Source organism: Colossoma macropomum, unplaced genomic scaffold (assembly GCF_904425465.1).
Source record: "Colossoma macropomum unplaced genomic scaffold, Colossoma_macropomum, whole genome shotgun sequence".
Taxonomy (NCBI): Eukaryota; Metazoa; Chordata; class Actinopteri; order Characiformes; family Serrasalmidae; genus Colossoma; species Colossoma macropomum.
The window spans coordinates 29,871,294-29,991,272 of NW_023494784.1; the positions used below are offsets into that span (position 1 = coordinate 29,871,294).

At 39.3% G+C, this 119,979-nt stretch overlaps 2 protein-coding genes across 10 annotated transcripts; both read right to left on the reverse strand.

The window, feature by feature from the left end:
- Positions 1–6,480: 6,480 nt before the first annotated feature.
- grb14 (growth factor receptor-bound protein 14) lies at positions 6,481–63,698 on the reverse strand. Of its 6 annotated transcripts, XM_036567888.1 has the most exons (17): positions 63,589–63,698; positions 60,779–60,898; positions 59,963–60,045; positions 54,476–54,708; positions 52,732–52,840; positions 21,502–21,658; positions 16,989–17,110; positions 16,407–16,481; positions 16,083–16,220; positions 14,202–14,312; positions 13,275–13,370; positions 12,967–13,029; positions 10,179–10,295; positions 9,848–9,914; positions 8,953–9,040; positions 8,747–8,840; positions 6,481–8,651 (listed from the first exon to the last, which is right to left on the reverse strand). In XM_036567888.1, exons 4-17 carry the CDS (start codon positions 54,679–54,681, stop codon positions 8,505–8,507), a joined length of 1,590 nt encoding a protein of 529 aa, XP_036423781.1. In that variant the 5' UTR covers positions 54,682–54,708; positions 59,963–60,045; positions 60,779–60,898; positions 63,589–63,698; the 3' UTR covers positions 6,481–8,504. The 6 variants fall into 6 exon arrangements, 5 of the variants coding, with proteins under 5 accessions (XP_036423781.1, XP_036423773.1, XP_036423788.1 ...); XM_036567880.1 differs by lacking the exon at positions 59,963–60,045; XM_036567895.1 differs by lacking the exons at positions 59,963–60,045; positions 60,779–60,898; positions 63,589–63,698 and adding an exon at positions 55,146–55,241.
- Positions 63,699–64,754: 1,056 nt separating this feature from the next.
- Positions 64,755–107,253, reverse strand: cobll1b (cordon-bleu WH2 repeat protein-like 1b). Of its 4 annotated transcripts, none has more exons than XM_036567852.1 (14): positions 106,779–107,253; positions 106,143–106,226; positions 83,019–83,201; positions 79,710–79,917; positions 79,223–79,448; positions 78,793–78,834; positions 78,527–78,624; positions 77,820–78,032; positions 76,224–76,362; positions 70,933–71,236; positions 70,776–70,846; positions 69,019–70,583; positions 67,346–67,480; positions 64,755–66,015 (listed from the first exon to the last, which is right to left on the reverse strand). In XM_036567852.1, exons 1-14 carry the CDS (start codon positions 106,817–106,819, stop codon positions 65,941–65,943), a joined length of 3,384 nt encoding a protein of 1,127 aa, XP_036423745.1. In that variant the 5' UTR covers positions 106,820–107,253; the 3' UTR covers positions 64,755–65,940. The 4 variants fall into 4 exon arrangements, with proteins under 4 accessions (XP_036423745.1, XP_036423738.1, XP_036423753.1 ...); XM_036567845.1 differs by having other exon boundaries at positions 78,527–78,627; XM_036567860.1 differs by lacking the exons at positions 106,143–106,226; positions 106,779–107,253 and adding an exon at positions 90,732–90,842 and having other exon boundaries at positions 78,527–78,627.
- Positions 107,254–119,979: the final 12,726 nt, after the last annotated feature.

Below are 119,979 nucleotides of genomic sequence, written 5' to 3' on the forward strand. Positions count from 1 at the left end.
TTTTTTGGCTCCAATCTCTACACTTCAGATAAGAAAGCCTCACTGGAAAATTGAAATTGAAGCATTCCTGAGTAGTGTCACCTAAACTATCTACAACTGTATCAGAATCTTTCCTCTGAAGAAATTTCCAAAGCCCTCTATCTAATGCCTATTCAAAAATGACCAGAACCTGACAGCTACACAGTAAAATTTTACAAACAATTATGGCCTCTTATCCCACTCCTCATTTTAAAAGTAATCTCAGAATTTTTTCTAAAAATGCCTTCATACCTTATCATATGAACACGGCTCTAATCACACTTATCTTATGAAACCAAATCAAAATCAAAAATCAATCAAAGTGATCAACAATCAAGATATAAAAATCATAAGTAAAGCTTTATCAATCAGATTGGAATCCACTCTGCCAACATCAGAGGTTGTCCACTCTGGTAAGCACAGATCAAACTGGTTTCATCAAAGGGAGAAACTCCTCAGAGAATACACACAGATTATTTAGCCTAATTCACAAATACACCAATCAGGGATAACATTATGACCACCTCCTTGTTTCTACGGTCATTGTCCATTTTATCAGCTCCACTTACTATATAGGTGCACTTTGTAGTTCTACAATTATAGACTGTAGTCCATCTGTTTCTCTGCATACTTTGTTAGCCCCGTTTTACCCTGTTCTTCAGTGGTCAGGACCCTCATGGAACCTCACAGAGCAGGTACTATTTAGGTGGTCGATCATTCTCAGCACTGCAGTAACACTGACGTGGTGGTGGTGTGTTAGTGTGTGTTGTGCTGGTACAAGTGTATCAGACACAGCAGTGCTGTGAATGATCCACCACCCAAATAGTACCTGCTCTTCACCTCTCCTAAACACTTGGGATTTACCCCATACCAACCAGATAAAAACATTATACAACTCACCTTCTGCCTCTGCAGACATATACCCAGACCCTTTCAGCTACAAAGAGGAAGTCAACAAGAATGTGCTTTATCATCTTTATTGTTTTGTCTTTTCATTGAACCCTTGGCTGCTTCCATCAGACAGTGCAATAAAATCTCAGGTATACAGTCAAAGTCATGCCACCATAAAATCAGTCTATACGCAAATGATGTTTTATTATATATCATTAGCCCTTGACTGTCCCTCCCATCAGACTATAGTTTCATAAACAAATATAGCAAGGTGTGTGGCTATTCCGTCAAATCTGAATTTCTGCCAAATCTAACTGAGATGACGGGGTCCAATAAATACTATCTAAACATGTTGCACAATCTATTAAATACCTTGGTATTCATATTTCCCCATATAAAAATGATTTGTATATACTTAACTATATTATTTTAATGCAAGAAATAAAAGATAAAAAACTACCACTATCTCTAATTGGCCGAATATTAACAGTTAAAATGAATACCTTTACTAAAATCAATTATTTGTTCTCTATGACCCCTGTTACCCCACTGTCAGGCTACCTTTCCTGTCTTAATGGTGTAAACACTAAATTACATAGTAATCACCAAAAGCCTCAAATCAAAATAGCCCTGCTCCAAAAGCCTAAACATCTTGGAAGGCTTTGAGCCCCAAATATCTATTACTACTTTCTGCACACCAACTGCTTTACATTAGACACTGGACGAGTAACTCAAACCAACCATGGTTAGACATTGAGGACAGTCTAATTCAGGAACTGGGCATCAAAAGTATTCCATTCATAGACAAAACAATAAAAGAAAAAAACAAAATTTTATAAATATAACACAATAAGTACTACCTTGAATGCTTGGCGGAATTCAAACAAAATTCCGCCAAGCAGCTACTCTTCCTCTGATCAAATTCCTTTATGAACATCCCATGTTTTTAATAAATGATAAATCCTTTATATTATATGCAAAATATACACAATGACATCTTCTCTAAGACCAGCAATTCAAAACCCAATTCAATATAAAACCCTTCACAGAACCTACATTACAGCCTCTAAACTACACTGTATGGATATATTTAGCCGCAGTGATGCATGCCTACATTACTCAGTTTTAACAGACAATTACTATTGGGTTTTCTGGATTTGTCCCACTATCCAGCAGTTTTGGTCATGGACAGGCCTTGTCATCCCTTTCTGTCCCAAAGGAGCACTACTTAATGATCTCTCTTCATTTTCAGCACTCAATCACCTCAAGATTCCTATATTAATATAATTTACCATTGCCAAACAATACTGTTCAACTGGAAGGACAGAACCCAAATTTCAATAAAACATTAGCTTAACCCATGGGCGTAAATGTACATTACTAGTCCAAATTGTCTATAATTTATTCCCATTCACGACATACTGTAATACTTGGGGGAGGCGCTGCTGCTGCTATAATGTAACGCTGCCTTTGCTGTACTGCCAGAGATTGACCAACGTAATGCTCAGCCATGTTCATCATATCAGACCTCATACGTTGTAAGCCAAACATGTCAGCCCTGGGGGGAGGGGCTCTGGTCATGCACTGCAATCGGTAACTGATGAAGCTGAGGACAGGATTTTGGCACATTAACATGAACATTAGACCTTATTCAAAAACTATAATATACAGAGTGAAACAGTGTTACACAGCGCAAATTTATCCACCTACAATGTGGATTTGTGACAAATTATGGTCAGTATAGCTGATTTCTGTTTTCTTACTTAGTTGCTTGTTTAGCTAGCTAACTTTAGTTTGGGTTTAAGTGAGGTAAAAAGAAGAGGTTAGGCTAACACTGACATTAGCTAACTAGCTGACAAGCCAACTAGTTTAACCTCAATTCATAGGGAGAGTGTGACACCAGTATTTGCCATATATTCTTGTTTACAGTAAGTTCATGTCAGTGAAAAGGACAAGGCTCAATTTGGCTTCCTGTTCACCAGATTCTTGTTCGAGTCTTCCCACTGTGAAGTGCCAGAATGTAAGAGCTGCAGCATGTAGGGTAACAAGTAGCTGACTTCAGCTTTGTGTGAAAAGATAATCAGAACACAATAATAATCAGAAAAGTTTTATATTCCTCAATTCCTCAACTTATAGAAACTTACTGCAGGCCTGATGCTCAGCAATACAAGAAAGAAACACTCCAAGAAGCCCTGTATGTTAAGCATTGGACAGATGAATGTGAAAACAGCCCTTGAAAGATAAACCTACCTTGATTTGCTTTAGGGTCCTGGCCATTTAAGGACTTTAACGCTAGTTATAACAGACTTTGGACAATGCTTGATGAAGGTAAAATCAGACTGATTGCTTGCTAGCCAGAAACTATGTAATTTAAATGCGATATGGAGAATATGAAGAACTGCACCATTGGAATTAGAGTTTTTAGCTCTTAATAGGGCTGTAGCAGTCAAATATAGGGAGTATCTATCTAGTCACTAATGTGTGGTTTCTTCAAACATACCCTTGAGCCATTATCAGATGTCTAAATTTTAATCTGTGGGACCATGATGGACTTCACAACTAAATTGTTTTGGTTTGGATGCCCAGTACGAACTAGGACAAAGACAAGTAAAAGTTATCTACACTTAGACCTGGATCCTGTGTCCTGTGCAGTGGACTCGGACTTGGATCCATGGCTGGAAACATCATTTATTCAAGCCAAGGGTAGCAATCTTAGAAGGACCACAAGAGGTACAACAGGCCAGCTCTTCAACCTCTATCATCTCCCAGATCAAGCTGTTCTCAAGGACCTGCAGTACAGCAGATGTTAATTTAAGGCTGCAGCTCTGCTGATAAAAGTCTGATCATTTTGTAGCTTGGTTTCAACCACAGTTCTAATCATCAACAGGATTTCATTTTCTTTTTTGGGGAACCTAACGGGAAATCTGTAGCACTGTGAGTAGACCATTTAGGTGAAATATATAAAATCAGTGTTACAGGATGAGGATCATTTATAGAATGTCAGCTTTTGCTAAACAAAGTATAGTGATGTGTCTACCTGCAGGCTATGTTGTTGATCATGTCATCACAGAGTTTTGTCGAGAAGTTTGTCAATGGGTTGTGTAGCAGTTATGTAGCTTGATAGAGTGACTGCTCGTTGTTCATATATTGGTAAAGACCATCAATTCTCAAAAACATTGGCAAAAGATTTGTTCGCTTCATGGCAGGAAAAAGCACTGATTGCTATTTACCACTTAGTTGAATCTCAGCTTGTTTGTTGTTGTCATAGGCTGCTTGTGTGCTATAGCACTGCTTACACATTTGCACCATTTATGTACATGTTGATTTTTTTTTAAACAAATCACTGATATATTCATGGAGTATTTTCAATTTACTACTCTCATCTATTGGTTCCTTTTTCTGTAAAGGTTTTTCTCAGGCAGCGGTACATGTGATGGGGTTGGGTAGCATTATGTGAGTGTGATTTATTTGGTTGAATAAAGATTATGGTGAGTTAACTTCTCATATTCCCCAGTGACCTTGTGTGGTGACTGGCTTATATTCTTTCTTTTCCAATCTAGTTCAGTTTTTTTTAGAATAACTCCAACATCTTCAACATCAAACTGACCTCTTGACTGCTAGATTTTATTTAAACTACTAAAATGTGGAATGTAGTAGTTCATAAAATAGTCCTGGTTATACTACATTCTCACTCGTATTTGGACATTCTCATATTTTAAATCATATTCAAAACTGTGCTGCACTTATAAATGTACATTTTCAAAGTAAAAAGTAGCGGTACACTCCAATTTGTTGCTCACTGAGTTCAAATAACACTACTGATGCTGTGGTATTGCTCTAACCAGCAAAAGCAGTTTATAATAACTGAAGAATAAGCCTTCAGTAATAAGTGAACAATTAACCTACAGATTAAGGGGTTGACTCATATTTCAACTAAGAACAGCTCTATTTAGATTATAAACCCTAGCAGGATCCACACTCATAAATGCCATGCAATGTAGAGAAATTTGTTACTCTCAGAATGGTTAGCAAAGGTACCTTGAACAAAAAATAGCTGATACCACACAAACATCCCTTACCTGAATTTAAGTCCTATAGCTCAAAGTAAAGGTTCAACTACAATCAAGTGATTTTTAAATCCAGAAGTTCAAGTATTTGTTCAAGTCATTAGGGGAAGGTAGGAAACACCCTGGACAGGTTGCCAGTCCATCATAAGGCATGCACACAGACTCACACCTAGGGGTCAATTTAGTATCTCTGATTGGCCTGACCATGTCTTTGGACTGTGGGAGGAAACTGGAGTACCCGGAGGAAACCCATGCAGACACAGGGAGAACATGCAAACAGCGCACAGAAAGGACCCTGGTCGCCCAGCCAGCGAATCGAACCCAGGCCTTCTTGCTTTGAGGCAAAAGCGAGATGTTGTGATACATTTACAGAAATGGTGCTAGATTTTATCTTAGAGACATAACTATGGCTGCAGTAGATTTATTACATAGCCTACCTAATTAGCACATATTTGCAGAGTATAAGCATCGGTGTCTGCTGCAAAAACAGCTGATCTCAATGCACCAGTTCCCCACTGTTAACAACTCATAATTTTTTCACCAATTCAACAGTCAGAGCATTCATTCTAATCATCTGTAGCAGGTGAATATTGCTCATCATAAAACTGCATTCATGACAAAAAACCATTATGCTCTGTGCATACTGCTTACTGCCTAATTTGCCTACATAGACCCATTCAGTGTCACAGATTAAGCCCGTAAAACATAAGACTGGCTCTTGGTTTTATGAAACAGCTTAAGAGAAAAAGTCTGTGGGTAAAAACAAGTGTAGTAGATATTAAAAATTCATACACAGATCAGAACATGTTGCTTCAAAATCTGAAAAGGTACACCATGTCCAAAAGTATCAAGACACCCCTTCTAATCAGTAAATTAAACTATTTTAAGGTGCACTGACTGCTGTGACACATTTTTCAATTGCGCACACACAGCTTTCTATCTCCACAGAAAACCATTGACAGTAGAATGTGACGCTCTGGAGCAGCTGTACATGAGCCTAAAGTCATCTTAACCAATGCCAAGCATGAGCTTAAGGAGTATAAAGCCCTCCCACCACTGGGCTGTGGAGCTGTGGCATTGCATTCTTTTGAGTGATAGAGCACCATTCAATATGTGTTAAATTGGAGTGGCATTTGTAATCCTGAACTAATCATCCAACATCATTACCTGACCTCACTAACGTTCTTGTGGCTGAATGCAAGCAAATCCTCACATCAGTGTTCCAACTTCTAGTGCAAAGCCTTCCAAGAAGAGTACAGGATGTTGCTGTAGCAAGAGAGTGAATAAAGTCACCAGTTAATACCCTCAATTTCAGAAGAAATGTTGGATTAACAGCAGTTAAAAAACATTCTGGATATATAGTGTACATTAAACAAAGTAGATGCTACCATGCTACTTTCCAGCACTGCAACAGTAACTCCAGGATACGAGGTGATCCTTATGATCTGTTGCAAAACATATGAATTGCTTCATAAGCTGAAGAGTAAATGATGATGATGTGGAAGCAGGTGAACAAAGCCAGTTTTATAGGAGACATATATAAACAGTGTCATTTCACATACACTACACTGTTGGAGTTTGTATCAAAAGAGCAGAGCATTTTTGAGCAGAAGCACAGGAATATTGCAGCAGTAATAAATCTACACATTATCAAAAGTCTTTAACAGTCACAGATATCCCTCTGCATTGGAAATGAAAAGTTTACCAGTGTTTTGACTACAGTGCAATAACCATGGCAAATCAAAACCTTTCAAAATGCATTTTTTTATCCATGGATATAAAACAATTTTGGGTTCATTTTACAGTTCATTCTGCATACTAAAGATTACAAAACAGGACTCAAGCAGTACACACAGACAGAAAAATTGCTTTTCTACAAAAAGACATTGCAGCCTATGATATTTATATACGGTTCTCTTTTCATTAAAAAGAAAGAAAAAGAAAAGAAAGGTTTTCCTGGCTTTCAACTCAAAACGCATTTATCTTTTTGACAGTATTAAAATACCTTAGTTAATTTTTTCATCAAGTACATTGCTCTTTAGGTTTGTGGTTTTTTTTTTTTTACAGTACAGGTTAGTCATCCTATCAGCTTCTATTTTCTTAAGGGCAGGGTCAAGGAGGGTGAAATGACACGACCTGAAGAAACAGCACATGTTCAGACCATGACTGTAGTGGTGTTTTTCACTTTTCTATAAAACATTTACCAGATCAGGTGTGGAACACTGTTAACCTGAATATTGACAAGTATCTATAAAATATTAATTTAAATATACAACAATTCTGAAATGTTCAGTTATTAATGACAAGTGATTTTTCTGTCTCACATTTTGTCCGAGCTTGAATGTAAACCACTTACAGTGTGATCCAGCATCATTCTAGGGTGATGGATGTGAATGTTTGTGTGTGTGTGTATATGTGTGTGTGTGTCAGTGGGTGTATTGATACATTCCACGTTCTGGTAGAGAAGAGACAGAAGGGGAGAGTGTTTACGTCTGCATGTGCATCCATGGCTGCTTGTTCATGCTAACACAACCATCGCAGTTGGACAGAATGTGGCCTACAACATGCACAGAGCTAAGAGTCTTTTTAGCTAGCCACACACCTCTCAAACAAACTACACATATCACATTTTTTATAAAATACCTGAATATTTTGTTACATGATTAAAAGAAAGAAAAGGAGAAAAAGAAAACATTTACCCAAACGCTCAGAGGGGGAAGGTGTCCATATCCTTCGAAACCCCTCCCCCTGCTGGCAACACCAACAGGTTCAGCTTATTGTGCACATGTGATTATGGCTGTACCATGTCTGTCAATTCTGTTCACATGATATGGACACACAGGTTGTCTGCCATTAGAACTTAGCTTTGATTGACAGTTTGCTACTGTAGCTCCCTCCCATCCTAAGAGAGAGTTTTAAATTCAGATCATTAGAGCTGCAATATCTAAAATTTCAATACAGTACATCAACCAAACCCTTCATCTCAAAATACATCAATCCTCCCTTATAGTAAAACACATTCTCAAAGCAGACCACTCCCACTGAATCCACCTGACAGCACCTAACAACTCCTTTCTACCTCTCTACTAAAGTCTGTTTGATCTCTCAGCACCCCAGTGTACAGTATGTGACCCTAATACTCAGGTAGGGGGGTGAACAGTGAAACCGGGCAAGGGGAGTCAGTGGTTTAGGCTGGCTGGCTTCCCTCCAAGTTTCCCGTCCAAGGCACGAGCTGCGCTGGCGATTTGTCCAGAGTTTCCCTGTGTGTGTGGTTACGGGTGTGCAGAGGGTCAGAGGCGAATGGCAGGGTTCGCAGAGAGATTTTGGGCAGGGGTTTGAAGGGTGGCTGGGGTCAGAGCAGTTGGGCTTGAAACAGAGTGAGGTTGACATGGTGTTGGAGTAAGTCATTACTAACAGAGCAGCTGGGGTCAGATAAGGATGATCTCACAGCATTGTTGGAGATGGATCAGGGGGCCCACGTAACAGGTGGGGTCAGGAGGGAGTACAGGGCAGGTTTTGGGGATGGGCTCACAGAGTGGTTCGGGCACAGTGGTGTTTGAGCTTGCAGGGCAACACGCCTCGATTCAGCTGGTAGAACTCCACCAGCTGCAGCAGATCACTGAAGCGTGTGTTTCCATCATCCAGACTGTAGAACAGCTCACCGTCATCCTCCACCTTACACACACACACACACACACACACAAATGCATACACAGTTTCACTGACACATATAGCAACTTCAGCTTAATCAAGTTTAAAAGAGGACTCACAGGTAGAATCTGAAAGTGTCTGATTCTCTGTGTGTGACAAAGGGACAGAACGAATGTCTTGGGGTTGCTTTGGCTGTCCCTTAAGAGAAAAACCCTGAAGAGAAACAAGATGTCAAAGCAGAAAAGTTCACATTTATACAATCTATGTAGCTGATGAAATACAGATAAGCATCAGTGTTGTAAAAATCAAGCTAAGCAGAACATACCCATCAATGAGACCATGCTGGGTGATCAGCTTCTGAGCCTCATCCCGAGACAGCTTGCTGTGGAACCATGGTTGAGCCATGTGAATGGCTAGAAGGCAGGAGAACATATTCAGCAAAGACTGTGAAAAAAACATAGAGCAGCGGTGCCCAAACCTTTTGTTATGGTGGGCCAAAGGGCATACAAGTGTTCGTGGTGGGCCAGGGGCAAAAAAGACAAAAAAATATAGAAATAGAGAAGGTAGGTAGGTATCAAATTGAGTTTTGAAAAATGTATTTTAGGTAACACTTCAGTATAAGGGGGCATTATAATGCCTTCGCAGTGCACTTGTTAAGCCTTAACAGGTCTGGCTGTTCATTATCGTATTATTAAGCAATGACTAGAGTGAAATAACAACTTTCCAGAGCACATAGTTTTGTCCATTATATTGTGTAGTCTCAATACCACAAATTAAATGTCTCTGTCTTGTTTCAATCTTAGGGTAAAGAGGACTAGTAACTTTCTCTTGAGACCAGTAGAGTGCAAGACCATATTTTGTTTCTGTTTTTGGTTTTCCTCTCTGGCTTGATAAAGCTTAATAAGAACATTTCCAGCGATCTGGAAAATGCATAATTCAGTGTTAGTAGTCACCGCTTAATTATGAAGCAATAAGCAGCCTGTTAATTAAATAACATATTACACTATATTTTGAGGTTTAAAAAAAATGTTATATATATATATATAGTTTAAAATATGTTTGTTCTATTGGGTGAAGGTCTGGGGTTAGGGTACTTCTTTGTCACGCCAAATCAAACGCCCTCATGGGCCAACTTTGGGTCTTATGTTTGGGCAACCTTATGGATAGACAGACAGAGAGGGAGAGAAATTAATGGGGGAATGATTATACGAAGGGCTTACCTATATTGGAGAGGGAGCTTTGGGAGGGGGAACAGCTTCCATGGCTCAGTCGATGGCAGCTCTTCCTCTGAAAAAAAAAGTCAGTTATCATACAGACAACATGATCGCTAGCAACAAACTAACTTTCACTACTTACAGTCAATTACGTACATGAGACCTGCTGTAATTACTGACTATTCAGAAACAATAACCAGTTATAGAAACTGCTTGATTAAACTTGTCCAAGATACAAAGGAATGATTTCTGTGGAGAAGTTTCACTTAAAAATGTTGACCAGCTGAAGATCACCTAATGCAGTGTTGCTGTGATAAGAGCAGTATCTGTGCCTCACCCTCCATGACAGTCCCTCCTCCACAGCCACTGACAAAGCCTCTGATGGGTTCTCAATCACACGGCTCCTGTGCCCTGAGAAATCCATGGCCACAAGAGAGTTCTCCGAGATGCTTCTCTGTATAACACAAACACACACCACATGAAGCACACATACATTAAGCACTCACTATAACTACTGTCTTTGTTCATTACACACACACACAAAAACAACAAATAAAACCCAAACAAACAAACAAACAAAAAAAAATACAACAAAAAACTGAAGTGGAACACTTAAGCTCCTTTGTCTTTGTGGAGTCATGCTGCCACCCAGTGTTATAATAATGTAATACTTGCTCAGAGTAGGAGTATTAGCAGGCTAAGAGAGAGAGAGGGTCATTTATGTGGATTAGAGTGTGTATATAGGTTGACAATGGGCCACATAGCTTTTTGTGGGCTTTTTTAAGCTGTCACACTGACTAGCTCTTCATCCCTCATAAGAGGGCTAAGAAAAAGGAAATTACTCTTTTGCCAAGATTACCAAGCTTGCACTTAGTAACCGACATGGTTTACTACACACCTTTAAGCTTCCGAGTCACAAAATCCTTAAGAAGCATTTAAACAAAGTGGTCAGTGTTCTTTTCTAAGACTATAGACATTCCTCCTTGTGTAAGACCCTGTTGCCCTGCTAGAGACAGTGAGAGAATAAAATGTGGGTCTGTTTTCATAACGGATCACAGAGTTCAAGTCTGGATATCCAGCCAGAATAGTCTCTGTCTGGAATAGTTTTAATCAATGTTCAGTCAGGACCACATTAAAGAGTAACGTATCTTACAGAGTATAAAACCAGAGACGGAGGAGACTGAGAGATTTTCTGAGAATGCAAACTGACCTGCTAACTCTCAGGAAGTACTGCATGTCACCTCATGTTTCATACTTCACCCCCATACACATTTCCATCCCAGTGGTGGACAGTAACGTGCTTTGTAACTGTACTTAAGTAGCTTTTTTAAGTATCCGTTCCATTGTTAATACTTTAATTTCAATACATTTTAAAGTAAAATATTCTGCTTTTTACTCCACTACTTTCTGTGGTGTATATATTGTTACTTGTTGTGAGTGAAATTGTGATTTTCTAAAACAATATGATGCACTTTCAAATTGACCACTAACACTGTACATCTCCATAAAACTCCGCCCCTAACTTCTGATTGAACAATCAGAGCTTAGCAGTTTTTACTAGCTACATGTATGTTGTGTGCTTAGGCTATTTTTAAATTGTATAGCCAATACCAATTAAATCTGCCAAAAATCATACAGAACTGGTGCATATGCACATAGGAATTTTGAGAAGGCTTTTCTGTTTCTGACTATGATCTGCAGGATTTAGTCTCTATATGTATTCTTTTAGCGCTAATAGGCTACTGTAGCCTTCAAATGCATACTGGAGGTACAGGAGACTACTTTGTCTGTGCCTTTATAAAATTCTGCACTGCACAGTATGCACTGTTACAAAGATTGCTAAGAATTTATCAGGCTAAATTGTTTACCACTGTCACTGTAAACTATAATGAAATGGTGCGCTTTGTAGCTTGTCAGATGTAGCAACAGTAAACGAAGCAGACAGCTACAACATCGTGTCCGAAAAATGTGGTGCATTGCCTGTGCAGGTCGGGGCTGCGTGCCAGTGCTAAATGCATCTGCTTCTTTTTCTCTGTGTTGCTGGGAAAAAGCTATGCGATGAACTGGACTATTGGTCTTCAACAAAACGCACGAGTAACCAAAGCAGCACTAAAATATTTCAGCATATGCTGCAGCATTATATTGTTAGTAATACCATTTCTTTAATAAACAGGAGGTTTGCCTATTTTTAAACTCAGATCTTATAAGAAATTGTTTGGCAAACTAACACTATAGTTATTCTGTAATAGTTTGAATAAATCATAGTACTTACACGTTTGATACAAGACTATGTTTAAAAAGCAAATATTTTGTACTTTATCTCAAGTAAACAAAGGATATAAACAGACAACTTCTACTTTTACTTGAGTAATGGTTTAGTACAGGAGTTGTGTACTTTGTCCACCATTGTTCCATCTACACAAATTCCACATTAAAAAATGATGGGTCACTGCTCATTTAAGCACAAAGTCAAGAAAGGCGTGTGCACACACTGACACCTCAGGAGCACAGGAGCACAAGTGCTCGTGGGCACAAGCCAGAGATTAAGGCAGTGTGTGTGTGTGTATGTGTGTGTTAGTGTCCACACTGCGATGGTGTGTGTGTGTGTGTCCAGGTCAGGACACACTCTGTGCGTTCCACTAACAACAAGCTGAGGTGACGAGTTGTAAAGTCAGCGAGCAGCTGATGCAGAGTTATATTTAGAGTGAGCCTGGCTCCCCCAGCATGTTCCACACACCAAAATAGCTCAGGGGCTTACTCTCATACAATACTTTCATTTAGAGGAAAAATTACTAAATTGTTCTCAGAAATGAGTATGAAACTACAGGCTCCTATTTATAGCATTTTTGAGGAGCTGTGCTGGCCAGAGGGCCTGTAAAGCAGCCCAAATCAGTACTTCACAGAGCTGCACCCAGACAAGGAACATGCTGAATTGACAGAGTACATTTTGAGCTTTGCGAGGGACACTGCGTTCTAGTTCTGTACGTATTGTAAAGTTGGAACTGATCTTTCTTGTTACATGACTTCATATTACATAGACCAAAGGATGGGCTGTGGCCTTTTTTAGGTGTACTACAGCCCAATTTAAGTGACAAAGGACAGGGTATTAAAATAAAAGAACTCACCATTGGAGAGTTTTTCTGCTTCTGATGAGGCTGAATGAAGTTTTGGTAGAGCTGCATCCCAAACTGCACACATAACAACATCATCATATTAGACTGGTCATGTGAATTGTGGAGAAAGATCGACTGAACAGGTGGTGATTGCAGGAAGCTATGTGGACAAACTAATTAAAGAAAAGCACTTTACACATCTTTCAGATACAACCAGAAAAGACTGTCAGAAGTTTCATGAGAAAATAGTATAAAGAGAGTGAGGGCAGGACAGAGGGAGGAAGAAGAAGGAAGCAAAAGTAAAAAGAGAGTGTTTTCACCTTGAAGAGGCGCATGGCTGTGATCCAGCAGGTTCTGGTCTGTTCGTCATCAGCACAAAGCAGTTTGAGGTCCCGTGCTGAACTTGACTTACTTGGCTGCACATGGAGTCACAGGCATAAACACTACCTTACTAACCATCAAGAGCCTAACCACTCTCCCCAGCTATGCCCAGTTTCCCCATATCATCAGAGCATTACAATATTTTTACAGCTTTCAAGTATATATGCATGTGTGCACACACACAAGCACTCACACACATAGTAGTGTACAAAAGTTTTAGGCACCAGAGAAAAATGCATTTAAAATATATTAATCTGGGCAATGAGTTCGAATTAAAGTTAAAACTAAATTAATTGAAATTACCTGGTTTGGATAATTAGTGTTTCATTAACTTAAAGCAAGTGTGCTGGTGATGCAATTTACCAAATCGATGTGATGGCTGGGGACATCAAGGATACATCTGGAACCAAAACTGTGTTCTTCATGGGTTCTTCTTCAAACTACTTTTATGAAAACAAGAAATTCTTGTTCCTTTTTTTACTGTATTTATATTTCTATTCTAATGATATATGGTCTTTTTATTAGCACAAATATTGTCTAGATTAATGGTTTTATATAATGTGTCTAGGTGCCTAAGACTTTTGCACAATCATGTTATATCTTATCTTGTGATATCATATAATATCTCACAACTGAGCAAAGGTCAAGGGAGATAAGAAGCCATATGCTATGTTTGATTAAGGCTTTACATAACTCACATTAAACAACGAGACTTAGATAAATGGCACTCTTAATTAGCCTTATTATAAAGCTAACTGTGCACGACTGGCATATGTAATATAACTAGATACTGCACAATCAAATATATGAGCTTTACGCATTTGTGGATTTAGCTGGGTGTGTTGTAAAGGAGAGAGCGTAAATACTTTCACACAGAATCCATAGTCTGTAGGAGCTCCATGTGTTTTTCTGGCCGATAACAAAGTGTAGACATCACTGTCACAAAACTCTGCAACAAACTGAAGATGCCTGGGCTCCTTACAATGAGAGAAATGGAGAAAAGAAGCAACAGACACAGAGACAGAGAGAGAGAGAGAAAAAGAGGGGGAGGGAATTTTATGTCAGTTGCTGCTTAGTGCAATCAGTAATCACAAAAAAAAAAAAATGAAGACTTTCTTATTCAAAAGCCATAAAAACATGTTGCATTCTCAGCATGTGAGGCTTCTTATGCAGGGGTGATGAGGGAGGGTGGAGGTGCCCTGCATTCTTCTGCCTCTATCCCTGAGTTCCAGCACTAAGCCTGCTGTAGCAGGGGGATGAATGTAAACATGTGAGTTATGTGCAGCATCCAGCACGCTGTCAGGACACATGCTAAACAAATGAAGAGTGTACTGTAATATGGCAAGCCAATGCAAACGCTCAAAGCCCACTGGAGCAATGGAGCCTTTGGAGCTACCATACAGACACATGAGAAAAAACTGAAGAAAGTTACACTCCTCACTAATGGACTCCACAGCCTGACCATATAAGCTGTTGTTAGAAGGTGAAGGACACAGGTTTGAGTGGTGCAATCCTGGTTTAAATCTGAAGGTGAAGGTGAAGGACTACTGCTGAAGCTCTGGAAGGGCCACTGAGCTTGTTGTGGTTTAACACTGTTATTCTAAGACTTATAGCTGACACTGCAGCAACAGGATTTAAAGCGTAGGAGGACATTTAGGCATATAATACCATGGCTTAGGTTGCGGCACTGAGACTGAAATTACTGGACCAGTTAAAATCATGTGGATTTAGTTCGATGGTTCATCTAAGCTCCACTTAAAAGGTTTAGATTTAGCATTCCGTGTTTGGAAACATTTCTCAAGGACTCTGCAATGTATGATTAAAATCAAGGGCAATACTCACACAATGTAAGAGACTTAGGGCAATCTCTTCAATTTCAAACAGGGCTGCCCTCTCAATTACAACCAGGGTGTAATATGTACAACAGGAGATAAAACCAAATACATGTTGCAATGCCAACAGCTTTATCTTAACAACAGTGAAAGGGAGCCAAGTGAAAAGAAAAGAAAGAGAGAGGGAGGAAAGAAAGAAGGCCTTTCCCAAGCAAAGCAACACAAAGCATGCCTTTGTCTCATTTCTGTGTGCTACACTATTCTAATTTCCCAACTGCCCACAGACAGACATGGACAGACAAGCAGACAGAGAAAAAGGCAGACAGATTGACTGACTTAAAGGCAGAAAAAGGAGAAATGCACACTATGCAATGCGCAAAGACCAACGAGCGCTAATATTTTATCTAAGGCAAGGGCTCATGTCCAAAACCTGAATCAAAAATGAAGACATGGTGCAGAGCAGGTCTGCGCTCCCAGGCAGTGTTAGCAAACAGAAAGCAATCTCTTCTTACGTGCCTAACAACAACTCTTTGTTGCTAAAAATGAAAAAAGAAGAAGAAGAAGAAGAAAGAAGAAGAAGGGCAGCGCTGGCTGACACAGCACAGAGTAGGTATAAGCTTCACCTGTGGCGAGGGGGAAGGGTTCAGAGCCTGGCACAGCCCCAGCCCCTGTCGCACAAAATCCGGCTCAACCAGTTCTGCCCAGCCAAGGCCCACAATGCTGCGCTGTTTGATCTAACCATCACATCTAGCAACAGTACTGCAGGAGATTATTGCCTGAACAAGGGTGCTCAGGAATAACCCACGGCAGGTTCGTCAAACCAAGCTCTGTCTCCCTCTTATACATGTCCAAGACTGGATAAGCGAGGTGTTATTTAGGTAAGTAATGACAGAATTACTGTCTTGTATGTATTACCTTTGATGTGCCCTTATTGGAAAAGTACAGCCCAGACCTTCTCAACACAAAGTAGAACTTCTTCCATGATTTCCTGCCTTGCTCTTTTGAGTGGAGGAAGCCATGAATCTCTGGACACGTGCTGGAGTTGAGAAACGTCTGAGAAGACACAGAAATGCACAACTCTAGTAATAAACTACAGGCTTCTTCATTTTTCTGTGTTACATATCAAGAGACTTAATTATTGTCCCTTAATGCAAGAACCTACAAAAGACAGATGGCTTGGTCATATGTGTTCTATGTTAAAGCAGTGGCTTGGAGAGAAAGGCTGCTAAAAGTGGATACCTGGATAAGTTCTGAGTGGTTCATGAGGCCGTTGGCTTCACTTGATATAGACACCATGTTCTCCGGGAAAAAATCCTAGTGAGATAAGAAGAGCATCAATCATGATTAAACCAGCCACTGAGCAGGTTTAGTGAAGACTCTGAATCTAAACTCTGACATTGGGACCTTACATGGATTCTAAAAGTTGACTTTCTAAAAGTGCCCTAAAAGTTGACTTAAGGTTCACCCATGCAAGTCATAATTTCTCCTGGCCATGGTAGAATGGAATAATCCTCTATAAGCAGAGTGAGCAAAACCAGACATGAGTCAAACTTTAACTCCAAGGAAATTCTACAGACCTGTGCCTACAGGAGTAGTAGTAAAGTCTTTGTCCAGGCTGTGGAGCACTGGCCTTAGAGGCTTCAGTTTTTTGTGTATGCTTTATTAATTACAGTTAAATGAGCATCCTTATGTATATTCTTGCACCTCTGCTACCAAGCCAATAAATTATACATTACCGAGGCAGCATGCACTGACTCTTCGTTGTGAACACCAAATACACACACACACACACACACACATATATACATACACACTACACACCAGAGGTTTCTTGAAGAATTCATATTTGGCATAATTCTTCCTGAAATACAGGCGGCTGTCTGAGTCCATGCCCCAGTTAGATTGCACCTCCAGGACTGACTCATGGTCTTCTATGGTTCTCTCTGAAAGCATGGAAAGAAGTATGAGACAATAGGGGAAAACGGGGGGGGAGGGAGACAGAGAGTGAGACACATGTACTTTCACATATACATACACACTAGAGAAAGTCTCTAATAATAGCACTCTATTTAAACTAAATCCTGCACTTGGAGCACTTTCAGTGTTTTACAGTTTTTATTCACTCCAAATCTTGGCCTTTACACTCCCCTGGCAAGTTGGGCCTGACAAATGAATTATTAACACGTTTTTCAAAAATTATGCTTCATTAATGAGTAATCTTCAATAATAACAAGTGCGAGGTGCAAGGGAGTCAGGGGAAACTGGGTGAGCTGACTGCATTGCTTCACTTTATCATTAAACATTATTCAGTTCCTTGAACCCCAAATGAATGTTTGATGAATGAATGGAAAGCGGCTATTTAGAGGAAGCCATCTGGAAGAGTGAGAGCGATGTTATTCAAGACTAATTAATTCCCATAGCATAACTGCAATCAGGACTGGAGAGGCTCATCAAAATGCGCTGGCATCCTGGGTGCTGGAGCACTTGGCATCTCTCTGGGTGTCTGTGTTCTCCTGCTGCGAGGCAGAGGGCACTCCACTCGTGGCCGATCTGTGGTCGATTAAGTTTTGCCAGTGACTGGGGAAACTATTCCTAAAGCAGCACTTCATCACTTAAGGAAGACCTGCATCCAGAGCAGAAATAAGCCCTGCACAGCATTTTGGATGAGTTGGGTGTGAACCTGCTCTCAGAGGCAGCTCTTCAGGGGGAACTCTGACAATGAGGCACTTACCAGAAAGAGCAATGTTGGAGCTGATTTTAGGCTCAGGTGGGAAACAGCTCCATTATTACCTGAGCTATGGCAATAAAGCACCAGGCTAAGCACAAATGAAACCACTGTTTTTCTCAGCTGTTTAAAGGGTTTGATTTTTGCTTTATCATTAGTTAATTTTAGCTTAAAAAGTCAAATGTAAAATGTTTGCATAAAACGTTATAAACTGAAGTGATTACAGTTTTGTCCAAAGCCTCTGATTTTTACTTAGTATAATACCCCACAGCATCACTGATTTAGGAAATGTAGTACAGAGTCTCGAAGTAATTTCCCTTTACTGCAGATTTATTTTAATTTCAACACTTTAAGATGTAAACAGCATTCTGGCCACTGTGATATCACTGAAATACACATCAGGTAAATCTAGCAGCACAGAGGCTAATAGCAGGCGGCATGGTTCACTGAACTTATTGTGCATGCTTCAGTGTCCTTTACCTCTAATCACTAGCCAGTGATGCATGACCTGATTAGGTTTTCCTTACACATGGACCATTTAAAGAACAGCTTCTGGACTTTCCAACCAAATCACTGTTTATTATATCAGTAGCATGATATTGTTTGTCCTAGGTACTCATATTGAGGGTTCTATCTATAGTAATTTGAGAGTACATCTTTTTATAGATATGTAGTGTTATTTTTATTATTTAGGACTTTAGTTCAACTGGGACGTGTTAAAGAGACAAACCTTTAATAGTGTTGCTCAAGTCGAACAAAAAGGAATATCTAGGCCTGCCACATTCATTACATAATCATCTGATCACAATTATTTGAACTGATCACAATTATTTAAGCTGACCACTATTCTTTTCCACAGTTGGTAACTTTCACAGTTACATGTTTACAATAAAAGAATGTGAATTAGACATGTTAGATTCTTTTTTAAGACAAATACATATAAATAAAAGTAAACAGAAAATGCATTTATTGAGACATGTCAAGGGTCTTTTGAAAATAACATAAGTTCTACTTGCTGCTGTAACACCTTTAGAAGGCAGTGGTGAGTAATGTTTGTTTATTTGATGTTTGAGCTGTGTTTATTCAATGTTTGAACCTTAAGCTGTGTCTGTCACCAGTTAGGAATTACTAGCAAGTCTCGACAGCTAGGAAGCAAGATAGTTACTCAGCCAATTTGGCCACTTTAGGCTCGTACTAGGTACTAGGTTGTACTACCTTGTACTAGGTTCAAAAAGAGACTTTTTGCTTATGCTTGGCCCCCACTAGAGAATAACTGGACCAATTTTGAGGCTGATTTGCCTGTCCTGTCATTCACAAAAGGTGTCCTGATTTGGAGAACGATTATTTTTCCAGATTATCCTGTGATGACAGTTGTGTAATCCAGTCTTTGTCCCTCAGATCTATGCACAACCTAGTCATGACTGTCCCAATTTCGAACTGTGAATATTAAAGATGTTCAATATTTAACACTTAACATCCTGTAGTGTGGGGTGAAAGCTAAATCTCTCATGTGAAATGCTGTGCTGATTTCATGCAAGGAAAAAACGTGTACCAAAGTGTGCTGAGTGACATAATTTTATCTTGCGATATCCATTTTATCTAATAATTTTATCCTGAGATATCTATTTTATCCTGCGAGATCAGGTCACTAATTCATGAGCAGAATCTGAAAGCATGTGGTGTTTTGTTCTTGGATGACTGGAAGAAGACTAAAGACAAAAAATCAGCGCAATCTGTAATTCATTACGTGTGAGGTCTCTCACGTTTTCAACATCAGTTAGAACGTAAAAAAAATCCTGCATTGTGGACAAGGCATTAGGTTAATGCTGCTATTACTAATGACTAACATCACTGCAGTGTAAGTATAATAAAATTGATTCTACTCAAACATACTGAACATACAATCAAACAATTGTTTGGACTGGACCGAAGTCCTTCACATGGAAAAGTGTTAACAGCAACTTCACTGCAGTAGGGTTCTCTGGATTGTGGAGTTAAACCTTTATTCATTATATTCTATTACATTACCTTGTGGTCAGCAATTCAAAAAGAAAGATCTTTCATGCAAACACACGAACTATAATCTGTTTTGCTAACGTTTATAGAGGTCGTATAGAACAGTGTTTCTCAGCTCTGGTCTTGAAGGCCCACTGCCCTGCACCTTTTGGTGTATTCCCTGCTACCAACACACTCGATCCAACTAAACAGCTCATTACCAGCCCCTTACTGAGTTAAAATGGGTGTGTTAAAGCAAGGAAAATACTAAAATATGCAGGGCAGTGGGCGTCAAAGACCAGGATTGAGAAACACTGAGCACTGATTTAGGATGACATTTTTCATTTAGACACCTGCTGAACCTTTTACCAGGATTACTCATCTGGAAACAGTACTTAAATATGCTCTATGAAGATGGACCCTGAAGAGAAGGAAAGCGGAGGGGTGTGAGGCAACAGAAGTTCCTAACTGAGGAACAGATACATATTAGAGAAATGAAATATAGAGAGACACAGAGGGAGAGAGCGAGAGAGAGAGGTGGAGAGAGAGAGAGAATAAGAGGAAGGAAGGAACAGATGGTTGAATTATGCAATGGTGTGAAGAATTCTGCTGAGGAATATTCCTGTGTGAAGGGTAGGCTACACCAGCAGGGCGCGGGAGTCACTGCTAGCGGAGTTAACCGTTTACTGCCTATTGGAGTCTCACACCACAGTTCATTAAACCTTTGGTGTCTGCTGCAGACTCACTGCACATTAACCCCATGAGGCCTGCTACCAACTCCAGACACATTTCACCTCTTAGTGCCTTCCACACACCACATGATTTTACACCATCTTTCCTGCCTTGGGTGGTTTTTCACACAATGAAATCTTTCAAATCTCTGTCACGTCTTCGGTCTTGGAATATGAGCGTGTGAAAGATCCTCTGCGGCCAGCAGTTTCTAACTGTCTAAGGTGCACTGATTATGTTCAGATATGAACAAGATGCTTATCAGTGATTCTACAGTGTGACCTGAACTGCAGCAAGAAATTTTAGAGATGGCTTATTTCACAGAGATGGTACAGGATCTCAAAAGAGATCTTTGCCTGTCATGCAGGACTAGGCTACAGAAATTTGATTGCACTCAACAGTGAAATTTTGCAATACGAGTGCTTTCCTGATATAAAGACTCTCCAAGTCATGCAGTGCATTCCTGGATTTTTCTAGCAGCTTATAACCCACTGATGCTGCAGTCACACTCTGCACTGTATTCCACAGATAAAGGCAATCATCTACCTACTCTGCTTACAAGGTTCAAAATGTGCAGAATGCCTGCAGTGCTTTAAGCACAGACTAACTTATACTGTATGACTCTGACACAGATTAAGCCTGGTCGCAGATGGCTACTGATGTAATGAAAAAAAGAAAAAGAGTTTTCAAGAGCAGTCTTTCTATCCTTGTTACATTAGTATTAAAACCAAGGGATGACACATGAAGATCAGATCATCAGGAATCACAAACTATTCTATTTTACATTCAAGGATTATATTACAAGAAAAGATAAAACAGTGATTCCATTATGTTCCATTAACAGCACATTGAAATCTGGACATAGAGGGTGAGAGATATGCCTACCGATGCCCAGATGAGCAAGGTGCTCAAACAACGTCCAGCTGTGGTCATCGATGCAGTGGTTCTTCAGCACGAACAGCTGGCAGATATCTCGAGCAGTGATGTCACTTGGGACCTCCACAGCTCGACTGCTGTTGTCCTCAGTGTACACTTTGATCACCTGCCACATGGAAACCCATTCATCAGCAGGGAACCAAATTCAGTTAGCAAGAACTTAGACATTTTTTATGACAAGGTGCTGACAGATACAGACAAGCAAAAAACACTTTTGACAGAGGTGACACAAGAATCTGACACTCAGTTATATGCCTTTTGCACGAGAGCAGTTAACTGCAGCATGATGGAGCTCATATGATACTGCAAGCCAAACCGTCCACCTCACACCCCACATACTCAGCACCCCATTCATTTGGAATGACCGCGAGGCAGTGAGAGCCAGGCCAGCAAACCGGGAGGAAATCATGAATGTTCCCTTTCACTTGCTGCACATTTTCTAGCCTCACACCCACCAAAAGCAACAGCCGCAAGAGCAGCACATATTATCGGCAAATCTGAGTCTATTCGGTTGGCTCTAAGTTTAGAACAGCTATCAGAGAGTTCTCAAATTATCCCTTACAGAAAGAGAACAGTGTTTCTATCTCTCTTACAGGGCACAAACCACTTTACACTCACACACAAACACAGATGCTTGCACACAACATACACACACACATGCACAAAGAAACAATTGAGGTAATCTTAGCGTTTTAGCATGAGTACTGAGCATTGAGCATTTCAGCATAACTTACCCCTGTGTTAGTCGGTTGGCAGAGCTGTGATTTGGGGCTAGCTCTGCAGCTTAGGTAAGGCTGAGTACACAGCATTGTAGGAGCAGGATTTTATGTGGAACATAGAAACATGCATCAGCTGAGGGAGCAGCAGCTCTCTCCCTCCCTTCTCTGTTCTGGCTCACTCTCTCTTTTTACTGTCTCTCTCTCTTGTTCTCCTTTCTCATTCTCCTCTTCCTCTGTCTCTCACTCTCTCTGTCTCTTCTCTCTGCGTCCTACACTCACTCACTCACACCCTCACACTCTCTCTCTCTTTCTCTCTCTCTCTCTCTCTCTCTCACACACACACACACACACACACACACACTGCAGCTGAGCTGAAATGAGGTAATTAAAGAGAGCAGCCTCAGAGCTCCAGCACTTCCTGCCTCCCCTGCTGCATGTCACCAGCACTCTGCCCAATCACCTGCCATCTCTCACCCACTGCAGGCTCAAGGGGCAAATCCTGCACCTCCTGCCTCTCCACCTCCCCCGCCAAACCCAAACCACCAGGGAGAGAGGGGAGGGGAGAGCAGAGGGCAGAGAAGGGATGGGGGAAAGGAGTCACAAGGCTTGCTCCACCTACCTTTTCCCATAGCCGTTTCCAACCCCTGCCCTCTGTCTAATACTCAGCATGGGAGCTGCAGCAGTTCCAAAGGTGCTGCTTAAATGTAATTCTAGTGTGGTTCAACTCTGTGTAAAGTTGCAAAAGGTAGGCAGGGGAGATGGGGGCAGCGGGAGAGGGACAAAAAAAGATGGAACAAAACGTCAAAAGAAAAAAAAAGAAAGAGGACAGAGATGGAGACAGAAAGAAAGAGAGCGAGACTGGGTCCTGGTGTAAGGTGTCCAGCCAGGGCTCAGTTAGGGACTATTTATTATTTATGCTTATAGCAAAGTCAACCTACAGAGTGATAAGATGAAGATAAACTGGTGAATACTCTTTTTTTGATAAACATCTAAGGCATTAATGTGGACAGATTGTTGTTGTTGTTGTTGCTTTTATATTCCTAGACTGAACAATAAATCTAGTGTCATTACAATTTTTTGGATACTGATATTAGGGCTGCAACAACTAACTGACAATATCAATAATGTATATAATAAAAAATGTTGGGAACAAATCTTGTTATTGAATAGCTGGCTTGATGTTTGTGCTCCTCATTTACATGACCTTGCTACAAGAGGTAAAATACAGATAGAACATCTAGGGCAGATGTGCACAACACCGGTCCTGGGGGGCCAGTGTCCAACACGGTTTGGTAGTTTCCCTACACAAACACACCCACAAAACCTGGCAACTAACAGATGAGTTGAATCAGGTGTGTTTGAGCAGGTAAATCATCAAACTGTGCTGGTTGCTGGCCCTCTAGTACCAGAATACCGTAAATAAATAATTTGTGGCAGAAAAAGACAGAAGCTCAGCATGGTGAATCACATTGTAAAACTGTGGCTAAAAGTTAAAAATAGTTTGTTGTTTAAACATCATTGGCTAAAGGGATGAGCTGCATTTTCATCTAAACTGAATGGCTAAATTATACTTATCCATTATCTGTGTGCGTGTGTGCTACTGAAAGCAGATTTGCTTGTAACATGGATATGGATATTTTTTAAAAACATGAAAAGTTTTGATCTCTCACCTGTATCAAACAGTATTTTTGGTCACTGAAAACTGAGTTAATGAAAAATGTACTCCAGGATAGAGATTTTAAAAACTCTGTTTTCTTGGTTTCTTGTGGATGGACGTTTTTGAAACTGCTGACATCATGTGCGTGTTTACTGCATGTTTACATAGTACCTCACACCAGACCACTCGGAATAACTTTATTACATCTCCACGACGGAATTATGCAGACACTGAGAAAAAAAGGTGGAATCCCCTTTATGTGGTACGACAGGCTCCTCAAATTCCTTTAACAAGGTAAAGCAATGTCTCTGCTAGGACAAGAGTTAGCATTCATATGCTCTTCTGGTGACATCACCTCTAAATAAAGTAAACAATATAATATTTAATCAGTAAATGGGATTTATAAGCCAGAACAAAGACAAAATGGGGAAAAAAACAGGTAGATCTTTAAGTAGATGCAGGTAGGATGCACTACCGGACAGTGTTTGGATTACTCAAGCTTCAGATCTCTGAGAGCCTGTCCTAGACTCAAAACAGCACCACCCTGATAAAGTCGCAAAACTACCTTTCTGTTCTGCCTGAAGGACTGAAGCACATTTCATTCCTTCTGATATAATTTTGAAGTTGTAGTTGCCTGCTGAGCTGAACTTTTTGGATACCTTAACTACAGAGAACTCCAGTGAACACTGATCTCTCTCTCTCTCTCTCTCTCTCTCTCTCTCTCTCTCTTTGTGTGTGTGTGTTTGTTTCTCCTTCACAGAGAATACACACATCTGTGGCAACAGTTCAGTCTACTTTGATTAGATACTTGAAAATACACACCAGGACTGGGGATTTTTGTGCATGTCCTTATTGGCACCCATTTGTGAATTCTCTCATTAATTTTGAGGACAGAACTGGGGAATTAAAAAAGTTGTACATATGCACTAGTATGCAAAAGTTTGAACACCTTCAAATTACATTTGTTCATTTTTTAAGTGAAAATATGTTAGCATTGGTAGTATGGCATTTACAAATGTTACAGTTTCTTTTTTCATATAGGAAAAAATCAAATAAAATATATAACAGATATATAAAACATATATATACATATATATAAAAACATTTTCATGTTTTTCCCCTCCGATTAGTTCAATCAAACCTTTGCCTAGGACTGCATCTTCAAATATAGATAAATACAGAATAAAAATTTGGTTTTTGTGTGGTCAGGTCATGCCTTCTACTAATGGTTGTGGTAGGAAGCAGGACGAAAGAACTCAGGGAACTTGTTCTGGAGTTCTTAACAGTTTCTGTTGTGCACGAGGAGGTTAAATCCCCTCTTTCTGAAGGGCAAAGAGATGAGTATAGAGGTCAAGGAGGAGCAGAGAGGAGACAGGGAGGTGGAGGGGTGAAAAATGTCACTGAACAGAGGAGAGAGTAGAGGGGAATATACGAATTTGGTGATGCAAAGAGGGAGAAATTTCAGCAGTGGTCTTTCTCCTACATAACATTTAATGATTTGGTAACTTTTACTGCAATGTCTTAGAATCTGTACTGCAAACTTGGTCTAGAGATTTGTGTATGTGCAAATTCACGAGCATGTAAATATGCAATGGTTGTGTGTGTGTGTGTGTGTGTGTGTGAGAGAGAGACAGAGAGAGAGAGAGAGAGAAAGAGAGAGACAATGAAAGAGACAGAAAGACAGAGAGAGAGAGTTTGTGTGATAAAAGTACAGATAAAACATCTGTAAAGGCAGCTCAAACTGTGCGGTGTGCTATCACTGAACACAAAGACCTGCATTCAGCAGCCTCCACTGTTCACCCCCCAACACACACACACACACACACACACACATAGACGTCACACCGCATACACACATACACAAACACAAAGGCACATGCACAGCTCAATCCATTACTTCATTCAACGTATTCTAAAACCCAAGAAGACCCACAAGACAAGCATTAAAAATGTGTGTGTGTAATCGGTGTCTGGCTCTTCATGCAAAGAGATAAGCTCTGGATCAGAGCATGCTGGGAACAGTGGAACACTGAGAGACAGTCTCCCTCAGACTATCACTCAGGCAAACAAGGAAATAAGATTAGCAGTAACCTGATTACACCCATGACAGCTTTATGCACCAACTGTCGTCATCACATCACACAAAGCAACTGAGGATGGGCATCAACTGAATTTTTGGGTTCCAGTTCTGAATTAGTTTCTATGAAAGAGTTACAGTTTCACAAAACATTTATGCATTTTTTATGAAGGAATCTTGCAGAAGGAGTTTATGATGCCTTATCAAAACACACACACTGCAAAGCCTTCCATTCCCCAGAGAACAACAGAAACAAAAGACCTCTCAAGCCTGATGCTTTAACGTTTTATGGTGGATTTGTTTTGAAAAATAAGCAAGTTTCACTTTTTCTGGCAGGCACTAGTGTGCATTTTTTATGTCATTTGGTCTTTGTTGGAACTGACGTGTTTCAGTGGTAATCAGCAAGATTCAGTCAGTTCCTTTAACATCTCAACTTCCTGTACTCAACCCTAAATACCACATACTTTTCTTCTTTTGTTTTATACCCTAGTAAAGTGCATGCATTATAGATGAGGCTTGTTGCTTTCCGACTGGGGGAATATTCTACTGAGCTTCCTGAGATTAAGGCATGAGAGGACAGAACCTGGCCTGAGTTTGAATTCTTTACTTTGTCCTAAAGTTGCCACAGTATTTGTGTTTTCCACTTATCCTTAATTGGTTACATGATGTACGTAGAGGATGGATTTAATTTGTTTGGTTACATTTTTTTTAAAACAAATTAGTGAGGGTCATGCTTCATCCAGGAGCTTCTTTGATCAACAATTTAGTCATAATAAGCCTTCTTTTTGAAGATGAGCTCTTGTATGAAATTTACTTGCATGCGTGCTACATGTGAAAGACGACTATGCACCTGTCACTGTGAATGTGACCAGCATGGCATGAGCACAGAAGCACCATAAACTTGACGAGTAATGTGTCAAAGTATCTAATCACACTATTAGGTAATTAATGGATAAACATCCCTGTGCTGAAGTAGAGAGAGCCCCAACTTCACCTAGAACAGACTAGTTGATTGTGATGGCTACTTCTTTCTAAATAAAGTACTGAAATGACTACTTAATTTTCTCTTGTTCTTTTCAGTTGGTACAGATGTGAGTGGGTTTTACAGAGTAAGGAAGAAGTAAAGTGATGAGTAAAGAGATTACCTTTTCCAAGAAAGTAATCTGTAAAACAATTCCATTACAGTTGGAGAGAAGTAATTTGTAACGCATTACTTTTTTGAGCAACTACACCAACTCTAAGTTTTAACCCTAATGTAGTGCTGTTTGTAATAGCTAGGGGTGTAACGATTCTGAAACTGAGGCTGAAACTGCGATACAAATGTCCACAGTCTCAAGTCTTGATACCCCCCTTCCCCTCGAAACCCAACCCGCTGCCACTGCTGCTGGTGCAGCCTGCTGAGCTCTCATTACGTTACTAAAGTAACAAAACTTGATTTTTCATTTCACAGTGACCACTATAACACTTTTAAATCACAAAATTATTATTCTATTTAAATTTAGGGCAGACTGTATCTGTATATCCTTTAGTGTTCTTCTCTTTAGTGCTCCAAATTGTTGGTAAGTTAATAAAATCTAGATCTAAAATCTTATTCACCGCCTCTGAAAAAAAAACAAAAAACAAAACAGAACAACAAAATGCGCTATGAACCGAACTAATAGCTTGGATAACTATACTGCAAACTGCAAACCGTTGTCCAGATAGATTAAGCATACTGTGGACAGCAGAGATGGTTAACACTCATCAGCTCAAGGTCAGTACTATACAGACCTGTTCCTTAACAAGTCTGGCCTTCCATTAATGTGACCTCTTGCCTCACAGCTGCGTATTTATCTGAGTATCACACATAAGTGGCCTTGGCATGACCAGTGCTTATCCTATGTTCTCTCCATCTCTTTCTCCATCTGTCTGTCCCTTGTTCCTAACATGAATGTGAGGCGCCAAAAAAATTTGGACATCCCCAAGCCCTACTGCAGTTCACACCCTCCCAACTAAACATTCTCACCTGCTTTCAGTGCTTTGTATTGCTTATATCTACATCAGTAAATGACAATTTTTGCATTTTAGATGGTCATTAATTATAAGTGGTACATAATTCACAGATTGATTCGTGTTTTTAATCTCAGTCTTAAAGCATTCTAGAAGGTTATGTGAGTTTAGCATTTATCTGAGTATTTACAGGCATTTAACACTCTCTCACTACATGCTAAGTGTTTCAGTTTGGTGTCTCTCTGCAATGTGTTCCACTATATCTTCTCTAATCTAAATGTTAATCTAATATAGTGCCTAACAACAGAGATCTGTACAATTAAGAGGTGAGTGAATAACACTTGATGAGTGTACCTTTCTTTACCTCCAAACAGCAAACACATCTATCACTGTAACATGTAAACACCGTCCCAGGTTTATCAAAACCTTTCACAACTTAATCAAAAGAGCAGGAGGGACTTAAAAAACATCTCAGTTTCCAACAACTTCCTACAGACTCAAGCTCTGCAGCATGGGTAAACATGAGAAAGGAATGAAACAGTAAACATCAAGCAGATCCACCACAAAGTGGCTTTCCATACACCTCACAATACAGGAAAAACCAAAGTCTAAACAAAGACTAAAGAAGGGCAGACGAAACAAGCAAATTCAAACAACCGAACAAGCATACAAGTTTTTGGTTTTCTATACTATTGTTCAGAGAACAGAAAACAGACGCTCATACAGTCTGACATTTTTAAAGTACTACACAGTAGGTTCTTAAAGGAAGGTTTCAAGGAAAGAGTTTAACTGTTCTTACCCGCTTCTGCAAGCAAAGAGGAGTGATGGCAGGCAGTGTAACTCTTCTGGCCTGAAAATTCATACTGCTCTCCTTAACGTGATGAGAATGTCCATCAAAATTCACTTTTTCTTTTCTTTAATATTACTTCAGTTGCTTACTAAATGTCTATGAACATCTAGGTATCCAAAATGCACATATTATAATCTACAGAGTTCTAGGGACAGTGATCATATGAGACTGAAAGTCAGATAAGTATTCTTCTCCTCTCTAACTCCTCCTGTGGCCTTGGAAACATGCTGTGTTTTTTCCCCCACAAGAAAAGCGTCCCATTCTAATAAAAACTCCTGATAAAGCACCAAGGAGTTCAGTTAGCTCTCCGAAGGTCAGGGAAAAGACCTACACTATCTTTATCTGCTGACAATATGTAAACCTTCCCTCAAAAAAGGCACCCAAGGATGATGTGATTTCCACACTGCACTGTCTCCTCTGGAGAACTACATGAGGTAGAAAATACTTTTTGCTGTAAAGCGTCAAGCGCTTTTGGCAATATTACAATGCTAGTAAACTAATCAAAACCCGTTTCTTGGAGCAAAGGCATTTTTAGAAATCCCTATTAAAGAATCACAATGATTTTCAATCTCAATCAGAAACTCACAGCAACTTCTGTGCTTTTAAATTTGTGCAAATGTTCACATGGGCACAAAATGGCCACTCATATTTCATATTTCAAAGGCTGAGATTAAAGAGAGTGTTGGCTAAATGAATTGATAAAGCACGGCAAAAGCAACATCTGTCCCCAGAGTAGTGAGGACTTCAGATGAGCCTCACAAGGGATAATGGATACTTGAGCTTATTTGGATGAAAAGGAAGAGACAGGGAGTGAGGGGAGAGCGGCAGAGAGTGGGGGTGAGAGCAAGAGACTGAGAGAGGTAGAGTGAGTGAGAGAGTGAGAAAGAGGGAGAGGGAGTGTGAGAGACAGAGAGACGTGAGAATCAGCAGGTTTCTAATGGCTACGTTTCCCCCACATCTGCACAAAAGCATTGTCCTAAAAGCTCAACTGAATCAAAATAATAATGTAATACTGTAATGTAACATAATGAAGATGTCCATGATCATTTTAAAAACTTTAAAACCTAGCTCAAAGAAGAAGGCCTAATTATCTCATGCCAGAATTTAAATAATTAAAAAAAGATTTTGATAGACAGGAACATTTTTAGCCTGAAAGAAATCCACTGTAGAGAAGAATAATGGGTGATAAACATTTTCTGCTCACTTCAATCAAATGAGTCTTATTTTTCCAGGGTGTGCTAAGATGAGAATGAGAATGCATGTTAAAATAACGTTTCTTTTGGACAGCAGCATTCATTTCCAGATATAAGAACTTCCAAAGCTATATTTAGATCACTAAAATTGAATGTAGACTCCTCCACAGAAACTGCAATAGCTGACTCTACTCAACAGCCAACTGAAATAATTATTCATCAAACCTCCACACATTCAGTTCCATCTCACACACACACACACACACACACACACACACATGCACACACACACACATTCCTTTCAGCCACTCTAGATCAATGTCTTCACGTGTTTCTGTTAAGTCTACAGGTCCACACAGGCTCTGATCAGTAGGCTCAATCAAATCTGAACAGAGGTGCAACAAAGCAAGAATCCTACATCAATTTCCTCTCAGAGGAGACAAAGAGAGTGAGCAGTAATTAATAAATCAAGAACGGTCTTTCTTTTTTTAAGAGCAGTAAAGAATTTGTGTTTGTGTGTTTCTGTGTGTGTGAATGTGTGTGTGTTGGCACAGGTACCCCTTAGCGGGACTGTGATTTTCTTTATTTACTTGAAGTTTATTTTTTATTTAAATAAAATAATAACAGCAACTTTCTCGTTTGCAATTTTGAGTCACTGGTGAGTGCAAACAGTGACAGCTTGTGAGTTGAAGCTTAATCTTTGAGAAATAAAGAACATAAAGGTGCAGTTGTGGTATATTCTCTTTTATTGCATATTGTAATTTTTAATTTGACCACAAACCGGTAATTAATCTATTAAGCAATAAAGGAATTGCGAATGTCACACAAAACTTTACCGTCTGCGGCCGCTTAACTTGGCCTGTTGCCTTCTTCTCTGCCATTTTGCCTGACGTCATTTGAAACAACCTGTTTTGCCTGATGTATGAGAGCTAAGACATGATTTCACTTATGTGTTTTTCCTGAGACCTGAAGCAGTTTTTTCTTATGTCTGAAACTTGACACTGTGGTCTGAGGATGTCCTAAAATGTACACTGTGCCATTTAGGCAACGTTTATGTGCAGGCATGATATTTGCCTGCAGCACTGAGCAAGTTCAGCCAGCGTAGAAATACACCCAGGTTTATACATCAATGTCATCTATGTTAGATACAACAAAATAATCATGTTATACAACTGACCATTTGCAAAATTCTGAGAACACTGTCCCTTAGTTACTGTTGTTTATGCCTGTCAAACTTTCAGTTCAGGTAGCAGCTAAAATTTAGAAGCACACAGATAAGGTCAGGATAGCTTAAAATGAACAAAATATGGATTCTGGAAAAAATGTTTCCCTTAAATGAACAATGGAAATCGAACCAGGGAAAACTCTACGTAGTTTGTCATGTCTAATAATGAGGAAGTTTTAGCAATGGAAGCTTTGCCTTCAAATAAGCTAACTAAAGCTAACACTAGAGCTGATTGGTGTAGTGTCAGATGCTGAGGAGGACTCGTCTTCTTTAACAAAATGTATTTCAGCAAACTGTAATGAAACAATACAAATAATGGTATGTGTACAAGTGCATTAATATTCATGTTTACATACAATACTTTAATCACAAATGTGAGCACTGTAGTCCTGTTTAATCTGACTGAAGCAGCTAAGTTAAGAAAAGCTAAGTAGATACTGAAACTGATAATAACATTGTTCTGTAATGTAATGTATCATTAGTCATGACATTAAAACGATTTTTAGTGAACACCATAACTTAATAAAGTTAGCTTACCTTAGAGCGAACATAAAACTGCCTGTTAATAGCTTTGACATTGAGCTGTAAGTGTGGACCAAATCCAAAATTATTTCAGCTTCAAGAATGAAACAAAACACTACCCTCTAGATTATCAGGATAGCGTGCCAGGGGTTATACATTCCTCAGTAACACATTTCCACATTTTTTACTGTGGTAACTCTGACTAATTTACTGCCACTGCTGTTGTCACTGCAGGCTTGTTCTGAGGAGTTTTCTCTTCGCTTGATGGAGGAAGGAACATTTATAGAGGATTGTGAATGGTTGAGAGTCGGTTAAAGGTTTGTTTAAAAGTTCAATCATGATTGAATTATTGTTTATTTATTATCATTTATTATCATTGATTGTTATTTGTGGTAATACTAGTATCTTCTTAAGGTCTGCATAAAATTAATAAATGAACAACAGGTTTTAAAATCCACGGTAAATGAGTTTTTGTAGTCAGCTGTCAGCTAGTTAGCATAGCCTTCACGAGTTGAATTCAAAATTTTAGAAGAAGCAAAATGCTAATCTCTGGAGAGCTGTGGCCCAGTAGGAACCAAGTTTGACACACTGCACTAAACATAGAGTGAAGCTACTGAGTCAAGTTTAACTATTGCATCACTTGTAAATTACTTAAATTACTTGAATTATAGTCATACCAGTGAAGTATAAGGTACACTACTGCTTAATGTGATGCTGGTGTAATGTTTAAATGCTCTCTGATTTGGATTGTTTTTCTTCCGAATGCTATCATTACCTTTCTGACAGTCTGGTGAGAGAGAGAGAGAGAGAGAGAGAGAGAGAGAGAGTTCTCCTGTTCTCTTGAGAAAAGAAAGTGAGAGAAGAGTCTAGTGCTCTCTGTCTTTATCTAGAATGGTAGCACAGACAGGCAGACGCTAATACTTATCACAGCCAACCCAAAAAAAGAGCAAAATGAATAGAGCCTGTTGATAAGCAAGTCTCTGCCATTCTCAAAACACAGGCAGACACGGAGACACTGGCCTTGACCGGCAGCAAGACACAAACACCAATCAACACACAAGCCAGCCTCACACGAGAACAGCAGAACTAAAGAGTTGAGCTACCTGGTTCACAGAGGTCACATGCAGTCTACTAGCAGTACATCGATACATAATACAGCTCTCCAACACACACTTTGTTCACACCTGCTTTACGAACTAAAGGTCCCATGCTGATAGTTGCTGAATGTACTCACTGCAGTTTCACTGTAGTTCCATAGGGAATGTGTTGAAAGAACTCCCCCTTTTTTTACTCTTTTTACTCTTACTCAAGATATTTTTTAATATCTACTTTTACACTTTAAGTACAAAAGTATTCAGACATACATTTCTATTAGTAAATTCAGCTTTTTATGGTGTCCTGTGTGGACACGGGGGTTCAATTATGCACACACAGCTTGTAGAATCCCAATTGAAAAGCATTACCCATTAGGGATGCACTGATACCATTTTTTCAGACCAAGCATGAGTATGTTTCTTAATGCCTGTTGATACCGATACCATATTAACCGTAGCTGATTTTAAATTACACACATTAGCCACCTGCATTACATTAAACACCTTGGAGTAGCAGTGCAGCGGAGAAGAGTTTTGCTCCACATCAAAAATGTGCTTCTGTACAGCTGTAAGTAAAGTGAATTTCATAGTTTTGATCAGTGCTCCTCGTCTGTCTCTTTTAACAACAATCTGTGTAGCACAGCCACAGCAGGAGTCACATCTTGATTCCTTGGTGACAACTCACACTGTACATTTGAATAGACTATCATGTGCAGATGAAGTCTGCAATTTATATGCTCACACTGTATGTAAACACCTGGTCTGACTGACATGCTGTTTGCAACACAACATCTACAGACAGCTCTAAGGACAGTGGTCAATGAAGCTGTTTCATTCAAAATAACACACTGCGTGTCCAAGTACTGAACAAACATGCTGAGAAACTGTGCTACAGCAGCTTTGCTAATTTGTGCCACACTGTGCACTGAAATTAAAACCGGTCAGTGGTGTACATTACTAGGATGATATGGTCCCTCTACAGCCTATTGTACAGAGAATTATTTAAAAAAAAATCAACATATTCATGTTATACTTTGAAGTTGTATTCAGTTATGGTAAAGTTGGCATATACAGACTTTAATACTGCAATGTTGACTTTTTTGCTTCAGTTTTGCTAGCCTTCGTGTGTTTGGCTTGGGGGGTTAAAAGCCCTCCAGCTTTGGGCTGTTGGGCAATGGAACTGCATTCCCTGGAAGGATCAAGCACCACCCAATATCGTTGGGATAAGTTGGAGTGGTGTTTGTGATCCAGAACTAACCATACAACATCAGTACCTGACCTCACTAATGCTCTTGTTGAGCACAATTTAATCCTCATGGAAATGTTCCAATATCTAGTGTAAAGTCTTCCCAGAAGAGTAGAGGCTGTTACTGCAGCAAAGGGGGACATGCAGTGTGAATTTATTTAATTGAAGTACCTATATTTTTTACCTAGATAGCTTTAGACTACTCACTGCAAAAAAAAAAAAACGGTAGAGACTTTCATTCATGTAAAATATTAATCATGCAGCGTACCCCTACAAAAAGACGTTTATTCGAGAGTGCTATTAATATACTTCTTTTAAACTAAAAATAAGTGAGTATGCTTTCAGTTAACTTTTTATGTACTTATCCGAGATCTACTAAACAAAATCATACTCAGGCATACTTGGCTTATACTGACAGGTATATTTAGACTATAATCTTTTTCTTATACTTAACAAAAATAATTAAATATTTATGCCTTATACATACATTTTTAAGTACACTTGGCTTGTAGTTTGGGATGGAATAGCTTAGAGTAAATAGTACATGGGTGGAACTGAGCTTTTATGTAAATTATAGAGACCAGCCTGTTTATGGGCAGCAAGGGACTGACTTCGGAGAGGCTGCATGACAAATTCTAGTGTCAAACCTCCCTAAAAACTGTTCATACTAGGGATTGCACAGACTAGTCGACTAGTTGACTTGTGAACATTACAGCTTGGCGATGTTGATGTTGACTAGTCACTGATCAAATGATTATGACACTAACAATATGGATACTTTAGAGAAGTCAACAAGTGAGGATCCTGGTGATTTTGGGGTCTGTACCTCCAGTTTCCTGAAGGCCAGCAATGTGATCCAAGGCTCATTAGAAAGGGCTCGCTGGAAAGGGCACGTCACGCTCTACTGCCCTGTGGAGTTTGGCTTCTTTCCATCCTTGGTCCACCAATCTACAGTGCTTCAGATCAGATATTGAATGTCGTTATCTCTGGTTTACTTAAAAGTATACTTTTACAAGCCAAGAAGTATTGAAATAGTGCCCTTACAAGTATACTACCAGTGATTGATATTAGTATATTCACTACATAAAGTACACTTGGGAAACATATTTAAACTTAAGTGTACTTACTAAAATGAACTTTAAGAGTCACGCCTCCCTCTGACTCTGCTGCTACTTCTCAGACTCCCGAACTCCAACTCCCAGACTCCAGAGAAGGATCACATGACTCAGAACTCTCAGGCATCAGCCTATCCTAGATCTGCTTTGACCGATTACTGATTCTCCTCACCTGTGTCTAGCCATATATATATATTGTTTGTTTGTCCTCACTTCTTTGTGTATTGCCCCTGTTTGAATGAGTGTTGTGTAACTGCCTGTCCTGTTGTATTTTTGACCTGATTTGTTTGTTTGATCTGTTTTTTTTTGCTTAAGCCCTTTTTGTACTGTTTTGTCTTTTCTGGTTTTTGACTCTGCTTGTGTTTTTTGAACGTTCGCTGGATGTACCTTTTGGCTTTTGTTGCTCTTTCTTGGTGTTGGACATTGCCTGTTTAATCACTACATGTTTGTTCCTTTTTTCAAGAAAAGCTCAAAACTGTTTTTTGTCTGCAAGTGTCTGATTTGTTCTGACTCTTTACATTAAGTATACTTTTTTTTTCTAAAAGACATGCCACACAACTCTTTAAAGAAAACCCTGTAACATACAGAGCACTACGTACAGCAGTGGCTTATGAATAGCAGTGCATCATCTAAAGGGCACAGTTGCATGTGGTGAACATTAATGGACACACCGTACTTATGTATCTGTACTTTGTTAAAGTATTTCTATTTTTTAAGACTTTTACTTCCACCAAACTACTAAAATGTCCTAGTAGCATATGTCATTATTCATTACTCTGAAGTGGGAGACAACATGTTTGAAAGACATGATAAACTTTCAAATGGAAGCAAACAAACCATGGTGCACCTTTCACTATATCTTTAGACTTTTAGCGCTATTAGGCTACCGAGAGATCCCAGCGTTGTGTATAACCATCAAATGCATACTGGAGACCTTTTTTGTCTACTCCTTTCTGGAATTTTGGATGTATTAATACAAAGATTACTATGAATTTCACAGGCTACATTATCTACCTTTGCCAATGAAAACTTCATAATTGACAAGCTGATTGGTTTGACCAGCTGTACCCATATAGACACTAGAAAGCTAGCTACAGCTGCACAGCTACAACTTTAAATGTTAGTGTGACAGGAGGAGTGACGTTGCATTGCCTGTGCAGGTTGGGGCTGTGTACCACTGCAATTTGTGCCTGTTCTTTTCCATTGTACTGTGTCGTTGGGAAAGCACTGTCTAAACTGGACTTTTGGTCTTCACCAGCATGCAAAAGTAGCAGTGGTCTTGCATGGCCAGATGTTATCTTGTATCAAGAATACCATCGCCCTCCTAAGAAAAACACGCATCTCCAAAATAGTAACTTTACAGGAGAGGGCAAAAACATTGTTTACTTTCAATATAAGTTAAAGAGATTTTATTCAAAGCAATTTTGAGCATTTCTATTGGTCCAACCATCATGAAATTTTCACATGAGGTAAAGGACAGGTGCTGAGCTCAAATTATGCAGAAAACAAAAAAAATCACGAAGTGGAGAAACTTCTTTTTTTGGGCAGCGACGATATACATTTGGGGACAATTTGTGTTTTGGTGCTAGTATGCTCCCTTTAAAACAATTTTTCCCTGTGAGAGGTAATGTTTATTTTTAATGTGTCTCTGCACAGGTGACATCTAGATGCTTATTTGGAGCTTTCTGGGTACTTACATTATATTAATGGGATAATGTCGAGCTTGTTGTTTATTGGACAACGTTGATGAGTGCACCATTGCCAACTATGCCAATCTAACTTTGCTAGAAATTTCAAACCCAGTTTGTTCACAGGAAAAAGCAAGGTAAGGCACGTTTATTTATACGGCACCTTTATACACTGCGGCCACTCAAAGTGCTTTACACATGAGAAAGTACAAAGATAATTCAAATTTAAAAAGATGTTGGAGAATAGAAATTAAAACTATAATTTAAAATATTTAAAAGAGAAGAAACAAACAAACTAAAAATCTAATTAAAAATTAAATTAGGATAATATAGTGTGATTACAGGAGAGAAGTGTTAACAGTTTTTTTTTTTTTAACTGAGCTGAAAGCCTGCTTAAATAGAAACGTTTTCAGCTCTTGTTGGGGCTCTTCTAGTGCTCTCTGTCAACTGGTTTCATTTAAGAGCAGCACTGTAGCCAAATGCTGTTCTCCATGTTTAGCTGTTACTTTAGGCAGGACTAACTGACTCCTTCCTAATGATTTAAGAGTTCTGCTCAGCTCATATTGCTGCAAAATATTAAAATAAATATGCTAGACCTACACCATTAGGCGATTTATAGACCAGCAGTAGTACCAGTAGTAAGGTTTACTCTGTAACATACTTGTAACTGGTAACCATTTAAGAGACCATTACAGTATCAATCCTGCTAGAAATAAAGACATGGATAAGTTTGTCTGGTTTAGTTAGAAAATTTCTAATTTTGTTGATGAGGTGATCAGAGCTCATTAGTACACCAAGTTTACATGCTAGTTCTTTAGATTTTCGGGCTCTTGAATCCAGGTAGGCAGCTAGTTTGTGCAGTTTTTCAACTGCAGTTTTGACGCATATCCCCAGTGACGTGCTCAAGGCATTTACAAAGTCAGTCAAGAGGACCTTAATTGTTTGGGGAGAGGGCCAAGTAAATCTGAGTATCAGCTGCATAGCTGTGGTAAGATATTCCATAGTCTTGTAGGATTTGGCCAAGAGGAGGCATGTATAAATTAAATTAAACACAAGTCTGTGTTCCCACCCACATGTAGCTAACAATTTCTCATGGCGGTCAATTCTGGCCCTGCTAGACTACAGCAGCAGAAACAATACTGAGTTCTTTTAAAATATTGAAAATGAAATAAAAATAATAATAATAATAATAATAATAATACTAATAATAATGATGTTTCTGATTATTCATAAATTCATTACTGCAATTGTCCTGTTTTTCATCTCTGCAGGCAGAAAGGTCTCAGTAGAAACTGTTCACCAACATAGTAATTATAACCATTAGAATATCTCATACTACTTTTAATTTAGATACTTTGCTTTTTAAAGCAAGCAGTTTTGTACTTTAACTCAAGCAGAAATGTAAATAGGGGACTTCTATTTTTATTCAAGTAATATTTTACAAAGGTTATCTCCTCTTGCACTCAAGTACAGGATTTGTGTACTTTGTCCACCACTGTTTCCATATTAAACTAAAAGCTGGCAGTAGCCACGTCTTATTGGTTTGTTATTTTTAAACAGTTTCTGATAAGAGCTTTAATGGGAAGATGTTGTCCCTACTAAAAATGCAAAACTAGACATGCTTTAACCAGAAAACAGCTTTATCAAGTCCAGTATCAAGTAAGGTCTGGTTCAGACTGCAAAGCTCATGTCATGCGGGGCACTGATTTGGTCTGCTAGTGAGTAATGCATGAGGGTGTTAGCAATGCATAAGCTGACTTGACTTACACGTGTCAGCATTTATGGGCGTATAATATGTTGTCTAATGTGTCAGTAAATTGTTTAGTGTGTTTTTTATGTCACGTATGTTTCAATTACATTTATATAGAGTTGATTGGGTTATTGTCCATTTCTCAGAAGTGTGGATGGGTAAGATGAATGCTAAGCAGTGCCTGAATAGGGTATATGCAGTGATTGGATGCACCACAAACACTCTCTCAGCCAATTGCTTAACATAACACCAGAACACCTGTGTGACGACTGTGTCTGTGACTGCTAAGAATCCAGTGCTCTTCTTTTTTCTCTACCATCTCTCTCTCTCTCTGTCTGTCTCTCTCCTCTTAGAGGGCCTTCGTCAGCAACTTATTCATAATGCATGACAGTCAGGGTAAAGCTTAAAAACTTAATTTTCTCATTAATTTGTAATAAGAAACTGTTACCACAACTTTAGTACACTTAACACACATTAATAGACTTTTTCCACTGCAAATAGTTAACCTAAATAAAAGAGATTTTAAATTAAATTAAAGAGATTTTATGTAAAAGATTTTATAGTTCCTGTTTCCAAATTTCTTACATATGAGATAAATTACAACAGGGTGGTTACATGACAGTAAACCATGTCAAGTAGCATGATGAAGCCCAGATAAGAGGAGGGGTTGGTACTGCCCCTATTATTCTATTTGTACTACAGCTCCTGTAAACAGCGAATAGCACTGACTTCACGTCATGGTTTGGTCCCCATCATCAAGCAAAGTGTAAAGCCTATGGAATGATTTTTTGCAATTTGGGCTAAAAGGGGCATTTAACATGGTAATTTGCAATTATGTCAGTTGTGGTGGTGGATTTTTTACATATAAATGGATTTTATAAACGTATTTTGGGCTACTTTTATAAGATTTGAACCTTAAGCAATTCAGAAAACTTGTTATGAGTGTAATCTGTAATCGGTCTAATCTTGGCAGATTATCAGATTAATGCTGTCTGCTCACTGGACTACAACAGGTCAGCCAACTCTGATACAATTCACATGCTTGGTTACTATCATAATCATAAAATGAGAAATTATAAACTGAAGTAAGTCTTTACAAACTGATTCCCTTGTATTTGCCTAGGCAGAAAACCTTTCTTTTAGGCCATATAAACAAGGATTAGTCAGAGTTTATCAAAATGACGGTGGGCAAGATTAGTTCATATCAAGAGAGACAGCCATTTTAATATAGTATTTTAAATAAACAACTTAAACCTCATCCTGCTCTTGCCTTGAAAAAATAAGCTAAATTAACAACCAATATTGAAACACTTCTAGTAAGACTGTGTAAGGCATGTGTACCGAATGGTAGATTAAAGCTTCATAATAACATTGAGTGAGAGTACACAAATAAATAAATAAATAAATACATACATACATAGATATATACATACGTACATAAAATATAATATCCAGTCTACATGTGATCAAATAGAAATCTACAAATAAATAATGTAAACAGATGTATCTAAACTACCATGTTAAGTTTGTTATTTTCTGTGCTGCAAGGCCATGTTTGGAAAGCTGCATATGCTGCAGCGTGTAGCAGGGGTTTGTAGGTCCTTGGGGGTGGGCAGAGTGAGCAGGACTGAGGTCATAATCCAAAGAGCAGCAGGATTTTATTTCACAAGCTCGTCAACTAAGTGCCTCTGATACATCTTACACTGAACCACACAGACAGTTTGGCCAGGAGGGGACTCGTGATGCTATGCTCACTACACATCTAAGTACATCCCTGGAGAAACACAATTTCTGTACACTATATACTGTTATGATATAGTAGTGGGTGATATACTGGTTCATCCAGTATACCAGTTTAAATTCTTTGTAAGGTATGAGGTTTGTCATTGCCTTTATACTGGTATGCCTCAAATAAGTGCAAATAATGCAACATGCAAACAGTTTAAATCACACAAACGTTATCCTGTTTTGCTGAATGACGGAGACAGGAATGTTCCAGTTTTTTCAATGAACCTCCCGCTTCCTCATCTCCTGCTGTGTAGGCAGTTGTGGTCTGAAACCCAGTTTCTTGTTGAGTGAGCAGACTAATATGAATAAATATGGAAGGAACAGCATAGCATGACCAGCCCGCTTGCTGCACTTCTGTTTCCTCTCACACCTCCTGCAGCAGTGCCTCACTTGGTCAACTGCATCAGTCCTCTCACATTGCCTACAGCAGCGTCTCACTTGGTTAGTTGTATTAATCTGCTCACATTGCATGCAATGCATCAAACCAAGTAACTCTGCAGGTTCAGGTGATATTGAGGGTGTGGGTGGCTTGGAATATAAATTCCAGCAGTGTCTGAAGATTGTATAAGTCATAGAAACATGAATGTAGAAAGCAATATTGACATTTATCTAAATTTTGTTCAGTTCAGTTCTGCTATTTTGCACAAAATACTGAAAATTCACTTCAGATGCTAAACACAGATTTCATTCAAAGTGTAGAGAGATTCCAGACTAAAAAGCCAATATTAACTTCTTAATAGTTAGGGATGCATCAACCTGTCTTTTTGTGTACAAAGCCTTTTTATGCTCACACAGAATAAGAACATTTGGTCTGACTGACATGTCATGTGAAACTCAGCCTCTACATACAGCTCTGTATATGGATAATTTCTAATGAAACGTCATTAAAAATAACACACAGCACACCTGAGTTCTAAGCAAACATGCTGAGAAGCTAAGCTTCAGCAGCTTGTACCATGCTGTGCAGTGAAACTAAAACCAGGCAGTGATGCACAAGGGCAGGACTACACACAGTCCCTCTGCTGCCTACTTTACAAAGACAATCACCATATTCAATCACCTAGTAAAGCTGGCATATAATGATTTTGGAGCCTCAAATGTTGACTTTTTCCCCCTCTGTTTTACTAGCCTATATGTCCTGCATTGTGAAGTGGTTGTGATTGCGTTTCTGTGAGCTTCAAAACAGGCTAAAATCGCACAGTGTATGCCTAATGGGAATATGCCAAGGCAGAATGTTTAAACATGACTTTGCATCCCACTGCCACAGCATCAGCAACACTTCGTTGTGTGAAGCCTTTTGGCAGTGTGCACAAGGCTACATCACATAGTATCAGGTGGTATTGGATGTCTGTATTGGTGCATTTTTTACAAGTATGAGTAAATGAGCATGGTATGTGCCAATAACAGATACCAGTATCAGTATCAATGCCTCTCTATTAATAGATTTACTTATGCACCCAAAATATCAATACACTATAACATGATATATACCGATGTATACACCAAAACCATGATGATAGAATTTTTTTGTCTATATTATCCATTAACCACTAATTAAGCTTTCAAGAGCATCTAACATGCTGGGATACACAGGACAGGTTTGTACTCTGTCTGTGCAATAGGTCTGTGGTTTTATTTCTCTCTCTTCAACTTATTAGCATTGCTGCACCCATGTATTTTGAAAGCGCACAAACACACACTCACACGACTTGACAAAGCTGAGCCTAATGCCCCTATATTCACAATTGAAGACATGCACAACATTTCACTTGGAACTACTGTTTGTCATCTTAGCAGTGAATTTTATCATAGTTTTGGGCCAAAGCCCTCAGGGTAAGTTATGCTTATTTACATTTACAGGCTTGATTTTGCTCTTACATGTAGCACAATTCATATGGTATCATAAGTTCTCTAGAAGTTTCATTTAGCAGACAGAGGGACATTGCTGTGAAATATTAAATTAAAATGCTTCAAATATTGCCACTGTTAGAACAAAACCTTATTTTGTCTGTATTATTTGACATCTTCACATTCATAAAAATTCAAGATTAATGGGCCAATATAAATGGTTTCAAGTTATGTTTAATTAAATCTGTTTAGATTAACTTGCATTAAAAGTTAAGAATATTTTTTCCTTCTCCTGTAAATTAAAAGTTTAGAGACACAGGGCTTTTTATACTACGACGATATGTAGAATACATCTGCCTATGGAGACAGGCTCAGGGTAAAGGGGGTTCTCAAAACTGCATTTGGTCTAAAAAGGACAAATTTAGCCTGCTCAGCAAATAAAGGAAGGACAAACCGGTGTAGAGAGAAGGAAAGAGAAAGACATATAGAGAGACAGCAAGAGAGAAAGTGGGAGAGAGAGAGGGAGAGAGTGAGTGAGTATTTAGGCTAATAATACCTTCTCTGTTGCCTTGAAATACTGCAGCATGTTCTTAGTCTGTGTCGAGGGAGAAGGATAACCTGCAGTCCTTGAACTATAAAAGATGATGCTGAAATGTGTTTAGAGCTGTAATTTGCTCCATAAATAAACCAGCAGTCATGGTCAAAACTTACATAATTACTATGAGACCATACATATAGGAATGCTTACATAACTAAACAAAGCAGCATGGAGCTGAGATAAGATACTTATTTGAGACAGGCATAAACAGAGACACCACAGCTGCAGCACTGTATTCAAAACAAAAAAGGTCTATCACAGAAGACTCTTCTCTTCTTCATTCATGAATTCTCTTTAGGGATCTATCAGGGGCTGCACAAGCCACAAACTGAAACAACATGATCATTCATATTTGCTGAAAATAAAACATCATAAATCACTGTTCAAGCCACATTCATGCAAAATACTTGCATTTGCTATGTTGACGTGCGTTGAGAGGAAATATTATGAGGAATGCTCCTTTAATATAGGACATGAAACATGTTCACTGCCTATGATTTTACTGAAGCTGAAGTGTGAAAGCAGATCAAGGCAGGAGTTTGAGGGCAGTGGCTGCAGCTCTCACACTCAAAAGAGCTTTGAGACAGCCGGTCTGCCACACTGCCTTTGTCATGGAAATCCAGCATGACACTGCAAACGCAGAGCCTGGGAGAAGCGCTTTCTCACGACTGAAATAGCGTCTTAAAAAACCTGGCTAAAACAATGCCATGTCAGCAGCCAAGGCCCTGTCCACATTTCAGAGCTCACTTGCAGCATAGTTGCTCACAGCTGACCAATCACTCAAAGACCTCCTCAAGCTCACGCTAATATTGCTAACTTAAACATCATTTATGTTGCACAGGCATGTGTATCTATTGCATGAAGTTCACCCCAGTACACCCAGGAGACAGGCTTCCTGCTTGGTACAGTACAGACGTGATTCATGCTGTTACAGTACAGGATCGGCATGTCTTTGACAGAGTTATGACCTACCTGCTAATAGCAGGGAGACTGTACTTCTGTAGGCTTTAATATCTGTGTAACAGTGCCCTCTTGTTGATAACTATGACCATCCACAAATACTCTGTCTCTGCTCTAACTGCAGTAAGATGTAACTAGATGAAGGGGAATTACAATTTATTAAACAAACAAAAAAAATCACAATAAAAGCTAAAATATAAATGGAAAGCATGTCAAGTATAGCTCTGCCTATAAATTATATTTTTGAAGTAAGGTTTTACATTAGAATTCAAAGTCTGCATGTATTTTCAGTTCTGCTTCAGCTATAAAACCTGGCCATTAAGACGTTGGGCTGAGAGGGTGGGGGGGGCAGTAATGATGCAACACTTAACCTAGTCAAACTCTCATGCTCTATTCAGCAGCAGGCTGGGGGTGGTGATGATGTCATTGCTGTGTGGAGGACTGCGATGAGAGCATATTAACCCTCCTGCCTCAAAGGTTGGAACAGGCAAACAGCTGTGCTCAGTGACATGCTCCTTTTGTTCCAGCCACAGCAACGGCTCAGAAGGGCTCAGTGAAAGACCTGTCAGGCCCATCAGGCCAGCACGCAGGCTCACAACAGTGCTCCTGCAAAGACGCCATTCACAGTGGCCAATGAGGAGCACAAGGTCAGAGTGGTGTCATCCCGCTTCTATAGCTGCGACTTCACAGCTCCACTCCTCCAAACCACCAAAAGACAAAAGCGAAGCCAGCACAATCCTCCCACACGGCTCCCACAATAGCAGAGCAAGCATTAGAGAATTGCAATCGCTCTGTAATGCAGGGATGTCAAACTGGGGTCAAGTGTGACCCGAATGAGGGACCAGAGGCTTGTTTGTGATGCAACCAATGCCTTGAGACAGCACTTCTTATAAAAGAGATGAGAACAAATATAATGAATCCCTTTAAAAGACACTTGATCAGACAAGAAGAAAGAGAACAAACAGCAGTCTGATTAACTGCACTAGCGCTGAATCACACAATTACTATAACTATAACTATAGAGTTAGCAAGAGCTACTGAGAGAATAATAATAAACCCTGAAAGCGATTCATTAAGAGCCTGTGCACAACTGGGTCTGATACTGCCCCAAGATCCTCCACTCTGCTCTGTACTGCTCTGCAGGCTGTAATTTCAGCCTTTAGCACAAGTCTGAGCTGGCCTTTCTGTCACACACACACACACACACACACACACATTCAAAAACACATGCACATGTAACCTGTCAATCTGGTCCTTATGTATCACACACATATACCTGATGGTAATTAGCACCTCTATACAGCCCCACAGTCATGTCTGCATGAGTAAGAGCCTGAGTAAGTCTCCGAAACTGTCTCCATTAATAGATCACTGAAAACAGCACCGGACAAACTTTCCATATCACCAGTCATTTTTCATTTTTTTATTCATTTAATAGATTCAATTATACAACACTAATCACATATTTAATAAACAAGTGAGAAATTCCTACGCTATCTTTTAAGAAGACAATGACAGCAAATGCACAGATTTGGAAATCAGTTAAACAACTCTGACCACCACTCTGCACTTCTGTGTCAATGAAATATACTTAATTCTATATGCCATACGTTCCACTGAATATAACACAAACACAGGCTGATGTGATTAATTAACATTAGCTGGTGACAAATTATTTCCTACATGAGTACAGGATTTGTAGCTGTGACAAGCTACATGGCAACAGGGTGACAAGCGACAAATGGAGCTGAGATTTTCTCAAGAAAATCATGTACAACATGGCGAAGCAACAATCTAAATGACTGACTCCAACACATTCCTCAGACCAATCATAGACACAAGGGTCCCCAGGCTTTGCTCTCTGAACTTTTGCTCCTATCGGCATTGGTTTCTGCTCCCAACAGTATTGTGCTAAATACAAACCACATAGGCCTGTCACGATCATGAAACTTTTAGCTGATGATTACTTGTCAGGTAAATAAATGCCAACGCAGCCAATTTGCATTTTGCTTGTGGCAGCTTAATATAATTGTGAAATCTAACATGGAAAATGATTGCAATGAGCTTAAATAATGATTGAACTTAAATATTTGCGATAATTTCAAATAATTGTGACGAGACAATTATGCAATAACCGTGACAGGCCTAAAACCATGGTTCAACAGAAATAGAAACAGAAACAGCAACAGAAATATAGTACATAATTTTTAGATTTTCGTCAGAAGCTGGACAGTATACATGTCCACATGTGACAACAAAAGTGGCTTCAAACACATTCACAAGACAGGAACTTGAAGTGACATTAGCAACTAGTTGTCTGCTAAAATGTATGTACAATAACCCAGCAATCACTTTAGCAGGCGACATAGGTGACAATAGGTGACTAGTCACTGTCTATGGGGGTAAGTCATTTGTAGCTGTGATTCAGCAGCTACTGACAAGCCACAAATTGGGCTGATTCAATCGATTAGGTCAATTTCCATTTACAACGTTATGCAAATTAGCTATGCTGCAGTGAAACAACAATCTAAATGACTGGCTCCAAAAAATTCTTGGTTCAATCATAAATGTGGGGGTCTGATGTCCCCAGCCTCTGTTTTTGTTTTTACTGTGTTTTCATGCTTATTCCCAGTCTTGCACAAAAAAATGAAGGCAAAACCTAGAAACGTGTAACCATTTATCTTTACTTTTTTTAATTTTCTTGTCAGAAGCTCATGCCTATATTCAACAACAAGAGCGGCCTTGAATACCCTACAAGAGGAAAACTTAAGGCAATGTTAGTCACTTTAGACTTGTCATCTGCTAATGTGAACATGATGATGATAATTTGAGAACATAATTCATTTACTGTATGAACTGATCATACCTGCCAATCACTGTTCATCTATTATAAACTATATATAATATAAACTATATAACTACTATAAAACGGATAGTTTCAGTCCTAAAATCTGATTGGCCGAGCCACTTTCAAAGCCATTGTATAATCCACGACATAAACACCTACGACTGCCTTACAACAACTGAATTGTATATTATTATGCCACAGCACAAAAAAAACCTTGTGCTGTAAATGGAATAATCTTTGACTCCCATGCTGCTCGCAGGGACCACAGAGTATACTGATGAAGTAAGCACCTGTTTTTTGCTTAAACTGAGGGGCTGGTGACTTGTGTTCGTAACAAGAATAGGCTGGTCAGCTAGCTAACAGGCTGAAAGTTATTTAGGCTGTTGGCCTGATCATTAATATCATAGGCTTGAATTAAAGTACTTACGGTATGATTACCTGTAGAATGGCAGTGTAAAAGTCTAAAAAATGTCACTTGAACGTCTTACACACTTCAAATGTTCGTGTTTCAGTCAGAAGTAGCATCAAACCCAGGCCTAATCCCAAATACGGAGCCATTCCCTAGTGTGATTGCTATGAAAGTTTAGAAATTCTAGCCTGTATCATTTACTGAATATGGATATGGCTGAGTCCCAAATGACTATTTCTTAGCTAGCTATGTTTTTGCACTTTTGGGGTGCAGGATCCAGTATTTAAATTCCTACGTAGTGCACAATGGCAGGGAGCCATTTAAGATTCAGGCCCAGCGTGGGAGGAGGGGCGCTGCTGGATTGTTGCTTAATAAAACTTGCAGTGGTAATTTGGTGACCAAAAAGTAAGGTATTGCATTAAACAGGGTAGTGTTATCATATGTTCGTTGTTATATGACAAAGTTAAACATTCATGAAATGGCCTCAATATCTAGTGATGGGCGATCGAACATTCTCCTCATTCAGCAGACCATGGTTGCTTGACAACGATACCGTAGACTAAAGGAACTACATTTCTTGGCGGAATACTTGTTTATGTTGATTATTATTAATAATAACTTTAATTATTTTCTGAAAAATTGTGCATTTTATCATATTTTATGTTGGCCGGCATTTTAAAAAAGCAATAAGCCTCTCGAGCCCGTGTGTTACTGTGATTTTATTACATCTGCTTCACCTTGTGCCTTGTGGCTTATAGCTTTATCAACTACTGGACATGAGCAGACATAGGAATAGAAAAACATTCTGTACTGCTAATTTTGAAGTTAAGCATTTTTATGAAATTTTGGTTGCAATAGTTAACCACATCATCAGTCACAGTTTAAGCTGTTGTTTTATAGAGGACTCTTTAATTCAAGCATGTAGAAAGCCCCTGCTCTACTATTGCACTTGGTGTATGCCTTATGTAATAAGGCATTGTTACTATGTTTTACAGTAAATATGCACTATGACATATATGAGCACACTGTCACATATTTCAAAAAAGGAGAACTAAAGTTTCATATCATTACAAAGCTGAAAGAAAGCCTCCAAAGGGTATGAAGCAGTGACTTTACTCTGCAGCAAGGGATTTTTGTTGAAAACCTTCAAAATAAACCAAGTTAAGGAGTTTAGACACTAGATGTGTACACATAACTAGGGTAATGAATGAAGACATCAGAGTTTCAGAAATTATTATTTTAGATCCCCCTTTTACAGTATATACTGAACATAGTTTTAACTGGCTTCATCTAACAATTTTAAGATTGCTTTCATCTCCAGTTAGCACTCGAATCTGGATGCAAATGCTGTCAAACATGAATGTGTCCTTTTAAATGAGGCAAGATTTAACCTCATCAAAAAGATAAGGCCATGCAAGTAATAACAGTATCAGCATGTCAGAGCATGTCTCTGGTCAGTGTGGGGATAGTGTTACCATGTGTGTAGACATTTGTATACAAGAAGCTAGAGGTGGGGGTAAAAATCGATTCTTAGATGCATCGCGACGCGGATGTGGACGATTCTGAATCAATTCACAAATGTCAGAAATCGATTTTCTAAATATTTAATTGATAATGTAATGTTGACGGAATGCAAAAGGCGGAACTTGGAAGTGCGGAAGTGCAGTGCCCGGACAGTCTGTGGCGGCACATAACAAAAACATAACTAGATGAGTGAGAAATCCGACCGGCACCCTCTGCATTAAAAGCTAAGTTAGATCAGGAGTCGATAACCCAAATGTTAAGAAGAGCCATTTTGTCCTTTCAACAAAAATCGTCCCACCTCGGGAGCCACAACATTTAATGTCCAATATGTCTCAGTATGTGCTAATGTTGTAGTAGGATAAAAAATATAAACGAAAACACAGATTTACTTCGCTTTGCTTTAAGCTTTAGCTCAGCTATAGCCGCTTTCCTCCCATCTCCACCAGAAAACTTTTCCTCAAAATTAGAACAGTTTCTTGTAAAATGTCTCTCAACATTCGACTGTTTTACGAGGCTGAAGTCACTTCCCATTCTCCAGCTTCTCATTCGAATTTTTCCGTTCCACCTTAAATTCTGTCTGAGGTGCCAGACTGTAAATGCGGCACCATTTAAGGTGGAACAGGACAACTCGAAAGAAGCTGACTTCATCTTTGCAACTTTTTAGTGTTTGACAGTCTCTCGTTGCAGATTTAACGTACCAGGAAACCAAGTGCGGTTATAAATGCGAATAAGTCCATTTATCTCAAATGTTCGTTTCCTTCTCTTTGCCTTTTCGTTAGCTACTAGCCAGGTGAGACTGCGCTGCTAGGTGACCTGCAGTCTGCACACCAGGGGAAGAGGGACCTGGATAAGAGCTACACTATATGCAAGTTGTGTCACACTAAACTAAAATATTTTGGAGACGACAAACATGAAAAACCACATTACACGTTTCCACCCGTTTTCCTACCGATTATACTTGCTGCCAACCAGAGGACCATCAAGCAAGCAATGTCAAAGCTTTCACCTAACTCGGAGGCGAATTACAAACTCTATCGCAGCTTTTATTGTCAAGGATTTGCGTCTGTTTTCAGTCGTTGAGAACCAGGGCTTTCGTTGGATACTTTGGAGCCGAGATACAGTGTCCCGTCTCGAAGATATTTTACTGACACAGCGATCCTCCACACACGTGCTGCGTGGACACCCATTGCCACAGAATCTTATGTCACCGTAACTGCATTTTATCGCAGATGAGTGGCAGCCTGTGTCTCATGTGCTCCAAACAAGAGCAGTAAATGAGAGTCTTCTAGTTCACTTGCTACATCACTTCCATTTGATTTATTAATAAAAGATATTGGAAGTAAATTCATTATAGATCATTACAAATACTTTGCTTTGAAAGTACCACGTCCCCACACAGTGAAAAAATAGAAATCCTGTATAGAAAAAAAGATGCATCAAGATATAATATTATGTAAAATATTATAATCGCATCGCAGCCCTCTGAATCGTAATCGAATCGAATCGTGAGGTGCCTAGAGATTCCCATCCCTACAAGAAGCCCTCCACTACTATGCTGTACTTGGACTACATGAAACTGAGCATCTTCTTCTAATTTCAAAATTATTTTATGTTTACATTTGCCAATAGATAACAATGTAATTTTGTGGCTAAATAGAGAGAGGATCCGCTCGTTTGTTTTGTGTTATTATTCATAAATGAATTATTGGTAAATTCTGAATAATGGAGTTTAAAATTAATGTAATTTATATTCATTAAAGAGGAGTGTATATTTTGTGTTCACTGTCAGTTTTGTTTATTTTTCCTTTTGTAAATACAAAAAGTGTACAGGTTGCACAATGTTTGTATAGTTTTGAGAAATGTGTCAGGGCATTTTGGAGCAGAGACTGTTTCCTGAAATGTGTGTGTTAGCAATCGAAAAAGACTGTAAAAATCATGTGAATGAATTTCATGTAACCTGATCATAATAACATCAGATTTCTTTTTCCACTACAAATCACTGAAAAGTTAATTATGTTAAATGCAAGCAACTATCTATTTATCAAAACCATTGGCCTATCATTTACAACACATTGTCTAGAACACCCTGATACCCATGGTGTTATATCTCTCTTTCAGCACCCTTCTTCAGTCATTATGTATACATAACTCTTGCGAGAAAAGAAAATAAAAAGTATTTTTGACACTAGTCACAAAACTAGTGTCACTATGCAGACTTATCAAAGATCGTATGCATTTACATGTGACAAGAACACCAAAAGAGAGCCGCTTTGTAAGATGTCTTTGTGGAACAGACTTGTAAAGGTGATTATTAAAGTGGTGATCAATTCCCCTTACTCATATTCTACTTATATTTATCAGCATACAAACAGCACTGGTCCAAGATAAGAATTCCTACACTAAAAAGACTAATACATGTGGGCTTAAGAGATATTCTGAGATGCTGACACTGCACTTTTGCACTTTCTTCTCGTCTCTCCTCATTTACACACACACATACACACACACACGCGCACACACGCACACACACACACACACACACACACACACACGATCAACAAACTGCCTTCTAACTATCGCAAGAGTAAGATGTCACCTTTACAGCACAGTCTTTACAAAATATAGCTACTGCAGTGCCAAGACAGGGGCCTGTTAATGTAAGGCATAGTGTGAATTGTGTAAACAGTCACTATATGCATGTTAAGAGTGCAGCAATGCATCATGTGCAGCGATGCATTATGCGTAATAGGAATAAAGTGCAATGTACAGCTGACAGAATGTTCACACAAAATGGTTGCCATGACATTAAGCTGTGAACCGCGTGGCGATAAGCTCGCACACTGAGTGTGTTTACTTTTCACTGCCACGGCTTGGCTCCCTTGGGTGTTGCTCTCACAGAGGTTGGGGGGTGTAACTCAGGTAGGTAACTCAGTTTTGAAAGGTGGTATGTCAGTTTTGGATGGCAGTCACACAAAACTATACTGCCTTTCTAGTTTACCTTTAGGTAGTTAACTTCAGTGGCACAGGTTCTTCCAAACATTGGCCACCCTGACTTTACGTACTGTATTGATGTAGCCAGACTCATCGACTGAACCAAACTGCAAGCCAGCCATTTGGATCTCAATAGGTGGGCGCTTGTTTAATAAACTATAAATCTCTGCAGAACAGAAGGTGTGGGTGCTTTCAATCACAATCCAATCACAAACAGTCATAAGGAAATGTGCGTGTCTTTCAACTGTCCAAACACAATATGTTTTTTTTTCCCAATTGTCCAATCAGAATTTAGTAAGAGTTGTTTCACAGGTTTGCTTAAACTTGTTACCATGTAGTCTTTTCCAATTACAAAATTAAGTGTTTCACTATTTTGTGTCTGTTCCAGTTTGGAAAAGTTATGCTGTGTTCATACTAAGCTAACCTTGTCCTGCTTATGTCAATTAAAAAAAAATGCATGTAGCATAACCGCACAGTATACATTGACCAATGCTCTTCTGAATAGTTATGTTTTTTTAACTCAAAACTCAATACAAAATAAAACACTGTAGTGCCAGCACTTCTCTGACCACTCTAGCAGCTACTTCCCCGTGGGATTAAAACTAAAAGTAAAAAAACAGGCAGCGTGAACAGACGCTGATTTAGGCAAATACTAATGATGGTTGAAACACGTGAAACAAGCTTAATATAGCATTTTTATTTTATTTGAACCATTGTGTTCAAGGCATAGGTTTTGAAACAGCTCAAAGTACACGTTCTGTGTGTCATTAACCAGTGAATTCAGTTTGGGGTGACTATAGTTTAGGGTGAATTATTATCTCTGTTGGTTTTGCTTAATTGCTACTGGCTAGAATCAAGAAATATATAAATTACTGCAAAAGTTTTCATCATAAATGTGTAATGTTTTATGTTTTAATGTTTTAATTTAAAAATAATTTTGTCTATTTAAAATTTACATGGCAACCTTTTTTTCTGGGCAGGCCTAGCCATCTAACAGAGTGGGCATGGCTCCATGAGGCCCGCTCATGTATGGCACTAATGTTCAGCATAATATAAGAGTCAGTTTGGGAATAAGGTAGCTCTGTTACCTGAGTTGCGCTGTTTTTGGTCCAGGGTAATAAACACTCGGAGGAGAAGAGGTCTGGGAAGGCATTTGGGACCAGACTCATCTGCATCTCCTCTCCCTCTCTGCATTTCCTTGAGAGTGAGAGACAGAGAGAGAAAGAGAGACAGAGAGAATGAGATGCATCATCCAAACCCTATCACATTAGAGACCATCAAAGTGCATAAAAGATTAAAAAGAAATTATCTTGACACAATTTGATCTTCTTAATGTAGCTACAGAGATGCCTCCATCAGGAAAATGTTGACACTGCGAGACTGCGCTGCAGGGCAGGAGGCAGAGGTGAGGTCATTGTGATGATGGGCCAGCTGACTGAAGTCCTGTCTCCCTGGAGACACACGCTCTTAAGCCAGGGATGACATCATCGTGTCTACCTGAGACACATCTCATCGCTCATGCAGGCTGAAGTGCAGCAGGCTGAAGCTGTGAGTTCATCCTTCCTAATGGGCTGCGTGTGGCAGATAACCCTCGAGCAAACTTTAATGGGTGTTAATGAATAAAATGAATGCAGGAGGAAGAACGTAAACATGAAAATCAACATCTGCAAACACTCAGTGTGAGTGCTGGCACAGCTACGTAACTAAAAAAAGAGACAAATGTTCTATAAGAGAATAAAGGGATGAGGGTTGGAGGAGAAGGAAAAGACAGGGAAAAAGTGAGGGGAGAGAGAGAAACAGCAAATGAAAGAGTAAGGAAAAAGGGGGAAGAAGAAGGGCACTGAGGGGGAGAACTCAGCAGCGTGTGCCAATGAAAGCATGGTCATTTCTCAGACACCCTCCAACCAGCAGCTCATCAGTAATGCCTGTAAGAAATTTTCAAGCATGTCAACATGTTAGAGCCATTGGACTTACGTGCCATACATAACTTCAAACTTTATGTGTATGTGTGATGAATGCAGCGATGTGCGCACAACCCTGTTGGACGTCTGGTGGGGGCAGTTCTGTGATGTGAGGAAATGCGGCGGCCATATTGGTTGTTTTGATTTTTGTTTATGCCACATATATGCTGAACATATCAGTTTAATCTCCCCCATGTTGAGGTGAAATGAACAAAGAGCGATGTGTCTGTGGGGAACCCTCCGCCATGTGAAGCAACCAAATCAAGATTTCAACGCTCTCAACGTTGTATGCAGAGGCCTTACATTCCTGATTCGGGCCATCTCTCGCCATAGTGTAAGCCCTCTGTTAACACTGCGATTACTGAGTTACTGAACATGGCCTGGAAAGTAGCAGGTGCTTGATTTGAGTCCAGTTTCTGCCTGTGTCTTAGAGCTGTCAGTTAAGAAGTGCAGCCGAGTGCTGGGACGCTGTTTACAGGGACAAAGTCTACTGCATTTTTTGGCCAAACCTGTGGGAGAGCACAAAGGCTGCCCTGTGTCTCTGCAGTATGTTCTTACCGATTACATATGTTAAAGATTAACTGCTGAAAAGTGAGTTACAGACACAGACAGACACACACACACACATACACAAAGAAGGAAAACTGGTGGAATGACTGGGCCACATACTTGACAGCACACACACACACAAACAGTCACACATATAGATTTGCACCTCAGACTTGTTCCACACTTCCCACACGTTCCCAGAAAGACTTGTTTAAACACTGTAAGCAATAGTAAAGCGAACTGAGCCTATAACTGGACAGTCATGATTATAGGCAGCAATAAGAGCCAGAGGAGCCTACTGGAGGGACAAAAGCAGCCCTACCTATTCCCTCTGAAGAGAGTGGCAGCAGCAGCAGTAGTCCTGTTGTGCAGGGCACCGGGTGGCTGGAAGGGCGAGCGCAGCGGTATAAGGGCAGGGCCGCTGCCGATCACACTCACATTCCCCTTGCCTTCCCGAAATATGGCCGCTTTCTCGCCGAGGCTGCCTGGAGTGCCTAGCTCATCCAGAGATTCGCTCATAGCACTCATGGAGACTGCTTATATCCACCGCATCATCTAAAGCACAGAACAGGAGGACACACAGCGTCAGGGGAGTAGAGTAAGAGCGTGAACGTGTGTGTGCTGAGCACAGAGCAGCACTCCTCTTCTGTCAGCGTGCACACACACACACACATGCGCACACACACACACACACACACACACACACACACACACTGCTCCCTTGCCCGACAGGCTGTCCTAGCATGGGAAGCAGGTCCCTCCTACCAAAACATGATCTACCACAATAAAGTTATTTTTAACTCGATGACTCCCAAACGAGCACTGCTCACACTCACACACGGCTCAAAATCCCCTCCACTGCTTCATCCCGTCCACTCAGCCCTGCTTGAAAAAAGCTTTACCACTCAACTACATTTTCTTCTCTCTCTCTCTTTTCTTCTTTTCTATGCCATTTTCTTTTGCATCTCTGCTTTTTCGTTCTTTTTTTATACCTGGAAAGCAGACCTGCTCAGGCAGCTAACTCCTACAAAAGGGTTCTTCGTTGTCGGTATGCAACTTAGTGCAGTAATGAGGCCTGGAGGTCAGCCAGACAGTAAAACCTACTGTTCCTTTGTCACGGACTTCGCACCGCACCTCCCCACCCCCAGCCACTCTCCAGCTCTCCTGCTCCTCTCCCTCTCCTCCTCCTCCTCCTCTCCTCTGGACTGTTACAGAGCAAGACTGCGACCAGGCAGCCTCAGATTAGCTCAATCAGAACAGGTGGAGGCTCTGTGTTTGGGTGCGTCTCCTACACTAAGTTCAACTTTATAAAAACTTTAATTTTATGTAACGTTTATATGATAAATTAAGCTAAAATATAAAGACACAAGCCTGGTGGGAGAGTGTGAGACATATAAATATATATATATATATAGAGAGAGAGAGAGAGATACCATGATGATGATGGACTGATAGGCACCATACATGTCAAGGGGTAGAATGGTAGACTACATAGCCCATACTTATCAAACATCTCAGAGTAAGCATGCTGATCTGGGATCACTCTGTTCATTTTACATAACTCTAATTAAACTCTGTGAATCAATTATGCCTGATCTTAGATCAATGTTCCTACTCTGAAGCGTTTGATAAATATGGGATGAGGAGTTTAGTTTTGGGCACATTGGCAGCTCAGAGTCTCCTTGTAACTACAAAGGGCAAGCAACACATAGCCAACCTAGCTGACAGATACACTGTGCGTCAAACACTTCCGATCAAACAGATAAGCTAACGGAATGTCTTAACCTACATATCAAGTAGGACCACGGCCGGAGTGACGAAAGACAAATTTGATATTCTTTAAAAAAATTAAGTTGTCTTATACCCCTAATCTTAATCCTAAAGATAGCTTCAGACAGAAGAGACAGACAGCACGACAAAATACACAGGTTACCTAGCCCGCTAGCTAGTAAGCTATAACTGGCTACTTGCTTTAATACCTTCCAAGTAAATGCCACCAGTCACAGCACTGACCGCTGTGTCTCCTGTCAGGGAACGGACCTTTCCTCCCAAATGACTAAATTATATCAGTTGCTTCATTAAATACAGTTAATATCGCTTTTCAAACGTTTGGGTACCTTATTCCCTTTCATTTCAATGTCGTCTTCAGGCGCTAACTCCTACAGCCGTTAGGATTCAAATTCGTCTCGCGCTATTTTCCGTCGTTTAAAAATGTAAATGTGAGCATGATACGCTGCTCGTTATGTAGCTATCCTGTTTAATTATAAGCCTGTCCATGTGCCCTGTGGCTTTCGTGAATCCGGGGATGTTACATAGAAATGTGGATGCTTTTTTGTCTCGTCCTCTCGGATGAAACATTTTCTAAATCTTAGCTAGTAGAAAAGGTAAAGAAAGCATGTCTGTGTGCGTGTATGTAATTAGGTAAGGTCTCATGTCTCATTAGGTGCATGTCTCACGCTCATTTTTATATTAACAAGTAACAATGTCACTCTCACTAAAGTGAAAAAATGAGCCGAAGAGCCAGCCCCAAAATCAAAAGATGGCAACATACTGGCAAACAGAATGGCACATAGTGGAGTTAGGTAAGCTTTTAGCAATATCTTTGTGTGAGAGCATGTTTGGCTGTCCATGTTTGTGCATGTGAGTATGCCTGTTAAAGTAGTGTGATTCCAGAAATAGGCCTGACCACATTCTTCTGCAATCAGTCAATGCAAATGCTTTCTAATTACATTAGCAGGAGAGCAGCACCAAATCAGGAGCCATCGCCAGCTCCATGACAGCAGAAAACACTCGCACACTACTTCATACCCTGCACTCACACAAACACGCATAGACATACATAGAGTTCCCAGTCTTTATAGAATTTTTTTTTTCTTTTCTAGGACATTTTGACTTAAGCCATGGCCAGACCAGTGGTGAATCAAAATTGCCTGTTGAAAAATAAAATTCATTCAAATATTTCCAGGATGTGCAAAAGGTATCCACTGCCAGTTGAGGGTAATTTCACTTTGCGTTGACATCTAGGTGAACTTTAAAGTCACAGATTCCCAGATGAGAAAAACAAAACCTGATCCCAAAAATAGGCCTGAGACTTTCCGGACTGAGAACCAATGATGTAGACCTCATTCACTCATTGCAAAAAATCTAGGGGTTCAAAAATACAATACGTTCCCTTCAAATTCACATCATACCACGACCACCCATAATCACATGATTCACTGCTTAACTCTGGTGTGACCAGTACTTTATACACATGGCAATTACTGTTTAGCTTTTAAGGACTGTATGAAATCAACATAAGAACAATTCCATTTTAGTGGGATTCTACCGGTAAAATAAAGGTGGGTAGACTATATCTGCTAGGGGATAAGCTCTAGATACTGACCCTCACTTCCCACGGCACTTTCAAAGCCTTCAAACCAATAAATACAAATTATATGATCAATCATATTTTACAGTAGTGTGCATTATTTATTAGTAACAAACACTTGCACATGTTGGCCCTTACAGCTTCATTTGTTACATTGTATGCTCTGTATTTATCAGTGAAAATACTACCAATAATGCACTGATAATTATTTACTTATTAAATGGCTATAGCATTTCTGCGCATTGAGCTCATGAGTTCGAAAGGATTGGACTTGCACTGAGGTGCACCACTTAGGAGCCAAAACACTATCATGGTGAAACAACTGGGAACAATAAGAGCAAATTAACAGCAAACCAACAACACTGCTTTTTTGTTCATATAAAATGATCTTGCACATCATATAATAATCATATAAGTGCATAATCATCACTCTCTGTGTTTTTAGCTCCTTAAAATGGGTAAAACATGTGATGTCAGCTCAGACATTACCAGTTTTCTCATTTTCCAGGTGTTTTCCACGACTGGAAAACTAGTCCATACATTTCCAGGATTTTTACAATGGGTTGGAACCCTGATACATACACACACATACATAAACACTCAGGCTTACACATCCATGCATACTTATGTATAACCATATTAGACTTCTCAGGTCATATTGCATTTTCATATTTCAGTAGCTGGTTGAAAATGAATCCCTACACAGGTCTCAAAACAACACCAAACATTCTTATGAACTAAAGACTATGTGCCATAAACTTGCAGAATTCATTCTAAAAAGCAAACATTGTGCAACATATACTTCCCATTTTGTTCATGTTTCAACACTAATCTGAATCTAAAGTGCACTCATTTAATAGTATTGAGGGGTCAAGCATTTAAAACATTTCAGTGAGTAGTTCTATTTCCTAAGATTGTAAAATGTTACCCCAAAACTCTTTTTGCTATCTCTTTTTGTACTATGCATTAATCTGGCAACAAGGCAACATGAAAAAATGACAATAGAACCAGAATGGAACAAAAGCAGTGTCTTGGGGCAACAGCTCAGGGTTCGTAGAAAATGCAAATACTTATTAGTTTTGTACCATTTGAAGGCTCTGATAAAAAAACTGGTTATACCAGTATTTAAACACAGTACAGAAAGAACAGCATCTCTCAAAAGCTACAAATGAGCTGGGTCTGGTTTAAAGCATGACAGCTTTATAAATCATTATAATATTTCAGAGACAACAGTTTAGATCTTAAGAGTGTGAAATTTTGGGTAAAAGGGCCCTGGATAATAATAGCAAATCCAATGACCTCGACCAGCCTCACACAATCAGTTAGTGAGACAGTTGCTGTTGATTCGCGAGTTTAGCCTTTCTGAGATACACAAATCCGCTACTAAATCAAACAGACTAATTTACCACCAAGGTTACTACATTTGGTTATATATTAACACTCAAGAGGAAATAAAAGGCTATGCTCTGTGTTGGACATATAACTGCCTGCTCATGTATAACTGTTAGTTCAGTCAGGGCTGCATGATATTGATTTAAAAAAAAATAATATGATATTACAGGCATACTAGTAATGAGATAAATCACTTGCAGCCTTTCACATTGACCTAACGCCAGAAGTCAAAATCACACTTTTGATTAATATACAATTGACTGTGACACAAACTACAAGGAAAAGCCTCTCAGAATTGCTATTCTGTGCAATGTTAATGCAATGTTTACATGAGCAGCATTGGTATTGCTTTTATATTTTATGTGAAGTAAAAATCAGATTAATGAAAGTGTACAGCTTATCTACATTTGCTGCTATGATTTCATACTAATGCAGATATAATAATCACATAAATAAACTAGTCTTTGAAATCAGTCACATTCTAAACATCTGACTTCTCTCACAAAAACCTCTTGCAACTTTCTGAGAATATATTTAGTTAAGAGCACTGATATGTGGTACTAGTTAGTAACAAAACCACTGAAACACACTGTTGACTAATGTCTTCTTCTGAAAGACGTTTAGATGGCATTTCTATTGCAGGAGTAAAACATTTGTATAGATAGAGAAAAAAGTTGTAGAATACAGTTTGTGCCTTAGTGAGCACCACATACCACTGCTGAAACAACAGAAACCCTTCACTTTCACTCACTTTGTTCAAAAACAAAGCTAGTTTGAGATCATTAAGACAAAGTCATTTCCACTAGCAATGTATTTTTAGTTTTTTTAAATAATATTTTTTTCATTAGATTTGCACTGGACACAGATGTAGGACATAGAATGTATATGCTATGCATGTGTTTATAAGCTGACATACAACATTGAGTATCTAGTGTTCTCTGGAGTCAAGGAGCACCATGGAATACCTTTGGGATGAGTTGGAATGGCGTTTGTGATTCTGAACTAATCATCCAACATAACCTTGTTAATCATCCAACCTGACCTGACCTTGCTCTTGTGGCTGAATGCAGTCAAGTCCTCCCAGCAGTGTTCCAACATCTAGAGTAAAGCCTTACCAGAAGAGACTGTTACTGCAGCAAAGAGGGACAAACCCCATATGAATACCCTTGATTTTGATGTTAAATGAGCAGATGTGTACAACACACACAATATATGTACACACATATACATCTCTGCTGCCAGAACAAAACCTTGTATCTCCAAAATGGTAACTTTACAGGAGTTTCAATGTAAGTTAATGTAAAGAGATTTTATTCAAAGCAATTCTGAAGCATTTCTGTTGGTCCAATCATGAAATTTTCACACAATTTAAAGGACAGCTGCTGAGCTCAAAATATGCAAAAGACTAAAAATTAGAATTAGAAAAATAGAATAAAAATACAAATAAAAAAAAAATACAAATAAAATTAATACAATAAGTATTAATTTTATGTATGTCTCTATTTTATTGCTCAAAGCTTTTTTTAAAATAATTTGTAAGCACCAGTTGCCCTTTACATTATATGAAACTTTCACAGTTTATGGACCAACACCACTTTCCGAAGAGAAAATCTGTTTAAATTAATTTCTATTACAATTTACCTTTTTTCTCATTTTTAACTTTTTTTGTGAAAAAAAGTAAAAGAGCTACAATATTTTCTAATAGGTTACTGATTCAAGGTCAGAGTAAAGGTTAGGTGCAGGTAGAGTCTTACGTAGCTACAGTAACACAGAAGTCACTGGAAATACCTCACATAGATAGGATTACAAAACTGTATGTGTGTCTGTGTGCGACCATAAACATTAACAATATAATAAACTTACTTTATCCTGTGGGTGAGAGCTTGCTCCACATATGCCTGCTGCTGCTACACAGGTCTCTCTGTAGCTGACTGTGGTTTTGCGATGAGGTCATTCATGAGCTCAGTACAGAAATCTAAAAAGCTGAAGAGGGAAGATTAGAGTTTTGAAGCTGGAGGCTGCACAAAGGATTTGTGCTAATAAATACAAACTTAAATTCCTGTAGTTTTGTAGAGTGATTATTGGCTGAAAGTTTCACCCCACTGAAATCTGTGACTAACGATGGAGGTATGTTATTTTAGTAGGTAAGAGGCAAAGAATTATAGGTTGTTAAATTACATTTGATTGAATTTGTTCTTCTACACATAAAACAGTATGCCTTATCCACACACTCAGTCATTTAGACATCTGAGCATAGAATCCACACTAACTGTATAATTTAGTTAAAGGCAAGGACTGGGTGAAGAAGAGGATCCTTGAACCTTTTTTTAAAAGTTTTTTTAAAGAAACATGGAACATAGTAATTCCTACATTATTATACTTTATTTGTTAACTGGTCAGATTTGGTATATGTAGACTATTACGGCCTTATAACCATATAGGATAAGGTCTGAACAAAGTAATCACAAAATAGGAGAGCGTTATAGAATGTGCTTTCTTTACACAGTAATCCTCCTTTTAAAAAATGGATAATCAACACAGAATGTTTTAGAATAGCATCGTCACAATATGTCAAGCAATGACAACAAACCGTGAAGGCCAAGCGACACATGACTTCCTTTACTTGTCAGTGTTGTTATTGTTATTGCACTGTAATATGTCAAATCACACTGTCATAAAAGTTCTCTGAAGAAACTGACAATCTGTGGGGCCTGTTGTTGATGAATGTCATGCAGGGAACTTGTTGAGGAGTGACTCTCACATGCCTTTTCATTTCAGTGCATGAACCAGGTAATATAAAAGACAGAGAGGAGCGGGTAATTATAGCATGAAGCATGCGCCCAACCACGCATACAGCCCACTGCTCTCTAGCACTGCAGTTTCTACATTCATCCTCTTAAGTGCAATGTGCCATTACCATGCAATCATGTTACTAAAACTCACTTTGCATGTCTGGGGAAAAGTGGTAAGGAACCAGAAAGACAAATGAGCTCTGTGACCCACAGTGAGCATGGGGAGGACTAGCTGAAAAGCGCAGTGCCAGAAAGCTTCTTGTCATATCCATAGCTAGGCAGGTAAACTTTTCAGATCTTTATCTGCACACATTGTTTCCCTGAGTAATGTAAAGACAAATGTAGCACTGATTTGTGGAAGCTGTAAACAATGGCATTCTTCAATTTTTTCTCTGTTAAGGGAGTGCACTTCATGAGAACTAGTCTAGAAAACTTTATGGGCCTTTGTTTCCTGGACAGGGTTTAAGCCTAGTCCTAGAGTACACAGGATTTGAATGGATATTTTCTGGTTAGGTTTGATCCCTGTCCAGGAGACAGGCCCTAAAGGTCTCTCCTATGTTATGAGTCATGCCAACTTCAAATACATCTAGACTATACAGTGAAATAGTACAGATTATCACTTCAAAACCAATCTGGATTTAAAGGGAATTTCCCTTTTTGTTTTTTTATTTCCACACAATTTCATTCAGAGTTGCTTAAGGTGAAATGCACCATTTGAGAAACTTAGGTGTAATGCATCTAAAAGCTACATCACAGAAAGTTATTACATGAGATAGCTGAGAATACACTCTCTGATTCCTGAGACATTGTTTTACAATAGTTTCGCAATAAAGATTTGCCCTGAAATGCATGTTTAAACGTCTATTTATGGTGGGGAGGTAAATGTAGGATACTGTAAGGCAAAATAGTACCCAAAAGAAAATGTATTCTTTTGAATGTACTACTACTTTACCATTACCAACATTGCACAGGTTCACCAACTGCTTTGGATAGTAAATAAAATTATTTTTGTTTTGCAGACATTGTGACCCCTGGTTCCCATCACCACAGCTGCAAAGAAGATAGGAGTTGGTAAGTTTCTCTACAATGAACCATTTGAAAAAAGATGGAATTCCCCTTTAAATATTTTGAGAGTATGAGGCTAGTCCATGTGTAGACCCTGAATGTGAGCAATTCAGACCTTGTGCGGATTCTGTGATCTTCAGAACACGTTACAAAAAATAAGGCAAATAATGTACTTTAATACATGCCAATGACTTTCTCTGCCTTACCAATAGGTGGCACTAACATTTGAAGAGAAATTTAGCCCTAATCAAACCCCCTGGCGATGTGCATGTAAATTCCTCTAACAATTGCTGCTCGCCTTCTTGGAATAAATACCAAACCCAGCGGTGGTCCGCAGAGAAGGTAAAGTTCCCATTCTTCTGACTTAAGCACTAAGCACACTCTTCGATTCCCTAAAACGCTCGAAACAAACGCTAAAATTTTAGGAACAGCTGTAGATTTGCTAAAAAGACAAGACAACAGTAATAAAATCCTGCACGCCATGTACCTGCAGCAGCGCCAGCACAGCCTACCTGTTCGATTGAGGCATTCCTCCTCCAATAGAGCTCAACTAAAACGCAGAATATCGCCGAGACAGACTAAAAAGTAGTCGTTTATGAATTGGCATTGGTGCCTGACTGTTTACAGGCGTCTCAGACAGAGCGTTGATCTGTGATGATGTACAGTAACCTACACTGTATGCGAATGAGTTCTAGCGCTGGTATGGAGGACTAGCTCGGAGGAATACAAAGTAGAATAAATAAATGAACTATAATAACTAATAATGGCTATCGGATAGTTTACAGGTGTGAACTGAAGTAGGCTGAAGCACTGTACCTGCTGTACCTGCTGTCCGGAGCTGTGAAGCGCTCTTACTGCTCCCATGGCTGTCCGGCACCGCGCGCGCTCACTGGGTTAAGGGGCGCCACTTATTTCTCATGCATAAACGCTACGTCACGGTATTGTGACTGGGCTTTGAGGTGACGCCTTGTATATGGACTCTAAATGAATATTTCCATGTTTTTTAAGCGTCGTCTAAAGGCTAGTGTAATGCGTAAAGTCCTTAAAGTCCTCCTAAGCGTCCCACGTGCACCTAGCTGCGCTTACCGTCTTAAAGGGGAATTCCACTGATTTTTCTAAATTTCTGCATTATGACATCATTAAGATGTAAACAGAGTCAGAGTGGTTTAATATGAAACGGTCCGTTCTAGAGAAACTTAACGATTGATAATTGTTCACAGTGGTGGTGATAGGAACCAGATATCCAAAGAGTCTAACGCCTCTAAAAGCTACACCACAGAAAGCTATTACAGGAAACGTTATGAATACATTGCCTGATTCCCGAGACATTGTTTAATGGTACTTTTACATTAAGTCTTCGGTCTGAAAAAGTTTTAAAATACCTCCAGGCTGTTATCATCATTATATATATAAACATGTAGAAGACCCTTGTAGATTCACTGAATTTTGGTTAGTAAATAAAATGGATATATTTGCATTGTAGACATCATGATTTCTGGTTCCTATGACTGCCATTGTAAAGAAAACTGAGTCAGTAAGTTTCTCTACAATGCCCAAAAAGAATGACTACGTTTATGGTAATTAAGGGTCACAATAATTGAATTATGCAGAAATTTTGAAAAATCAGTGGCCTTTCCCTTTAAGACATAGTTGACAGTAGTAGGGGAATCAATGTAGGATGTTGTATTTGAGTCTGTTTTATCAGTGTCTGTTAATGAATCCTTCCATAAGCAGGAACAAACACTTTGTTTGGGTTAAAAACATTTATCAAAGAAAACTTGGGTTTATTAATTATATTGTGTTTCATTTACACTGTATGGATGTACTCAAGGGGAGGTACAGTAGGCTACACGATGATCAAATCCACATGACCATGACTGGATAGCCCTCTAAGCCTATGTGCTACGTAATGTTATCTGAACAGCATGTCTCGCAGCTCTCTTGAGCTCGAGTGAGTGAAACACAAGCAATAAGCCCATTCATGAATGACTCATGTGTTATACTTTAATGCACAGACTGGGAATCATTTCAGATATTACAGCAGTATTTTCAGCAAGAGCAGACCAGTGTCTTTCTCTCTTAGCTCAGCTTTGTTGAAAACATTAACTGTTTTTTGGCAGCCCTCTTATTTGTTTGTTATGCATAACACCCACATATGCAGTATAATCTATGTGTATGTGCACGCCATTACATACTGCTTACGTCATTGTGATCCATGTAATTTACAATTATGTAATGCGTACTAGTAGTGTTTACCAGCACAAAAGGTATGTGTTCAGTATACATGCACACAGGTATACAACAACACCAGTTTGGTGTACTTGAGTACCTTTTTCCATGGCTGATAACAGTATTCTACATCCTACGCCTAATAAGTTAAAGAAAAACAAACCATCTTCCATAAAACTGAACATATTCATAATTAATGGAAATCACATAAAACAACTCAACAAGGTTCAGAATCAATATAAATGTTTCAACATATGGCAATTAATAAAGATTTCAACATAATAAATTTGAGTGAGAATAAAATAAACACAATACATGCTGATAAATCTCCAAACAATTACAGACTCAGTAAGTCTCCTGCATAATAAGTTAGGTCAGAGGTTTAAACCCCAGTGATTTAATTCCCCCAGGTGCTCCACGTTTGCTCAATATCACAAGGAAGCCAGGGCGATATATACTGCATTAAATATTTCCAAGTAAGAGTGCTGATGTAAAAGCCAGTCTTTTTTTTACAATGAATAAGATATGAGAATCAAAAACTGACCCTAGATCAGTTTTATTCCACACTCATACTCAGGCACACTGCAGACAGAAAAGAGACCAGAGGGCAGTTTACAGTAGGGATTGGCATTTGCAGTCCTACAAGGCCACAGCAGTGTACAGTATAGTTGCTTCTGTACTCTAACCCACCTTTTGCAACTAATCAACTAATCCTCAACCCTTTGATGAACTGAATCAGATCAGGAACATTAGAACAAGGAGCTGTAGCCCGCCAAGGCTGAAACTGCCCTGGTTTAAAGATGCTGAGCTGCAGTGTCCTCAGTGTAGACAGAAAATGAAAAACGTGTGGGATGGTTGGAAAGTCCAAAGGACAGAGGCACTAAGCTTAAAAGTGCACACTAAGGCACAGTGGGATCAAAGCTGAAGTGGAGAGATGCTTTATTCCTCCTGACACTGTGCTGCATCTGGTGAACTCTTCGGCACAGGACATATCACAGGAGACACCACAGAACCCTGCAAACAAATACAGATAAACCTGAGTTAGGGCAAATTTGTAGAGAAATTTACTGACACTGATTTCTTTACAGAGATGGTGACAGGAATCAGGGGTTGCAATGTCTTTAGTGTAACTACTTTATATAGTGTATTTCTACTTTATTTACTATCCAAAACCACTTGTGAACATACTTCTTATGTGTAATGCTGATTTATTTTTTAAATAAAAAACACTTTTTTCTACTTTTTAACTTTTTTTTTATTACTATTTTGCCTTTGAACAGCTTGTATGTACCTCTCCACCATGAATGATATCCAGTTCCTATCACCACCACTGTAAACAATTTTGACTCTTTAAGTTGCTTTAGAATGGAGCATTTCAGATCAAACCACTCTGAATGACTTTGTTTACATTTTAACCATTTAATAATACAGAATTTTTTTATCAAAAATCAGTGGAACTCCTTTGCAATACTATTTACTGTCAGTGTAATTAAAACAAAAGTTAAAATTACAACTGAGTTTGCCTTTTTTCCAGTATCAGACTGGTTAAATGTTGCCATGTATAGATGCCAACATTTCTGCCATGCTTAAAAATCTATTAAGTCACGGTTTAATAAACACAAACCAAGTGGCATTTATTTTAAACAGGCCATTTTGGCAAAGTCTTCTTTTAAAAGGTGACTGGTCGTTATTGTTTGAGCAGTTCCTTTGCAGATTTCTGCAGGTTTGCATCCAGAATGTCATTGCACACTTCTGTGTTCATGATCCAATAAATACAAGCTCACTTGACACCACTGTTAGAAAAACAGCCCCAGACTTTGATGTTTCCACCTCTGTGCTTTACAGTTTTTTTAGTGCAGTCTGTTTGGAACTGTTCCCCAGGCTTTATCTGCACAGAGTCTACCTTGAGTTTGATGTTGTGCTAAAAGTGTTACACAAATATCATTTTATTAAACATTTTATGAAGTGTATCAATGGTTAAATGGTAAATGGGTGAAGTGTCCAAATACTTCTTGGGGCCGCTGTATGATTTCTTGAAACAGATTCTGGAGTAATTATTAATAGGAATGTACAATTATATCGGAATCATATCGGTATCTCTAGTGCTTCAAGCTGTGTTAGAATCATCCTGTGGACCATCATAGTGAACGTTAAGGCTCACTGTAGAGCAGAGGTTCTCAGCCTTAGTCCTGGAGAACCCTTGCCCTGAACATTTCAGTTCAGTTGGATTATTAGTTGGATCAGGTGTGTCAGAGCAGGACAATCACCAAAATATGCAGGACAAGGGTACTCCTAGGGTCAGGTTTAGAAAGTACCCCTGTACAGGACAGTTACGCTCACTCACTGATGAGAGATTGGTCGTTCCATTCTTCCACGTGCCCTCAGCTTCAGTATGAGGAGCGCTTAGTGCTAGGTCACTGCAATCTGCTGAAGGAATTTCACTGTCTGTCTTCCTCTGTTCATATCCACTGTCTACATCCTACAAAAAAAACACACATGCATACAGTTAGTGCTGAGAGAGGTGCATGCAGCCTAGCTGAGACCAAACAAGAAAGAACATGCTATTTTATTTAGTGATGGGTAAGATTTCTCAAATATTCGAATAGTCATATAATAATTTTAAAAATCTAATAGTAAGTAAGGATTTTTGATATGCAAAGTAACTTCTCTTTCAAGTTATTCATTCTCAGCTCAGAACTATGAGTGGTGTAAACTCAGCACTCTGCCATAGGGCAATGTAGAGCCAGCATTTTACATTTTGGTCATAGTTTCTTACGCTTAGTCCAAAGAAGGAAGCATAGAAATTCTACTGTGGCTGGCTAAAGGCTACTGGTGAGAAGCACCAAAGCATGCCGCCAGAGGGTCTAGCAGGTAGTACAAAGCACAGCTGGAGCACACAGGAAGCATCACAGAAAAGCGCTGATGAACAGAAAGTTCATTTTGCCATATATTTGTATAACACTGTATTCTATGGCGGTATTTGAATCATTCTTTACAAATTCGAATATCAACTTGCATTGAAATGCCCATCCCTTGTTTTGATCTGTCCCTTACGAAACAACTCAATGGCATATCACAGAGACCGTTACACACTCTGCCTTAGGGATTCACGTGTGCATACATTACAAAATGTAAACACACACACACATACACAAATGACACATTCATGCTGTGAGTGTACAAATATACACACTTGGACACAAAAGGAATGTTACGGAGAAGAAGTGGGAATGTGCTGCCCTGGGGAAATGCACACAATCAAATACAGCATGTTTAAGCTGTGGATATCCTGACACCGATTGACTGTTACCAAGCAAGCACAAGTCAAAGAGCTTCACACACGCACACGTACACACAAAGTGCTCCCTCAGGCAGCTGGCTGATGATGGAGACATTGACACTGTGACACACCTCACACGCATGCTCTCAGATGGAGGTTTTGTCTGACACCAGAGAGAAACAAATGCACAGGATCATCTGTCAACGCATACAGCCGCACGCACACTCTATCCCATCATCAAACAAAAGCTTTTCTCAGAGGTGCTGTGTTGTGACGCCACAGAGGGAAAATGGCACATTGTGCAGGTTGAAAGAAAAGAACAGTGCCTTCTTCCCTTATTGAGTACACTCTGCGATGACCTGGGTGACATCAGCTCAAGAGAAGGAGACAGGTCACTCCGGGACGTAGATGACTAAGGCATATGCGTCAGGGTAATAATAAAAGGCATCATATTCAGTTTACCATTCACTGCCTATCGTGAGTATTCAGTGTAACTTTTTAACTGGATATTTACTTTTGTTGGAGAAAGACAAATAAAAAGTGCCAATGCAATTAGCAGCTTTAATTAGCAGCTGCTCCCATCTTGCTGGAGTGTACAATAGTTTCATAAAAGTGACTGTGTAATACTGTGACTATGACTAATACTAATACTATGACTGTGTCATAGCTGTAAAATGAACAACTGAGAAATAAGTAGAGTTCATGGGGTTCAAACCCAAAACCAAAGTCATACTCACAGTGCTAGTGGGAGACTCGAGCAAGTCAAGAGACTCTCTGATGGGACTGCGTTGGGTGAGTGCCAGGGGCACCTTGCGGCCATACTGCCCCACGGGACTGAGGCTAAGGGACTGTGACCTTTTCACTGCGGAAGAGACAGCCTGGGCAAAGCGGGATGGTGTGGTGGGTGAGTATGGCTTGGGTGCCGCAAAGCTACGCAGCTTCTCCAGACTCAGACCAGCAGTTGGTTCCCTGGAAGGAAGACTCATCTGGCGGGGCAGCAGGGGGCGTCCTGTCCCACTGGACACTTCAGCTTCTCTTGGTGAGAGCACTGGAGTGGCTCGCTCTGGCTCTTGCTGTTTCAGAAGAGGCAGCAGTGAAGCAACATGCTGTACTTCTGCAGTCTCTTTTTTCTCTTTACATTGGATGGGTGGTGGAGGAGGGGGGGAGTTCTCCTGTGTTGCCCCAGGGTAACTTTCTCTAAGTGGGCTGCCTAGGGCCTCCCTCTGGTCCCCTCCGGCAGTGCTGCTGCTACTGCTGTCGCTCACACTCATGCTCCGCACTGCTGCTGAGCTTACATAACTCCCAGGTGTTCTTTTGTGCTGTGGTAAGCGGAAAGAAGCTGGTTTGGGCCTGGTCGCAGGTGGAGCTTTCTTCTCCTTAACCTCAGGGCCTCCTCTATCTGCTGTGAAAGAGGAGCCACCAGCCTCAGGCGATGCTGGAGATGAGGGAACAGAGTGGGACAGTTCACTGCTGCCAGACTTAAGCGGTGCAGCAGGGCCATTTGTGGAATGAGGAGGCGCTGTAGCCTGGGATGACATACCAAGGGGATGCCCCAAACCTTCCGAACCCTCAGCACTCAGCTCCTGAGCTCCAGCCATGCTGGGGGACTCAAGTGTCAACTCCACCTCAAAGAAACGCAGCTTGTCCAAGGACCTCTGAGGCACAATGGTGTAGGTGGTCATGCCCACTTTGGGGATATAGTCACGGGTGAGCTCGTTGGAGGGTTTGGGCTTAGGCTCGGACTCTGCAATGTACTGCAAGCTGCCTGCTTTAGTGGCTGAGGGAATTTGTGTGGACAGCTGACCCTCAGAAGCCAGGGTATGTGTTGATGTCTGGCTCTCAGGGGTGTGAGTGCATATGGATGTCTGTGTCTCAGGGTTGTGAACCAAAGCTTGCTGAATGTCTGGCATTTGAAGCTCCTCTGTAGATGTAGCCATGTCCCGCTTTGAGCTGGCTGAGGCTGAGGGCGGAGCAGGGATCAGTTGGGTTGGTCTGGTTGAAGGCTCATTTTCAGTAGACTCGCACCACATATCTGTTTGAATCTGCATGTGCGCATGATGCACACTGGCTACAGCGGGGGCAGCATTCTGCACCCCTTGCCCTGAGGCTTCCACAGGGCCGGGCCTAGGAGGTGCCTGAGGCTCTGCTCGCTGAGTTTGTGTGATTGTATATGTGTGTGATGAGGCAGGACCCTGGAATGCACTGTCCTGTGAGACGACTGCTGTGGAAGTACTCTCTTCCTTTGTAGCTGTGTAGTCTTCCGTAGTCACAGAGGCTGCTTCAGTGCTGTCCTTAAAATCAGCTAAACACAGAGAGAAAATAATAAAATAAATAAAAGAGACACAATCACAAACTACAACGTCTACTTTCATTTATCAATTTTCTCCCATTATGCTTTTGAACGTCTTTCCTTATGTGTGGGTGCAGTACACAAACCCGTCAAACTAAGTGAAAGAATAGGACCACCGTAAACGGAAACAGCAACACAACGCACCATCATCTGCTGGCTGTAGTGGAGCATCAGTCTCTGGCCGTTCCCCATTCGCTTCTGAGTCTGCAGCTAGTCTGTCAGGAGTAAAAATCATGTAAAGCTTTGGCAACTCAATCAGGCTAAAAAAAAGCACATTTTCTTCTCCGAAATAGTGTCGTACTTGCCATCTGTGGTCAAATCACATGACACTTCTTCTGAGTTTCCCCCGGGTGCCGCCATGTTCTCCATCTCTGAGTCTTGAGAGGGGGAGGCAGTGCCTGCTCTACCTGAATCCAGGGAGACATCAGCAGACAGGTTGATGCTGCTGTCATCCTCCAGCAGCTCCTGCAAAGGGCTGGGGCTCTCAGGATTGGGGCTGACGGGACTGGCTCTTGTAGGACTGGAACTCACAGGGGTATCAAGGGCCTCCATGGACATAAGACTCTCCTCTTTCTCCTGGATCTCCTCAAGAGCCGATGGCAACCCTGTAGCATTGCATCAAATGTTTGAAAGAAGCCACCAAGACATTACAAAGAGTCTATGATATTTGTATACAGTACTGTGCAAAACTCAGAGACCACCCTTGTCCATTTAACACAGCCATTAAGTACCAGTTATTTATTTTTCAGGAGATATATCTGAGAAGATTAGATGTAAGACAATCCACTTGCATAAGGACGGGGAAAGTCAAAGGGAAATACATGAAGAAACAGGAGTTTCTAAAACTGGAGTTCAAAAAATTCTTAAAAGATACAGTAAAAACATGACTGTGAACAACTGTACAAGACCTGTTAGACCACCAAAACTGTCATCATCAGATAAACAGTACTTAAAGCTTTATCTCTGATAGAAAGGAGAGAATCATGCTCCACTCTTGCTTCAGATCTGAAAAAATCCACAGGTGTTTCTGTCCATCCTTCCACTGTGAGAAGACAACTCAATGCTATGGCTTCTGAAAGAAATCTTGCCCTACAATGATGTGGACTAAGCTTTTATAGACTGATGAGAGTTTTTAATTGGGATTACTTGTATGATAAGAAGCATAAAATGCAACCAACTTCTAAGGCTGAACTTTGGAAAAGTGGAAAAATATTCCTGCATATTTCTATCAAAAACTGAATGTAAGTCTCTTGAAAAGAAGCTAAAAATAAAGGCAAAATATGTATGGCTGAAACATGAATAAATTGTACAGTTTGAACTGGAAATTAAATAAATGAAGGGTGGTCTCTGACTTTTGCACAGTACTGTAGATACTCAAAGTGTTGCCGGAGTTAAAGTGAGCATGTTTATATACCATGACATGCTACCACCCTGAGTGCTCTAGAGACAACTTTCATTGAGTATACTGTGATAAAATACCTCAAGAACGTATATTTCTATAACTATCTGCACTATCCAGCAAAGAACCTTTGGCAAAGATGGCCTAGACCTTTGGTAACTGGATTAACTCAACTCTTTGCTCTGTACCTCTGAGTGCCATTTTTTTTTATCTTCTTTATGTATATTTCAAGTTTCTTTTTTTCTATAACTTCATTTAGCGCTGTCATAGAGCGTAGGATGGGCTTCCCTTTTGAGGCTTGGCTCCTCTTAAGGGTTCTCCTTGATGTCTCAGGGAGTTGGCCTGCACTTTAGGGGTCTGTGCCCAGGTCTCAGAAAAGCTGCTTTGTGACAATGTCTATTGGAAAAGACATTATACAAGTAAAATCAAATTGCATTAAATTGGTGCATAGGCTGTCTCACTTCTGAAATGGAGATAAAAGATTTAGAATAGTATTTTAATAACTCTGTTTGGGTTATAAAATGTGCTAGCTAAGTTCTGTATGCTGGAGCTTTGCCTATGGAGTTTCAAACAATATCTGGGTGATTCTCTGTCTACTCCATTTTTTTGAGGAAGATCAGTGGCCAGTTTTGAGCATGGGCTAATAAAGACATCCATATTCTCCTCTGCAGTGTCCAGGAGCAGCTTACATAATGGGCTGAAAGGAGTGGGTTATTTGGTATTTTCAGTATTAATGTGAGAGTGTAGCAGGCAAGCCAAAGCGCTGCAGCGCACCGCTCTTCAGACTGAGTGAATCGCTCTTAATTAAGACGTCTCGCTTCCCTCGCGCCCTCCGCCAGCGCCGCATTCAGCACTTCAAGGGCTGTCGCTGGGGACTGGAGAGCAGAAGGAATATTCAAAGAGAGAGCTTCTCTCTGCAGAGCGCTCTGTGATCTCTCTCTCTCTCGCTCCCTCTATCTCTGAGTTGTGGAGTGTCATGGATATAGATACAGACATTCAGAATCCGGGCTTTACTCTCTCCTGTGTCTCCCTCTCTTTCTCCTTCCCTTTTTTTCTCCTTTTTTTCCTCTCTCTCCTCCATGCTCTTGTCTTTTCCTACCATTCTCTCCCTATATATCTTAATCCCTTTCTTTGTCTATCTTTCTTTTTCCACTCTGTCCCCCCCTCCCTTTTTCATTGCCTTTCTCCATGCCTCCCTCTCCTCCTCTGTGAAGTCGATTATTGCTGGCGGCAGGGGAGCTAGGCAGGGCTGGAGACACAGGCAGTCAGAGACTAGTCCAAACTTTAGGAGCACTTTATTACCAAGACTTCAGAACATACCACTGACATACTGTAAGACATTTCAAGCTCTAAGCTACTTACAAAAGACAAAAGGTTCATTATAAATGCAGCACACAAACACACATACAGTGGAATAAAGGGATATGTCACTGAAGATCAGAAAACTCAGTGCAGCAGAGAGAAAGTTTGCAGCTTCATTCGAAAAATATACTTAGAAGAAAGCAAACTGAACAAAGGATCCCTCCCATGTCTCAAGAGGCTGCTTTTGTGTGGTTATGAACAACGAGCAGAGTCTGTCTGTAGATTCAAATCCCTGATTAGAGTGCACTTACTCCCTAAAAGCTAGTCCCCCTCCTCGCTCCCTCACTTGCTTTTATGGAAAACTTGCTATCACATCTAAGCAAAACAATGCGTTTTTACGAGTGCTTTCAGTGCTCGGTCCCTTGGTATCACAGAGACATTTTGAAAAGTAAAACATGTCATGGTTACAATGAGAGCTCTTGTTAGGTTACCTCCCCGGATGAGGCACACTTATGTTCACTGACGAAAATAAAGCACGGTATTAAAAGCTGAGAGAGGACAGCATGACAATGGAGAAAAGCCTGAAAAAAGTTAATAAAACTAATGGAACCAAACCACAATGAGTTCCTTTCCCAGATTAATAAACAAGCATCAGTGCATTACTTTTATAAAAACAAACATGAATATAACAAAACAGTGCTATCAGATCACAGTACAAGACTACTGAGATTGTGATACACCACTGTAGTATTAAAAAGAACACGTACAATAAAAAATAGTTTATTTTCTTTAGTGTTCATTGTCATATATGCAATTCAACACTGTCATACACATGCCTGTACTAAACAAGATTACAAAATGATTATGAAATTATTCAAACATTGACAAAAAAAATGTTCACACACAGTAAAGAGAAAAAGAAAAAAGGGAAAATGACAAACACTGAGAAGAACATAAGTAAAAGCAAATAATGGTGAAAGAAGAAGAAGAGGCCACCACATGAGGAGAAAAAGGATGAGATGATCTCATAAGAGAAGAAAGAAGCAGCAGACAGCAGAGAGAACCGCAAAGCCAGGCTGCCATATGCCCCCTTCTGGTCAGTCTGAAAAGTGGCGAGTTGTAACTGATTTAAGAGCAAGAGAGGAAGTGACACAGTGCAGGAAGAACTATGATAAACAATGGCTTATGTACCTAGCTACATCACACAAAGTACAAGTACTAAAATAATACAGTAGAGTGAGGGTGGGCAATGTGGCAAAACTATAACATCACGATTTTCATGATACGTGAGCCGCATCATAATACTTTCTTTTTCTGAGGTTTGATAGGTCAGAACAAACCAAAATAAACAGTGGTGGCATAATTTAAAATACTATCAAAAACTATGAGTATAATTACTTTTACTCGATATTTCACACATTGCTTAACTAATTAAGCTCTCACTGCAGTGTAACATGTAGTTAGTCAGTGTACTTTAAGTTCTGAAGATGATATTGTGATGTACTGTGCACTAATTTAGCAGGATAATTAAAGATATTGTCATACTGCCCACTCCTACTGTAAAGTCTGTTATTGTCCAGTGAATTTCTCTCCTACTCCTGAGAACAGGACTGATTAAAGCCTCCACATTCTGTTACTAGCCTCAAGTGTTAATCCAATGCAGTATCAAATCAAATTTGTGTTTTTAGTATACAAGTATACAACTGAGACTAAATCACCAAAAAAAGTTAGCAACAAAAATAATTACTGGGCAAAACTGTGTCCCATAAGAGAGAAGCTCTGCACATTTTAAAGAGTTGACGGTGCCAAGAATTCGAGCATAAGTTGCGTCCTTCATTTTACAGTTATGGTGGAAAAAGGATGACGAGATTTGCAGTTATTCACATTTTAACAAAGGAAATCTGAGCCGCAATTGAATTTAGCTTTTTCCACTGACATCATCGAAGCTGGGCCAGTTAAGTGACCCAACTGAAATGACCGGAATTTTAGTCAGAAAACAATTATGTCACAGCACAAAAACTCCAGTAAAACTATTATATGTGCTGCAGTATGAGGAGAATGTTCTGTATTTCAAATACTGCATATTTTAAAGAAGCTGGATATGCACAGGTTTTAAAACACTAACTGCAGCCATTTTAGTCACTTCTGTGTAAGACTTTTATGGAAGAAATACAGAAGCTTTTTTAGTACTGTATATAGATCTACACACAGGTGGAACTTCATGTGCTGTTTTGCATGCTTGTTGGGTGTGCGTGTCTGCCAGACTACGCAGATAAAAGCATTCAAATCTAATGCAAAAAGCTATTAATCAGCCACCTCTTGGTCCCATAGCCGTACAATGATGTTAAATCAACTGAACTCTAACTCTATCTCTAGTTTCAGTGTTCTGTTTCTAGGGTGTGCTTTACCTGGAGACCGAAAGCAGAGAAGAGGAGTTTTTAGAAGTGCATGAACTTAGAAGAGAGAAAATGGAAAGGCAGAGGAAAGATTAGTGATTGTAAAAGAGCAGTGATATCCCATTTAGACCACTAGGAGGCAGAATGTATACAGAAGTGACCTGTAAGCAGCCTGTACTGTCGACACATTCCCATCTCTATGCCTCTCTCTGTTTACAAGCCAATCAAAGTACAGCTGTTCAGATCTGTCAAGGTGAAAACCTCAGAATTCTCCACATACCATTAATGGTAAAACTGCAAAAATGACACTTTTGAAAACAAACTTTAACACTTAACATAACAAGACATTTTTTAAAGACCAGCTGTGCGTCCTTGTCATACTGACAGTGTGTTTACCAGAGTGGAGCAGGGTACGGCTGCTGCTGGATGAAGAGGACAGATGTTGGATCAGTGTATGTGTAAGTGTTTAATGGTTGCCAGAGGCTGTAGACTGACCTGTCACAGCCTTGTCCTGCAGAGCTTCTTCAGGGGCTGCTGGGGGACTGCCGGGGGAGGTGGGGGGCGGCGGGGCCTTCCTCTTGCTCCTCTTCAGGGAGGATGCGGCTGAGGAGCTACGACTCAGAGCTCCAGTGACCTTCACAAAGCAGAGTGGTTACTCACACCATGTACGATGCTCATCAGAAGTTTGGAGACACCAAGCTTTTGTCTTAAGTAACAGCTTTAATGATGTCTTTAACACAAATAACGTTTTTTCTTTGTCAGTTTTTTTTTTTGCAAGCAAGTTTTACGTTTTACTTTCCTGGTAATCATTTAGACAAATCCTACACTACATACCACTTTGATAAACACAAAACTGAGCAAAATATACTTAAGAATTAGTAAATGGCCGATTTATGTAAATCCTTTGCAAATACAATACAGTGCAAAAGTCAGAGACCACTCTTAATTTGTTTAATTAAATCAAAACAGCAATTAAGTACAAGTTATTCATTGTTCATTTTTTTTTTAGAAAAAAGCAGGAAACGTATTTACCAGAAAAAATTACACTGAAGCCTCAACAACTTAATGTTTTTTTTTTAGTGTATTTAGTGTGTGCACCATTGTCCATTTGAAAAAGTATTACAGCTTCCATTATTTCCGGGAGACTTACTTTCAGTTCTGCAAAGAAATCTGCAGGGATATTTTTCCACACCTCCAAAGTTCAGTCTTAGAACTTGAATTTTATGCTCCTCACAATCCAAGTAATCCCAAAGACATTCACAGATGTTGAGATCTGGGGCGGTCAGTCCATTGTTCTGAGAACACCAGCAGCTTCTTTGTTGCTCTCTATTTCCTTACCTTAGTAAGGGCTTCTTGACAGCTACACATTCTTTCAGAACCATAGCGCTGAATTATGTTATCACAGTGGAAGGATGGACAGAAACACCTGTGGAGTTTTTTTTGGTTCAGAAGCAAGAGTGGAGCTTGATTCTCTTCTCTCTCAAAGATGAAAGCTTTTAGTACTGTTTATCTGATGACACTTTTGGTGGTCTACCAGGTTGCACAGTTGTTAGGAGTCCCATTTTTTAACGTCAGGCTTGAAAACTCTTGTTTTTTCACTTATTTTCCATTGACTCGTCCCTTCCTTATGAAAGTGGTTTATCTTATGTCTAATCCATGAGAAATATTACTTGTACGTAATGGCCATTTTGACAAGAAATTAAATAAATGAAGGGTGGCCTTTGATTTTTGCACAGTACTGCATATTTTTCTTTTTTAATTGAAAAGCAATAGTGAAAACCACATATTACTTGGAAACATTCAAAAGAAGGCAAGAGGAAGGCAAAAACGTTTGACAGGCAGTGTAGCTAAAGGACACCTGGCTGCATTCAATCACAATAATATTAGCTGACTGAATTGAGACTTTGCTTTAGCAAAGCAAAGTTTGGCCATGCAGTTTTGATCGAGAGCGTGAGAGACGTCAAGATGTGACAGGATGAAGACTAAACAAAGCAGAGAGTAACCTTGTGCTGATAACAAATCTAACTAATAGCTCAGCGTTGATTTTGAAGATGAGTGTTAACCAAAAGCAAGGATCATTTAAGCACATACCTGGTTTCCATCATGAGTGGAAGGTTGAGCGTTGCTGTGTTGATTGAGGTCAGAGGGCATCATGTTAGGGGGCAAGGGGGCGCGCCTCTTCTTCGGTGTGTCTGAAGGCATAGTGTTGGAGTCATATGTAGGCGAGTGTGTGCTGAGGGAACTCATGCTGACGGGCCTCTGTTTCCTGTGGACTGGAGATGCTGGCGCACTTACTGTCGAAGCCTTCAAAGAGAGACACAACAGCAAAACTTTCCTGACTTTCACAGCCTTTTGGAAGAAAGAGTCAATCACAGTTCCCACACCCCTGACTGCCAGGTGCTTTCTGGAGATTAAGCCAGTCCCAAGTCAGCAAAACTCCTGATTTGTGTACAAGGACAAGCATGACCACTGACCAATGGCACAGCTCAGTACTTGCCCATGCAAAGTTTAAAGAGCACCCAAAGCAAACATTCCACTCCATCAGCCATGAACTCCCTGCAGTGTCAAACAAATTAGCTTTGAAAATGACTTTCAGAATGTTGTTAGTCCTGCCCCTTTCCCTCTCGACTCCTAAACTTTCAGTACCAGTGACTAGACTTTCTGAAGACCATTTTAACTGATATCCACTCTACTGTCTTCAAGTGACCTCAGAGGTATAATGCTTTTAGTGTAGCAGCTGATGAAAATAGTCATGTGTTTAAAAAATTTCAAAAGTGAAGAACAGAAAGAGCACCTACCTGATCCTGTTTCTTCTTACTTCCTCTTTTAAACAAGCCAAACAGCCCTTTATTCTCTTTTTCTTTCTGGAGTTTGTCCTTGCCCGGTTGAATTATATCTGCTGGATAAATTCACAAATTGTAGTTACTTATTTAAATAAAGAATAGATACTTAGAATAGAATATATACTGAAACGTACAGGAAAAGTCTGATTTAAACATGTAAACTGTGAGGAAATTTTGATTTCAACAGAAAGTATTACAATTAAATGCATGACAAGTTGTACCTGAATGGGTTGGCGATGGAGGGAAGCTTGCTGGACTAATAACTGTTTGGAGAACAATGAATATCAAGTGAATAGAATGCCAAAGACATAAGTTAGTGTGGAGAAGATCATTCATAGGGAGGGAAATTAGGGATGCATGATGATATCAGAATCATATCAGTATCAGCAAATCATTTCTTATTTGACAGATTATCTGCATTTTGTTCATTTTACTGCATTTGTAACCCTCTACAAATTATTTGTTATTTTTCTTCATAATGCTAATCTAGACAGTCCCAATTTCTACATTTTATAAATGTTTATGTATCAGCACTGGCAGGTACATACATAAAAAATCTTAAATATCAGCATTGACTCAAAACTCTCATATTAGTGCATCCCTTGTAAAAGTCTTGTAGAGTTTTCAAGCCACAAGAGTTATTGGTTGTACCTCTTGTGTCTCTCGCATAAACTTCCCTGAGCCCAAGCTCATTGAGGGAGCTGCTCAGGTCCAGCGGTTCCTCTGAGTGCACATTCCGCAACAGCACAGTGCTCTGCGGCTCAAATTCACATTTCTCACAGATAGCAGGCAGTAGCTCCTGCAGAGGGAGTCGAGGGTTCACCCGCAAAATTGTCTTCTGGGTCTTCTTATAATTTATGACCATACGCACTGTAGCCTGAGGGAGAGACAGAGACAATCAGATATCCTGGAAGACATGCAAGGAGAAACATGAGAAGGAGAAATGGAGCCCAGGAGCATTTTCACTAAATGGGATGGCATTCACAAACATCAAACCACTCAGTAAATGCAAAAGGCTAAACATAGTGCACGAGAAAAGAAATAACAAAGTGAAGTCTCTGCATGTTTACAGAAAGATTGCTGTGTATACGTAGAAAATGCTGCACTTTCAGGATCAAATTAGAGACCAGAGCTTTACCTCTGGCATCTGTGGCCCAGTCTTCTTGTTTCTGTCCTCCATGCCTTTGGGCTTGAGCAGAACCTTCTCAGCCTGCAGCGCTCCGATAAGGGCATTGGGCTTGAACTTTATGTGGTTCCTGTTGGTGGAGACCAATTCGATGGTGTGGCCTGATGGGTTCAGATGGTACTTTGCACACAGCATCACCAGCAGGTCCATCATGGGCTTACTGCAAAACAAATACAGATAAAACCTATTTACACTACTGGACATTTGACAGATCACCTCCACTGCATGCAGTATGATGACCTGAAGTGAAGAGTGGTCAATTACTATAATTTTATGTAAAGAGAGCCAAAGATTAAGATTGTCTAAGCATGTTGCCAGTATTAAAAAGATTATCATTAGGAATCTGTGAAAAGTACTGAATGTGCAGCACAGTATATTCATTTACAGGAATAATATCATGCCAGTGGAAAAAACAAATGCAATGAAGCTCCTGGGTTCTAACCAACGTACCATACCACGTATTTGGAGGGTGAACGATCCTTAAAAAAACTTAATAATGGTTGCCTTATGAACAGTTATTAAACATATTTTGTTTCGTTGTGTTCAGTAATTTTTGGACAAAGTCAACGGGTTGTAAATTCCAAGGTTCTCTGATATACTGGCACTTTGATGCCTTAATTATTTTATTAACATAACTGCAGTTCAAATTCTTGCTGTTATTAATTTTGATTTCTTTTTTCCCTTCAGTCGAAGTGTAAAAGAACAATATGTATGCTGCAGAATCCTTCTGCCATATAGCATACTGAGTGTGGAAAATCCTTTAGTGACACAGAATGAGCTACACAATGCTTTCCAACTGCTTCTGGAATGTCAGGATCGGAGAGGCCTTTGGAAATACACTGGCTACAGTTTAATCCTGCTTAGTTAAAGGCTAGAGCTCTCCCAGTATATCCAGAAGCAGAAAAGAGTGGAGCAACTCATTACTTAATTCTTTTATATTAAACCTAGCTTCACTTCTAGCATAAAAGGATGCAGAGCTGTTGGTTTATTTGTTTTTTTAAGCCATTTAAAGTATTTTGCTTTTCACCCAATTAAATCCTCTACAATGGCCAGTCTTTCAAGTGCCCAGTCTGTGCCTATGCTGCATAACAGCACCAATCGTTGGCAAGAATGAAGGCAGCACAGTAATTTTGGCAGTTCACCACTCAGGAGCCTATGAATGGCAGCTCTAAAGACTTTATCTGGATTACTGGGGAAAAGAAATATTGAATGTTGACGACTGAATAGTGACTGTGCTATATATTCATGCTATGAATACACCTACAGGGCAGATAAAAGACTGAACTGAATGAACTGAACCCTAGATGTATAAAAATCTTCTTCTCATTTTCCATCCTAACCTCACTGCAGCAGTCTGCAGCACCACCCATCTGACTCAGTGAGACGGCAATTTCAACTGCTTTAAAACTGACGTAATGCCCTCATGAGTTTAATGATCTCACTTGCACCACGTCCTCCACACTTATGTCCTCAAAATCAAAAGTTCAGCACAGGTCACGTCTCTTCACTTGGGATTTGCATGCTGTTTAAAAACAAGGGGGCTGACGTAGGGTCTCCTTAGCCACAAATGGACAACAGGTTGTAGGTGTTAATTTACTGTGAGAGCTCTTCAAATGAGATAAGAACTACCTCAACATCCCAATCAAGAGGCACTGAAACTGCCAAGCTAGATTATGGTAGTGCAAGAGCAGAAGGTTTCTCAAAACAATTATGCAACTGCTAAATTGCACAATGTTGTACATTTATCATGATGTATTACTTCAGATCTAGTCCTAAGGAGCCTGTGATGCTGTTTGGAAATTCCTGATTACTGATTTTAAGCATTTGGGTTTCATCACCCTGTGTTTGGAACAGAGGTGCAGTTGCTAAGCAGCGTTATTAAAGTCTTTCTGTAGGCATGCATTTAGTTATTTTTTTAGACAGTAGTATCTATAGACATGCACATTTAGCCTATAGCATGCAATATCATAAGTGCAAGCCCCAGTGCAATACCTTCATACAGCATCTGGGCAGCACCTGTCTAATCACCTGCAAAATAGCACCTGTGCTCAGGAAGCAGCCTCTCTAAGGCTGCAAGATTCATCATTTTTATATCCAAATTACAACATAAAAGAGTACAATTTTCAAATAGCAAGAGCTGCAATTTTAGCCTACGTTATCAACAATGTTGGCTTAACAAGCTTAAGATGGGGACATTTAACCTAAAAACACAGAGCTTGTGAACTGCCTGCAGATAAGTTAGACCACTCAGCCAGCCAAAAACATGTTCTGGATACATAAGAACACAACCACAACCACAACTGACTGGCAGTCTAGTGTATTACATTTAATGTTCAAGGCCCAAGCCAGAAAAGTGGACATGCTAGGCCTCTTCTTGGCCAAAAAAAGAAAGTCTTGGACCTTAATGTATAGAAAATAATTGTAATTTAAATTGCAGTCACGATACTGGTCAGACATAGATAAGTCTTTCAGACCAAGGTCTCTTAAGCGTACTTTAGAAAGCTTTGCACCATTAGTATAGTATTACGAACGGCCAAACAAGGGCAAAAGTGAATGAGAAAGACATAGAGCTGCAGATGCATTTATTACAAGCAGAACGTATTACTGTAATGCTATTTTTACCAGGCTTCCTAAGAAAACAATCAATTCTTGTACAAAATGCAGCAGCACAGATCCTAAAAAAACAAAAAACAGCTCATATCACTACCATTTTGAAATAACTGCACTGGCTGTTTTTAAAGTTCTGCTCGTAGTTTTTAAAGCTCTAAATGACCTAGCACCCTCTTATCTCACAGAATGTCTGTCTGTTTACGTTCCAAAACTTGATTTTAGATCTGCAGATCCAAAATGTGATTTTAGAACTGCAGATACAAATACTTTCTGTAAATTATAGAAAATGTGGAGAGGCCTTTTTCAGTTATTATGCTTCTAAACTGTGGAACTTAATTCCACCTTTTATTAGACATTGCAGCTTAGTGCACACTTTTAAGAAACTTTTGAAAACATATCTTTTTAACATAGCGTTTAATACCACCGGTGTGAAAAGTGCTCTATAAATAAAGATGTTATTATTATTATTATTATTATTATTATTAGATTTGAACTCAAGCAGCACTACAGCATCTCCCTGCCCCAAAGCTACACAGGTTAATCGCCTGAACATTTCATCTGAATTGTTTGTGGATTGTGCCTGTCATACAGCACTATTAGAAGATCTCTAGAACATCTCAGCTGCCTTAGGGCACTGCTTAAGCACCTCACCTGCCATGTACAGCTGTAGTTTTCTCCACTCCCTCAGGCAGCACTACTGTCAGCAGCAGCTCCTGCTCCAACAGATTCTCCTTCTGCTCCATAGCAGCGTGGGGGAATGCGGGATCGCTTGGCGCCACACACGTACCATGCAGCACCGGTGGAGGAGGGGGAGCCTTGCTTTTAGATGACCTCCTGTAAAGGACAGAGAGATAGATGTTACTTTAAAAAGAGGCAACATTGTGCCTGATTCTTGAGTACCTCACACGCTCCTTGAGCAGTTCTCATTGCTAGCAGCAATGATAGTGTTTATTCTATCACATTACATGTTGTGGTGCAACAGAGGACTAGGCTCCATTTCCAGCAAATGATAGTGATTAAATGGTCACCTGGACTACAGCACTGAACTGTCATTTGAAGGAAGCAAAGAGTTTACTTCAGACATAATATAGTCATTCTGAAATTGCTTCGGTCAGTAAAGAGCTATTAGAATTAAGACTAGTATTCTGATACCCTCAGTTCACTCAAAAACATACTGAATTGACTTTGTACACTAACTGAACAGTGGTAAATGTCCTTTCAAGTATATAACTGGCACACAGCTGCAAGAGTAAGCCTACACTTACGAACAGACAGAATCTTTAACCCACCATTCAAACTGGGAAAGTGGCCAGCTGTACTCCCACCCACACGGCACAGCTCAGATTTGATTAAAGCCATGAAGTGGTAATGCTGTGCATTGTTTGTCCATTATACAATACAATCAACTAGTTTGGGCTGGGATGCTTTCCTCATTTAAAGTGTACAATGAGCAGAAATGTAAAAACTGTTTTTTAGGCCCTGTTCACACTTGGTATTAAAGCGTAACTATACCCCACTATTTTCAGCTAACTCCACCCCAGCTCAACTTTGAAAAATGCTCAAAAATGGGACGGTCATAACCTCAGATGTACTGCATTCCGAATTAATAAAGTGATTTCTTTGAACACTGTCCAAGTTGCATTCATTTTGACATTGAGCTATGAAAAACATACTTCTATTAGGCCATTAGGGAACCATTTCCTTCTATACAGGTGCACGTGGGCACTGTACAAATCTCTCACTTGAGAGATGAGAACATTTGCAGTAGGGAGGTGGCCGCGGTATGTTAAAAGTTCATGCAGAAAAAAAGCTAACCCAACCTTTGAGCCTATGCTAGTTAGCTTACACTAGCCCTTCTCTAGCATTGCCAGCATCACAACCTAGCTATTAGCATGCTGCCTGTCCGAGCACAGAAGTATAACAGGGAGACTGTATCGTACCAAACAGGTTGCATGCTGCAGTGGCCCTAAACCTTTGCGTTCTGCAAGGTGTTCATGGCACTTATCAGAAGCTATAAGGAGAATTACAAGAATTCTCACTTAATTGGTCTGTCGGGTTACCTAATCATACGTTGTCAATATAAGGCTAGTTAAGTCTAAAAGGCTAAAAACTACAATATCTACAAATACAATAACTAAGAATTACCAGTAATAACTAACTAGAACACTCCCTCGCTCTAGGCTTGTATGGTTTCATATTCATGAGTGCGGCACAAGCACAGCCATCTTTCTACATGGCTCTGGTCATGAGTAGGGCCTCATCAGGGGGCGGTTGGTTGACTGATTTGCATACTGTTGTCATCCACGCCTATAACAGACTTGAACCAGAGGGGCACTGCAGAGGCGGAACTGACCACAAAAAAAATGATATTTTTACAGGTTGGAAAGATGTGTTCACATTTCAAGCAAGGCTGGTGTATTATTGAAAAAAGTATTAATGTATTAATGCGAAAAACAGTTCTTAGAGTGTAGTTACTCTTTAACATCTGTCTTACGTGATCTTATCAGCAGTGGACAGCAAGCTACTTACACCTGGCATTTTCATGTGTCTCGAATGCATCTCAAGTGACCAAATGTGACTGGATTTTGTGACAGGAGGAAGGGCACCATGCGCATTTACTGTGCCAGTCACTCACTGCATTTCTTGTGAGACAAAAATCTCCAGAATCATGAAAACATAAGGGCTGTTACAAACATTTAGATTGCATGGATTGCTAACACTCATAAACAAATGGGAGGCAAAAAAATAAGCTATATCTGCATCCATTGCTGCATGACGACGCAGCTGATTAAGGCAGTCCTTCACAGGTGTCAATGACACAATGAGATACTGTAGCGTTCACATTTCAAATATTATGTTGTCACATATGCATCCCTGATCACCTCCAAAGATGGTTTTAGTGATCAGATTACAGTGTTTCCAAGACACACTGGACCTTGTTCCCACCTGTAATTTGCTCTGTCCACTTATGATCAGATCACTCTGGACACATGTTAAAGCAAAGGTGCAAATGAGGCCCTACAGTCAGGAAAATGCCCCAGAGGATCTTTTCTGTGAGAAAACACAGCAGCAATGGCCAGAACTGCAAAACTGGAATGTGCAAGTATTACGTATAATTTTCTTCGTACACATGCGTACACAATGACACCAAACATCGTCCAGCAAATCTAGTGTCATATTTCTGAAAATTTATGGTAATTGAATCTGAACTGTTTCAATTATCATGGAAAACACCCTAATCAGGCCAAACTCTGCGTGAAATGGGCTGAAAGCGATCCTTTAGTCCAGGCTCAAAGCAAGCAACTATTAAATGAGGGAACTTGGATCCACTTTACACAGAAGTCACAAGACACTCAAATGAAGTGATTTATTCAGTGAGATGATGGGGGGGGGGCCCAGATGAAAGCACAGAGGACGAGACCCATGCTGATCTCTTTAAGCTCAAATGAAAGAGGAAAAAGGTCATCTTCTCGATATTCTGCTGGACATGACTGTATAATTTGGCATGATTTAGCAACTGGGACCTCGTGAGGACCTCACTCTATTGCACCACACTGTGACAAACATGCAATGTGCTGCTGCACTATTTAGGTGAGGGGTTATGAACATTTGAGACTATATTAGGCTGTGAGGACCAGAACGTTTGGTCCAAATGTCTAAGTAATCCAAACATGACAATCCTGCCAGAAAGAGGGACAAAAAAAAGAACCAATATCCAGGCAATTTTGGTGTACAGCTGCAACTAAAGAAATCCCACAAAGACATCTGCTGTTGTACTAATACCCCAATGTACACTAAACCACTGCATTTTGTACTAATTACTTGATTTTCATTTGACTTAGTGGGCTCCCTGTAGAGCCTTACACATAATCCATCCCGGTGGAATAAATATCCTTCTGCTCAGGACAGAATGCCCCTGAAACATGTATACGTTTGGACTATCTTTGCCTTGACTACAGCTGCAAAAGGAAAAGGCCAAAGTAAACACACACTTGTTTTTGTATGGGTAAATCAGCAGACCAGTAGGCACACTTTGACCTTCAAATAGCAAAGATCTGAACATGCACACTTCCCATTAGCACTGCACATCTGCTCCATTTCCACACATCTATTTTCAAGCAGTCCAGTATACAAACACACATAAATTCCACATGATGGATGACTTTAGCTACTACTCTCAGTAAAATACCAGTGTTGAGTATGCTGAATGACAAACTGGATCACCCTATAATCCACAAGTTCTTCTGAAAGAGGCTAAAATGTCTCTTCATTCATGTGAAGGGCATGGAGACTTGCTCCTCATGATCACTGTCAACAATGCCCTACATGTGACACTATCATCTTCTCCTTCAACTACAGAGGTGTGACTGATTTACTGTAATCAATGTCTTTTGTCATAGTTACTGCCACTTACTGCACTGATAAAACATTAAATTTATATAAGCTCAAGCCATGCCAATGTCTTCTATAGTTTGTAACTGTAGCTTTATCATTGGAAATGTTTTATTTTTCCAGTCCTCTGCTTATTTTACTGTATACGGCATTTTGAGATGGTGCAACTAATATAAAGTGCTATATAAAGTGCTACATAAATAAACATTCATGAGTAATCAGAAGAAATCAAAACAAGCTCAAACTAAGCTGTCAACTCAGACCTAACTAAGAGCGCATGTGTATTTTTCCCACCATGCAAAGTAGTTTATCTCTGAGTTCTAAATACACAAAAAACACACACACATTTGAAGAACAGGAAATTCCCCTAAACACCCTTAGCCCTTATCAGCTCAGGTATGAATGTCACCACACTCCAATGTGCTTTTCAAAGGATGGAAAGAGCACTGAAGAGATATCAAGTTCTTTTTTCACAATCTCAATAGAAGTATTATCCAAATAGTATTTTTAAAGTTCATGTAGTAAAACATTTAAAACACACACCTAAAAAGTAACAGCTTTCAGTCAGCAAAACTGTTTTTTCTTAGGATGGCTAAAGTCCTACAATCTCTGATTGGCCAAAAATGTAAATGAAGTTAGATACGTGCTCAAACAGAAGTCTGCAGAGTCCAAAGTCCATATTTCAAGGCTCTACAAATCCCCACTCTATTCCACCCGAAATTAGCTAATAGCATTTTGTGTGTGAATGTGCGTCACTCTAATGCCTCAAAAGAATGATTACACAACTCTTTCCGATAATGCACAAGCCTCATCTCAGACAATTCTCTGATTTTCATCATCATTAATTAACTAACAGAAGAAGTGATGATTGTTTTTCTGTAAGGGAAATGGAAACTTTGGACTGATGGTGGACGTTCACTCCCAGAAAACACCTCTGCAGTGCTTAACAGTGAGTACAGTTTTTTTGGTGAAGAGCTCTGTTTACCCCTCTGGCTCTAATATTCAGACAGGCGTGTAAACACAGTGCACACGTGATGGGGTGCCTCAAACAAAGCCCTGTTTGCACATAGTGGCACAGTGCTTTTCAACGGCTGACATGTTCCAGCCTGACCTGCAAGAGGCCTCCTCCCCCCAAACCGGCTTACACGGAGGTCTGATCACAGCATGTTCATTCATAAATGACACACCTAACCTTATAGCGAGAAATTACAAACCTAACACAGAAACCAGCAATACAACTTACACAAAACAGAACATGCTGCTTAATAACTGAAAATGTTTACTTTTTTTCAATGGGCCAACCTAAGCATCTAGATATGATTTCTTCCCATTTTGTAGAGCAGTAGTTCGTAGGCAATAATGAACTGCTTTGAGTAATTCCAGAACCAATACTGATCGAGTATAACCAAAGCACTGATATTACCCCCAAGAGTGTTCGAGCCATTAATGCCATTAACAAACCATACTCAGCATGCTGCTTCAGCCATAGGAACACATGGGAACAGATGCTGTGGGCACACCGCCCGCTTTGTTTGGGGAACACCTGGTGCTGTGAGAAGTATGTAGCACAGCTGCAGATGGTTTGTGTACCCTTAAACGAGGAGGCCCGAAACCCAGAAAGTCAGAAAAGCAGCTGTGAAGGGCACATGATCATAAAGAACATATAGATTCAACACAAAGGTAGTCGTTCTAAAGGTTTAGGCCTAGGCCAGTTATACTCCTACAATACATGGACATTGAAGGAACAAGGCACATTAGCTTTCCTTCACAACTCCATTTAGAAAGAGAATGGGACTCAATGAAACACTGGTATATACTGCTATTTTTCCCATAGCTTGAATACCAGCAGGAGAAGGAAGTTCTTTACTTGATCTACTTCAGATCAGTTGGAATATCAAAGAACAGGAGAACAATGATGTTATTCATAAGAAGGAAAAAAGGGTGATGAAAGAGCAATGGATGTTTGCTAGAGTCAATAAGTCACAATGAGGCAATGTACTGAATTTCTACTTGAACAGGACTCATTTTCACTTGAGTAGAGCAGTGTGATGAAACTTTGATGTGAACTAAAATGCCTGAGGATGCACTGAATTGGGAATGTCATATGTATACATATCTGCCGATACTGATGCAGATGCATAAATATTTCTAAATCGGATAACTTGGGACTATATCCACCTGGATAAACATTATGGAAAAATATATAATTTTTTTCTAGGGCAACAAATGCAGTAAAATGAATAAAATGCAGGCATTATAGTGCAGTACTTCACACTCTGCTCTTTCAGAGTACAATAAATACATAATCAAATATTGGTTTGAAATATGAGTCAAATCTAAATGATGCTGTTTTTTTTTAAAGCAATTATCTGCTCAGACCAATATGATTCTGAGATTATCATGTATCCTAAACATGCCCACACCTTAACTTATAAGCAGTATCAAGGGGCAATATTGAACTAATGTGAACTGTGAACTCTCCAAATATCTGAAAGTGGGTAGGGTTTAATGTAGGTCAGTGATTTTCCCTTTCCATCCTTAATGGTGACAGCAGTCAGATTTACTCAATTCTGTTTAAATAACATTTTACCAGATCCAGACTTTATTGTGAAACACTGGAATTGGGTAAACTACAGTGCACATAATCAGCAGTCATAATGTGGGCAACCCGGTAGAAAACACCATACAACTGAATTCTATTGCTTACTTTACTGTTGCTGCATTAGGAAGTGCAGTAGGCGCTGTTGCTCACCCATGAAAGGCTGCAATGACACATGAAGATTATCATGTTTCCACTCGTCCTTAAAATCACTCGGTTGCATTCAGCAGGAAGGAAAAAGACCCACTACCTTGCTTTAGCAGGTTAAATTGCTTCCTCTGTTCGAGAACTGAAGCGTGCACCTAATAAGCCAGGTCTGATTTTTAGCCACTAGCCGAGCGTAACAGTCCAGCACGCCCATTTCCGACGGCATTATTAAAAGTGTGTGGGGCTTGAGGGAGGCAGAGGAGTGACTACTGGAGCCTGATTGATGTTTTTCCTACTTACTCAGCAAAGATGCCTTGCGGTCTTAAAATGTACATAAATACACCCTACTGGAAATGCATGCGACAGAGACTGAGAAACAGAGAAAGTTATCTGAGGTCAGATGTGTTTGCAAATATCGTAGGGAGGCAGAGAGAGAAATGAGCCATGGGGGTCGCGCAAATTCCATGCATTCCACTTCTCATTATTACAGCTGGTACGTGCTGCAGCTTTCACGAGAAAGAAGATTATGGAAGGCCTTCATGGAATTCCACTATCACTAGGTAAAGACAACCACTCCGACTAAATCTAAACAACAAGTAGAAAAATATGAGTCTCTGACTTGCTCATGAAGATGTGTTCTAGAGCAAATGAGGGGTGCTAAATTGCGGCTTAGCTGAGGTCATGACCGAGAACTGCGCCTGGGTTAAAAAGGCTGTAAAACGGCTGCTTGGTGCAGAGCTCCTGTAAAGCAGCCAGCTCACTGTTCTAGTGGGGAAAGGTGGGTTTATGTTCTGAGCTCTGAACAATGTGCCAAGACACCATCCTGCTCCCTACCGGACTACACCCACATTATTTTAGGAACAACTTAACAATGCACGGCGCTGCAAGGAATGAACCTATTCTCTTCAACCTACAGGAAATGCAATAAACAACATATCTTGATAAGCCCTACAGAGTATTATTCATTTAAAATGAATGGCATGGATTTAGAATAGACTGCAGAGAAAATCACTTGCACAAAAAGCCAAAATATGCAATGTTTTACTAGCATGAGTAAAATGGATAGTAGTGGCAATTACAGCTTGTATACAAACCAAAGTTAGCAACACACACACACACACACACACACACACACACACATCTGCTCCTCCATTCACTCAACAGTGTGATTTTACTATCTCATAATTACCTGTCTAACCGGTAAAAGAAACAATATTTTCTCTTACCTCCAGAACTTCTGCCTTAAATCCCCCTGTTTACAGAGCACCCATGGCCCCTAGATCCAGAGAGAGGGTGACACAGAATCAGCTTCACAATACCCACATACACCAAGACTACCTTAATGCCACGCCTCGGCCTGTGACATCAGAGGGTCTGGCTTCACATACCTCTCTCTCCTTCCAGCCAGCTGTCACAGAAAACCCCTCAACTGCTGAAGAGCCGTGCCAGAGTGTATACGTAAGAGCAGACGGTCTGGATTGTACAGCTTCAGCCAATTGTAAGCAGACTAGTAATCAGCTTTAAACTGTGCAGAGGGTTCAGAGCATGTGGGCCAGCTGATGAGAGAGAATACAGGGTGGCCCTCACAGCCTTAACACACTTATCTCTGAAGCCACGAGGTTGGCTGATGAAACTATGAGGGGTTGAAACTAATTCAATCAGGAATTTCTTTATCAGCTATATCTGTGTTTGTTTTGCTCCTGAGAGTGTGTATTCATGTCATGAAGCTGAATGAAGCTGACAGATTGATCTTGAGCTGAAAAGGCGTAAACTGTTGCAGTCATGCTCTGAAAAGTTGTACTCTTTAGCTGTACTGCAGCGGTATGATAAAGCTCCAAGCGTGAGCTCTCATTCCTGTACAGGCATGTTAGAAGCCAGGGGTGCAATTAAATCATGTGACATAGGGCAGACTTAAAAGGCCCGTTTCATGGTGAAACAAATTGTTCTCGCTTTTTTTTTTAAATAAAACCGTTTGATGTAGCATGTAAACATTGTTAGTTTCCAAACATACCACTTACTCTTTGGTACATATGGTCCATACATGGAAATCAGGCTGCAAAACAGCCCATTTTAAATTCATTGTGTCAAAAGTGTATTTTCATATATGAACCTGTTCAGCTGAGAGCAGTTTAGCTCCACCTATTTTTACAACTGATGTATGTAAATGAGAAACAAAACATCTTGTTTCATTCAAAGGAATAAAGAAAGGTTGGAAAATGGGCATTTAAAAACTAATTATGATCGTGATACATAAACTCTCAGAAATGTTATAAGTGGACCTCAAGAAAACAAGAAAAATGTAGGATATTAGTCTTTTAACATTTCCTGACAGATCTATAAACTAAGCTTTGTCTCTGAAACACACTTTCATCTATACACAACGATGGCTGCTCAAGTTACTTAAGTCAGTGTTGATAGCTGATACTCTAAAAGCAATTCCTGTGAACTGAAATGCTAACACAAAGACAAGCTTACAAAGATAAGTCATTGTTCTCAGAGCACAGATCAATCACTGTGCTTGATTAAAAAGCATTTTGAAACAAAACAAGTATAAAAACAAAACAATATGCTTTCATTACATGCTTTTACATAATATGATCCTAAACAGAATGGTTTATAAAGTTGTACATAAACTTTTATCCGCAGATCAGGGTGTTCAACAACTTCTGACTGCAAGAGTGCTGACCTACACTGAAAAAAGCAGAAACAGTGATTCCAAATTTTTGAACGGTGATTCCAAACGTCCGAACGGGAGTCAGAGACCACCCTTGATTTATTTTATTTCCAGTCAGAATGGCTATTGTGTGGGAGTTATTCATTTTTCAGCACAAGGAAAAAATGAAGAATGGATAGAATAGAATTTTAGAAAATTACACAGAAGCCTCAACAACTAGACAACATCATTTAGTGTGTGCATTCATTGCCTTTATTACACCTTTCATTCTTTTCCAGAGACTTGCTTTTAGTTTCTCTATGAAATCTGCAGGGATATTTTTCGACATCTTCAAAGTTCAGTCTTTGAAGTTGGTTGAATTTTCTGCTCCTCACAAACCAAGTATTCCAAAACTCATTCAGTGATGTTGAGGTCTGGACTCCAGGGTGGCCAGTTCATTTCTCTGATAACACAAGGAGCTACTTTCTCTGATTTGCAAATTTTCTTTTTTTTCTCATATCCTTTCAGACACATAGTGTTGTCACAATGGAAAGATGGACAGAAAGGTGGAGCTTGATTTTTTTACTATTTCTCAGAACAAAAGCTTAAGTACTGTTTATCTGATTGTGACAGTTTTGATGGTCTTCCAGGTCTTGCTTGGTTACTAGGAGTCCCAATTTCTCTGTACCTTTAAATAATTTTTTGATCTCTAGTTTTGACAACTTCTGTTTATATATTTATTTCCTTTTTTTCTTTCTCATGCAGGTAAATTATCTTATATCATTTTTTTTCCAGAAATATTTCCTGAAAAAACGAATAACTTGTACATAATGGTTATTTTGACTGGTACTTGTCTTTAACTTTTGCACAGTACTGTGTGTTACTTTAGTACAATTTGGCTTTCACTTAACTTATTTTTGACAATAACTTTGTTAATGTGATATATTTTCTTTGTGAGGAAATGATGTACCCATTTAAATCAAGTACATTAAGGCATCACTTTTCAGTGTGAAAACAGTCGTCTTTTACACCACAATACAGCTAAACTACCTCTTTTACTCTGAGACATTTTACACTCCTCGTTAAATTCTTACAATGACTCAAGCTGCCTTTAGCATTGCCATTAGTGTCTATCACAAATACACTGCAGGTCTGTCCTCTATTTCTGACACTGTGTTTTTATGTCACAGAACCATTTCCCTTTAACAACATGCCAATGTGTTCCTTGATCAGGTGTGATTTTTCCACATTCTATTCAGGTTCAGGCCCAGATCCTGCCTCTTTAGCAGAGATGTGGGTGGGGGTTAAGAGTGCTATGTCTGTGATCCGATCAGGATGATGGGATCACTCTTAGACAGATCAGGGAAGCATAGCCAAGCTGCCTGTAGTTCATTAGGTCTACAGACGGATGGACTGCTGACATACTGAGCATTAAAGTGATCAGACAGAAGGAATTCTCTGAGGGTTTAAACAGCCATCTCCAATTTGCACTCAACTGCTGAAACCATTAATGCCATCCTTATTCCATACTGTACTTTCTTGTTACTGTTTGCATAAGTATTCAATCCCTGTGCTGTGCAAACTCCAAGTTTACACAGCTGAAAGATACTGCCCCAACAAGGACACAATTGGCTTACAATTAGCTCTACCTGTGAATTACTAAATATGTTCACTTCTTCTATTTCAAGTAGCATTGACAGACTGTGAATCTGAAGGAAAGCTGTGAAAATGAAAACTGAACAGTATGTCACGGACATTAGAGATATAGTTATAGACATGCTAACAGTAACAAAAGGCTACGAAATAATATACAACATAAAGTGTTTGAATATCCCAGTGGGCTCTGCTGAATCAACTGTGAGGAAATGGATTTCATCAATCCACCCAGGTGCTGCCTAGACAGGGTCTTCCCTCAAAATGCAGCGTATAGCAAGAAGGGGACTTGCGAGGGAAGCCAGGGAGAGGTCAACAATTACGCCGAATGAGCTTCAGTGGCCGAGACTGGAATGAAGATGCACCAGACAACAATATCAAGAGCTCTGCACACAACTGGCTTGTATGGTATGGTGGCTAGAAAAAGCCACTACTGAAGAAAAAACACATCAAAGCACATCTGGAGTTTGCCAGAAAGCATCAGAGTGACCCAGCTAAAATGTGGGATAAGGTATTTGTGGTCAGATGAGACAAAAATGGAGATTTTTAGCCACAGCTCAAAACAAACCTAACACTGCCCATTCTTCAACAAACACCATCCCAACAGTAAAGTATGGGGTTGGCAGCATCATGTTGTGGGAATGCTTTTCCTCAGCAGGGACTGGGCATCTGAAGGATGGATGAATGGTGCAAAATACAGGGAGGCACTACAAGACAACCTGCTTCAGTCTGCTAAAAATTAAAGCTTGGGAGAAACTTCACCTTTCAGTAGGACAGTGATACCAAGCACAAGGCCATAGCAACACAGGAGTGGTTAAACAACAAAAAAAGATGAATATTCTGGCAAATTCCAGATCTTAATCCATTAGAGTCTGTGGCACTACTTGAAAACTGCGGTACACAAGTGTCATCCAACCAAGCTGTCAACAAAACAAATCAGACAGAAAGAATGGGAAAAGATCTCTCCCAAACAGTGTGCAAGGCTGGTAGAAACTTAGCCAAACAGACTTAAAGCTATTGCAGCAAAAGGTGGTTCTACAAAGATGGAGACTGTAAAGTCGAATTTTTATGCAAGGAGCGTTTTTCAGCTTTTAACTGTATGAGTAATAATAAGTAATGATTTTTGACTCTGAAAATATGCTTTAAGAACATACAGATTTGCACTGAAAATGCTGGCTTGAACAGTCTGTGTAAGTATCATTTGTAATTCAGATGACTTTTAAGGGCGCTGAATACCTTTGCAAGGTACTGTGTCTCCAAGAGCTACTACTGGTAACTATTAATTTTTTGCTTTATTGATGTAGAAAGTATGCAAAAGGTTGAAATCAATGCACCCACAAATTCATGTGTATTTTAACTCTAAAAAATCATTCTGATTGAGTCATTACTGGGAAGATTAAGCCAGCAGGGGCAATGCTGCCCATTGAAATAATCAATTAAGAAAAAAGGGAGAGGCACCAAAAATTCCACTCTTTAAAAGGAGATTACACCCTGAGACAGTCACGCACTTCCCACATGTTCAAACATGACCCATAATCCCACTGGAGCGTACACAAAAAAAAAAAGCTCGCCCCTTATTTAACAAACTTTACAGAGAGGGCTATTTGGATTTCTGAATCATTGTTTGTACTGTAGAAGGTATTATTCAGTGAGCTGCATTCAATTGGAGACGCATAAAGGCAGGAAGAGGTGACCTTGAGATCACAGCCGTGGCTAGCAGTAAAGCAGAGCTACATGTTGCAAGGTTTTTTTTTTTTGTTCCTTAGTTTCCATCCCCCTCTTCCCTGTTGATCTTGCCAGGTTTCCTTTGCCCTTATAAAAACAGGGGGAATGCTAAAAACGCACTACGCTGACAGAATCTCTCTGCAGAGCTGCTTGGAAGGTGTGACAGCCATGAATGAAAGCATTATACTGAGTTTGCAAAACAGGGCTGTGTGTTAAATCAACAGAGTGACTACAAATGCCATTCTCCTTGCCTTTAAATGTACTGCTGCATTTGGAGCGTGGCTTTTTATTGTGGGGGGACACATCAGATGATAAGGATTCAGTGTATTGAGGTTAAAGTGGGAGGGGTTTGGGGCTCCAGGAAGGATTGTTATAGGGGAGTATGTTTGACAGGCGGCAGTGAGGCGAGCAGAGGGTGGGAGGTAAAGAGAGGGGTATTCCCCATGGAATGACAAAGCCCAGAGCCAGCACCACAGCTGGTAATATGGTAAGAGAGGTCGCTAACAGTAAACACAGCCTGCTAAGGGAAGGTCTGGGAAGGCCATTACTCCAAAAGCTCTGTGGGAGAAAGAGAGAGAGAAAAAGAGAGAGAGAGAGAAAGAGAGAGAGAGAGAGAGAGAGAGAGAGAGAGAGAGAGAGAGGGGTGAGTGGGGGTAGGGGTTTTGGGGGGGGTGAAATTCTGTTTGTGAACTCCCCATTTCCTCTGTGCATCCCCCATTATTCAAAGCAAAACAAAGTGTTTTTTTCCCACACTGCACCCCTAGGCTGACCCCAAACCCGGCTGCCAGTGCTTGCTAACTTGCTTACGGAGGTAAGATTACCATCTCGGAGAGATTACAAAACACGCACGCTTATCTTCTCTCCTATAACAGTTCCATGATATAAATCGTTCCATTCCAGCCACTAAATAACACAGCAAAAATGCAGAGAAAACATTAGCCCAATGGGGGGCAGGGCTGGAAGGTCATTCAGTTTAGAAAGTCACAGTACATTTACATTAGCTTTTCAAAAAAAGGTTAAGCAGTAAATGGAGTTCAGTGGAGTTATATAGTTAACGGATCACCAGGGGTGATCCCTCTGTAACCCCAAAATCGCTGCTTCCTCTACAGATCATAGAGAAGGTCAGCGTACTCCCTGATGGACGCCCACCCTGCCATTCACCCGCAGCTTCTCCTGGGCCCAAAACATCCTGAGCACAAGATTCCCAGCACATACACAGATACAGATACTGCTAGCCAAGGTCATCTGAACTTCTCTCTCTCTTTCTCTCTCTCTCTCTCTCGCTCGCTCGCTCTCTTTCTCTCTCTCTCTCACTCTCGCACAAAATCTCTCTGGATGCTGGTCATAACATCTGCCAAGCATTTAGATAAGGAGGCAATGAGGAGCTGCTTCCAATCACAAGTTTACAGGAATATCATGTACTATTTACAAGATAAGCACGCCGGAATTAGGAGTTCTCAGCACTAACAGTTCCAGACAAAATCAAATCCTACACATAACTGAGCCTGTCAGTCAGCGGCAGCGTGCAGGCATATGTGAATATAAAAGATGTGAGTGAAGAGCCAACGTTTACATAGAAGTGAGTGCAGAAAACAGCATTTCGCCTGGAGTCATAATTACAGCCATTACACAGCATCCTTTCTTCAGACACAAAGGTGCATTGTCTGTGCATAGATACTTGCCAAAGACACACCAGCTAATAGGAGATCACATGCCTAGTAGCTTCCAAAAAAGTCAATGAGCAGCCAACAGTTCCATGATTCTTCACTGAGAAATGGGTGTCCCCATTGCTCTTTAGTCTAAAAAAAGACAGATCCATTAAATATGCTTATTCCAAACCACTCCAAAGTCTGAAAACTGCTGAATCAAATATGATTTTTGATCAGTTTTTGATGTTGATGAGCATCTGTCCTCGGCTCCTATTCACACTACATGAGAAAGACATTTAAAATGTTTATAGGCTGCAAAACTATGGATAAGAAATAAAAACCTGCCTGAGCAACTATTTGATTCACCTCCACAAGCCTAATGTTAGTGCCATCTAGTGTTATATTTACATATATTTTACTTCAAATGCAGATACTGAATAATTAAGCAGCCACTGAGCAGCTAGTCAGTCAGCACAGGAATAATAAGGTGCTAAGGAATAATTAAAATGTGCAAGGCTTTCTGAATTTGTCAACCACTGCTCAATGCTGCCTGTTACCCATCTAATGCTAAAGAGCTGTGACAGATAATTTGCATATTGCCTTTGGCCTGCATGTATCAGAAAAAAAGAAGTTTTAATTAATTTTTTTAATACTGCTGCTTTAATAAACTTTAATAAGTTGTTTTAATGTATCTTCTTTTAAAGGTACAAATGGTTAAATCTTTCAGTCCCAGCTGGATTAAAAAGAAAAAAAACAAAGATTTGAAAGATTAGTGTAACTGCCCATTTCATATTATATACAGAAATTAGGAACATTTCCCACTTTTTCAGAGCCACAGATATTTTTTCCATTGCAATATGATTTTAATCAAACAGTTCATAACAAACATCCAACTTTTTCTCATTATGTATTTCGCAGTAAAGTACGGTGAGCCAACCACAGCTATGCAGTGTTGCCAGAATCACCTCACCCTGTGGAATGCCATTACTGTACGATTTTGAAAAACATGTAAATTGTATAAGTGATTTTCATACAGGAGTAAAACAGTTTATGGGACTGAAGTGTTCTTTTATTTCCTTTTTGTTTGCACACACACTTTTCTACTGCATTTAACCAGTTCACATAGAACACATGGTGCGACCCTCAAATCCTTCCCCCACCGCCTCACCATCTGCAACCCCTATTGGATTACAGAGATCATAGACATGAACTTCCACTGATAAACAGGAATCAAATTAGATTAACATGGATTATTTAATGATAATACCTGTCTTGCTGTTTTAAAACAACACTAAAACAACACAAAAAAGTCAATAAAATACATTACCGTATTATCACTTTAATACAGAGAAAGACTGTGTTTTTGGATTCAGTTCACATCTAAATGGAGGTGGAGGAGTCTGTGCCAGTGAATACAGTACTGAATGTAGGAACAGACTAAACATGTACTGTGCTGAAATAACCTGTTTTATTTCAGAGTCACTTTCTGACGTACTGTAGCCACACCAAACATGTTTTGTTAATGCATCATTTCATAACTGCATGTTTGTGTGTGTTTGAATAGGTGTGCATGGTTGTGGAAGCAGAAAGAATACTACAAGTGAATGTGTGTGAGTATGCCAGGGTGAAACTGTGTCTGCTTGTGACAAGGGAAATATGTGGCCTGGCATGCCTTGCTCTTAGGCTGGCTGGACAGATATAAAACAGCAATAAATCATGGTCTCTTGTAGTGCAGCCAAAAAACACATCCCACACAAAGAACTCACACTTGCGCTGACCTCACCCATGGCATCTTCAGAGAAGTAGCTGTTGCGCTTCCCTGAACCCATGCGATTCCCAACCCAACCAGTGCATTCTCCTGCTTTATGCTCGCTATTCTGTTTTCAAATTGTAAAATAAAGACACTTTATTCCTCCACTCTACAAACGCACTGATGCGGACCCTGTCATATAGGCCACCAATTCGATTCCAGTTATCAATACTGGGAAGATATCAGCAGAAAATGCTGGATCAAATATCAGATATTTTGCTTGGATTTGTAATTAAAAACATTTCATGCAAAGATAAATATTAATGCATTTGCACATGTGTGATCCTTTGCATTGCTATCACTGAGTGAAACAAATGCTAAATCCCTTCAAGTCAAACTGTTGCAACAAGACAAAATGCACTAATAAGCTCTTGCTCTAAAAAGTAGTTAAAAATCGTGATTATCACCACAAAACCCCAACCACACCCAAATACACATGGTCTGCTGCAGCTTTGACCTACTTTTTTAGTTTATATGCTTTTTTTAGTTTTAGTTTAGTTTTATATGCTTTCTTGCATTAACAGTTGTAATAAAAAAAAAAAACTTTAATAAAAATCACACAATAAAAAATATAATACTGTGCAACTCTAGCATGTCATTCTAATAGATGTTACTGCGACCAAGTGCATTCATGAGATCCTTCTGGTGCAGATTCATAGCTACTTGAGTGCTAATAGAGCTCCTAGATCAAGAAACTTGATCGTTTTCACAATTTTCACAATTTAACTGATCCAAACCACCATTACCCTTAAGCTGTATGGAAAATACTGCAAATTTGTCTTTGTTACCTTCTTCTGTTCCTGTTACCTGGCCATAGAGAGGGACCAGAGGAACTATTGTCCAACTTACTTTAGAAAGTCAGGGCCTGGTTTTATCTGAACTGAAGGGCAGGTACCTTATTTTCTTAACAACTAAGTTAAAGCATAACAAGATAAACAAGCTAAACTGCTCCCTGCATTATTCTGTGTTAGATTTTCCTGCTGAAAAATGACAATTACAACGGTTTTGCTTTCTAATGGGAAATGACTTAATGGTTAACATTAGAGACCACAAGAGACCAGTAATTTCCCATAGGACACCATTATGAATCAGCCCCAGAACACTTAAACCATTTGAATCTTTTATACTGTGATATCAGCCCTTCAGGAAAACACAAAATACCACTACTGGCCATTGGACACCATCAGAAATCAACAAAAACCTTTAATGGTTTCTATGAGGGTTGAACTAAAGTATTTACTAAATGATTCAGTGTAAAACTACAAATTAAAGTATTAAATGCAGTGGTAAAATGTGGCACCATTAGCTTGATGCTAATACAACACAGGATATCACATTGAGGCGCTAGCAGAAATTAGTATTAGTGGTGGTAATTTGGTGAGCAAATACCACTTGCAAGGTTAGGTTTTCGCATTAAACACTGTTATATGATGATGTTTTCATTATTATAGGTCAGAAAATTTAATTAAGTTTGTAAAACGACTGCAATGTACAATGATAGGCGGCTGAAAGTTCTCTTTCAGTAGTCCATGGTTGCAACAATAACATACTATTGACAAACTACATTCATTGGTGGAAAATTTTGTTGTTTGTGTTATTATTCTTTATTTTAACTTGCATTGTTTATTTTAAAATGTGTTTATTTTATCATATTTTATGTTGTCACTGTTTTAAAAAACCAAAAAGCCTTGATATCATGCATTACAGTGATATTACAGTGTTAGGTAAAACATGGCCTCTTGTGGCTTATTGTTTTAGTATATCATTACATTGCTACTACAAAACACAAATGCCCTAACATAGCCCTGGTATCAGATTAGTTCTGAGTTCAGAATTCCTATATAGGAACTGCTATAAAGAAAGAAAAAGCTGGATCGGTGCTTTTCTAACTTCCAACCTTCTCCTCTTTCCACCCTAAATTCACATCACCATCCCCATCAACTCTCTCTACAAAGACACCCCATTTACCCAGTACAGTCACCCCATGTTCCCCTGTTCCCTGGAGATCTGCCACACACTGCTTCTGCCTTCTGAGGCAGAAATCATTCACCATGAAAGAGCTCGTACTGCTCAGACAGGACCAATACACTGAATCTGAATCACTGAAGTCTGAACCACTGGCACAGAACAGACATGCAACTATTTTCCCCTTCAGGATCCTGGAAAATGTGCTCTTTCAAAGCTCAGCAAAATAGTACCAGACTCGATGGTGTGAAATGTGGCTGCAGAGAGCGAGGGGAAAGTAGGAGATGTGTGTGCATTTGTGCTTTCGTGGTATGTGGGGGAGTCATGACGTATGGTATGTACAGTAGATGTATTACACATGCAGACACAGTGAGCATTATGCAGCTCTGGAGGAGATTTATTCAAAAGCTCCCCTACAACTCATGGGCAAATCAAGCATATATTTCATGATGTAGAGGTACATTTTCTCTAAAGCAGTGCATGAACTGCACTATGTTCCAGAACTTACAGAAGCAGTTATAGAAGTTAAAGCAGTCTTACAGTAGACAATGAAGACTTGCAGATATTTAGAGCAAAGAAAAATAGACTAAACATAATTTGTTGATACATTAATGTCTGCATGTTTCTGTGTGTTTTACTGGATATGTAAAATTAATATGTTAATATGTTTTTTTTGGGGGGGGGGTGCAATGATGCTACAATAATGCTACAATTTTTGATTCTAAAGTCAAGATTAAGATCGATATGATTTTTGAAATTTTATGTGTTAAAAATATTTTGATTCTACTGAGCTTTTACTATATATTACACAGACTGGTTTGGGTCAGAGAAGTTCTCAAATAAAATTTTTAATTGAAAAGATTTTTAAAAAGCCTTTGAAACGAAACAAGCAATAAAAATCATTAGTCCTAGAACAGAGATCTTTAAATTTAGACCGTGAATCCATTTTCTGGTCCTGGATGTTTCAGCCACTGGCAGGTATGAGACTAGGTGGCCAATCAGTTACATCAACAGTTAGCAACCGGAGTTGAGGCTCTCTGGCCTAGAATTAGAACTATAAAACATTTCCATCCAAAGATTTGTTTCCAAAAAAATAAATAACTAAATAAAAATAATAACCCTTCAAAATGTTTGCTAATGTAGGACATGGAAACCCAAATCATCAGTTCTCATCATAATGCAAAAGCCTACACTGGAAACTATTTTTTTTTTTTTTTGGTCAGCAAAGATAACACATTTATGCATAAATTTAGTGTTATGAGACAGAAACGTGATCTCTTGTGTTATGATGGAAAAACAATAATAGTAAAAGATAAAATAAACAAAATTTACTATATCAGTAGTCTTTGGAGATGTTAGGGAAGACAAAGGTACACAAGATGTGTCATGCATGAAATTAAAGCTGGAAAGTTGGTTTATCGACAAGCTAAATCTTATGCAACAACAGTTTTTGCAGGAAATTATGTTATTATGAAGCATTTTTATTGTTAAAAGAAAGTTTGATGCAAACAGGATGATAAGCAGCAAAAATTGATTTCCACATTAGACAGGAAATGAGAGTCAGAGGGGTAATAGAGTTTAAATTTCTATACACACAAATATTCAAACTTTTTTCAAATCCTTTTATTTATTTTGATATTTTGATACTGCATTGAAATCGTTACACCCATAGTTTTCCACATATTTCCTTCTTCACCTTAGTATAGCTTTTATTACTGAATTAGAGAGAACAGCTGTGCCCATGGACTGTGTGTGTGTGTGTGTGTGTGTGTATGTGTGAAAGAGAGAAAGAATGGAAACATCTGCTAGGATTTGCAGCAACTCAAGGCCTGCACTGTAGCTCACAGATGAAGGTGTCCATGGTGATCTTTTGAATCTATAAGCAAAAGAATAAATGACATCATAGGTGAATAAAAAAAAAATCTGCACGCTGGCCCTCTGAGCACCACATTCCTAAGCCAGCTGTCGAGAGAGAGAAAGAATGCCAGTTCCAGCAATGCAAAATACCAAACCCAAACCTTCATTTTATTACCAAACTTATTCATCAGTGCCTCCAACACTGAAGCCTGATCTTACATAAGCAGTGGCAGACTATCCATTTACCTTCTACCGTCTTCTTGTCTTTAGAAAACTCAACACTCAAGTGATGTTGATGATAGAGCAGGCAAAATTGCAGTGTGTGGTACAGCAGAGTGCAGATGCAGCTGCATAGCTGTAGAGCTGAGTGAATAAGGCAGGTCTTGGGGAGCTTGTTTGGATTTCCACACACACAGTTTCACCACAGCCGGGGCTGGGCAGACCGCTGCCCCGCAGTGCCAGACGAACCGAAGCCCTGCAGCCGCATTACACAATCATCTCCCTGCAATTAAGGCTCACATTGTATTACAAAACCCCTTTCTCACACTAAAAGCCCCTGGCAGTAAACATCAAATATTTCTGAGAGGAAAAGTAGGCAGTTTGTTGGAAGTGCTTTGGAAAAGCTTTGAATTCTCAATCTCACTTTTAAGCTTCTAATTACATCTGATTGCCAATGAGAGCTAGGCTGAGAGAGGGACAGAGAGAGAGTGAGAGTAATGTACAGTAGTGCACTAATTCAGAGACCACCCTTCATTTATTTCATTCCCAGTTAAAACGATCATTAAGTACAAGTTATTCATTTTTCAGGGGCAGGAAAAAAGGCAGAAATCACATATTTAACAGATAATTAGATTTTTTTTTTTCAGTATATAGTCCATGCTTTGCCTTTATTACAGCTTCCATTCTTCTCTACAGGAAATCTGTAAGGATATTTTTCCACACCTCCAAAGTTCAGTCTTAGAGGTTGGTTGCATTTTCTGCATCTCACAATCCAAGTAATCACAAGCACACTTAGTGATGCTGAGGTCTGGACTCTGGGATGGCCAGTCCACTGTCCTGAGAACACCTGTAGCTGCTTTGTTTGATTTGCAAATTTCCTTTTCTCAGTAAGGGCTTCTTCACAGCTGCACATCCTTATAGACCCATAGTGTTGAGTTGCCTTCTCCCAGTTGAAGGATGGACAGAAACACTTGTGGATTTTTTCAGATCTGAAGCAAGAGTGGAGCTTGATTTTCTCCTCTCTCTCAAAGATGAAAGCTTTAAGTACTGTTTATCTGAAGGTGATGCTTTTGGTGGTCTAAACTGTACTGCGTACAGTTGTAAATTCTCTTATCTATGTATTTCTCTGTTTTGGAAACTTGTTTTGACTTTACCCTTCTTTATGTGAGTTGATTATTTCATATCTAATCTTTTCAGAAATATCTCCTGAAAAATAACTTACTTAATGGCAGTTTTGACCAGGTGTTGCTTATTATAGACGCAGACCTTAGGGTGTTATTCAAATGATGAGTCTAATCCATTGCCTCACATATTTAAAAAATGAAAATGAAAAGAGCATTTCTAGTATTTCTGGATTGACAGCATAAAGTGAGTCACAGCAGTTGGAGCAGCCTCTCCCAGATTTCAGAGAAAATGCCTCTAGCTATTGGACTGTTGACAGCTGACATCATTCTCAGCAAGCTGAACCTGAGCACAAATTTCCAGCATCTCTCAACTCAAACAGGTTTATAAAGATGAGATCTGACACTAATATGGCACTGGACTCTGCAGCTAGAGTAGGAGCCTCTACTCCGACTCATGCCTGTAATACACTATATGTCCAAAAGTATCCAGCCTTTCCTAGTTAGTGAATTCCACTAATGTAAGGTGCACCCACTGCTGAGACAGGTGTTCAGTTGCACTATCACAGCGTATAATTTCCACAGAAAAGCCCTGCCAATAGAGTGGGACGGTTAGGAGCAGCTGCACATGAGCCAAATTTCACTATGCCAAATATCAAGAGTCAGCCTGAGGGGTATCAAGCTCCCAGCATTGGTCTGTGAAGCAGTAGAACTGTGTTCTCTGGAATGATGGAGCTGAAGTTGTAAACCAGAACTAATTATCCAACATCAGTACCTCACTTCGCCTGAAGTACCCGTCCTTCTGGCTGAATGCAATCACACAGCAATGTTCTAACATGTTAGGTTTTACTTTAACAGGTTGTTACTGCAGTAAAGGAGGGACAAACTCCCTGTTAATACCCTTGATTTCAGAAGAAATGCTGAATGAGAGGGTATCTACAAACATCTGAACATACAGTGTATCTCCCTCGTATATCTAACGCGCCCTGCAGCTTCCTAATTCCACATTCCAGCCATGCTGAAAAGCTACAAAGATATGATCTGTGTTATGTGATTTGACAGAAATATACAAACAAATGGTGCAATTTCCATCCCTCTCTGAACAAACGATGACTTTGTTTATTAGATAAGACAAATGTCTTATAACTTGGTCTCAAATGCAATTAAATCTTCATTTCCTGAATATGAGCGTGAATTAGTGGAATTCTACATAATGCAGCAATTCCTGTCTGGTTTGCCTACAGTTTGTTTCCCACGATCCCCCCATCTCACTGGCTTGAGGCAGGAAATAGGCAAAAGTCAAAGGTTGTGTCAATGCCTGCAACAACTGGGACTTTAATTAAAGCTAGAATGTTTCATAAACAGCAACCCAACCAGAGTCATTCTCACACACAACAAACATACACACACCTTCAGCATATCTGTAAACCCTCACAACTTCAGTGACATCTTGCATTCATGGGTGGGTAAGAGAGAGAGAGAGAGACAGAGAGAGAGAGAGAGAGAGAGAGAGAGACTATGGAGGAGGGGACCAGACAGGGCAAGAGAATTTACACATTATTATAGAGTAATTGTATCTCCTCGCTAGTATTTTCTTTCCATTTTTTTCCCATAAGTCCGCAGCCCATTAAATTAGATATGTCTTATTATTTCATCATTTAGGTTATGTCACTGCAATGCTATTCCCTCTCAACATATGGAAAGGATTGTGCATGGAAACCCTGTCACTGGGTTGGAAACTGTAGGTTTTGGAAAAGTAAACGTTAGAGCAGACACAATATCAAGACACTACGTAAGGCTGAGCTGTCACACTGCCATAGGACAATAGCCAAGAGATCTTACACACAAACATGCTTCATATACAGAATACTGGGATATCCTTTTGTTTAATAGAAATCCTACAATAACTTCATTGCAGCATGCATGACGTCAACACAAGCTGAACAGACAGAATGAAGGTGAATAGGAAATTGAGGCTGCTTTACCGTGTGTCCTGACGTCTGTGTGGGCTGCCCTGCTGACCATTGCTGTCCATACCTCTGCTTGGCTGCATAGTGTTGACCCTGGGACTGCAACACAGGGGGAAAGACACTAAAGACACTCAAATGCATGTACTTCCTCATCTAGCTGGAGTAATCAGGTGGTGTCTAGTGCACTCATCACAAACTCTACAGTTAGACAGAGTTTCCAGGAAGATGAGGGTTTCTGTGTTGACATATAAGCAGACGGGTGTGATTTACTCAACATGTAGTCAAGTAACATTTGATGCGTTTGTACTTTGCTGAGTATTTAAAAACGATAATACTTACAAAGATCATCTTTAAGCCAAGTTCATTCATACATACTTTTTACTCACACCTCTGAGGTTTATCATTTGATTTTAGGCCAAAAGGATCGCTGTAAACAGAATCTCCTGTTGCTGAGATGCAGGATAAACTAAAAAGTTCCACTACAGTTCTGAAAGTTACTCAGTACTTCTACTCAAGTTGTTTTTGGAAAGGTTCTTTTACTGCACTGCCACTGTAACAGCACTTTCACCGGAGTATCTCTTTCCACTCCTCCTCTGACCCCCTTTGCCAAAAAGCAGATAAAAAGTCACGCAGTGGCAGGTTAACACTTACCCCGATCGCCCGTGATCCTCTGCGCGGCTGTCCACTCTCATCAGTGTCCCCGGGTGTAAAATGTCCTCTCGTGTTTTATCCCCGCTCCTACGCTCCTCTCTCGCGCTCGCCTTCACGCATCGCCGTGACTTCTCCACGCAGTAGGATCACTTGTGTCCCGCTTCCCTCGGAGACTTTAGCATTCTGCAACTCCCACCATTTCTCCCGGAGTCCTGCCCCACTCAACAGTCGCTCCTCTGTTTCCCTCCCCGCCCGCACACTCGCTCTTTAATTGAGAGAGCAGCATACATATTCCAGTCATGACACGATGGTGGAACTGCGTGCCAAATGCCCCCCTTCCATCACCTCCCATCACCTCCCCTTCACTTTATGCTTATCATCATCAGACTGCGTTGCATTCACTCAGCGGGATGGCAAGCCCGTACCGCCCCAACAGATCTGAACAGTGTTGAATGTGGTACAGAAATCCCACTGACTGAGACAAGACCAATCAATCAATCAATCAATCAATCAATCAATTATTCAATAAATAAATAAGCGAATAAGTAAGTTACAAATGGCAAAAGTCAGCTAGACTGCGAGTTACAGCAGCACATTTTGTCCGTTTAAAGCGAGTACAGTACAGGTTTTAGATTGTATAAGCTCTAGTGAATGGGTCCAAGAGTCTAAGAGTTTAGCGTTGTACCTTGTTAAACACCTGATTCGGTCTATTCCCAAAGTCGGCAGGAGCTAAACTGCAAAAAGGACAACAAGCTGTTCACCCAAGAGTTTAAGTGTGATGTACTCAATTACTGGCAAAATAGCGACATCTTGTGGCCAAGCGTTGAAGCGCGCCTGTGCGTTCCGGAGGAGAAGAAAACCTTCAACTTCGGCCCTTCAGCACAGTTCAGTGATTTCAACCTTCACCTGATTCAACTCTTTTAATTGCCAGGTTTAGTAGTGTCTTCTAAGTAAGAGCCAGAGCCGAAGTTGAAAACCCCTGCATTGAGCTACTTGTAATGGCAAGTAACATAATATTGTTTGAATTTTCCAACTTAAAATCTCGCTTTCAGGACTTAACCCTGGGCTGCCCAAAGTGTGGCCCACATTCCTAGAAATAAACGTTCTGTGCAGGTACGTTTTTTGTTTATCAAGGTACAAACAATGTAAATGTATCCTCAAAGGTACAACAGTGGGTTTAAGGTCCAATTGTGTACCCTGAATACATTTGTCCCAGATGAAAAGTACGTATTTGTACCTCTTCATAATCTAAAACAAAACAATATAAAATAAAAAATCTGGAGACGAGGCGGGGTGTGTGGAGTCAGTACAATTTAGAAATTATAATTTCAATAGATTATGGTACAATTATGTTCCCTGACTAAAGGTACTGAGATGTACCCTTGAGAGTTCCACCCCAGTGACAAGAGGGGTACTGCCCCAGGGACAGTTTCATACCTTTATTTCTGAGAGTGCATGACAGACGTCTGATGTGGTCTTCCAAAAGTTACCTTAACCCCACCCCTTCTCAAACAAGAGAACAAAGCCATTTTAATACTGTGGGCTAGCAAATGATGCAGAGAAACAGATGGACTACAGTCTGTAATTTTAGAACCATTGCAACTGTGCAACTGTGTACTAAGTTGACATGATAAAATGACTAAGTGGCCAGTGAGTGTAGGTACAAATAACTGTCCATTCAGGCTAGTACTGTTCACACTTAAGTGATAAGAGGTGCATCACATTAATCTGATCTCCTAATCTAATAATTACGTTGTTGATGAGACTGAATTTAAATAACACATACCTATGTGAAGTCAGGTGATGAGAAGCTTGTGTAGGCTCAAACAATATAATTCAAGCGTGTGATATGCATGTACATATGCAATGATGCTTTCACTGATGTTAATTAAGTGTTGAATATCATCATATCCTTAAAGCTCAACGATGGGTGATGATAGTGACTACTGAGTGAGTGACATCTCATTTGTAGTAGTTACTAAAGTTGAAGGTCATGTTAAAGAATTTAACTCTGTGCTGTTTGTTGTGTCACTGTAAAGGCAAATGATTCAGACATCTGAAAGGAATGTTTAAGTTTATATCACCTGTGCTTGTGAATTTGTCATAATCTAACCTTTTGTTCTGTACCGTGCCAACTACTTTTCAAACAATGCACGATATAGTGTCACCAATCAGATCAGTGGTTATTTCCATATTATTTCCATTGCCATTTACATAAATATTTACATACTTCAGTGGAACAGTTACCAAATAAAGTCAGTTTAATTCTAAGCTCTAAGAAAATATTTGTCCTGCAAATGAATCGAGATGTTTTCGATACATAACATCACATAAATGTTGTAAGGGGGGACCTCAGGGGGAAAAAAACAACAGAAATGTAGAATATGGCCTGTTAAAATTGTGTAATTTTTGTTCTCAAAGTAACATGAAAGATGGTAAATATAATGTAATTGTGGTCAAGAAGTTAAGTAAGCCTCTAGACACTGTGTTCAATATATAAACACATGATGGAACATATGATATGAGGTGACCAATTGATTCTAATCAGCTCTGAGCTTTTCTTGATAGATTGCGTTGAAAATATGTATTTTTTCATCAGTGTTAGTTCAATAATCAGTTTAATCACACCAATAAATAATCTGTATTCAGACAAAGTGTACCATAGGAGGACATTAGAGTTCGTTGGCTTTCCTCAACAGCTGAGGGAGCTCTAGAGCTCTGACCTTGTATCACTGACCTCAGCTTAAACTTTGCATACAAATGCAATGCTCAGTTTCTTTAAGAGCTGGACATATGAGGATATGAGGGTACACTTTCATGTCAGCCCTCACACTTTCCTATATGTAATGTAAACAGTCCATTGTTTAGCTATTGTAAGCATTTTACTACTTACTGTTTGCTTAGGAAGCATTTTGCACTTGGTCTGGTCCTTGATGTACTAAAATCAAAAAGCTGTTTTGACAAGACCGTTAATCAGGCTGACTAAATATTTTTCAGATCTTCATTATTGTATAAACAGGATAGAGCAGGATAACAGGATAATTCTTAGAACAGTAGAAGAACATTGACAAGTACATGACTTTAACAGCATTTTCAGCATCCAGTATAAATTGTTGTGGTACTTCTGAAGCTACTGTTTCCAGGGTTGTATTAGAAGACTATTTTAGATTAGAGCTTGTTCTGAGAGCCCAGACGCAGCCACACGGTAGCTCAGGTGCAACGACTCCAACACAAAGATCTTGATTGCACTATAACTTAGTTACTGTGTATCCAGCACTAAAAAACCTCTCTAGTTTAACATGTTCATAAATTTGGGCTAAACGAGTTCTGGGCTCAATGAGGTTTAGATCAGACCAGATAAGAAATGGTGGTGGAAAGGTCACTATGTTTGATTTGTTCTTGTATTTTAGATTGGCCATTCTTCATGTAGGTGTCGAGTTTGATTTCCACTTTCATTATGATAAGCCTACTTTATTGATGCATGTATGACCCGAGGATAGTAATACTAAAAAAGTTTTATATGATTTACAGTAGCTCTAAATGCACTTCATACCCCTCCCAATTATACCTTTAAAATGACCCTGCTGTATATTCATATTAAACTTTACAACCCCTGCAGAGAATAAGCAAACTGTTAAATTGTTGAGTTAATTAATTGGTTGCGCTTATCATGAGACATTTAAAGAGGCAGTTATAGAGATATGGCTGTAAATGTAACAGCTTGATGAGAGAGAGATAGAGAGATACGGAGAGAGAGGCAGAGAGAGACAGAGAGACAGAGACAGAGACAGAGACAGAAAGTTGTACTACAAAGCAGGAAGCCCTTATTTAATATCAACCCTTTGTCAATATGAAGTGATTACAAAACATTCAGGGACAGTTTTCCATCACCAGAACAAGTCCTAGGCTATACAGGAATTTCAACAGTGATATTTTAATTTAGTTCTACACAAGACTCAGTTGGTATCAAGGGCTATTCAAACAGTAATTGCTCTACCTTTATGAGATATGACCAACATGATGGATCAGAGTTGATACTTGTAGTTATGTTATGTTATGTTATTTTTCTGCCGTTTGTTTTGGTCTGCCACCCCCTCATCCAATGAGAAAGCAAACATTTTTTATAGACTCATAACTTATTAAATTCTATTTTCGCTTTTTATTTGAAGTATTTCATACAGAAATGTCCATTTTGGAATGGCAAGATGTCTTAAAATGTATTTTTTAACATTTAAACTTAACTCATTTGCTGTATTAATACACATAAGTGGAAACTTATTTTTTTTACCTTTTTTGTGCATCAATTTAAAGATCACATATTGTCTTTTTGTTACTGGTGTTATCTTACTAATTTGGCAACATTACCACATTATAAGGGTTTTATGAAATATTATTTCTAATTCTCTTCAAGTTATGTAGTCAGAGTTACAGAAGAATAATGATAATGCAACAAATCAGGAGACTATTTTATTTATTTTAATCAGGTTTGTTAACAGTGTGATTGAATGATGTTCAATTGTGCAACCAAGTATTTGCTATAATAATGAAAATATTTGAAAAAGCAGTTATCAACAAGTAATAATGCAGTCCTTTAAATCTTAACTGTTCTGTGTAGAACAATTCACTGAATATGAATTATCTTGTCAAATGTGACACATTTTGTTTAATGTGACAGAAAAAACACACAGAGACACAAGTGACACAATGAAGCACCAGTGACCTACATGAGACCAAAGATCCTTATCCCTTGACTCTAATTAACAATGATGTTGACAATGATAAGTTATGATCATAAAATTGCAGTGCTATCTATTTTATGCAAAAAAACTCAATTAACAGCTTTGAATTAAGTTTATCTGTACATGGGAATCACTGGTGTTACTGATTTTTACTGGTGTTACTCATAAGGAAGGTAACATCAGAGACTGTAACACCAGTGACAATTTAATAAAAATGCATTTTACAAAATGGCTGCAACAGGGCATTAAAACACATTGTCAATCATGGTATACCCACTAAATGATGGAATTTAATCCATTTGTATTCTATTTTTTTACAATTCCTGAGAATAAAGTAGGTCACACCAGTGAGTTCAGTTAAAAGCTTTGTCTGGAGATAAATTTGATTGAATGATGATGGAAGTGAAAAGAGACAGTGGACTTTACCATGTGCCTTTCATTACAGGTTTTCAGGAAATAGGAAAAAGGAAGTCAAGTGATCAGTGGTCATCAGTCAAGTGATCAGTGGTCATCAGTGTGATTTATAGTTCAAAATAAGAGATTTTTGTTATGTGGTAACACCAGTGACATGACTCCAGGGGCCACTACTTTAATTAGGTATTTTATAATATTTATTAGGCAGTTTGTGTTTTTACATCATTTATATCATATGTTTGATAGTTATGTATACCTTATTGCAGTTTAAATGGTAGAAAAACATGTTTGACCTCAAAATACAGCACTCACCTTCTATACATAACTGTGGGGATGAGCACTTCTGCGGTGCCTGGAATTCTATTTGATTGAACAAAAAAATTGGCATAAATTGATGGCTCAGCAAAGCATAATTGTTCAAATAAAGTATTGTTTTAAAGTATAAATAAAGTGTTTTTCAACTGTAATATTTCTGTAAAGTCTAGGGACACCAAAATGAACATTTCCATAGAATGACTAATATATTGTTGCTGTCAGACCAAAAAGTTGACTTAAAAGGAGAAGGAAAAAACATTCTTAAGCTTTAATGTTAAGGTTAAGGTAATACAGCACATTTCTTTGGTCATTTTGGATGTTTTCTATTGGCCTGCTAGGTAGAAATTTCATGAAATGTGAAAGACAGCTGGCATTTTCAAATTATGCACAAAAATGAAAAAAGTAAGCAGTGAAAATTTAAAACAGTGTCAACCCCCTTAGACCCTTCTGAAGGTCTCTTGCTTGCCATCTTTTGTGGAAACTATTTCTTATCGGAGTAAAGAAATGACTGAACTTTTTTCTGAAGTCACTAAATCCTTGGAGGTTATATTTTTGGGTGTTATTTTTACTGGCTGGTGCAGCAGACATTAAAAAGTTGTAAAAATATACAGTGGTTACACCTCTAGTAAAAATACTGGGATATTAAGGAAAATAGTACTGCATAAAGCCACTAAACTAAGTGATCTGACAGTGGGATACAGTACGTAACTTGGACCCAGGCAATATAATTCTACATGTTAAGTGCTATGTAATGTAATAGATAGGAAAGTGATGAATAGGGTAATTGACAGAGAAAAACAGAAGGTTCCACAACATCATGTTCATCTTGGTATGTGGTATATGCTGATCAAATTGAATTATATATCCCATTAGATGTATTAAATTTCATTAGCATTTAAGTCAACATGTTTGCATTAGAAAAACAGATTTGTTCTACCACACTGAAATATTACACAGTAGTGGTTCTTCATGTAAATAATATTAGGCGACTTACATCACATAATGGATGGTACATTGCACTGTGAAAGCAATGATGTGTTCAGAAACCAAAACATACAGCAATCATTCTCCAAGCATTGCCTAAAAGCTTAATTAGTAACTCATTTGTTTGGACTGTAATTAAACAAAGCCAGGTCGAGAGGCCAGCCAGTGTAATAGAATGAGGAAATAAAGAAACACACTTCTTCTGGCTCCCTTCTTTCCCATCGCTGTGTTGCAGGGTGTGTATAGGCTGGTGCTGAGCTTTGCGTGTCATATACCTGATAAGGTGAGTTGATTGATACTTCTGTGATAGATTAATACACATGTGATGAATTTCCCAATAGCTATGCAGTACATAATCCACACTGAACAATCTCTTAGCAAATGATTTTATGGCAATCTCTCTACCATGATTAAAGGCCTGAAGTACAAAGATTTTGGGAAACACCAATGGCCAATTTCACTTGTACCTTTTTTATAAAAATTATGCTGTTAATTCATTACTAAAACTTATTTAACAATAATATTCCTACTTAACATATCATAAACCAAACATGATAACTTTATAGGAGTAGAAAAAACTATTATGCAAATTAATGTATCAAAATATAATTTTATTCCAAGTAATTTTGGACCATTTCTATTTGTCCATTTGTTATATATCATTGCGGTCAGAGAAAAACCTTGTATGCCCATGTTTGTCATTTGTCTTTAGTACATACATATACACACCCTGTATTTTATTGCCCTCAGAACAAGCCGTTTTGTCTCCAAAACAACTTATTCCCATTCCTCTTAAAATTAAAAAAAATAAAATAAAACACAAGTTACAGGGCTGATGGAGCTTTCAAATGATGTGAAAAAAGGAAAGAAAAGAAAAATGGAAGTTTTGTTCTGACAGTGACAATGTGCAAACCTATAATCATATACCCAGAGTCAGAGTCAGGATCCACTGTCAATAAGTATAGGTTTAAGTTAAAGCACCACTTTAGTATAAATTGCAGTTATATAAGTATAACACAAGGTAAGGATGTATGCATGGGCTGAGCAGTATTAACAACTGAGAGAACTGAAAACCTTCTGAACACATCTATGCTTACAAGTGGGAAGATAAAAATGAGAGACAAAACATGACATGACACATCTGAAGCCAAAAAACAACAACAACAAAAAAATGTGGCCTGTTAAACAGTTTCATAAACACGGAAAAGGCCAAAGTATGATACTCAGAAGTATAGTGCAAATGGGTCAGGCAAATATTCATAACACAAACGATTAATTCAACAGTCGAATAATAGCAGTCCTGACAAGTTTAATGATTATGTAAACGCACAGCTGGGAAAGAAACATAACGCCATAGACCATCTAAGGCTCATGATTCTTCTCTTGCCTTAATAAGGCCTGTATGAGAGCTTCACACTGTGTACTTTTCTCCTAATAATACCAAAAGATTGAATTTACTCAGAGAAACAAAAAGCAGGAAACAACAGCTCCTATAAATACCCATCTCGGTCATTCTCAGAGGGCAGTGTGGAAAAGTGTAAACATATTACTTAAACCCAGAGAGCATCATAACCCATAACCTGCATCATGACCATAATCTGGAGAAGTGTAAACATGGTGGTCATATCCAGCTGATCCACCTACCATGTCTTATCAGTTGTGAAGCACCACTTTGCCTCACCTACAGTTGTTTTGGTGAAAGTCTGTCGAGCATGGCTAACTGCACTGGCCTCATGTAACAGTTCAGTAAACTAGGCACTTTTGGCTGGCACTAGCAAGACATTCACTCAGTTGCTCAGTTGGTCATGCTACGCTGATACTGTGCTTTTGTAAAGTCACTTCTGATCCCCAAGCACATCCAAACAGCAGATCCAAAAAGAATCTGGAATACTTCAGCAAGGTGATCAGCTTCCATTAACATTTCCAAATTCAGCTTTAAGCTAAACTTAGCACTTTGCACAGATATCCTCAGCACATTCAGTCAAGTCTTCTCCCTCATGTAGTTGAAAGCCTGGTGCTTGAAATAATACTTTCCTAGCGGTTGTTAGTGTTGCAGCATGCAGGTAATGTATGAGAAATATGCTTTTGGCATCTCCATTGCACTGGCTGGTGCCATCTCACCCTCTCTTATTCTTTCTTCATTCACGAATTAGCATTGCTGAGTGAATAAAGGAAGAAAATATGCTAAAACATCTTTAGTATGTTCTTGTGTTGCTGTGAGTCATTAAAGTCTAGAATATTTGTTTAAAAGTTGCATTTGGTTAGACTACAATGTAAATCTTTACAGACTGTCACAATCACAGTCTTAAAAGAAAGCTGGCTGGCTGGGCTAGAAAAGCTAAGCTAAGGTAAGCTAAGTGCTAAGATAACATCAATTCACATATTTTGGTTGTTCTAGATTAAACACAGACATTTGAAGCCTGTAAAAGTCATACCATGTTTAATTTAAAATCCTGTTTGAATTATATTTCATTGGGCATTTCAAGAACATAAGTTGATTGCTTCTGACCAAAACTTACCAAAAAATGAGTATGGCAACAATACTTGCATAGTTTAAATACAACAAGCAAGATGATTATTTTAAATAAAATGAACAAAAAATTAGACATGTATTTTTTTATTTCCCAAAAATCAGTCTTCCACAAGTTGCTTGCAATTTCAAATATTGAGCTGCTTTAAAAGAGATGTTCTCTGTGCTTACCAAGCACTTCCATCAGTATTTATTCCACACATTGTAACTGAACTTCACTGAGTGTGTTTAACCTACTAGGTTAATGTTTTACCACTGCATTTCCACTGTGGCATCTTTAAATAGTGTTAATGTGAGAAATGAAAGTCCAATGGACAAGAATTAAACAGAAAAGAAGGGTACTTACTAAATATTAAATAATAGCTACTCTCCTGCTTCTCACCATCCTCATTTGGCCGTGTAGAAAAAGTTCAGGAAAAACAAAGGTTCTTCCACACTCAGGCACTCACCTTAGGTCTCTTTCATATGTTCCTGTCAAAGAAATATTTAATAACTGATTTATTATAGACTTTCTGAAATAACACTGGCCTTTCAAAGTAAAAATACATTCTTAATGGAAGCACATGGAGCTATGGTCGTATTCTCTGTGTATTCTGGCCTGTTAAGTACTTTAACTTACATTAACCACAGTGACAGAATGCTGGGGTGAGAGAGAATGAACGTGCGTGTGTGTTTGTCTCACTAGCATTCATCTGGATGTGTGTCTGCGTGTGTATGCGTGTATAATTTGAGTTGTTCCAGGTTCTACTAACGCTGAAACAGAGAAACATTCTGCCATTGTGTGTACCATAGCTAAGGACAGATGAAGTGTGAAAGCATTCCTTGAAGCCAAACCAACTGTACGAGCATGTGTGTTGTCCACACAAGTGAGTGTATGTGTCTTGTAAATCATAATAGAGGATGATAGTATAGTTCTTCCTCCTGCAGACAGCATCCATAACTCATTCCTCTCTGCTGAACATGGCCCCAAACACAAAAGACAGACACCCACTACAAAAAGGCCCTTCAAATGTTGTGCTAAATATAGACTACCTTAAGATATCTTCAAAAGTTTTTAAGTACTGGGCTTAGAACCTAATAGACCTATATTATTGTTTCTGCTTAATTAAAGGATGCATTGTATCAGCATCCTCAGTTGTGTGTGTTACGGAGAGAGAAGCATTATTTATACTGTACATATACGGTAAGAAAGACCATCACACTAAAAGTGTTTATCTGGCTGGTCTCATGCTTTATTATGAGCTGAGAAAAGTCGCTGATGGATGATCAATCTCTGTGTTCTATTAAACCAATTAGTGTACTGCTGTGGGACAGGATGGACCTACAGTTAATTCAGATTAAAAAATCTAAAGGTGATGTGATGTGAATGGAAGAGAAGGTCTGAGAATTACTCACTAAACCTTCTCACTAAACAATACTTTATTTTTTTCTAAAGCCTGAGCACTGCATGTGTTATATAAACATGCCATTCTAAAAGGATCTGAATTTTTGGCCATGGTAGGTAAATTTGCCTGTGGATGGTGTTTGATTGTAATAGTGTGCAGAGCATGTTGCCTACAGAGCATGTAGGCAGATGGTGTAGTGTAGTGGGAAACATGGCTGCCGTCCACACTTCAGACTAGGATTTGACTCGCACACCATGCTACACCAAGAAGAACTCCTAATATCACATTTGCCTTCATCTGTAACATGAAAATTGATAGTAGCTGTCTAATGCATAAATGCCAATGTATCACAAAATGCTATTAGTGGTGTACCTGAAATCTGAAATTGTGGGTATACTGTGAGTAGCTGATAGCAAGACTAGCCCAGCTAGAGAGCCACACAACTAAAACACTACACTGTTAAAAAAAGTATTTTCACTGCCAAAGTACTGTAAAATTGGATGGTCAGTATTTGATTTTTGAAAAAAAAAGGCTAAAGGCTAGCATAGAAAATAAATCATATATATAATTGCTGTCAGAACAAAATGTTCTTTTTCTTTTTCTTCTTTTTTGACAATTTGATAATTCATCATGAAACTTTGATATATGAAAGTTTCATGATGAATCGAGCAATGGAAACGCTCTGGATATGAAGATTTTTTTGTCCAACAATGACAATATACTATATTTTAACACTACTGTTGTTCATTTTACAGAAATAGAATGTAAATAAAACACAAAAAATGGTCGTCTTTATTTCACTTGTGTTTCATTTGTGTTTACTTAATGTTTGTTAGTGTAATTTTTATGGTACAATACTATATGTCAGAATAACTAGTGAAACTAGTGAACAGTTGAATTACAGTAAAAGGCAGCATTTCTTAGAAAATAAATGACTGTAATTTTACAGATTTTTACCGTAATTAAGAAAACAAACTTTTACTGTGACTGGGGTTTTGTCTGGTTTTTACAGTTTTTTACAGATTACAGTGTACATAAATATGAATGACACATTAACGTTACATTCATGGTGTAATTTCAGTCCATATACAACTTTAAATGTTTTTCATTTAGCTTATTTGTCATGTTAAGTATTTAAATTTCTAATAATGTTAATTATGGAGCAAATTTAGTTCCAATCCACAAGGCTAGTTAAAATAGCTGTACGTAGCTAACATTAACTTCAGCTCAGGATGACCTGGGAGGGACCATGCAAGCACACACAAATGTCTCATTCAGAGACTTTCTAACTGCTATGGTAGAGTGAGGAAAGAGTATTTTTTTTGCTGAGCTTTGATATTATAGGGGACATCTATTTCCTAAAACACTGATTACGTTTTTCTGCCCCAAAGGTGAGGACCACGTGGACTAGACCTCTGAATAATACTAAAAGAACTTTCATTTATTCACCTGAGAAGCATTCAAACTTGCTGGAAGTTTAAATCTCTAATGCTGTGAAAAATTTTAGTCTGAATTCTAAATCTCATTTTCACTCTGATGGCAGTGACTTTTTTAGTTCACAGGTGGAGGTGAGATTCTCAAATCGAAGAACTTGCTAATAATTTTCTTTTTGTCTACATGGGCTGTTCTTTGTAACTCATCCGCTGACTGGCTCGTTGGATGTGGAAGGCGAGCTCTCAGCTGTAAACAGTGCTGAGTGTTTTTAGTGTCCACAGACCATCAGTCAGACCTGCAGACAAACAGACTGGCTACAATTTCACCAAAGACAGAGAGAGCGAGGGGTAACTCCATTACCTCGGCAGATTAATGATCTTTCCCTGGTGACCAGGAGCTGCTCTGCAGTGAGAAAAAGCTCGGTGCTGGACAGTGAAAACAAGCTCTGTCACACAGACAGTGTCGTGTTTGGTGAGAATAACTGTTATCAGGTCAATAAAGTAACGACTCATTGTTCACAGAAAAACATGCAGAGCAGACAGGTAAAGTTTACTCAGTCCGCAGTGGTCATTCTGGACTCAGAATGCACTCCTGTGCAGTGCTATCACAGTAAAGGGGGTGGGTGGACCATCTCTTTTTATCCATTAAACAGACTGTTTTTGTTACTGCCCCTTTAGGGTTTATTTATGAAATAGCCTTTATGCTGATTGGCTGTCCTGTTTAATGCCTTCTTGAAAAAGCCATCCAAACTGAAACATGGCTTATAACTTGGGGGTAAATGGGCGGGCTAAACTGCTGTAGGTTGAACATGTGAATATATGTAAATATGTTTGTTTTTGTGACTTTACAAAAAACAGCACTTTCAACAGGCTGTGTTTGCAGCTTAATTTCCTTATATTGTTGCCGTCCAAAATGGACCAATGGGAATGTTCTAAAATCACTAGGAATAAAACCTCTTTACATAAGCTTTTTTCTTTGGATAGCGACAATATAGACTGTGGAGTGAAATAGTAATGCACCAGAATAAACATTCTTGGTTGAAATTCAGGACACACTGGGCTGAAAAATGTAACCGAAAAATCTGACTATGAATGAAAACAGTTAGCATCAAATAAGCTAAAGAAAATTATTACAGTACGTAAGCAAAAGTATATGCCTATTATTTGCATAGTGTTTGGCACGTTAGTGTGAGCCTTTGTGATAAAATTTATCAGTGGTCAAAATTTTGGTTAATGCTTAGAGTGAATTAAATGTTTCTAAACTTTTGTACTCTTTCACTTCAAAATTCAAGTAAAGTGTTTTCCCAGGATGTGGACTCTTTAAAACTAATATTAAATCTGCTGACAGAATAAGATACAAACCACAGTGATCCCAAATCTATTTGTTCCCATTTTGTGCAG

Coding starts and splice junctions, on each gene's coding strand:
- grb14 (XM_036567880.1), bottom strand. CDS start 54,681: ATGAGTGCTATGAGCGAATCTCTGGATGAGCTAGGCACTCCAGGCAGC. Junction 52,841..54,475: donor ACTCTCTTCAGAGGGAATAG/GTAGGGCTGCTT, acceptor CTCACTCTCAAG/GAAATGCAGAGAGGGAGAGG. Junction 13,371..14,201: donor ACTATGGATTCTGTGTGAAA/GTATTTACGCTC, acceptor CTCCATGTGCAG/CCAAGTAAGTCAAGTTCAGC.
- cobll1b (XM_036567845.1), bottom strand. CDS start 106,819: ATGAGAGTGGACAGCCGCGCAGAGGATCACGGGCGATCGGG. Junction 79,449..79,709: donor CTGGGCCACAGATGCCAGAG/GTAAAGCTCTGG, acceptor TCTCTCCCTCAG/GCTACAGTGCGTATGGTCAT. Junction 71,237..76,223: donor GCAGGACAAGGCTGTGACAG/GTCAGTCTACAG, acceptor GCAATGCTACAG/GGTTGCCATCGGCTCTTGAG.